Source organism: Homarus americanus, unplaced genomic scaffold (genome assembly GCF_018991925.1).
Source record: "Homarus americanus isolate GMGI-L3 unplaced genomic scaffold, GMGI_Hamer_2.0 scaffold48354, whole genome shotgun sequence".
Classification (NCBI taxonomy): Eukaryota; Metazoa; Arthropoda; class Malacostraca; order Decapoda; family Nephropidae; genus Homarus; species Homarus americanus.
The window spans coordinates 4737779-4881957 of NW_024723833.1; the positions used below are offsets into that span (position 1 = coordinate 4737779).

Consider the following 144179-nt stretch of genomic DNA (forward strand, 5'->3'; position numbering starts at 1 on the left):
AGGTAAAGTGCATCTCAGTTGAAAGAAAATACACAATTTATGAAAATTTTTAGGTATTTTAAAAAAATTTCCGTCTTGGTAAATATTGACAAATATATTGCTCAAATCATTTCATCTCCACATGTTATTTAGAGCATCTTCTTATGAGTCTATATTTAAGCAACAGAGTGAAAAAAAATATTTAGAAACTGAGATATGACCTATTTAGCAAAACTTTTTGAGTCGTCGTGGCGGCGTACCTGTAGGTGGCGTCACCTGCCACCAGGGGGCAGTAGCTGAGTGCTTCCACCCAGCTATGTGTGTGGCAAATATGATAGTTGTAAAGTAACGTGCACAAACATACCCCTCTGGAGCATTAAGCTACTAGACTAATTTGGAAAGAATGCGGAATGTTCACCTGACTAATGTGTAAAAATTGCTCGGAAGTCAAATACCCATGACTGGCATGTAGAGGAAATAAAACTATAAAGAAATAAAACTATCTGAAATTTCATCGTTTTCCCAAAGATAAAAAAGGAAGTTAATGTTAATATACAAGTGTTTTGTGAAAATTAAGTTATACAATATAACCACAATCAGTGCTGGGTTAATATTGGTTTTAGCACATGACCTTAAAATGAAGGTTTGAATCTCACAAAACACAGTGAAATGACTCAGAAAAACTATCATGCCATTGTCCTACTTTATAAAGAATAATTTCCCAGTGCTGTACTTAGATAGGTCCTCAAAACTACTCTCTGTTTATACTAAAATAATGTTAATTATCGAACATTTTAACGGGTACTTGGAATAGCTGTACACATTAAATATGGCGTACTTGAAGGATAAAACATTGAAACAGTTCAATACATCTGTGGTATGCAGCAACCACTTTACTCCACATTAATATATAGTCAACGTACATCCTGTTCGTACAGTTGTCCCAGCTGCAGGTATATCTTATATTTTGCTTATCAACTACTGTAAAATGTACGTTATCAGGTAAAAAAAAAATATAAAAAATATAAAAAAATATATATTATATATATATATATATATATATATATATATAGTATTTAATAAAAAATGTGTACAAAGAAAATTAAAATTAAAAATGCAATTGACATTTTTAAATATAAGATGAAGCATAATTAAATATATGATTTAAAACAAAAATACATGTATACAGTAGTTTATTGTTTTATGTTATTTATTGATAGCACGACCAACAAACAATTGAAAACAATCAAATATTAGTCTCTCACTATTTGCAATCATATTCTATGATGTTGCACGATTAAATACACTTTTATTTAAGTAGTTTCCCATGTAATACCAAATGTTCTTTATGACGTCGCACTCTCCATAGATGGCGCGTCAATCTGAGGCTACGAAGAATATAATAAGTTTTAAGGGGAGTTCAATATCCTTCTTCAATAACCCTTGGTGTTGACTGTGAGGGTTACGCAATTGTTAACTAAGGTGACTGTGTGTTGGCTGGTGGCTCTGTGTTGATTGTGGTGGTTTTATTGATTGGTGAGTTACGGTTCTATATGACTGTAGTTATTCTGTGTTAAGTGAAAGATTTTTTACTGTTTATGGTGTGTAGTGGCTATTTTTATTTTACATATTATGTTGGAAATTATTGCGTTTTTGTTACTGTTGATAGTGTATTATTATTACTATTATTATTGTCATTATGGACGCAGAAGTGGATAGTAACACGGTTCTTCCTTCAATTTTAACTTCCCCTCGATCTCTTATGCATTCAACTAATAGGTGGAGTTGTATTAGATCAATGATTCAGATAATATGATGGTTCACATGAAATTAAATAAGCTACATCAGATGTCACTAAGTTGAGCCAAACGAACCACGTGGTTACCATGAAGTGATGAACAACTGTATATAAAAGGTCAAAAAGATTTTGAAATCTAAATTATACGCAAAAATGTCCGAGCATGTCTAACAGGATTTGCGTTTTTAGCAATTCCGAGGTAATGAATTCTGACCTATCGAGATTTCACTGAAAGTGACTTGGTTAGACAAATTGGTTTCACTTTCAATTTACAGATAAAAAATACTTATGACGTGTCGACCAGAGAACTTTTGATCTTAGGATAAAAAAGTAGGATGTTTATAAATAGAAAGCATAACTTTTTCGTCCTACACTTGCTGAAGTGAACTGCGTGTATTAGTTCAGTAAACAATACAGCTCCGCCGTAGCCCCGTAACTTGGTAGAATTGTTCACGGGGAAGAACAACAAGGAATGAGTTCAGTCACTTGGGTTAACTGTTCCTGTGTCATCTACAGTAGTGCCAGAGTTCAATATTTATGCAGCACAAAATTTTTACTGTGTATACTACTACGTTGAAATGAAACCCGAGTGATATATATATATATATATATATATATATATATATATATATATATATATATATATATATATATATATATATATATATATGTATATATATGCTGATTGCTGATAAGGAAAGAAGTTCCGCGCTACAGTGATTTACTTGCATATATATATATATATATATATATATATATATATATATATATATATATATATATATATATATATATATATATATCGCAGAAACCATGTAACATCAGTTTCATTAAATTGGTTATTGCTAGGTTACTAAAAAGCTTATGTGAGTGGCTCACAGCCACTATAAACCCCCCTTGACTTTTAATTTCCCTACAATTTTGACTACGGGAAAATGATTTTAATAGTAGGTGTAAAGGGTGAGGGAGGGAGCCAATACCTCGACGCTTCATGGATAGTGTTCAATACTCATGACTAAAGCTACCGCAGTACTGTACTATGTATGGATTATACAGTACTGTATAATTTCAACTTTAAATAAATTGTTTGGTTATAAAATCTTGCATACGTTCGAAATAAGTTCTGTCCATGAACTTATGTTAACTTTATGAACAAATTTTGAAGAACAAAAATAATGTCTATTTTACAAGCCATAGACGTATTATGTGGCGGCCTGAAGAACAGAGGGGCGGGACATAATACTGTATTCATATAACTTATTCGATAAAACAAAATTTGCTTCCATGATTTTCGTGCCCAAATCACCGACTGTCAGTGTTAATGTAAATTAATGTAAATGTGTGGCAACTGTAGGATGCATGTATTTTCGAATTTATACTTCAATTATGTAGTCACCATGATGGTAGAAGATAAATTGACAATAGCTGGTGACTGTGGTGGTAGGCATGCAGTATTACACCACACCTTGCCTTAATTAGTTTCAAGGCCCGAGAGAAAAAATACATAATAAACTATCTCACTGGACTTGTGGTACCTTCTCATTTTTTCACCGACTTAAATGTTTATGTGCCTTGTTGATTTCCCATGAGGCAGGTGTGACAAAATTGTGTCAACGTAATGAAACATCTGTCAGAGAACACGCTTCACGTCCCTTGAGCTTGTTACCTGGGGGATTTGTGGGAGGGGGAGGTTTAATTACACCAGATGGGAAAGATAATCATAGGGGACATACATAAGTAGACAAAGGCGTCCGCAGGATTGTTTCTATAGAGAGGAGACACCTATGTCCAGTCCGTAATTTAATGTTGCCTATGTTACTACGAAAACAATGATATATTTAATAACATTCACGTTCATATTCAACACAGTCAAAATTAAGCGATTCGACACATCATGAACTTCTTATAAATGTAAACACTGGCGCAAGTACCAAGAAGTCTGTCCGTATAAAAGCTTTTTGTAAATGTAAACACCGATTCAAATACTGTACCAACACGAGGTCTCTCCTCGTGTGAACAAACAACTTCATTCACTTTTGCCAAACACAAAGATTCAGTTCCTTTACATAAATAAACTGACGCCTCCCTGGGGTGAGTGGTTGCGGCACTACGGGGTCATGAACAGTGAGAGTGAGAGCACTGAAAGGTGAATAAACTAAGTGAATAGTGGCCTGAAGAATGACATTTGTCAAACTTCATGAGGCCCTGTTGACCACTCACGGAGGAATTACAATCTAAAACTAAAATATTTACGACAGTAGTGGTAGACAGTACCACACGTTTCTGGGAAACCATAACTACATAATACTGTAGATCTGGCCTCCAACCCTTAAACGTTTGTATGTTAATTTTTCTCTAACTGGGAATGTGAGAATGCCTTAATATTTTTATATAGGCTACAACACAAATTGAAAGCCAAAATGGCGTCGAAATTGAATTGCGCTATAGTAACTTGAGTCGTCCTGGATAAGACAAATGCATTGCCCTGCCCATTATTGAGCGCAACTTACATCAATATTGTGAAAACATTCGTATGTGTGTGTGAAAGGAAAAACACTCAACTCTTAGGCAAATAAAAGATTTTAAATGTTACAGAAAAAAGACTTGTGAATGAAATTAGTGAGGATCAGAGTGGATCACATACAGCATGTCACTAGGTCATAGACGATTCTTGAGTAAACGATTGACGATTTAAGTTAACTTAGCGTAATCCTATGGTATAAGTGGGTGGCAAAAATCGATTAAAATAGACGACCATCCAGATAGGAATTGTTCTTGTGGGAAGACACCACAGTGAGAGTCGCGTTAATAAGACTTCAAGTTTGAACAGAGGGTACAGTCCCAGCCAATGATTAGTAACACTGGATTGTGACGGAATGGCTTATCTGTTGGGAATTATCAAGGTATTCTCTATACAATAACCGTAGCTGGGAGGTTAGGGAGTGTGTGAGAACTTGGTATGGAAGGAGGATTTTAATAATTAATAATTTTATTTGAGGCAGCCTTGATATATGTTGTAATTAAGCTATACTGCGGGAGATCCCAGCCTGTTGTGTAAAAGTTTAAAATAAAATAATTAGCATTATAACATCTACTTATGTGTGGATTTTTCGTATTACTATTTCTGTACTGTACAATATATTACTAATATTTACCAAGAAACATTTAAGGTTGTTTAATTTAGAATCATATGAGCGAGTTTAGAACAACGAAAGGTAATGAAATCTACTTTTATTTGTCTTAATAACTAACTCAGCTTAAATTAGGTTTTGTTTGAAATCTTGTTAGCCTGTAATTGGTTGTGCTAGCATGATAAATATCTACCCAATAATAAATTTTATTTTTGTCCTCACTGTTGTCGCCAGCTATGAAGCCAATTCTGTAAATGTACTGTACTGTACATGCAGACGGTTCATGACACGTTGCCATCCCAACACCAAAAAGTTTAATTCAGACTAGATTGGATTCTTTGAACGCACGTGTCGTGCACATTGAAGTAAGCGTTATAATGTCCATAAAGTGTTATATTTACGATGCTTCCGCAAATTATTCAACGCTTTATTGAGATTATAATGTGAACAATAAAAGTCGTTCTTTCCACGAGCCTGTAACAAGTGATCAGTGTAAACTTTTGCATATTTAAAGGTTACTTTCATTCAGTTGGTGATGGTAGTCTATACATCTATGAGTATTAAAGGATTGCGATTGATTATGGTAATTACATCCCTGGCGATGCAACAGCTTAGGTCATATGCCGCCACATTAAACTAAAAGCTTAAAAGGCTAAAAACAAATAATGCAAGGTAAAACAACAAAACATAGAATATTAATAGCATAGAAACTTCATAAAACATTTACATGTTAAAAGATAAAACTCAAAGCTTGTGTAGAAGGCCGGCTTCCCCCACGGAGAGGACGGCCAATGCGGAGGCGGGCCAAAAGTAGTCTCCCAGTAGCGCGACAGTCCCTGCTATCCTCAGGTACCCAAAGCACTAACAAAGAGACTATGAAGGAACCTGTTAGAAACTAAGATCATAGAATTAAACATGAATCTCTGAGGACAAGAGAAGATATTGGTGGTGCTGTCGTATGCAAATTAGCCCGTTGCTGATGAACGGATACCGCGCCAGCTGGTAATACTGAACCAACTTGCTTTAGGGAAGACGTTTAATATTAGTAAATGCACAGTGTCCGTGTACGAGAACCTGGAGCCTTGTTGCTGATTTTTATCTGCAAGTATAATTAATGGGGATGGGCTGAGATTGATAATGCTCGCGGGTGGAGAAGAGGCAGGCGTCACAGGTGTTACGTCACAAAAGCTCAACTGCTTTATCCCTTCGGGTTAGGAATGAGTTAAGAGCTAACCCCCATTCCCAAGTGACATCCAACCCTTGAAACACTGAACGACTGCAGTACAAATGGAATAGAACGATCAATAACACAGAATATCAAAACTATAATATATTAAAGTAAAAACAAAATAAAATATTGCAGAGTTCCCGTGGGATTCACTTTACCAAACACTAGTTCTCTCACCCTGCACTAAATCAAAATATTTCAAAAATCAAGATTACCGTTTCACTTGTTCACCTCCCTAAGATTATCACTTGCTGGTCTCCACTTCTTTCTACGTGCAGAACAGTTCAAGCCTTATCACACTAGTATTTTGGTTCTCCGGTGTGCCGCTAAAGTGCACATCCTAGAATTTACCAGATCGTTTCTACAAATTTATTTACCTGCCGGTCCCCGCCACCTTCATCACAGTGAACAGTCTGGTCCTTGTCATCAATTGGTACTCTGGCGCATGCTTACTGGTATTCTGCTTCAGATCACATTCTGTTCTGCAATAGGAGAAACCAAGGAGTGTGTTAAGCGTTGTCAAGCTGGTCTGGTTCAATCAACTTATATTTACGTTCTAGAATTAGTTTACCATTCGAAAAACGAAATCTATTACAAAGAGACTTTGTAATAGATTTTGTTTTTCGGATGGTAAACTAATTCTAGAACGTAAATATAAGTTAATTGAACCATACCAGCTTTCACATTCCAAATACAATATGCACAGTGGTTAATACAAAATAAACAATAAGAGAAACCAGAAAGTGTGCTAACCGTTGACAAGCTGGTATGCTTCTGGGCGGCTGACAGTCTGAGAGACTTGTAGTGGATCCCTCCCCTACAAACGCTGTTTGTCGCTGCCTAGCCGACCCCACCAATTCCCCAGTGTATGCCTCGTGGTCTAGGTCAACCAGCGCCGCCATACACCACGGAGCGGGGGTCAACTGCTAAGACACGCCTACCCCCGCTATTTAAGACCTGACCTCGTGGTGATCTGCCTCTTTCTACCTACAGCCGCAGCCAGCAACACCTCCTCCTCCGCCTGCCTGGCGGTCATCCTCCTCCGCCTGCCTGGCGGTCCTCTCTCCCGCCGGCGAGCATGGCGACCCACAAGCTGTCCTCCTCTGAGCACCCTCACCAACCAGCTCTCTCTACATCACGCTTGTAACCACGCTGCCTTCCCAGCACCAAGCTGCATTGTACATCCAATACAACATGTATATAGAGAGCACATTGTGAGTTTCTTTTCTCCATCCCATCCTGAGTGAGAACCCAAATATCACGTACCCCACAGACTCTCACCCCTAAACTGGTCAGGTCACCTACATTCTCAACGATGACTCGAACCATAATGCTCGCTCGACTCATTGGTTTACTCCCTGCTCCCTTTCCTTTACCAACTCAACAAACGGCTACAAATCATTACTAAATACATGAATATGTTATGGGACCGTAACAACAATACCAGAGACCAAATAAAATTATTTTATAAAATAATTTCCGTTCGATACAAACGTTAGCTGGGGCCCGGCAGGACGCCCACACGCAAACAAGACCCACCTGCCTCCTACGCCTATGGCTTTGACCTCTCAAATAAATGATTCGCCGTTCTGCTGTTATCTGCCACTCCCATTGTAGTGCCCTGAGTGTGACAAGTGTTAATTTGGTTATTTTTCGTTATCCACCCATCACCTTTTTTCACATGAAAAATATATTTTTTCGCTAGTTTTCTTGCCATTTTAGATGATTCTGACATTTATCTTCGGGGTAAATCATTTTTTTTTTTTTAGGTTAAGTTAGGTTAGGTTGGTTGGTTAGTTCCTTTTTGTGAAAATTAGCAGTCTGTTAAAATGCACATGTTCGTTTTTTGCAAAAAAATTTAATTTGCAAAAAAATTGAAGGTCAGGTTTGAGTAATACACCAAAAATAAACCATTCTCAAACCAAAGGAACCAATCAACCTGACCTATTCTCATACCAAAGGAACCAACCAACCTAACCTAACCTAACTAAAAAGAAAAAAGAGATTTGCCCCAAAGATAGATGTCAGAAACATCTAAAACGGCAAAAAAACAAGCAAAAAATATATTTTTCATGTGAAAAAATGGTGATGGGTGGATAACGATAAATAACCGTTAATTTTGTCAGTTGTGATTGAAATTTGAATTTAAATAGCATATGTCCACCCTTTTGTGCTGTCCTCAGTAAGCGAATGTCAACTGTACTGTACAATTTAGATTCATGTCATCAAAGAAAACTGAACTTGAAATCTATTGTTTCTTTTTTACAAATGCAAATTGTTTGCACAATGAAAGACGTGTATTGTTTGCTTAATTATTATGGTAAATATGTTGCATAATTTATCATGGTAAATAAGTGAAATTTTGATGTGCAATAGAAGAAATGAGGTATGTTTAGTAAATAGACCCACAGGTAAGATTGGGTTAATAATCTCACTTAAATGATCATGAATTACCAAAAAAACGAAATATGTAATGGGAGATAATGTATTTAGATTTGTCAGTGATTTGACGTCCTATGGGACCCTAACCCTCTTGCGTGAGTGCTGTTCCTGCGGTGCACCTCAGAGTCTTAGGCAGACGAGTTTAGACATGTAGGAAGGCGATGTATTTTGGCTATTGTTTGAGGGAGTCGACTAATTACGCCAATGTGTTGGGAAGACTAAACCAATGGAGAATAAGTCGTAAATTACCCGCTGGGAGCGAGTTCAAGTGCCAGTTTGGAGTTCAGGTTCCAAGTCTAAGCAAGGTACTCATTCAAGTTTAAGTCAAGAGCTAAAGGTTTTAAATCGAGCTCCAGTTTCAAGTTTGAGAACCACAGGAGCCTAGCAGGAAGGACTGAGAAAGGTCCCCACAGCTTAACTTGAGGCTCTCCTGAAGGTATTTTTGTTGTGTGAAATTGGTCCAGGATTGAAGATTCTACGAGTTACATGAAGACAATACATTATAGCAGGTGTTTTTTTTCAGGTGCCAATACCGGTACCTCATTACTCTTGTGTTTGGAAGTACTATTTGTAAGAAAAAGTAAGATTCTTTATCGTTGTTTCCTAAATCTTATATATTTCTTCAATGTCATTATTTGCTTATTATATTTTCCTCTTAATTCTGTTCTCAGCTGAGCTTAATTATACAGTATTCTGTTTAATGGATTAACCTGGGAAAACCATATCGTTCTTTAACAACACCTCTTTTTTTTTCTTCTTTTTTATCATATTCGCCACTTATCAGCTTACTAGCCGCTTGGGCGCTCTAGCCAGTGTTAGTACATGAGGAAACCTGGGAACCTGTGGTGTTTGGTAGGGTTACACTGGATAACACCCTTCTCACGTGTGTCTGGGTCGAGACTCGAACCCTTGACTATTGGTGAGGGTTATGCGAGTTACCGCTGTACCACCAATTATTAAACTTACACAGTAGACTGCCACCACCCAGGCTTTTATTTAGAATATAACTTCTATAAGTCAAAAGGTTTAGGTAACATGGTAAACACCCAAGCTTAGGCACATAGGTTACAGTGTTTATTTTCTGAGAACCAATTGTTAGGAGAGGTGATACTCACAATCTACTAAATCAATATTTATTCAAATTAAATGTGAATAGTATGACAATGTGAACCTTTATCCACAACAACAAAAACTAGGTTCAATCACTGATTGCTATACTGCAACACTCAGTCAAGAACAGACCACTAGGTCTTACTTTATAAGTAAAAAATAGATCTTCATTTATTTGTTACAACATCAACCAACTGTAACACTAAGACAACATGGACCACCTTGTCTTACTTTAAAAGTAACAAAAATAGATCTTCAATTAACATTCAATACTTATCCCTCCTTAAGGGTATTATTATAGGTCATTGACAATAAAGATGGTCACTTTACTCACTTGCTAATAGCACAGTGATATTAATACATTACTTATAACACCATGTTATTACTGAATGAACAACATGTAAACGTATACCCAGCCATCTCACCTGTGAGTATGGCTGATCTACTCACCTAGATACACACTACTTCTGTGGGTAATAATATTTAGAGCAACCTGCTCTCACAGGAACATGTAGTGTACCAGCATCTCAGTTGGGAGTATACTGTACAAGCTCTAATACTGGTAATAGCAATATTTTATGGTTTCAATACTAAATCTGGGACAATTATATTTCTGCTAATTATCCCCAATCATGTACAAGAACACTACTTTGCACATATAATCAAGATTAGTACACCAGGCTCAGCTGTAACCTCGCTAAACTCCGACTTGCGGTGATTGTGAGCCCACTCTCATGTGGCTGGCTTTCAGGGCACGTCACTCCCCCTGAATTTAATCTCGCTGAATTAAAGACATCCTGCTTTGGAATCTTACTGGTAGGCAGCTACCTCTCCCTGGTAGCTGGAGGTATCAGCGGCAACACACACACCGTGCCTGAGATATGGAGAAGCGTCAAAAAGAAGTGTAAACTCAAATACAACTTATCACACAAGTCTGGCAAGGAAGACGCGTGGAGGCAACAGACAGTATCTAGTTACGTTATGTTGTCACTTGGCGCATAAGGCTTTCAACTCTGTTCCAACATGAACACTGATATTCAACAAAGTTCAACCGAGTTAAATTCACTTAACATGGTTAGCGCAAAGCACTATACCCTTTCCACGTTAACCTGGTCCATAAGCCCTGCTCCTCATCTATAGTTACAAATAGCCGATTGGTTCCCCTGAGCGTTTTACCTCCCCCGGACTACACGTATATAAGCACGTATTTATATCAACCTTTTATGATTAATATTTAAAATTTTCTAACATCTTCTTTTAAGTGCTAATGCCTTAAAATCATTTGCATTTTGATAGTTCAGATATTTAACAATATTTTGGATAATAACAGGTCTGGTTACCAATTGTGAACACATTTAGTTTGAATTTTCTATGAATCAATTAGTATATGGGCCAGGTTAGCGTGGAAATACTATAGATACATATCTGAGATATGGTGGAGGGGTGTCAAAAGTGACTCTCCTCCCCTGCGCCCTCGGTTATACAGTATACTGTATCAGGAAAATGGCAACTCGGGCATGTCGAAGGTGCCGCTTCATGCATTTACATACATTTCATTTAAATCAGTTGCTGTACATTTGGCTATGAAAATCAGTGTTCTGGATCAGATTAATTTCTTAAGTCTATTGTTTATAATATAATCGGTGTTCAAGTGTGCAAGGCCATAATGAAATTGACGTCAAACACAAGCTGATAATGTTCATTTTTATAACGTCATCAAAACTGAACAAGGGCACACTGAGAGTTCACCATTATATTGTAGGCAAAAGGAATTAGACAGTTTCGTTTCAGAAGAGTAATTACTTTCCAAAACATACAACTGACAATAATTTCAATACAATCATCAGATTCTCTGATGATCGGGAATCAAAATGATCTAACTTCAGTAGCAATTGGAAACTCAGAATGTACCTCAGGACGACATCGAGATTCATCACTCTGACTGGCAAACTCTACACTGAACTTATTTGACAATTTTACTAAAAGTAAATACAGTTGAAACTTTCAACATCACTCACAATGGATCTTGAATGTTTCATCTGTAAGTATACAGTACATATCTAACTTAATGTAATACATACGCAATCATTCTCAATTTTAAATCTCCGAATATCATACGAGATAATAAAAGATATCAGAGTCTCGGCACTAAAGAGAAAACGGTGGACTCGGGGATACTGAAGCGGTGAGAAAACAGATTTCTCAAATGGGGGACTCAATAATGAAGTTATAGCTTCATTTTTTATGGACTATTGAGCATAATATGAATCGTCTGATATTACGTTAACTAACATGTACGACCATGGTCAGTACAGCTTCCTTGAAAATGTTTCCATAATGTGGGACCAGTTTTCCCATTGACTCCCATTATACAATTAGATGTGCTCACAAGGAAATTTTTTCGGCAAAAATACGTAATACAAGCATACATGTGAATGAATATAAACATTTTTAAACACATACATTGATTACTTCATGATGTACAGTAACATGATAATTAATACACACAACACTTGAACTTAACTCACCATAAACGATGTTGAGTGCCGCATGAGATGGGAGGTGAGGTGGTGCGCTCGGAGTTACCTCCTTAAAACATCAAGTTTAATGTCCAACGTAATTACTTTATGAGAACTTTTAGCACCACTGCTTTCACTTGAACTATACAGTATAGTCTCTTTCCACTCAACAGTAACACAGTTCTGAACACAGATGCAAAACCGAACAAGCTGGAGTGAAACTGAGCACCGCTGGCGTCGGTGCGCCTTCCTCCACCATATTATAGCAACCACCAAGAAATTCACAAGAAATAAAGTTTAATTTGGGTGAATTTTTTTGTTCTATATCACTGTTTTTATGTTTGAACAACTTTAAAATTTACCCAAATTCCTTAGGGCAAATTTTTTGGTCGTATCCTGAATTCATTTGTCATAATTTCCAAATTCTGAAAGTGCGAATTTCCATAACCAGAGTTTCCATAACCCAGGGGATGCCTGTACTGTACCTGTATATTTAATGTATCACCATAAATTTTTCATAGTAAACCTACTGGTAACTCAAGGAATGAACAGCAAAGTTGTGAGTTCTAATTGTTCTAATAAAAAACTCTACATTCTCTGCAGGAAATACACTGTACAGGTATTGTCTACAAGCACCTGAAAATGGAAAATAAAGGAAAAGATGTTCATCATTGTTTTACAGCTATTTTCCTTGCTTGTGTGGGTTAGCTGTGGTTACCTGATAGCAGCTGTCCATGCTACTCTTTTGTCATGCTCTTAACTGTTATGTTATTTTTTACCTTCTCTCTCCATGTCATTCTTGGCCTACCCTGGCTCTCCTCCACTCCACATTATTAGCGAAGAGATTATGAGCTGAGAATGGGATATACAGGTGTAAGGCTGTAATGTTGACAGTAACTCCTGAGTGTTTGTTTTTATCTTCATCCAAAATCACTGAACACTGACACAAAGATAATGTAAAAAATAAAAAAATACCTCACTGATTTAAGGTGTAATCTGAAAAATCAAACACTTTAAAGGATATTTGGAATAGGGCACTTTATTTTAATGTTAAACACTGGGATATACAGATACAGTAATGGTTATGAAGCTAAGACAGATTACTTGTCACTCACTTCTTAAGTAAAAATAAAAATATCGAACAGCATCGGCATTACAAATTGTTTACCCGGTAACTCGTAAGTAGGATATGCTTCATAAAGATTTTATTTGCTGAATAAGATGGTAAGCCAAAACATTAAATGAGCTACTGTACTTCCAAAAGTGCCCTAGGCATTAAAACACTTTATAATTTGGGTGGAGACTGCTGGTTTACAAAAAAATTGCATATTCATACTTCAAATTACAGTATCAGGATGCTTAAAATACTCCTACAATAAACTTGAAAATTAAATTACAATAATACGGGGCTTCTACTGTGAACTGAGTGAAGCGAGATGTTGATTGAAGCCATTAAGATGATACACTTCTTCACTCAATGGGTGAGGTACCCTTTTACTTTCACTCAATAGATGAGGTACCTTTTTACTTTCACGCAATGGATGAGGTAGTACAGTACACCTTCTCTTTCGCTTGCTGGGTGAGGTGGTACACTCTTTCTGCCAATCAGTGGGTGAGGTTACACATTTACTCCATGGATGACTTGGTAAAATTTCTATTACTCGAATGCTTGAGGTGGTACATTTTCTTTTACTCGATGACTGAGGTGGTACACATTTTCTTTCACTCAATGAGTAAGGTGGTACACAGTATTTCTTTCACTCAGTAGGTGAAGTGGTAGTTTTTCTTTATTCAGTGAGTGGTTCAAATATTTATTTCACTGAATGGTTGAGGTGGTACAGTTTTCTTTTTTGAATCTGGGAGGTGTACTGTACAGCTGGGGAAATTTCTGAGAGCTACAACCACCCTATAAATGGAATACCAATGAGCTCGAAGCAGCAGGTAGAGTTCTATTATTCTGGTAACACTGTGCAATGGGGGAGGGGGATGGGAAGTGGATGGCTTGGGGTTAGGGTGATGGTGGTCATCGGGTTTTGTGCAGGAGGAAGTTGCCAAGTATTGTTTCTCTATACAATAATAAGGATAGATGAGGGCAGACAGGACCTAATATGAGTTAAGAGCATTGTCATAAGTCAGAGCTAATAATAAGCTTTAATACTTTTGTGATCCTGACAATATCTCAGTTGCATTGTGATTAGCTATTGACAGTGTTAACATCACCTCTGCATGGAAAGCTTCAATATTTTACAATATGTTGTCCTTTCCTCCCTTAATCTCTCTTTCTCTCTCTCTTTCTTGCATACATATATATATATATATATATATATATATATATATATATATATATATATATATATATATATATATATATATATATATATATATATATATATATATATATATATATATATATATATATATATATATATATATATATATATATATATATATATATATATATATATATATATATATATATATATATATATATATATATATATATATATATATATATAAAAACAAAGAAATAATACCCGCACGTTCTGTTTCGTGTTTCTACATTCTCGGTACCCGCCAGAACCGGAATTCCCACTTCTGCGGGTGCATCTACTCATATCGGGGGAGCGAGCGGCGGGCAGAGTGCGCCTGAAATCGCGCCAGTCATCAAAACATTACAGTTCTTCACCACACAGCGGCCCAAGTCAGTGATAGTGAGGATATGGACTTTGAGGGTTTTACAAAGGCCCTGCAAGCCTCTGTGGTGGATAGTAAGACAATTGATACAAGTGATACAGGTGAGGGCCAATAATCTGCCCTCCGCCCCGGAACAACCCCATCCCGTGTGCCCAGCCATCTTTTCTACTAATGTAAGTGTTAAAAACCTAATATTATTGATATTTCTCTTAATTATTAATTGTGTGTGCATACCATCATAAAATTAAAGTTATTTTTACTAGCGTAGGTATTGTGTCTGAAAAAGTGGAGTTTGGGGAATTGGCCCAGCCTCTATTTCAATTAATCCCATATGTTCTGTTGTTCACTTCAGCGTTTCCCACTTCTGCGGGCCTCCGTGGGTTCAATTGACCCGTAAAGCGGGGTTACAAAATAAATATATATATATATATATATATATATATATATATATATATATATATATATATATATATATATATATATATATATATATATATATATATATATATATATATATATATATATATATATCTGAGTCATAATAACCTCTTCTACCAAGTAGTCATAATAACCTCTTCTACCAAGTACATCCATAATTAATCAGCAGAAATCAGTAACATGACAACTGTATGCTGCACACACTCAGACACCCCTACCACCTCCTACCACCCAACCCCCTATTACCAGATGATGGACTTTCCCCAGCTGTACATATTTTCTCTCACCCAGTAAGTGTGAGTTTACAGGGAAGATGATACAGGTAAACCTCAATAAATGATGGGGTTAGGTTCCTGAAATCCCATCGCCAAGTGAATTATCGTAGATAGGGAGCATTATAACATAGGGTTCAATGGGATACGTTCCCAGCCAGTCCCCAAACACACATGTTTCACTGACAAAAAAATTGCTACACCTATAAATTCAATAGAAAACAATTAAACAATACTCACCACATCATGAAGAATGAGCCGGGTCATCATCACATGACCCCTTCGAGGCTTAGGGGACTCTTGTAGGTGGAGTGGAAACATCACTCTGACTCCCACACAGCCTCTGGGGAGTCTCATGCCACTTCACAATGTCAAGCTTCACCTCTGAGACATGGTTGTCTTGGATACCTTGACCTTCCCAGACATTTTCAAAGTTACACTGCTCACTTCAGTCACAAAAAAGAGCAAAAGCACTAATCATAAAAACAGAGTGAACAATGACAACGTAAAGACAATCATAGTGGCCGACACTGCTCACATCAAATTCACAAGAACAGAGGCGAAGCACTTTAGTCACAAAACAACAGAAAATATCACTTCACAGTCACCATAACACAGTTCAATCTAAATGTTAGTGCTGTCCTCTCACTATACAGAAAAAAAAAATGATAAGCACAATGTACATACAGCCAACGATGCTGAACGATAATCAATGCAGGGAGTTACGATTGACAAAGGACCAAGCGCAGGACTACCCGGTATAGTGCGTGGGTTGGCCGTGTGGCGGTGTGCGGGTAGATATTACCACGGCTGACAAGTGCAACCAGAGATGTGTTACCTTTGGTGGTGTATCGGGTTAAATATTGTTTCCTTATAAAATATCACTGACTTGTCATAGAAAAATATAATTTGCATTGCTGGAATCCTTACAAGACAGTGATTAATTTGAATACAGTATATACAACCCATAGTTTGCATTAGAGATAAAAAAATTCCAACCAATGGATATCGATGGATATTCGATTGATATCATTAAAGCAAATTTTTTTAAATATATATAGCAAGAGGGTCTTAATTCATGACCATCGTTAAAGCGGAATATCGTTGAACAAGACATCGTTTATCGAGGTTTACCTGTACGGTGATTAAGGGTGCCACAGTTCCACTGACGGCAAACAATGTTAAGGAAAATACTTAAAACATGAACATAATATGACCAACTATATAGCAGACTCCTAAACATAAAAGAATGAGGGCCTAACTCTTCTTCCTCAGTTACAATAATCCAACTCACTCCTTACCTACTTAGTGATCCAACTCTCCTTGACTATTTATGATGACTAAGTCCAAGTCTCCTTGCCTAGTTAGGGTAATCTGGTGCCTTTGCCTAGTTACAAATTCCTGAACCTGTCCTTGCTTAGTAGAAAGGTCTGAATCTTCTTGCTTAGTTAGGATTACCTTGTCTGCCACAGGGTAGTGGTGATAAAACTGGGTACGAAAAATCAGATGTAATGCAGTGACAGGGATTAAGGATTATTTATGGAAAGATAATATTAGGCGGAATACAGGGAGAAAGTCAGTTAATCCCTTCACCGTGGGGATGCCAATTTTAATGTCTTTTGGCTGATGCCAGATAATATTTTATTTGGTAAAAGCCAGACAATTTTATACAGCGAAGAGGCAACCCCATACACAAGGGGTTAAGAGTAGCATGAATATTGATTTAGAATTTTTTTGAGAAATTCAGTAGCAAAGGACTGCATAATTCATGTGCCTGGGCAATTTACAAAGCTGATATTCAACGTTCCCTGAATGATTAAATTATCTAACATCACATAATTTACTTATACGAGAGCATAATATGCAGTATGACAGAACAGGGCCTCTGTAAAGAATAAGAATTATATGTAAGAAGTAACAGTCGACTTAGTGGCCAGTTAAAGGTTCAATTTTGAGTCAGATCAAGATGAAACATTGCTAAATAGATGTGTCATGTTTATGCTGATGAGAGGCTATAACTAGTAAAGAAAGTAACATTTATTACAGTTGGTAGTGTTTTGAATTTCAAATCCCTGAGATATAAGGGAAATCCTGACTCCTGACTCAACACATGAGTTCAATCCAAGCTCCCAATCCGTGAGACACGAGTTTGATTCAGCTCTCAACCTAGGATTAAGGAGTATGGTCCAAATTCCCAACCCAACCAAGCAGAGTTCCAAAGGTGTTATTATAAATAGTGTGTACAAAGTCAATTACCCAGGTATGCCTGCCTCCAAACTAAGCTGACCCTTCTCACACTGGGGTGGTTACCATGTTACAGAACTATAGGAGATGATATGATATGAAGTATTACTACAGCACAGTAGTGTACGGGTACTTACAAATTAAGTGGTAGCTAATGGTGGAAACTAGTAAAATAAATATAAATGATAGAAGGCAAGTAGACAAGTAAAAAATGAAGTGTTAAAGTAATAACACTCAATTGCACTTAGAAACCTACAGTATTTGTGAAATATGACTGGACATAAAATTGAAGTTTACAATATAGAAAAAAAAATGAGAGATCATCAGGAAAGACATGGAAGTAGAAATTTCAAGAGCATTGTAAAAGCTGCAAACAAACTGAGAGAAAAAATCCATAAAGTCTGGAATGGCAGAAGCATTGCAAGTAGCTAAGGTGTATTTCATAAAAAGTATGTTTTTTTTTTAAGTCTCTCAGGGTTTCATATACATTTCACATAATATATATATAAACGTTTTATGAATGAATACCCTGAGAGTTAAGTTCATAGACTTGACATCATAAAGGCTGATAAGATATGTGAGGGATTTGTGGCACTGCAAAGAGTAATGAGATTTTTTAATTAACTTTACTGGATGAAAGAAGCAGTAGGGTGGTATGGGTGCTACAGTATGTACATAAAAAAAAAATATCAAAGGGCATATCTGTGTAAAGTGGACGATGATGTAAAGAGAAAGAATAGAAAAGGATTGTGTGGAAAACCTAAAAATTTTATCAGAGCATGAAAGACTGAGCAAAATTCTCATGTCTTACAAAAGGATTAAAATAAACATATACAGTATTACCCCGCTTTACGCGATTTCTCATTTACGCGGTGCCTCGCCAGAACCGAACTTTCACTTTCCGCGGTGCATCTACTCATATACACGGGAAGCGGCGCGGGCAGAATGCGCACAAGGTCGCCCAGTCATCAAAACATTACCGAGTTCTTCACCCGCCACCCACCACAGCCGGCCTAAGTCAGTGATAGTGATAGTGAGGATATGGACTTATATGGACTTTGAGGGGTTTGACAAAGAGGCCCTGCAAGCCTATGTGGTGGATAGTGATACAATTGATACAAGTGATACAGGTGAGGGCCAATAATCTGCCCTCTGCCTCGGAACCAACCCCCCCCATCCCCGTGTGCCCAGCCATCTTTTCTACTAATGTAAATGTTAAAAAAACTAATATTATTGATATTTCTCTTAATTATTAATTGTGTGTGCATACCATCATAAAATTAAGATGTAATTTTTACTACAACGTAGGTATTGTGTCTGAAAAAGTGGAGTTCGGGGGTCGGGCCAGTCTCTATTGGAATTAATCCCATATGTTCTGTTGTTCACTTTACGCGGTTTTCACTTTCCGCGGTACCCCATGGGTTCAATTGACCGCGTAAATCGGGGTACTACTGTATATTGTAGTATAAAATAAAATGACCATTATTCACGGCTTTCAACATCTTTATCTCAGGAGATACTTTGAAGTAATCAAGAGGTAATTCTCTACAATGGCTCTGTTTAGGGGCTAATATCTAACATTTCACCTGTTGACTGTGACAAATTTAAAAGTGCTTGGCATCAATCCATATTGAAGCCCTACTTAATACTGTACAATGACTTGGTATGTAATGCACTAAATAAAACAATGTGATATAAAAAAGATTTCCAGTAACTGAATAAATAATGTCGATGAAACTCTTGCATGTTTTGAATAACTTGCTGCATATGTAGTTAGTGATGTGTTCATAGAGTTCTTTCCACACCGAATAATTTATTAATAAGTACAAATAATCAAAAAAGTATCTATGCACATTATGTCTGATGTTTTTCTAAATGATCAATACACCTGTACCGCAACATAACCACCAACACGAACCATATTATATATTGTTCACTAGATTAATCTATTTTCTTATGAATGTGCATATAATAACAATACTTACTAAGGATAAAACAAGCAAAATATGGCATTTTGCAAAATCCACCGTCTGTGATGTCAGATTGTTTCACACGAAATGTGCACATACCTTTTGGATTGTGTGCACATAAATGCTTTGTGGGAGAAAAAAGTAATGTAAACATGTAATCACATTCCTTTTCCCACTAACCATCAGGTTCATTAAACATTATGTTCTCTACACATTCCTTACACTCCACACAATAAGTTAACTACACACATATTAAACATCAAGTATGTTCTCCACACGTCCTTAAAGGCATCATACAGTGTGTTCTCCATTTATCTCTTACACACTGTTTACATTTCCACCATCTGGTCTTCTGTTCCCCTGCAAAAATATTAGATGTATCATTTTCATTTGTCTTCAACATCAATGTTTTTTAACATGTTACTCCTATACCCTACATACACCATATTGCTTTAAGTCTTATCATATCCATTATCTTCTCTTCTTTACCCAATCAAATTTTTCATCACACACTAAACCACACTTAGTTGAATTTCTTTATTGGCATTTCCATACCAGTCTATACTGTACAGTACTTACTTATTCATATAATTTAATGATTATAACCACTTGCTCCTATTAGAATGAAGTTTTATATGTGAGTTAATATTTAGATTCTTACAGGTCTTTGTGGCATCTCATCAGAAAGTTTCACCTATGCAGGATTTTTTAGGATTTATTGAGCTTACTTCCTGAATGAAGGGAGAGCCTATGTTTGCTTTTGATTCTGGACATCCTACACTACAGTAAGAACAGTCTTGAAAACAGAAAACCTATCTGTGCCACATTTCCAATCAGAACTTTAGTAACATCCTATTCAATCTCATATTCCCTCATCATTAAGAGCTTCCAAATTTTAATGTTAAAGTATACTTAGTCCTAATTAATTTCATTGTTCCTTCCTCAATTTTGGCTTTTCAAATTTTGATGTTTCCTCAATTATTAAAATATTCAAAAGTGTTGTGTGAACATGAAACACACTGCTGCTTACATTTTAACTATAAAATTAATCGGATAAGGGTTCACGAAAATACAACTAATTATAATTACATTTGTTAATGACAATGACACACTACTGTACAATGTTATTATGAGTAAAATGCTGGTAAAAGGAATATGCTCTTTTGCAATTCATGCAGACAAGCTAAAATTTACTTTTAACAAATGAAATGACAAGGATATCTATAGCATAAGCACCACAACCCATGCTACCTGTGGGAGATGTAGATAAGATCTACACATACACATCTCGCCAATACCCTATCACTGTTTGCACAGCACTACTCAAAACCCAGCTTGTGCACTGCAGGTACAAACCATCTGGTAACTGTCATTTATCTTAACAAAAATGAAACAAAGAAAAACTAAATTCCAATTTAAAATGTTCTTAACAATATCCTATAATATTTTACTATGAGGAAAATGAACTCTCAAAAGTAAACATATGGCTGTACTGAACTAGAAAAACATTAAAAACTTTATGTGGTCTAAAGCTACATAATTCATAATTATCTAACTGGGTATGCTGTAAGTTCTTATATACGCAGATATATACAGAAATTTAATCAACGAAAAATTGGTAATGTTAACAAATACATAAAGCCACTGAAAATAATTTAGTTACTCAGTACTGCATGTGATTTTGTTGCAAATTATCACTGGCAGGCATAGCCAGATGTTATCAAGTCACTGCTACTAGCTTTCAGCTATTATTTGCATTTAGGAATGACAGCATGTCATACAGAAAACTCTGGTATTTTATCTAGGAATGACAAAAGAAATTCATAAACACCCACAGTAGACCCACTCAATCAAAAGAGTAACCTTGACCTTTGACCATGACCCCTCCACCCACCCCCCCACAATTTTTTTTAAATATACAGTACTATGAAACAAAATAAATAAATAAATTTTCCATCCAATATTTTAAGACAAAATTAAACAGCCTCTTAACTGTGTCAGGGAAATTCACAGGCCATGCCAGTACAGTATGTATTGTACTACTGTACCTGTACTGTATTCCTGTACAGGTAACTGAGACAATGACTTTCAAATATTCTCCCGTGATTATTAACATAATATTCTAATTTATTTCATAGCAGATATATTGTTATACATCTAAATTACTATTCTGCATAAAAAGATTCCAATACTCTGTAATACCCATGTTACTTTTTGTGGTATGTTCTGAAGGAATTTGATGTAAAAATGACTACTCGAAATAAACATTTTCTCTCAATAAAAAAAATTCTTCCTTGAGTTATATATTTACATGGTGTGCTGTCTAAGTACTCCTTCTTATCTTATACATTTCAATAAATATGATTTATATTATAATTATGTCGCGATAAGTGTTTTTGTATGATGTTCCCAAAATGGGAACGTTGGACACATCCGTAGTCTGCCTACCCTTATTTACTCATCAACGTGAATGAGCATGTCTGGTTTGTTGGGTTGTCCGGTGGCTGACACAACAAGTTCAAACAAGTAGGCTATGTATGAAACACAGTGATGTTTAGTCGCAGACTTGCAGTCGGCGTTGAGACACTGTTCTGTTAAGACAACGGCATCACGGATAGATCACTCACGCATGGATACCGGACATTTTTATGGGTGAGTGGTTGTTTGTTTCATCTTGCTTTTTTTCATATATTCTTGAATAGGTAAACATTTATTTATTCATTCATTTTATAATTGAAGATGCAATACGTTAGCTGTAACAATGATGCACATCGTAATGGAAGGTCGGTAATATTAGCAAAGTGAATATATAATAATTAGGTTGTTTCTTTTTTTTCAGCTCTGGTGGCCTAAGACGTAGATATCGATTTTTACGTGATGCTACTGAGGCAGTAACTCAATCAAATTCTGAGGATGTTGATATTGTCATTCTTCCACCTTCTACAGGCGATCAAGCTATCGAAAGTGATGAAGAGACTGAAGATGACGCACTTGATCAGGATTATGTGCCGGAGGAAGTTAGCGGAGAGCTTGAAGTCCATGACAATACCGCTGAGGATGAAGAAGAAAGCAACGGCAACATAGAAGCCGGGGCAAGAGGAAGATGGCGTAAAAAGGAAAATGTCTCGTTTGGTCCTCACTCAATTCCTCCAAGTGTTACTGATGTGCATTTAGGAAAGGAAATGTTTGAAATTTTCAAACTTTTCTTCACAGATGAAATCATAAGTCACCTAACAGAACAAACAAATTTGTATGCTCATCGAGAGAAAAACAACAAAGACTTCTGTGTTGATGAGAATGACATGATGAAGTTTTTGGGACTTCTCTTGATCAGTGGATATCACAGTGTTCCCTCTGAAAATGACTACTGGTCATCAAGTGAAGACTTGGAAATACCAATATTCGCCAAGACTATGTGCAGAGAAAGGTTCAAATCCATCAAGAGGTACTTTCATGTGGCTGATAATAACAATTTGGAAAATTCAAAGGTGGCCAAGATTCTGCCCCTCCTTCACATGCTGAGAAATAATTGTCAAAAACATGGAATTTTTCATGAATTTCTCAGCATTGACGAATCACGAATCAATGATCCCGTACCTCGGACAAAACAGCGCCAAACAGTTCATCAGAAACAAACCTGTTAGGTTTGGTTACAAGATGTGGATGATGTGCAGTGCTGACGGTTATCCTTATAATTTTTCTATTTATTGTGGAAAAGATAAAAGCAAGAAGGAGCTTTTAGGCTATCAAGTTGTCATGGACATGCTACAGCCAGTGGTGAATAAAGATGAACATGTTGTATTTTTCGACAACTTTTTCACTAGTCACGCATTGATGATTGACCTTACAAGCAATGGGTTTAGAGCCTGTGGAACAATCAGAGATAACTGCACAGGAAAGTGCCCTCTTCTATCAAAGAAAGAACTTGAAAAAAAAGAAAGAGGTTCATACGACTACAGATCGGATGATTCCGTCCTATGTTCTAGATGGAATGATAACAGCATTGTTACAGTAGCTAGCAACTACTATGGAGTCAGTCCTATGCAAAAAGTAAACAGATGGGTAAAAAATGAAGGAAGGAAGGCAATAAACCAGCCACATATGATAAAAATGTATAACAAAGGAATGGGTGGTGTAGATGTTTGTGACCAGATGCTGTCAACCTACAGGCCAAGACTACGCTCCAAGAAATGGTGGTGGAATATTTGGTCTCATCTACTGAACCTCTCCATTGTAGCTAGTTTCAGATTCTACCAGCATGTAAATCCTGGCTCTCAGATCAGCCATAAGGATTTCAGGCGTGAAATAGCTCGCACACTTGCAAGAATCGAAACACCAAGAAAACGAGAAGGTGGTCCAACATCCTCTGTACCAAAAGCAATAAGATATGATAATGTAAACCACTTTCTTCAGGAGTTTTCACAAGGTAGATGCTATGTATGCAAGAAAAACACACGTCTGAAGTGCATCAAGTGCGAGAAAAGACTTCACAAGGCGTGCAGTATCAACTTCCATAAGAAATGATTGTCAAACTACTTTTCAGAATTTGAGTGTAATTGCTTATTTTGATAATACTGATTATATATATATATATATATATATATATATATATATATATATATATATATATATATATATATATATATATATATATATATATATATATATATATATATATATATGATAATATCATGAATGTACTCCGGAAGTGTCCAACGTTCCCATTTTGGGAACATACTCAAAATACAAAAATAAACCAGAAAGGGAAAAAAGAGTTTTATTTTCATTCAGTGGATTCATACGAAATACTTCCGAAAGTTGTGGCTCTATACCTAAACTTTATAAGGCTACGGTCACTTAAACTCAAAATTTGTCCACAAAGTATTAGTGAACAAAAAATTTCTAGAAATTAGGTTTAAACAGAATCACAATGAACTTTTAATTTAGTCAAATCAATCATACTGTAATTTCTTGTATTCAGTTGGTTAGCAAACACCTTCAAAATTATTTCTTCATAATGAGTATAGAATTTTCCAAATAAATGAGGATAATTCAATCTACAGCTACCAACAATAAAGGGACAGATCCAGGGGGGTCCTGGGGGGGGTCTGGACCCTCCTTTTCATCAGAAAATTCCCATATTTTTTCTTAATGCAGTACAGTATTGTACTCAGACATTTTTTGTATAGTAAAAAGTAATTTCTATTGACCTTGGAATATCTCCTAATATCAAGTGCACATGGTCTCAAAATGCCCATGATATTAGTCAGATTTCAAAAAAATTTCAGAGGGGGCTTACAGCGACCCCCCAAAACACCCCAGCTGGGTGGGCTCACTGTGCTTGCCATGTCCCCCCACCCACAACTTCTTGACACCCCCCCCCACCCCTTTGATATTCCTGGATCCACCCCTGCAATTGTACAATATATGTATTATGATGCAAAATGTAAAAGTGTATCAAGCACACTACACAAAGGTTGTAAAAAAAATAAGCTTACTTACAAAATAAAAAGACTGATGAAAGGCAAAGATGCAACTAAAAACAATATGTGATAACACCTGATACAAAGAGTGGAGCCACACCAAACACAAAAAGATGGATCACTCAATAAGTCAAGTCAATACAACAGTAATCTCATGTCCTTCACTGTACACCCTTTATAAGTACAGTACAGTATACTGTTTACCAATAAATATTTTGAGTCCTTCAAGTTTGTTAACACAGGTATCAGCCACACTGAAAAAGAAAAAAGAGCAATGTTTTCAGTGACATAATACAGTATACAGTACTGTGTATACCTCTAAGTATGAAATAAGCGACTAAAAATTGGTTATACAGTAAGTAGCATCAATAAAAGCTGGTAAAGTTCTCTGTCAGTGATTCAGTCAAAAATGGTGACTACAGAAGAGACTAATGCAGCTTAAAAGTCGTAAAATAGCAGCACTGCACACCAGGAGGATAGACTTAAAAGAAAGAGTAAACAGATCATGGAGGCTGGCAGTGTATTTCACATTATGGTAAATGTTTGGTTTCATAATAGGTAAACTGGCCTACCATAAATGGAGCCAGTGATTTTCCAGATTAAGAACACCACTATGAACTATTAAACCCATTTCATAAAAAACATTAACTTTTCCCTTAATCAAATTAATTGGTTAATAGAGAATTTTGGTTACTCAAGAATGCTCTCTAAGCTGGACAGTTTCCAGTTACTCAAGCAACTTTCTGGAGTCTAATTATACATCTATCAAAAATAAACTCAAGCTAAGGGCCCAATAGGACCTGGGGTTCTGGGTTCCACTGAGCCTCATGTACAATGGAACATGAAGATTTAACCCTCATCTCAATGTGCCAATAAGAATCAAGGCATTAGGACTTTTTGCCCAATTGTTACCAGCTGGAATGATCAGTTTGTTTGAAGGTATTAGTGGTGCATTTCAAAGGTGATTTCATGACAACTTCATGAAATTTAGGAATTACTTTTTATCAAAGTTGAGAGCTAAACGATATTGGTCTGAAAAAAATTTTTCCCCATTATTTGCCATCTTGGAATTTCCAGTAAACAAGTCTCAGACCTGCTGAACCTAACAACAAATCCAAAGGGAAAAGGGAAGGATCCAACTCCAAGCCTCCTGTTTTCTGCTCAGCAATAAAGGGGGATTTCCAGAATCAATCTTCATTTGAAGCCTCAACTCAATCCAAGGAGACTTGTGTATCTAAAGCCAGCTAAATACATTACCTGTACAGTTTTCCCCTACCAACTGAAGGGGTTACATTCTAGAATTCTAATATGGTTAACAAAACTGTGGTTGGCAAGGGCTGGGTCTAATGGGAAATAAGGGGTCATGACTCCTGAGACATACCTAAATTCCTATAATACTGGTGTGCATTACTATATGTTACCTTTCTATACACTGTTTCACTTGTAAATTGTTGATGAATTGAGAAAGAGAAAAAATAAATAAATAAATTTAAAAGCGGAATAAAATTAATAATATACACACACAACCATGGTGGACTACTTTGGGTAACCTTAGAATACCATACACATTGCCGCCACATTTGCTTAATCTCATGTTTACATTGAGTAAAACCTTACCAAATACCTGTAAAATGAATAGAAAATGCCCAGCAAGTGATATTTGTGCCTCTGATAAGCAAATACTGTGTCAAAGAAATATATTAATATTTAGAGGTTATAGGTATCCCTCGTTAAACGTTATTTCAGTTCACTTTAATTTTTTTACACCCTTTTTCATTTAATGTTTTGTCAAAATTCAGTTTAGCAATACTGTAGCTTGACTCACTGGGAAGGGGTAAAAACTGGGAATGAAGTGGCCTGTGAGATGGCATGTTGTTATTTTTACATGCAATGAAACTAAAATAGTTGTGGAATAATTATTAAAATAATGTACTCAAATGTGGCTTAGAAATAGAATAAATAAATAAAATATAAAATAAAACTATCAAATAAGAATAAAAGAGCATGTGAGTGTATGTGTGTGAAGTGAATGTCTGTGTGGACTCATGAGGCAATGGGCTGCAACTGCATAGCCAACTCGCCACCCACCTTTTTTTTTTTTTGGAGGTTTATTATGGAGTTTTTTTGTCATTAGCACCTGAACCCATTTTTCCCATATGCCATACAGTGATTTTCAAGGAACCTAGCTCATTTGTATAGCAAGGTATATCTGTACCTGTATACAGCTCAAGGTTAACACTAAGTGCCCCTGTACAGGGTGTATGCTATATTTTCTTTAAATATATTACAATGTCCTGTATAAAAATACTGTACAATCTGTACAATACACAATACAGTACAAGTATCAAAAAAGAAAAGAAAAGTGTAATATAGCAGTCTTCTGACATTACAGTACAAGCCTGGCCTTGATGTTCCCTAACAAAGCTGCTCCTTGCTGTGTACCTCCCCACCTTTGTATCATATCCTCAATCTGCACAAAGCACTTTCTCTACATTTTTTTTTAGCAAAGATCATGGGGCACATAAGTCACTTTTGCACTACCTGTTACACAAGTCCTAATGTACTTTTATTTTTCTTTATAGTTCTCACAGTTGACTCATTAAATGGGTGGATGCAACATTTTCCTTTGATGCAAGTTGATTAACGGCCTTGGGTGACGTTCCAGAACGTCCGCTTAGCGCACCCCAGGTGACATTCCAGAACGTCCGCCTATTTTCCCGCCAATTTTTTATTTTTTTTATTTATTTATTTTGTTTTGGAAAATTTTATTTTTTTCACGATTTAAACCCACGGGGGGGTGGGTTTACTGCCAGCAGCACCCTAACCCGGGGCTTAAGGGTTAACCAATTCCACTCTCTGAGCCAGTGAATTTACTTTCCTCATCCTCTTTGGAGTAAAACCACTTGCATCACTAGATATTTGCTTTAAGGCCATATTTCAAGGGGGAAAAAAGTCAATTTATTACAAGTTTGTTAACAGCAGTGTCACAGGGATATTCATGGGGGTGAGTCTCAGTCCCTATCAGAAGGGAGCAGCATACTGACCCACTGGGCAGGATATTACACCTGTACGAACATTCAAAGCAAACATTAAATTAAAAAATTTGTTGTGTAGAAAGCAGCAGGATATTTTCTTTTTGTATATATAGTGCTGTAACAAGGGAGATGCACAGGAAGGCCCATTTGAAGTCATTTCTAAGATGCATAAGCCCCTGGCATTGAAAAACCTTACATTTTATCCAAACAGAAACAGTGAAAAGGAAAACAAAAAAAATCAGCAAGCTATCAGCTAATTCCCAACTGACTTGGAATTTAGCCTTACAAAACTGCAAGATTAAAATAAATGGAATCTTACAGGTGAATCAACAGATTTCCCAGGAACCCACTACAGTATAATACGATATGATCAACCTAAGAAGAAATTTCCTCAATCAAGCCAAGAGGAAAGGCAGATTTCCTCTTGGAGAATCAATAAAGTTTAAGCCTAATTATAGATGGTCCTGTACCTGCATTTAATCCAGAAAACAGAACTTTACCAAAGGGAATCTTTGCAGTTGAGAAAAAAATTCCAGTTCTCCATTTTTGACAGGTGAGGTGCAGGGTAGACTTGACACATCAGACTCTCAACATCCAAACATTTAAGTCCAGAATCTGACAAATACAATTCAGAGTATATAACTAAAAAAAAAACCTTTTCCTCTGATAGAACAAAATGTAGAAGAGTAGAAGCCCGCTTAGAAATGGAACCAGACACCAATTCCAAGACTGGAATTTCATCAATAAAAGCCTTAAAATGTCCCACAATTTCCCCAAATGGTATGTGCAATAAATGTGTCACAAATGGCTACATTCTGGAATAGGGAAAGAATTCAGGAAAGAGGGATTCTTTCCATACCACTATTTCTGAATTACCAAGATGATGGGGAGACCCTAAATCCAGTTCTTCAATGAGTTTTCTGGACTGGTTCACCCTTGATAGATCAGAGAACACTTTCCATAAACTAAGGAATCAACATGTCAGGGTGTAGTCATGCCTCCTCAATACTGCTCTTCTATATCATAACCCCCCACATAAACCTTCATATAGCAACAAATGTAGGAAGTAAGTCAAATGACTTTACTCACCATACCCCCTTTATGTTAACTATCTTTACTTCCTTGATTACTGATTAACAACCCACATTAAAGACTGAAGCTGCCAAATTCACTCCAGACTTGGAGACTTCCTCAACATCAACACAACTACTCCAGGTGTGCAGTTTGTCTCAGGACCACAGGTAAGTCAATCTCCTCCCAAGGCCCAAGGAGCTCAGGAGGAAAATGAGTCTCTTCACTTCTAATTTCCCCAGATTAAGGAACCGCTTCTCATAATATTGATGCAGAGGTCTAAAATCAGGCACTTAAACATAAAGCTTTTTTTTTTTTTAACATAGGAGGTACCACCAGAATCTGCTGCATAAAACACTAAAAACCTATCACAAGACTGACCATATAAAAGGTGAAAAATACCACAACAGACAATTCACAAATAGAACACATTTTGACAATGCAAGTCAAATAACCCACAGGAATTCACAATGCAAAGGGAACCAGTAAATAGCTATTATGATTTAATGAGAACAATACAATAATAACCTGCAGACAACTTTAACCATTAGCTTTTTGCTCTGGGGAAAATTGTCTGGTGAGGGCATAACTCAGTACAGTGGTCCCTCGATTAACGAGCACCTCGGTTAACGAGATTTCGGTTAACGAGTTACCTTCCATAAGATTTTTAACTTCGGTTAACGAGCAATCCCTCGATTAACGAGTTTCTTACGAGCCGACCTCCACATGTTTTAGCTTGCATTTAGCGGTCCACCATCTGTAGTATTAGTCCGCCAATACAGTAATCGGTTCTAGGGCTTAAATTCCTTACCCTTTTAGTAAATATCAAGAAGTTTATACTATTCAATCATTTTAAAAGTTTAATATTAAATTTTTTAGTCATTTTAACAATTTTTGAACATAATTGAAGGTAGGGTCACTAGTTTGTGGCACGCCATCCAGCCTGCCAACACAGCATACAGGCGTCAGTCTTTGTGTCTTTTCAGTGGAGGTAACATCTTGCTTGAGACTCTCTTCAACTAAACGCTTTTTTCTGTGTTTGCAAGCAAATTATTGGTCATTTTGAAATTTATTTTACATATTGACAATATATAATGCAGTGCAGTGTTGATTTAAAGAAAATAATCTTGAATTACACCAAGAGAACTAAAATTTTATGGGTGAAATGGCACCATGGGGTGACTTCTCTTCAACCCCAATGCCTTCTCTTCTCCCTTCTCCTCCACCCCCATTCTAATTCCCATCATCATCATCCAGGAGCCTTCTACATACACACCTCAAAGTAAGTGTACTTTTCTACCTTTTTTGTTGAATTTAGGCAATTTTCGGTGAGCTGGAACCAATTACCCAAAAACCCATTGAAACAATGGTTTTGGTTAACGAGTTTTTCGGTTAACGAACAACCTTCTAAAACAGATTGTGCTCGTTAACCGAGGGACCACTGTACAGTAAAACCTTGCTAACACGACACCTATGGGGCTCTGACTTTGCTGAATTATCCCAAATTCCCAATTATCAAGGCACCCCCTTACAATAAAACAATATTAAAATATAATCAGCCCATGTACATGCAATTACTAATTTTCAAAAAGAAACACTTACTATAGTGCATTTTTTCCCATTTGAGAAGAGATGCCCCGCCCCCTCCTCAAGAGTTGCAGCTGATTGGCTGTTGCAAATCAGTCCGATTTCGTTCTGAAGTAATGATGTACTGTACTTCTAAATGAGTTTTATTCATAATCGTTGGGATGACCGTTTCTGACGAGAAAAACATTTAGCTAAATTATATAAAGATACTGTACATACATTCATTATTTCAAACATGAGCATGTAGGAAGTTTATCAGAAATCTTATATATGAATTAACTGTTAAACTCTAGTAGGAAATTCACGCTTTCGGAGGACGCATTTAATATATACTGTATACTTATTTTTATCCACAATAAGGCATACTAAGACAAATTATGTGTCAGTAATACAACATTATGCAAAAACTAACATTTTAAAAGATCAGAATCACATTGAAATATTGCAATGCCTCTGAAAGTTGGTGGACGAGATGAGTGTGACTGACTGGGGAGCTTGGCAGCTGAGCCTTCAGCAGAGGCGGGAAATATGAAGTTGTTCACAGTCATTACCCGCCTCTGCTGACAGCTGGGTAATATTTCAATGCGATTCTCATCCTTTAAAATGTTAAGCTTTTGCATAATGTGGTATTACTGATATGTAATTTGTCTTAGTATGCTTTATTGTGGGTAAAAATAAGTATAAATTAAATGCGTCCTCCAAAAGCGTGAAATTGCTACCAGAGTTTAACAGGTAATTCATGAATAAGATTTCTGATAAACTTCCTACATGCTCATGTTTGAAATAATGAATGTATTATTAGTATCTTTATATAATTTAGCTAAATATCTTTCTTGTCAGAAACGGTCATCAAAACAATTATGAATAAACTCATGTAGAAGTACAGTTGTAATCCGCTTAACGCGGTTTCACTTAACGCGATTTCTCATATACGCGGTGCCTCGCCAGAACCGAACTTTCACTTAACGCGGTTCATCTACTCATATACGCGGGAAGCGGCGCAGGCACGATGCGCACAAGATCACCCAGCCATCAAAACATTACCGAGTTCTTCACCCACCACAGCCGGCCCAAGTCAGTGATAGTGATAATTATAGTGAGGATATGGACTTATATGGACTTTGAGGGGTTTGACAAAGAGGCCCTGCAAGCCTCTGTGGTAATAGTGATACAATTGATACAAGTGATACAGGTGAGGGCCAATAATCTGCCCTCTGCCTCGGAACCAACCCCCCATCCCCTGGTGCCCAGCCATCTTTTCTACTAATGTAAGTGTTAAAAAACCTAATATTATTGATATTTCTCTTAATTATTAATTGTGTGTGCATACCATCATAAAGTTCAGATAATATTTTTACTACAACATAGTTGTGTGTGGTCAAAAAGTGGAGTTTGGGGGTCGGGCCAGTCTCTATTGGAATTAATCCCATATGTTCTGTTGTTCACTTAACGCAGTTTTCACTTAACGCGGTACCCTGTGGGTTCAATTGACCGCGTTAAGCGGGGTACAACTGTACTGTACATCATTACTTCAGAACGAAATTGGACAGATTTGCAACAGCCACTCAGCTGTAACTCTTGAGGAGGGGGCAGGGCATTTCTTCTCAGCTGGGAAAAAATGCACTATAGCAATGCCTGCAAAGAATAAAGCAACATAGTAGGCGACAGAGGCATGGTATGTGACACAGAGGCATGGTAGGTGACGCAGGTGAATAGTAGGTGACGCAAGTGATGGAGGGGAACACCAAGTAAACAGTAAGGCACTTATGTATAATAGTGTAATTTGTTCACTTGTACAAAATAAAGTTTCAATTTCTCTTAAACACTATTTTCACTTGGAGAGACAGCCAACATGCACCTGATCATGACAATACATAACAAATGCCAGACTGACTGAGTGGTTAGTCACTGCTACCCAAATGACTCGGACTAGACAAATTATACTAAATATTCCAAGATTTTCCAAGATTATTTTATATAACTCGTTTATTTCCGAGTTATTTTTAAATAAATTACGAAAGTATAGCCATCTTAAGTTATATAAAATTACAAATTATCAAATGTTGAGTTATCCAGGATTTACTGTATTGTAACGCACACTCAAACTGATGGTTACAGCACCTGCATAACTAACTTAGCTACACTAAGTCAGATTTCAGTAAGTGCATTCCATAGACCTTATCGTGAACATCATCTAGTCCTATCCAATCAAACACTGAGCTCCTTTTGGGTTTTAGTGTGCTCCATTTTAAAGCTTAGAAACATACCCAATAAGTACTGAGAAACAATTAGGTGCAGTCCCTGTGAGACTTACTATGCTCATAATGCTGGAGTTTTGAAGCCCTGCCATAAAGCTCCCTAAGTGCAATGTATGGGGTGAGAGCACAATACTGCTCTGTGTATGAAATGAACTGTCCATGGTAAGATTTACTTTCAATGGTGAGAAGGACTGACTGACAGTTTTAGGTGCTAGAAAATCCAAGATAGCTGTTAACAGGCAAGGGAGAGCTGCTTTGCATGAGCTGCTACAGCACCAAACCTCATTTAGCTCTCAACCTCAAGTGGTGACTTTTGCCTCCCAAACCCACTTTTCAACCCTTTGTAGGTATTTTATTCCGGCTAATGCCAGACAATTCTATTCAGCTAAGAAATGCCTCCCCAACAATAGGTTAGGGGCTATGGTTGCAATGGGAGAATTGTACTAAGTTTGATTAGTGCCAACCATCTATAGGTTCAATTCGGGCTAATATACCTGGGCTGCAACCTACAGGCTTGATGGATACAATACACGAGTCTTCTGGACCCTACAAAAGACCATACCAAGAAATAATTACAAGAAAATTATGACAAACTATGTACAGTGCTTGGGATAAACTTTCAATACTGTGGTCACTTTAGAAAGAACATACATAATCAATGACCACACAAATGCAATTCCATGTGAGGTACTACCTAGAATAATCCCACAATTCAGACTCGCACACATCTGGAGAACGCAGGAGACATTTTCTTTTAAGTAATATGTGGTAAATTATATAAAGGAAAAATATTCTGTATTCTCAAATTTTATATGCTTTTTATGTACTGTACAATAAAGGTATAGAGTTGCAGTGAAAGTGTGGGATTTGAAAGTGAAAAAGTTTGCAGGTGTGGATATTGCCAGCAACAAATGAAAGAGCATGAGTGTAGCGTCAGCTGACCGATAGCAGCGCTTGCACTACGTAAACAAAGCAGCAGAAATTTGGGATGACACAATAACTCATCAGGGGTCAAACATGGGATTATATTTTTCAAAGAGAACATATCTCCAATTATAGAATGGGAATCAATGTATTACTACAGAATATATATATTTTTAATAGATGTTAGCTTAGCGTTCCATACTGTTAACTTTGTCTCAAATCTCATCAAGTTTCTCGTAACAAATATAAAATTATTACTTAAATGCATTTATTTTACTTATAATGGTTATAATTGGCTAATTATCATTATGTACACTAAAAATTATCATTAAAACATGTTTTCTGGCATTTTTAGACTCTTTTTTTTCATAGGAATGTATCTCAAATTTTATGATGGGAGTCTATGGGGAATTGTGCTCCTATTTACAAAAAAAAATTATGAAAGGTTTTTCAGGAAAGGAACTCTTCCAAAATTTGAGGAATGCCTGTATTAACATCCTGTCTTGACAATTACAGTACAGTGAGTTCTGCTATAACGCGTGTTTTGATAACGCGAATTTGCTCTAACGCGATTTATGAATTAGGAACGATATTTGTATAACGCGAACGCTTGTTTGCTATAACGCGATTTTTGCTTACTATTTCTCCAATTTTGTGGTATTAACTGTGAATATAGTAAAGAAGAATATCAACAAGAAGCGTTCTGGTGATAGAATTCCCGGTGATGATCGTAAAAGAAAGGATATAACACTTGAAGAGAAGCTCGATTTTATCAACCTCAAAATCACCCTTCTCCCCCATCAAGTAAAGTGTTACATTTACTGTATGATTTCATTATTAGATATGAAGGTAACATTTATTTAGACTGTGCTATCCTTTGTGTTAGGCTAACTACTAAATTTTTTCGATTTCGAGTAATCTGCACCTAACCCTATTTTCTCCATAAGCCCTGTTATTTCTATTACGCGTTTTTCTATAACACGATATTTTACAAGAACACAATTATCGCGTTATAGCAGAACTACCTGTACAGCAATTTCTAGGAGCATAACCACATGAATGTTGAGATCTTATTGCTAGCGGCAATAAGAGAAAAGGCCGGTCTTCAGACAGTGAAAATGCAACGACCAAGTAGTGCAGGATGACATTAGACAGGGAAACCATTTTTAACCCTCAAGCAGAGCTGAGCTTCTTAACCACTTAAAGAAGCATGGTGAAAGCATTCATCCAATTAAATGTCAATTTAATTATGGTATACAGTACAGTGATGCTTTCAAGATTCAACCAAAAATTACAAATAAAATTCATTGCTTGGTTGTGGCAGATAATGGAAGAAGCCATACAGTATAGTGCACGTTATTTGAAGCTACATCCTTTGATTAGGTTTTGAGATTAGAATATTGTCAGTTTAAGTCACAAATGCAAATAAAACAATTATTGATCTGGTCAAAATGAAGCTATAGGGGTGTATAGTAATATAAACTGTAAAGTAAGAAGAGTGAAATGTGACAGTGGGTCCCAAAGGCCTGGCTGTCCATTAAGGACTGTGGATACAGCACACGGTACAGTAAAGCCTCCGATAACAACGGTTCAACCAATAACTTTTCATATTTAAAACCCTAGTTAATTTAGGACCCAATTCAATTTACGCCCTTATTTCATTCATATTTACGACCAAAATATAATAAAAATATAATAAAATTACATTTTCATATAAATAATAACTAAATCCCGATATGTGTTATAAAATAAAAGAATTAGTGTAAATAAATTAAGAGCGCCTTGCGCAAAAAAGTTGCCTTGCCAATGAGTGGCAAACAACAGTCGGAGCTTGGCGGGCCTTTTGTTTTCACACATCTGGAACAGGAACAGGAGAAAAATTTTATCAGGTTTCCTACAGCATTTTTGCATCCCTATTCAGCATGAGCAAGAGAGCAAGTGATGGCAGTGTTGTTTCAAAAGCTAATAGAAAGTGTATAAGCTTAGCCGAGAAACTAGATGTGTTAAAATGATATGAAAAAGGTGAGAGGTCTGTGGATATTATATGGAGCAAGCAATGAACATATTTTCTGAAGTGGATCCATTAACAGATGTATAATGAGAAAAGAAAGCAGCTGTGCAAGGTTCTTTCGACAGCTTTATTATTCGAATGCCTAAACCATCAACTTCAGCTGCACCATCAAATTCAGCATCATAAGCAGCTTCAACATCAACTTCAGGTTCAGTAACAGTTTCAGCAACAGCTTATGGAAAGCTACAGCTTCAGCCAGAGTTGAACCTGATGACTTCGTCATCTGAGTAAAAACTCGCAGAATAATATTCATTGGCTGTCCTTATGTTTTACACTTTACCACCATTGGTGAGTAGAATTTTTGTTTTACATTCATAAATATTATTTAAAACATATACGAACAGTAAATAAGTGTTGCTTTCATATTCATATGTAGAGAAATGACGATATGTTTTCACATGTACGCACTAGCTGTTCATACGTTGGCATGCCCAATCGCTTTATTTCTTTACCATTAGTGGTTAGCTACTTCCAGTGTTCCATTTATTAACATTAAATAACATTACTTAAAACATACATACAGGTATTCAATAATTTTTTTAAATTAAATTCACTACAGCTACAACCGGGGTCTTATTTTCTTCAGTTTCTTATGTAGAACCATCATCACTCACGAAAAGAATGCCGTCTTGTCTCCTCGTGTGTGTTTTAATATTCTAGGTATTATTAATGAATTGCATTGTTCATTTCACATATATAAACAATAATTCAATTAAATACATATTCAGTAATAAGCAATAATGAATCTTTTGTACATATTCTTAAGATAAATGACGATGTTTCCTTGAGTGTGCATGTACTGTATACATTGGAGTTCCACTATCAGTCTCACCTTTTTTCTTTAATATCAGTGGTTACTTCTACTATACATTAAATAACATTAATTAAAACATACCTGTACATATTTTTTGCATTAATTTAACTAAACTAACAACCAGGGTCTTATTTTCTTCAGTTTCAGGTGGATAACTGACATTATGGGTGTAAACACTGACAACAATGCCGTCTCTTATCCTCTTGTGTGTTCTAATATTCTACGTATTATTAATGATTTGTATTGTTCATTTCGCATATATAAAGATTAATTCAATCAAATACATATTCAGTAATAAACAATAATGAATCTTTTGTACATTTCTTAAAAAGAAAAATGTCACGGTATTCTTAAATGCGCACGTATATGTTGGCGTTCCCAATCCATCTCTTTTTTTTTCTAGCTACTTCTATTGTTCCATTTATTAACATTAAATAACGTTACTTAAAACATATACAGTATATTAGTTTTTTTACATTAATTTTACTACAGCTACAACCAGGGTCTTATTTTCTTCATTTTCTCATGTAGAACTATCGTCCCGGACTCCCGGCTGTAAACACAAACGAAAACAATGGCGTCCCATCTACTCTTGTGTGACCATATTATTTTTCATTTATATTGTATAAGATGCATTCAGAAACATTATTTAAAAAATATAATTTGCAATTTTCATTAGTTGTATTGTTTTGGGGGAAAAGAGGGTAAAAAGCCACACAAAAGATATGAAAAGGTCACATTTGGGAACGCATCTCATTATTATTGCTTTAATTTAATGGTAAATAATGATTCACGATAAGACGATTCACCTTACACTGCAATATTGGAGGACACATTAACGTCGTTATTCGAGGCTTTACTGTACTGTATATCAAGCCTTTGGTGCACAAGAAGGCAATTGTAGCAGGCACTGCACTTGACCACTTTCACTTCCCCAATTATAAAGTTACTGTAGGTACCCATTTACAGCTGGGAGGACTGGGAGTGCCCAAGGATCAGACTAATCAAGCTTAGGACAGGAAGAGAGCACTGTATCCACTCAGCTACCACACCCCCCTCCACATAAAATGTAAAGAAGAAAGAATAATTCAGCTTCCCAACAAAAATATCTTATGAAATAACAGTAAGTACTACAGTACATGCAAGTGATCCTCAAGGTGTAAACAAGGAAAAAATTAAGTAGATACTAAGACAGGCGAAAAAATCAAGTAAAGCTGTATGGTAGTTACAAAGGATTCTGTACTTGACATGGCTTATCACATCATAAAACTATTCTACAGTACAAAAAATAATTTATACTGTACAAAACTATTTTTCTTCCACCAGCTACCTGGTCAGTTCCTTACCCATCATCTTCTAATGTGTAGCCTATCCATAAGCAGGAGTCTGGTGCTGTAAACTCTCCACAATGTACTGAGGGATGCCCATCTGAAGGAGTGTTGATGGTGGTAGGCTGGGTAATTTCGGAGTGTAGTGACAGAGCGCCTCCCAGCATATATCACGGAGTTTCCCTACGTTAAGCCAAACTTTAGTCACTCTTGCTGTTCGTTTGTTATCCTCAAGGTTCTTGACTCCTCCAAACATGTACATGCATCCATCCTGAGGTGAAGCAATTCATTAAATCATGTTCTAAAATACTGATTTTTCAATATACACTATACATAGAATGCTTTTTTTATTTTGTGTAAAGTTTTCTTTTCTGTCAAATCAATAGGCAATGAGGTTTCACTAAAATATAATCTTAGCAAAGAAGAAAATGGTCTACTGCAATAATAACCATATTTCCCATACAAAGTGTTCTTAAATTCTTCACAATATTTGTTTTATTCATACATGGCAACTAATTTATTACACAATCTTAATTCTAGCATGATACAGCACTGTACAGAACTGAAAATTATTTTGTATTTCATACAACTCGCATTTTTTTTTTGTTTTAAGAACTTATGTACAATGAAAGACTAGTCATGTCATGAAATTTGGTGAAAACATATGCCGAAGGGCTAAACTATTGGTGTGCTCTGCCTTTTGTCTTTGATTGTACACTCGGTAAAAAACTACTGTACAGGTGGGGTCCGATGATTTTCCAACTGAACATTCCCATTGTCTCGCGAGGGTTGGTAGGCTTGAATGTGAGACATGTCATACTTAATTTGGCATGCCAAAATTTGCTATTTCATTGACAATATTGAATTACTTTGTTACAATATGACTGGAGAATGTCAGTATATCTAGATAAGTTAAACTGTTGTTATATTAAATGTTCCACACACCATGGACTATAGTAACCATGGAAGTGGATGAGTTGTCATATAGGAATGCATTATATGTTTGGCAGAATTAGTGGATATAGTAAAGGTATAGGATTATTTTTCAACCCAATTTCGAATCTGTATTTGTATTGCTACTTCACTTTGGGCTAATGCCACATTATGTCATTCTTTATTCATATTGGAAAATATACCAGTCCTGTTCCGAAACATCTGAATACCTCCACAGTTCATATAACATACACATTCTTTATGTAAGATATCAGGAAATGTTGGGAGCACTAATTACGTAGATCACAATATTAAGCTGCTGCAACACCGCTCACAATGTGTATTCAACATGGAGAAATGAGACAGAGTTCCAATCAAGTTTCAAATTGTGTTAGTGTGGCAGTATTAACTCTGACTCGTTTCAGAGTGCCGATCACTTGTTTCGAGCACGTGTGGCCGAACCCATACACGCGCAGGGCTACCAATGCGAGGAATGCCTCAGGGGCCTTTTTGATACATTTTGTTTCGCGCAGGAATTGTAACGGTAGTTTTTTTTACCGAGTGTCCATATAACAATTCTTTTGAATTTCTTGCTCAATAATTAAAAGAGCCAATGGTAAAAATCTAAAAATAATTCAAGCTACTACCGGTAATTTATTCACAAGTGTACATCAGGTACCAATATTCTTCATATGTGAAAATTTCACAGATTCATCAACTTGTTTTTGAGATATCACACTGATCTCCTCCCATGAAATCAATACCGGTAGTGACTTTACACTTCAAGACCTTAATTCATTTAACCATTATTCTAAGTTTCTGTACACTTATAAATATAATACCTAGAAATTTCCTTTATGATATCACATTCCTATCTTGAGGAAATTTTTTTTATCCCACCTCTGTCACAGCTGCCGAATGAAAGTAGAGCGGAACAGGTGACTTGCAAGGTAACTTCTGCCACTCAAATGTTATCAAATTCAATCTCCAGAGATCTGCAAAAGCTTCTACACCATCATATCCGCCATGTATGTAAACATCTGAAACACAAACAAAATTATCTAATTGTGAGGAGTCACTTAAGAAGCCAATCGTGTGGTGTTTCTACACAAACAATAAGATAAACTTACCAATGCCTTCCTTCCTGTATATTACATTATCATTATATAAATGTATATTTATGTTGAAAAAGTTTCTGGTCTTGCAGAGTACACACAGTAGTGCAGCAAAATATTCTTCCTGTCATTAATTTAATATGAGATGGGTTATTTGTCACCCATGTCATGCATTTAATGGTTAAGGTGGAGGCAGAAAATGCAAGGTGGACCATGCAAGGGATGAACTGAATCCCTTCACTTGAGTCTTTAAGGCAGTGGTTCCCAAAATGGGTGCCTCAGATATCTCTGCCACTGGATTTTTGAGACTAATAAATAATGAAATCTGTTTTGGTATATTCCATTGGTTTTGACAACAACAGAAAGGATCTTAAAAACAATTAGACAATTTTGACAAGACAATCTGGTAAAGGTTGACCTTAATTAAGCTACTGCCAGGTCCTGACCCTTTTATGGGATGGACATTATGAAACCACATCACCCTAGCAGGCAGTCTTAGCAAAGTCTTGCTTCAGTTAAATTCATTTCGTTTTTAGTCACATCTAAAGAAACTGCAAAGATTTTCCTTAACAAAGTCCTCGAAAAATGCAACTGGATAACTACTGGATATATAAGATTTATTTTTGGTTGAATATTTAATCTAGATATTTTGACAAAAATTTCAACCAAACTTGAAATAATTTTATTCTTAAAACCAAAGACAAAAACAAAAATATCACCCTGTAATATTCAATGACAATACTAGATCTATGAGTACTATCAATTTCAAGGCAAAATAGAAAGAAGTAGAGTAATGGAGATATTATACCTTGAAAATTTAGACAAATTTGAGAAAATGTGTAAAGGGTTGAAAATTTTGAAAGGGTAGAAGGGGGTTACGGGGCTAGAATTGATATACATATGATCTCTGATTGATGACAGGAATATCATAACAATCGACCAAAATTAAAAGCACCTACACCAAAAACCGGACTCACCCCTTAAATGCCACCAGCACCCCCCCCCCCTCCCTCCCATCGTCCTCCACCTCAAGATTCATCTGCTACAATAAAAGTTAAGTGCAGTGTAAATGTGTAATGTTTACTTTAATTTTGTTTTGGGAAGGAATATTTCAGCAAAATGATGGCTGCATAAGTCAGAATTTTAGATAAGTCAGACAGCCCCAAGCTCTATACAGTATAGTCTGACTTAGAAAGGTCTTAAAGTATAAATATTTCACGGTCTTCTATTATTTGCGGATGACACTCTGGATATACCCAAGAATGTCTGTGAGTAGTTTTAAAGTTGCGGCCATTTTCGCAGCTGGGACAGGGAGCCATTCGTTCTCAACAGTAATTTCCTTTACCTGTATTGTAAATATGTGTGTGTGTGTGTGTGTCTACATCATATAACACATGGAAGGGTGCCCCTGAAGCTAGTCACGGTGGGTTACCCCGAGGCCAATGAACTGCTCTTGCTATGGCACTTGAGTCACAAGCTTACAGTGGTGAATGGGGGGAGAGGGAGTCCCGCTATGGTTGTTACCCAACTCTTAACACCAACCATGACAAACAATACAGTATAATAAATAAACATAAACCTGCCACACCAAAGCCACCCACACACCACACAAATGAAAGACACAAGAAACTATATCAGATAAAAAAGAAGGAACTTGACACAGTTCCATTCAGAGTTGGGAATCTGAATGTAGGTACGATGAGTGGAAGAACATGTGAGATTATTAAGACAGCCATAGAAAGGTCGACGTCTTCTTGCGTGCAAGTAATGAGGTGAAAATGTGCCTCAGCAAGGAAAATCACTGGTAATAATAATAGTTACAAGATATTCTGGAAGGGGAGTGAATCAAGAACAGGTGGTGTAAGGAATTTGATTGCCAAAAAGTGGGTGGAGAAAGTGCTAGAGGTGAAAAGGGTAAATACAAGAATATTGGCATTGAAGCTGCTAGTAGGAAAGAATCTGAAGGATGAGATTGGGATAAACTGTTGCATGTAGTGTCAGATCTGGAATGAAAAAGAAATCATAGCACTGGGTGGTGACCAAAACGGTCATGCCGTGGTAGGTAGTAGGCAGCTACCAAACAGGGAGGTACTACAGCCTGGGAAGATATTGGAAGCATAATGTGTTGTTTAATGGAAGACCCTGCTGCCATATGGCAACACAAAAATTGTGACCAAGTCCCAGGTTGCTGATCTGACTTTCGGCCTCATTTGCACACAATTTCAGTGTCTCAATTGTTTCTTTTACTTTGACAACACAACATACATACTGTACTGTATATCATTTCTCACTATTTGATGGTCATGATAGTTTATTTTAATACAGCCGGCGAGATATAGGTACTGTATGACTAATGTTTACTTGTGTTGGCAAAAACCTCTCACGTTGTATGGGATTTTGTGATAAACGTAAACACTCCTGATTGATTTATTGTCTTGTACGAACCACAGTACCCGTATCAGTGATGTTTTAACCTGCCCACCGAAATCTAATAAGTCAGGATTTTGAATGTTGATAATTATTATTTTATTTTTTATAAAAAAATATTAATAATTATTATTATTATTATTATTATTATATTTTCGCCCCCCCAGACCCCGATGTGGGTCAGTGACCTGTGCCCGGGTGAGCTAATCCCCTTACAAACATGGAGGGTCATGAAGGTGTGCATGGAGGGAAGGTGTGGAAGGAAAAAGTTGAATTCATAGATGCAGTGAACATGGTTGTATGCAACACATTACCTATGAGTCAGATAGAAAAACACAGACTGATTACTTTCTCATTAGGAAATCAGAAAGGAAGCTTGTTAGGGATGTAAAGGTTATAAAAGGGGAAGAATGTCCCTTGCAGCATAGATTGCTTGTGCCTGAAATACTTAAAAGGTGCAGAGAAAGGAAGAAAGTGGAAGTTCCTAGAAGAAGAATGAGGACGTTGAAGGAACTGAATAAAAGAGAAGCATTTTATAAAATGCCGAGTTAAGAAGACTGAAAACGTCCAGTGAGAGTGAGAGGTGCAGTGTTGCAGGATGCTGGGCCAAAATAAAGGATGTTCTGTTGAGCATGGCTGACAAGATGTGTGGTTGGATGAAGGATCTAGTGAGACATGCAGTTACATGGTAGTGGAATAATAAAATAAACAGAACGATAAAGGAGAAAAGAAGATTGTAAAAGGCCTGGAAGATGGAAGGCAGGGCCATTTTCTTACGCAGGCAGAGTAGGCGACTGCATAGGGTACCCATGGCTGCTAGGGGCCCCTTGCATATATTTTGTTTTAAATTACCAGTACCCTGATAGTCTCATTGCTAGTCATAGTGGTGATTAAAATATTAATGTTAACTATCTTGATATAAATATTTCTATAAATGAAAAATGCATTACTATACATCTATACTACAAGGTTGAGGAGTTTGCTTTGAAGTTGCTTTATACATTAATGCTACTTTAAATATACCTTATAGTTTGGGCTTAAATGTTCTTGCAGGTCAAGTTTTAAGATTTGCCAGAATATTTTAACTCTAATAATTCTATAAGTAGAACTCAAAAGCTTCTTCAACCTGCTGTATGGTAGGTCAGGGTTACTCAAAGGATAGATTAATTAAACGTATGAGGCATATGCCCAGTAATAATATTGTTATTCTTAATAAATTTGGATACATATCTGCTTTGGAAGTACCTGAAACAAAAAAGGTTGATTTAGTGCATAAAGAAAGTTTTTTGTATTATGGTTTATTCAGAGGATCACTGACCATGTAAAGGAAGGGTCTAATGCCTGAATTATTAAACAGCATCTTCCCTTGAAGAGGGTCGTCGTGTTTCAACCTGAGGTGTAAACTAAATGAGTCCTGAGGGACACCACAGTACAGTACCTAACGGAGTGTTGTGGAGGTAAAATTAACTAATTCCAATGAAATTAATTCATAATATTGGAATTAGTTAATTTTACCGTTAAGTACAGTACTGCAGTGTCCCTCAGGGCTCATTTAGTTTACAACTCGGGTTGAAACACGACGACCCTCTTCAAGGGAAGATGTTGTTTAATAATACGGGCGTGAGGGTCATTGAATAGTGGCCAAAACCTGAATCCTATCCTGGTTCCATCTGATGACCTCATGTTTGTTGATTTGTATTATGGCAATTTTAGTAGTACGTACTATATGATTGTTTTGCCAATGTCTATGTTAGTGTCAGGTTGTAATGTCTCTTGGTTTTGTAAGATTTCCTTTCTATTATTTTGTGCATGTGTTATTAATACAGCTATTTTATTTCAATATGAGGGTGAGGAAAGTCTTTAGCCCCTTTTATTTATCATGATGCTGGAGGCAATATCATGGGACTTCAGGACTGTATGTTGATGACTTAGTACTGACAGTTGATGGTATTGAAGAGGCAGTGGTGAAATTTAAGAAAGAAAAAGGAAGAGAAGCCACGGCCCTAAAGTGAATGTAGCAAAAATAAAAGTATGGATGAGACACCCATAGTGGAAAATGGCCATGTGCTGTTTGCAGGAAAAGTGTTGGCAGGAACTCAATAGTCTGCAACGAATGTGGAAGGTGGGTACACAGGAGGTGCGGTGGAATAGATGGCAGACTGCAGGATGTTGCTGACTTTAACCCCATCACTTTATTTGACTAATGACAGACTGAGAGACTCCATACACAAGGGGTTAATACACTATCTCCACTAACCCCTTCCATATAGGAATGCCACTTTTAATATTTTATTTGGCTAATGCCAGTTGATTTTATTCAGCCCAAAGAGTCCCAATACACAAGCGTATTCTGTATGTGTATGTAACCATGTTCCCATAGCAGGTTGGAGAAACATAACATTGGGGATATGTGCAAGGCTGAATTGAAAATGGTGAGATAGATGTGCAAGTTACTGTACACTGAAAGACTGGAGGCCCTGTTCAGAGCTAACAGGGCAGCTTGGTATTACCACTCTTGGGTTTAGGTAGGCGTTCTCCTGCGAGAGGCTCGGAGTCTGGCCTGTTACTCACCTCTCTGCACTTGACTGCACCACACGAGATAATTGTACGTAATGAGTCACAGCAAGCTTGCAATTTGAGATAAAAAGATGGGATTTATTGCATTAGCATTGTAGATAAATTATCAACAAATAGTTTTATATGAGCAATCACAATAAAATAATTATTTCTATTTGTAAGCGCGAGAACAAAAAATTTTTGTTTATGCTTAGTGAAAATGTTTATACAGTACAGTACATCGCTTTAAACCTTCATTATTTAATGTGATTGCAATATGAACCTTATTCCGTTATAAAATAGTTATAGAAGAAAAGCTGTGAAAAAATTAATATTTCGCTAGGTAATAGAGGGGTAAATTTTGCATTCTGACCAGCACACCCAGGGATAATTTTATATCCTGGGTCTTTTAAACACAAAAGGGAGACTGGTGTGGTGACCTTGGACTGCAGTCTACATAGTTGCCAGATAGTGCTGACATTGTCAAATGTGCATCTTGGGTGTCTAGCGTTCATATACAAACATAAAATTATATTTTATTTTTTTACTACATATGCAAATTTGCATATGAAATCCCTAAAGCTATAATTTTGATCATACACAATTTTGCATATGAAAACCCCAAGAGAATTGAGAGTACAGTACTGGCAAAGTTTTGTGCAAAGGCAGGCTGAGATGGTTTGGGCAGGTGGAGAGAATGAATGACACCAACTGGACAAGAGGTGCATGTACCTAAATGTGGAGGTGAGTAGAGCCAGGGATAGACCAAGCTAGAACCTGACAAGTGTGTGCAAGAAACCACACAGCACAGAGAACTGCCACCAAGTAACCACAGCTAACCCAGAAAAGCATGGAAAATGGTCATAAAACAGTGATGATGACTATGAAAAATATACAATATTCTTAAGAATATTCTTTCTCTTTCCTCTAATACAACAGATTCATTCACTTACTTCCAATCACTGGTCCAGTTACTCACCTGTTTTATACTTAACCAATCCATTTCATCTCACTTTGTACATTCAGATCATGATTTTCTTATCCATCATTTTCATACCACCACTCTATATTTTTATTCTTTGACCTGTGGACATTCTGTGTTTCTGTATGTAAAGACAAATTTTCCTTTAATTATGTAGGTAGAGTAATCACTAATGATGTCCTCTGCCTCTTGTCCTTTCTGAACTATGGACATAGTTCAATGATGCAATACTACAAGCTACTTGCCATCCTTACTCTTCTCCCACTTTTGGATGGTGTCAACCATGTGAATTTCAAGAGTGGGGAAATAGTTTTGGAAAATAATGGAAAACAACTGTATAAAGCAACGGAATATAACACCCTACACACAAACACAAAAGAAAAAACACTAAGTTTATATAAGTACAATAAGTATTACACACGGTGAATCCCTGGCCTCAAGCTGAATCACAGTGCTTCACGATAATTCACTACATAAGCAATTATACCCTAAATTTCTAATCAACAAATTATAACATGATCATCTGCACATACTACTCAACCAAGTGAGATGCTCTAACATGATTACACCTTGCCAAATTAAATAATTTTGCACAATAATATCTATGTAGAGTGTATAAATAATATATGTATGTATGGGAAAAAATAATTAAAATAAAAATACTTACAATTACTAACTTTACTGGCTACATGACATCTTCTAGGAAGAGGATATTTCCCAGTATGAGCATCTGGTCGAGTGTGAGTACTTGTCCACGTTCGTTCAGGTAGCATAAATGTTGGCAGATGAGTCAGATCACACGCAGCATCCGACCTCCCTCCACCAAATACATACAGTGCTCCTGCATACTCCACTATCTCATGACGATACCTGTATACGTAATAACAGTAAAGCAGTACCAGTATAAAATATAAGTAGCCGTGGTGAAAAATTATGACATAGGACACCTCTTAATAATGTGGTAAAGAGAGGACCTACAGTAAGATAACCTATCCTAACCTTAAGGATTTGGACCCATTAAGACTATGCCCCAATTCTATGGCTTAGGTCAGGTAGAGGAGCCCATATGTCCAGTCACCAGATAGTAGACAGTCTCTCAAATGAATTTTTAAAGACAGCAACAATAATGGTAAAAAGCATAAGCAAAGTATAAACCTAGATGTTAAAGGTAAGGCATTAAATTAATAATCTGAGAGGAATTTAATAACAAATTTATTTCAAATAAGAAATGGTAAACTTAACACACAACATTCATATGCATACAGTACATGAAAAAAAACTAAAATGCAATATTTCTGAAAAGAAAAATGCTACCAAGGTTGGAGTAACAATATACAGTAAAAGTCCAAAAATCCGAATGCCAGAAATCCGGACCACCCGAGAATCCGGACTTTTCGAAAACTCAAACTTAACTTTTTTTTCTCTTTTTTTTTTCTTTTTTTTTAAGCTGGCTTTTGTGTGTATGTGTGCATGCGTGAGCGCCACAGCTGCACAGCGACAACAAGCGACCATGCGGTCGCCACTTTAAAACGAGCAATCAAACTGTGACAACGTATGTAATTTTGAGTCCTACTCTTTCCATTTACAGAGTACAGTCAACCCTCACTTTACGCAGTTAATTCAACCCACAGGGTACCGCGGAAAGTGAGAAACATGTAAAGTGAACAACATAACATATGGGATTAATTGAAATAGAGACCGGGCCGACCCCCAAACTCCACTTTTTGACGACACACAACTATGTTGTAGTAAAAATATTATCTTAACTTTATGATGGTATGCACACACAATAAATAATTAAGAGAAATATCAATAATATTAGGTTTTTTAACACTTACATTAGTAGAAAAGATGGCTGGGCACACGGGGATGGGCGGTTGGTTCCGAGGCAGAGGGCAGATTATTGGCCCTCACCTGTATCACTTGTATCAATTGTATCACTATCCACCACAGAGGCTTGCAGGGCCTCTTTGTCAAACCCCTCAAAGTCCATATGTCCATATCCTCACTATAATTATCACTATCACTGACTTGGGCCGGCTGTGGTGGGTGGCGGGTGAAGAACTCGGTAATGTTTTGATGACTGGGCGACCTTGTGCGCACCATGCTCGCGCCGCTTACACAACATGGCGGATGGCGGGAGAGGGCAGGAGAGATGGCGGGAGGTTTGGATCCAAAAATGGCGCGGCTCGCCAGACGCTCTCCGCGTAAAGGGGTACACGCACCGCGGAATGTGAGCATTCCTGTTTCAGCAGGGTACCGCGTAAACGTGGAAACGCGGAATGTGGGACCGCGTAAAGCGAGGGTTGACTGTACTGTACAAGCCCATAATAATGGCTCCTAAAGTAGATAAACTTCGTTGTGTGAAGAGAAAGAAGAACACGTTGAAATTGAGTGACAAACTTGAAATAATTAAGAAACTAGAACGTGGTGTGACCAATACTGTTCTAATGGAAACATACGACATTGGAAAGTCTACAATTTATGATATAAAAAAGGCAAAGAATAAAATTTTAGAATTCACAGCTTTATCTTTAAAACTGCTCGTTTTGATATATGAAGCATGCTATATTTGCTAATGAATAAACTACCAAAATGTACCTGTTCATCTCTTCTTTATTTCTCCTGAAATTTGAATTTTAAAAGTACTGCCTGAGAATCCGGAAAATCCGAAAATCCGGACCGACCCAATCCCCAAGCAGTCCGAATTTTTGGACTTCTACTGTATCCCCCTCTCCCCCCACCCCACTTTTCATCAGAAAAACAATGAAACTTCAACACCAAGGGCAGATTCAGGGGGGGATCCTGGGGGTCCAGATACCTCTTTTCATTAGAAAATTCAAATACTTTTTCTTTAATGCAGTATAGTACTCAGACGTTTTTGTATCGTAAAAAGTAAATACTATTGACAGCATCCGTCATTCCCTCCCACCCACCTACCCACCCACACACTGCATCTCACTGACACACTGTATCTCATACTCGTTCTACCACAATCGTCACTACTATTCATCAAATGACTGTCATTCATGATACAATATTGTTTATTTGTTATTCATTAATTAGTAAAGATACGTATGTTACTGTAATAATCTGTGTTTATTAATACCTGTACCCTTCACATACGTTGGCCCTGCACTGTCCATCTCACTTTTTTTCCTTTACCATCAGTGGTTACTTCTATTGATCCATTTACATAAATAACATTAATTAAAGAATACAAAATTTGTTTTACTAATTTTACTATAGCTACAAACAGGGTCTAATTTTTCTTCAGTTTTATTTGGAGAACCATCGGCATGAGTGTAATCACTAACAAAAACAATGCTCTCCCATCTCCTCTTGTGTGTTTTAAAACTCTACCAATTATTGGTGAATTATATTGTTCATTTTGCATACAAAATCATTAATTCAATCATATAGACATTCAGAAGTAAACAAAAATAAATCTTTTGTACAGTCCCATCAGAAAGTTCTTGATACAGTCAAAGCGGAGGATGCAAAGTCCACTCCCTCCCTTACTGGAAGGCAGGTCCGCTGTCCGGCCATCGCTCCACCCCTCCCCCCCAACACACAAACAAGCACCCAAGCAGTTCAATAATCGAGCTCTGATACTTCCACTTCTCAAAAATGACTGGGAAAGGATGTCACAAAACAATTTACCCAATCAGGTTTTATATTACCGGGGTACTTGACTACTTGACATAATAGGTTACATCATTAGTAGATAATCATGACATAATGGAGCATGCGTCTTGGTAGCTGGGGTTTGCAACAATAATATCAGAATCCTACAAGATCTATTGTCCCTCAGAATGGTAGCCAGAAAACTCAGCATGAATGTGAGGGATAACATGGTTAAGAAGAGAGTTCTTTTTCATCCTCCGTGATACAGTAATGGCCTTATCATAGGGTCTACACATGTAACCTTGGCTTAAGCCCTACATTGGATGAACTGATGGGAGTACTGTATAGCAGACATATGAGAGACACGATTAATATAAAAGTGTGTCATAACAAGAATTATTATAATTTTTTTTTTTTTTTTCAGGGAATAGCCCACCCGGACACAGGTCATCGACCCACAATGGAACCTAGAGGGCAAAAAAAAATAAGAGTAAAAAGAAATTAAAAATAGAAAATAAGATTATATTAATCTACACCACGAAGATGCCGGAAAACCAGCTTTTAGAAGTGAGATAGACTGGATGAGTATGGAAACACAGAAGGAGGCAGAGCATTCCACAGTTTGGCTGTGTGAGGAAAGGAGGAGGTACTATGACGGGTTATTCTAGTGTGACTGACATCCACAGAGAAATGGTGGGAACCGCAGGCAAGATGAGTGTTACGAACCCACGGCTTTGCCAGTGGTACACAGAATGCCAAATCCACTAAACATTGCCCATTAAAGTATCTGTAAAAGAGAGAGTGAAGCAACACTGTGGCAAAGAGAAAGGAAGGAAAGATTTATCAACTAAAGGAGGAGAGTTAATAAGACGAAATGCCTTTGGTTCCACCCTATCTAACAGTTGGACAGAAGAAGAGCCACCCCAGATATGAGAGTAGTACTCCAAGTTAGGATGAATGAATCCATTATATACTAGAAGCAACTGCTCAGAAGTGAAGTTGCTATGGCATCTATTCAACATTCCCAGCATTCAGGAGGCAGCTTTAGCAATGTTGTGGAAATGTGGCTTCCATAACATATTAGAGGAAATGGTGAGGCCTAGCATATTTATTTTAAAATTTAGCAGAACCATTGCATCCTGAAATGTGAGTGGTGGGAGATCATCTAATTTGGAAAGTGTAATTGGTAAATACAGAGTTTTATTACTGTTACCACAAGCAGTAATGAGTAGGTTAACCCTCAAACAAATATTATGTTAGGTGCATGCCTGTATATAGAGTATCGAGTCAGTGGAGAAAGAGACAAGGAGAAGGATGGTGTTGCGTAGTAGAGAGGAGTTGTTTGTGTATAAAACACCTGATGCAGCGAAATGTGTCAACCCAGGTAGCGTCTGCCACGAGGGGCACTGGCACTTTAGATCTTCCCATCATAGGGTGAACACCCAACCTATTCGGTTTGAGACCTTCAACACGTAAGTTCAACCTGTACTTAAGTTTACACAGGTAGACTGTGTCCATTGTATCATTTATCACTGTGACAACATGGAAATATGGCAAATTAAGTATTCATTATAGATGTTATGATTAGACTAATTACACAGTTAAGACAGCTATGATTGCAATGTTAATATGTAGTGGATTAAATATTTATGTATGATTACCTCCGTATGATTTATTATTTGAAATACTAAGAATGAATTGCATTCAACAGGTTTGACCGAATTATAACATTCGAGTTCAACGCTCTAAAGGTGATTACAATTACTATTGAATTTAACCAAGTTTCTACCTCACCATTCGGAGATGCTGCACAGATCCGCATTGATAGATGTAATGATATCAGCTCTAGAAACAGATCTAGTTTGAGAATTAGGGGGAAGGGGAAAATGTGAAGAAGAGTGAAGAGTAGAATCATCAGCGTAAGAATGGATAGAATTAGTCGTAGTGTGAAGTAAATCATTGATAAAAAGGAGGAGGAGAGTAGGTGAAAGAAGAGAATCCTGTGGGACACCACTATTGGTAGAGAAAGAGCGAGAGAGCGATCCCTAGACAACAACTGCCATGGATCGGTTCTCAAGGAAGCTAGAAATTAGAGAACAAAGTGGGGGAGAGAAGCCATAAGAGGAAAGTTCAGAAAGCAAAGACTTGTGCCATACCCTGTCAAATGCTTTGGAGATGTCGAGGGCCACGACAAAAGTTTCCCCATAATCCCTAAGAGAGGATGACCAAAGATGGGTGTAGTAGGAGAGCAGATCAGCAGTAGATCTCGCCAGACGAAAGCCATACTGGTGATCCGACGAAAGAGAATGGCGTTCAAGGTGAGAGAAAATGAGAGTTCAAGATACCGGAAAGCCTGGCACAGGCTGAGTCATGCACCTGCCCTACTTCCTTCCCAGACACTCACCCTGGTCACTTACACAATAACACTGGACTGGTTTTGCCATTGTCTCAAGCACATTATAACAAATTACTACAATACAGGTCTACTTGTTTAAATATTAAGTAAAATGTCTGCTTTCATTTACTCAGTTTGTAGCATTATATTAATTATAATTAAAATAATTGTACGTAATTGGATATAATTTTCTCATACCTCAAAATTTTGTTAAGTGATCTGGAAAGATTCAGACATAAATCTGGTAAGCTTTGTTTTTTTTTTCACAAGTGGCATCACTGACAACGATCTGCCGTCCACCAAGGGTGAGGCTAACTCTACACCCTCCACCTTGACTGTATCAACAAATTTCGTCCAGGATTATACATATTCTTAATAAAAGAAAGGCCGCTTTATTTCCATGAGTGCACATACAGACATACGTTGGCCTTCCGCTACCGTCTCACACTTTTTTCTTTACCATCAGTGGTTACTTCTACTGTACATTAAATAACATTAACTAAAACATGCATATTTTTTTTAACATTAATTTTACTACAGCTACAACCAGGGTCTTATTTTCTTCAGTTTCAGATGGGAACCATCATCATGGGTGTAAACACTGACAACAACCATGGGGACCCTTCTCCTCTTATGTGACTACATATTATGAGTGATTTATATTGTATAAGGTGCATTAATAAACATTATTTAAAGAATATAGTTTTTATTTTTCATTAATTTTACTGTCTTGGGGGGAAAAGGGGTAAAAAGCCACACCAAAGATGAGAAAAGGTCACACTAGAGAATGCATCTCATTATTATTGTATTGCTTTATTTTAATGGTTATTAATGATTCACGATACTACAATTCACCTTACACCACAACATTGGAGGTTACATTTACTGTTGTAACTCGAGGCTTTACTGTACTGTATTCTGACTTCCTACCCCCCCCTCCCCCTTGATCTGGTGTTCCATGATTACCATGTAGTTTCAGTGTTTTGTCTCACCCAGTAAGTGTTAATTTCCACGTGGTCTAAGCATGACCAAGGTAACACCTTAACTTTGATATGAACAAAAATTGATTTCAATAAAACATACAATAGTATGTGTTCATTTCTCACCTTTCCTCAGGACTAGCATGAGGGTGTGTAACAAGTGGGGAGAGCTGCTGCCACACTCCTTGGGTTAGGTCTAAGCAGTGAACATCAATGCTGTACTGAAATCCAGTGGTCCCACCAACTACATATAGTTTATCTTCACTAAGACACACTGCCTGAAATGATATGGTTATTTCAATTAGGCATCTAACATTAAAGTATACCAACATGGTACATAAGTAGGTAGATAATGAGGCCACACTTATATTAATACATTTCATACAATCTGTGGGGCAAGAATCCCTATGATTAATTATCCAAAGACACTGACATGGCTGGGAGTAAACTTTCCACACAGCACAGCAGTATAACATGTCAGCAACCTTGCCTGAAACAGGTTTGACTCCTTATCTCAAGGGGTTGAGATACCAGAATACAGCCAACTGAATCAGTAAACCTTTCATATCATATATGTCAGCTGTACACACTTAAAGAATAAAAAATTCATGTTACACGTCATCCAAGTTTTTACAACCGTACTTCAATTGACCTTTGCTTCATCTAATATTCTACAGTCTATTTCATCACACGTCTCATGTATCCTACCTTCCATTTGTTCATACAGGTATCTCCTAACTTCCCTTTTGTGCTTAATAACTAATTGTTCCATAATATTTAAAAAAAAAATCCTACTTACCATAGTGCTGCACCTCTTAATGTTTCCTATCTCCAATATACGGTAATCTCGTTCCTTCTGTATCATTTTTCAAATAGTATCTTCACATATGCAGCATGGCCATTCAAATAATCTTTTGACAGCACCTCCAAAGTCCCTAAATATTCACTGTCTTTACACATTTGAGAATTTCTAATAAAAACAAATACCCGAGGCAGGCAGATTATAAGGGAAAAGGTTATTCACTTGTAGTGGCATCTAGTGCAGGCATCATCGATTTTATCATCACATGTTCAGTACACTTTTACATATTTTGTTTTATTATTTTTGTGGGTTAGGAACTTCATCCCTCTTTTCCCATAAGACCTTCCTATCAGTACCCTTCACAGTGACCTCAGGGCCTTAATCCCCATGAATACTGAATGTCTCCTGTATACTAGTTAACATAACACCTGTAATGACATTCTCCAAAAAAATTTGAAGTGATAAGCACAAGCAAAAATGTTATGCTTAGCCTAGGGTATTGACATGAAAGTATGAATGGGGGACATCTATAAGATTAATAGCTAACTCAGCACTTACAACAACAGAGTAAACCAACCAACCCAAGATTGAATCTGTGTTCCATGAGTCAGAAGTCCAGAGTGCTACCAACTGAGCAATAGAGAAGCTTAATTTTGTGCACTGTAGACAACAAATTTCAGGAAAGTGAAGTGTGTAATGCACCTACCTGTCCATACATAGGTTCTGGCTTTCTTCCATATGTGGAAATCTTCTGCCATTTTCCAGTAGGTAGATGACACGTGTACAGCTGAAAATTATTATAGTTATGCATATCTTTGATTCGCATTCTGATACTATATAATACCAACAAATATGGCTATTTTCAATATATTTATGCAGTACATTATAATTTCAAACACAATTACCTGTTCAGTTACAGTATATAAATGCAGTAGTCTAAGTATTTTATAATGCTTGGGACCAAGCACATTTCAATGCAGAGTTCTGAAGTGCAAAAGACTGATGCTCTACTGTACAGGATAAACAGTACCACATACATATTTGCCATGAGCAAAAATATTACAAATAAATTCAGCAAACCAAAAACATGTAACATCACATTTATGATATGAAAGTCAGGAAATAATGTATCATGTAATCTCCATACTGAATCTGAAGAAGAGTCCCCAAATGGCATGGCAGTTCCTCCAAATACGAGCATGTTGGGTCCAAGCTGAACAGCAGAATGAGAGGCTAATTCTTCAGGCATTCCTCCTGTACCTTCAATTCTTGTCCATGTGCTGTTGACTGTGTTGAATTGCCATAACTTTATAGAAAACAGAAAAACAAAAGTAAATAATACTTGTACATACAGTCAGTCTAAGAAAAGGTAAATTATATGCATGGTGTAAGCCTACTTAAGCACAGTACGTATTGTAAAACCATAAATTGAATGGAAAAATTCAGTGATGAACCTCAAGTACAATTGAGGGACAAGTGAACCTTGGTACACATGCAGTGTTTGGTTGGTGGTACCTGACAACCCTAATGTAGTAAAGTGTGGAATTCTATGAATGAACTCTTCCATTTGTAAGAGATATTTATATATTTGTCTATAAATCTCTGGAATATTTACTCAACTAATTGTTCCGTGAAAGGGAGTCTGACAAATCAGTGGCAGGCCGTGTGAGGCTTGGTGCCTGCCAAATTTAAGTGGTACCTGTAATATGGCAACTCTCACCAACTCACATGTTGGCAGGCTTGTTTTCATGATAGACAGGTTAGTGACACAAACAATTTTACACAGATAAGCAGATTTGACACAGTACCATTGTACTGTGAGGTAGGAAGTGGTACAGAACATGATTTCACATGTTTAGCTGCACAAGACTGATTTGATCTCTCACATAATAAAAAAGGGCACAGGTATCCCCCGTTTAACATTGTGGTTACACACGTGATGGAAGTGTAATATATAAAGGTAAAAAACACTTTTATTGATTACACACACTGGTCTAAATGCCATATTTATGAAGTGCAAAGAAGATTAGCTTATTACCTAACCTAATTTTTTGAAATGTACTAAATCATTGTTGTTACTAATACTACAGTATGCACAAAAATTTTGATAAAATACAACTAAAGTAAACTGTTGTTTGCAATTTATCATAATTTAGAATTTGCTTTATTTCGGCAAGGGCAGAGCCCCTATTACAGTACTCCAAATTATGGAGGTTTTACGGTACACTTTTCATTTTAACACCCCGCTCCATGGCAGCAATGGGGGAAGAAAATTTGTTTTCTTTAAGTGACACGATCTTCTGGAAATTATAACATTAGACGAAACATCACACTTGAAGTGATAGCAAATACTGCATTAATATCTATTTGATGTGATATACCCAGTAATGTCTGTCTTCACACTGGTTGGTCTGTCTTTAGCTCACACAAGTACCACAGTCCTCTCAAAAATCCTTCAAAACTTGTTTAACAGTATATGTACAGTTCTGGGTATTGACTTTCTCAAATTGTTCAAATTTGCTTCATGTTCCATTTACCTTTATGTCTAGTGACTCATAATAAAAGTTCATGGAAGTCAGCCAGTAGGAAGGTCTGTTTAATCTCTTCCCCTCTCTGGACATTGAGTCTGTGTATTGTTCATGGGACAACACACACACACTCATGAAAACACACATTGGAAGTTGGAACCGTGTATGTTTTCTTCGACTAAGTCGGATAAGATTATGTCTGTCACACGGTTATAATCTTAGGTCATACAGTATATCTGTCTACACATTCTAATTTGTGTGATACAATATGAAGGTTTAACCTCCATGGAGGGTGAGGCCAGAGGGCATTCCACTCTCATCAGATACCTGCTTAGTGTGTTTCAGTTCATACCATGGTAATCAATAAATGGTTCCCTAGTATAACACAGAAGTATGCTGTTAATCAATAAAAATAGCATACAGTAATATTTTCTTCCTTTATCGCACTCTACCTATATCAAGATAAAGCCCATTTTGCAAACTGGTAATGTTATTCTCATAGTTACTCAACAATGGTTCAAATTAGTGAGGAGAAAAGACTTTCTCTTGTCTGCACAGTATTGGTCACATGTATCCTGTCAGGCATCATTCTATCCCAATTTCATAATTAAATCAGTACAGTATATACCGGTAACCATGTACAGTAGTAGAGAACCATATTCTCATATATTGTAACTCCAAAAATTTCCTTGGGGAATACATAGACCATTAATGAATGCCTTACTGTATATCAGTTGCTACATTTTCTTGCCTTAAATTGCTGTGTGAAGCAAACATATATTGTGACGGGGAAAACAGTAAAAATTAATGTTTTTAGTATCAAAATTTGATTTTTACTGTAATTAATACTAGACTCATTACAACAATTTTAATAAACACAACAAAAATGTTACATCGACTGCAATTGTGATGTCTCAAGCACCTAACCTAACCTATAAATACAAAATTTGCAATCTTAAGACAACTTTGATTACAGCAGGAAACTGAGGTCACAAAGTGACCAACTGCCTCTTCCCCGCTAACTAATTGGAACAATGATCAAACCAATGCTCATGTGGCCAACATTCAAACTCACCGTCCAGAGAGGGGGAGAGCTCAGATGGACCCAAAGACTGGCTGACCTCTATGAACTTTTATGAGTGATTGTACACTACTAATCTCATTTAATGAAGATGATGTAATACAGGTATCCCTTACTTAACAGATGTTGAGATATGAAAATTAACTTATATAAATTCCCTAAATTAACAAGATTTGACCCTAATTGCATGCATAATTTTGCAGGATTAGATGATGTCAGACAAGTGCAACAGGATACTGTTAACCTTGCTCAGGAGGCTGGGTTTGGGAAGGTGGACAGGGGGGACATCTTGGCTCTGCTCTAGTCATACAGCCAGAACCTTACCAATGAAGAACTCATGCAGCTTCAGCAGCAAAGACTTTATGAAGAAGAGGAGGACAAACCAGAGGAGCTTCCTCTAAAGCCGGATCACTCTCAAGGTTGTTAGTGAGGGCCTCAATCTCATTTGAAAGGGGCTTGAGTTTTCTGTATCAAAGACCTTCACAGGGAAAGGAATGGTGCAGTTGCCTTTAGTGTGAAGAGACATATCCGAGGCAAGACAATCCAGCACATCCTCCTTCTTCAAACTGTATCCTGTATCTTCAGCTTCCAGGCCCACTCCCTCTACCAGCAGACTTTCTTCCACTCCTTCCACCTCTGGTGTGACTTTGGTGTCCTTGGTAGACACCAGTGATGAGGTGCACAACACTCCTCATCTCTCTGAGCAAAGGCCCTCACTCAGCCCACCCCTCTTCACCCCCTTGTTGTGAGTCCTAACTCCCCTCCCATAAGGTAATGTCCCAAATTTATACAGTACTTTAAGAATAATAAAAAATGAATAAAATTAATGTGTTAGGTACAGTATTAAGTTCCAGTACATAATTACATAATATTTATCATTAGTTGGGTAGTTTTGTTTTTGTTTGTGAACTGATTTCATGTTTTGGGGTATGATTTTAGGGTTTTCTTGTCACTGGGGAACCAAACCCTATTTTTCCCACGTGTTCTGTTATTTGAGATACAAAAATTCATTTAACAAAAGTTTTGGAGGAATTCTAACCCATTCATAAGCGAGCAATACCTATACTTCTTCAGTCTATCATTATTCTTGTAAAGCAAAAGATATTGTAATTACCATAACAATGGTTACACACTAACTCACTTCTATCTAATTTATATAGAAATTTAACTACTGTACAGGTATTAGCAAGATGTTAGAAATAAAATAGTTTTTCATTCAACACTATCATTTGAACACTTGTTGGATCTACAGTATTATAAAGCAGAATAAGGGCCAAAACCTGTGGCTACTGACCCATGTCTAACTCTAAATTCCTAATTTTCCTAAATACGGTAGGCAGTATGGATATCAAATGTACAAAATAACCATTTATGAGAGCAGACCAAAACTACCCAAATTTTCTTAGTTTAAGCTTGGTTTATATTTTACATCACATTGTGTTCAGTGCCACACTCTGATAACCCTTGTGCATACAAAAGCCATTAATTTTATATACAAGCTATGCACATTGGATTTAGCAAAATTAAATTGAGAGGTAGACCCAACATTCATTCAATGCATTAAAAGAAATAAAATGTAATACCAAACCAAATACAGAACAATACGGTACTAACCTCCTGGAATAATGGGTGAGTTCTCTGCCAGGTGTCATCTAAATATTCATTTGTAGTTATCTTGGGGTTGTAGCCACCAAATGAATAGAAAGAGAGTCCATGACAAACAATGCGATGACCACTTCTTGGCATTGGCAAGGGTGTACCTGGTCAAAAGACATAATGTTAGCCATTAAGCAATTCAGGCAAGCACTCAATATCTTATACAATGCATGTACAGTGTGTTATGCTCCCAAATCCAGGTACCAGTAGCTATTGTAATACAGGATCACTTGCAGGGGTTCCTCAAGACCTTGGACAAGACCTCCTTGCATCAACCAGTGTGAGTCTATTAATCTTCTTAGATACTCTCTAATGAAACAGTGGTTGTTTCAAAGAACTGAAGGTCTATTTAAAACTACTGTATGACTATTCATGGCTGAGTACAGAGCAACTTTCATTTGCCATGGTAATGGGCTAAGCTGTTTATAAACCCAAACAAGTTCAACAAAGCCGAAATGAATCCAAGTAAATTGAGGTCTAGTTGATCACTCACACTTTAGTTCCCACTGACCAGACATAATTTAACCAAGGGAGGAAGGTGGGCTTCTAAATCTTAAGAATCGTGTATTGTAATCATCCATTTCTACCCGATACCTGTTATTAGATGGACATCAGTGAGCACAATACAAAATGATTTAGTTTATTTTTTTTAATGTAAAATTATATACTATTTTCTCTAAAAATTCCATTGAATTGATGTATATGTAATGTATTTTATGGGGCAAAGGGAGGCTGGGGAACATAACTAGTGTATATTATCTATTTCTTATGAGGAAAATTTATTCCATTAACATTGTTTCTGTTAACGTTGTGATTTTCAAGAAAGTAACCACGACATTAAGCCAGGACTTACTTTACTTATTGCATAAATCAGGGGTTCCCAAGCATTTTCCAGCACGACCTCATCTAGTGCTGCACGGTTTTCTGAGGTTGAAAATCAGGCACATTTTCTGAATATTCCAAGAAAAGTTCCAGAAACTCTCAAAATTTATTTTTCCGGGCCTGGGAGTAAAAATTCCAAGGATGAAATAATCTGTCATTCTGGAAAATTCCAAGAAATTTTCCCAATACCGGGCAAAATTCAGGGGATAAGGGATTTTTCCGGGTTTGAGAGATTCGTCTTGTTACCTGGAAATCTATCATCCCCAGAACTGCTCTGCACCAATTGTGCAGGCTAATGGGGATATCACTTATGCAACCTAACCTAATTTTTTAGGGTAAATGTATTAAAAACTAAGCATTTGCACAAGAAGCGTTACTCTTAAATATTGATTCGTAATTAAAAAATAAAACATTTAAGGTAGTCAAAAGCACTAGAAGAGGAATATTAACCCGTGTACTTTTGAAAAGTCCAAAATACTCGAAAAATATAAACCAGAAGTTGTTATATTTCGTTCATATTTCCACAATGTTCTTATCCGTATAATAAGTACAGTACTATTTTAAAAGAGGTGACTTTTTTTTTTTAATTGCAGGGATCATTTTATTTTTATTTTTTCGTTTTTCTCTATGATTATAAATCACCTGTAGTGGGCAGGGCATGAAGGATGAGGGCAATTTTGGGGTAAAACATGGTGAAAAACTGATCAAATGACACTAAAATGATGTCTCTATGTGGTTTGTAAACAAAGAAATTAATTATTTACCATAAATACCATGTGTCATCTGTTTGTTTACAACCGACCCGCTCAGTCTGAGCATACTATCATGTCCATAAAATATATAAAATTACACCATGATGCTCCAACAAAGTTGCTTTCATTGGTACCAGATATCAAAATAAGTATACTTTCTGTTTAATATGGCAAGGGCTCTGGGGGCAGAGCCCCCAACTTGGAAATTAGATAAGGATAGGTAGGTTTTTTTGGTTGTTAGGTCAGGTTATAGTAGGTTCTAGTAAATGTTGCCTCTTTTAAAATACTTAGTACAGTATAATAATATGAACATCTGTGGAAAAAATGAACAAGATCAATCAACTCCTTCTGGTGGTAGTGTTCTCAGACATTAACTTTTGTTTTTGTAGTGGATACTTTGCCGTGACCAACTAAGTTCCTACTAACGCTATTTTACCATGAGTGAGCTCTGATTGGCGAAGTACTTCCTAGGCTAGGAAGTTTGGTAAGGTTAGATAGGTTGGTTAGGTCAGGTTCTATTAGGTTCTAGTAAATGTCGCCTCTTTTATAATGATAAGTTTCCATGCACAACAGAAATATGGTTAAGTATGTTTACAGCTACACAATGATCAACTCACAGCGAAATAAATGCCAAGTGTCACTTGTCACGGTCAAATATAGTTATCGCTTTGTTCACCGGTAATGAATGATTAGCCAATCAGAGCGCACTCACGGTAAAATCGCATTAGTAGGAACTTACCGGTCACGGAATAATTTTCACTGCCTCTTGTTTTTGCTCTTTCTCTCTATACAAATAAAATATGAAGCTCTGTGATGTAACTACAAGGAATCTTTACCCCCTATCCTGTAATATATATTGATGTGAGAAGTTCAGTAACAACAGGATTCCATTTACTGTACAGTACTGTGCTAGTTTTGCCAAACATTAAATCTCTTGATACGGTTATGATGTGTCTAGTGATGTTTGTTCTCCCATTTATGTAACTTAACTATATACACAGTTAACTCTCCCTCATCTGATATCTTCTCATGTCTGTCTACTTTAGCTTGATCAATCATTAGCCTCTAACACTAGCCACACTAAGCCTGCACTTCTTCTTTAGTTTTATAATTGCATTTTGTTTTTATATTCATAAAGCCCTTACCATCTTTGAGGTTACCCCGTGGCCTCACTGGATGAAATACCAGCGGTTTAAATTTATATGTTCCTTTACAGGTTGACATTTGTGCGAGGTCGTCATCGAGACACCAGCCGCAGGACACCTCTCAGCCATCCACCAATCACAAGTGCGGGAAAGCGAACTACCTAGTTACCATAAATATAAATGTTTATACGTAGCACATGAACGACCCTGCGTATAAATATATAGAGTAAGTGCAAAGAAATAATACAAATAAAAGAAATTTGTTTGGTATTAATTGAAAGCATGAAAAGTGGCCGATTCTTTTCGTACTATTTTCTGTTGGTGCTACTAACAGAACACACCAGTTACTCCTAATACTGTATTATATAATGGGGTCGAGTCCTGTCCTCAGATCCACAGGGGCGGATCCAGAGGGGGACCTAGTGGTCCGGACCCCCTTTTCATCAGAAAATTCCTATGCTTTTTCTTTAATGCAGTATTGTACTCGGGCGTATTTGTATAGTAAAAAGTAATTATTATTGACCTCAGAATACCTCCTAATATTAAGTGTACATGGCCTCAAAATGCCAAATGCCAACGTCCGACGACTTATTTTAACCCTCAGGACACCATGCCCTCCAGCTCAAGGAAATTAAAACAAAATAAAAATAAAATCCAACATTGCTTCACCGAGCATTCCACAACTCCAGAATTTCCGTAAAATCCCTACAGCCCCTTGCTGCCCCTGCTGATGGTCGATGACTCCATTTACTCCAGTGCTATCCCCAACTACTACTGTTGTAATCCTATTCTATATACTGTACACCAAATATAAGTCACCATTGCAATACTTTGTTTAGTTTTTGTTCTGTTCTTACCCAACCTCATCAAAGAAAAAGAGACTAAACCATTATATAGTTGGTAACTTTTACACGGTTTCCTTCTGCATTAACTGGACAATAACGGGCATAACAGAGTACGTAACAATAATATGAAACTGATAAGTAGTAAAGTTATAATAAGTGTTGATTCTAAGATGTGAAAAAATGCGAATCCAGATTTAAAGGAGTGAAAAAAATGAAAGCTGGGAGACGGTAGACACCTTACACAAGAAGGTCCTGTGTCAACAGCTTAATAACCAATAGTCACGTGATGATGATGACGACACACCTTGATATATACTTCACACTTAAGTGACTTAATAAAATAAAAGGATTCAAAGTGACAGTTAGTCTGAAGGATACATCAATTAAAATACGAAGTTTAAACTTAAAGCTGAATCCTCCAGCAGGTTTAGATGACAAGAGTACATTACTGTATACTCTATGTCACCAAGTAATCATGTTCATTAAGCAATTCGTAACAAAAAATGCAGTGTTGGAGGGCACAGATAAGTCACCAATTCCCAAGAGTAACTCAAAAAATGAATTTGTGACTCTCCTTATAAGACTAATGTGGGTTTTGCTTATCATTGCTGTGTGCTGTTGCCTTTATGTCCCCAGTTCTTCTACCTGTAATGGCATGCAAGACTCTTCAACGTTTCACAGGTTCTTTGTTCCAGATGGTAAGTACAAGGTATTGTTTCAGTCATCCAGCGAACTTTAGGATTTTAAGTTTAGGTCAGGTTAGGTTAGATGGATTTTTTTTCCCATTGGTTTTATTTTGTGTTTTGAACGATTCTGACCTACAGTACTTTCAATAGGGAATATTATTTGGGGCTGGAAAACCTGGAAATCCAGGGAATTTTACAAGTAAACCTGGAATTTTATGTGAATTCAGTTCAACTTCAAAGTATTGTTATTTTGACAGTATTCTTACTATATATTAATGATGTATGCTATATAATAGGTAAGTAATGAAACCTTAGGCATATATTCCAGTAAATAATACACTCCAGTAACTGAATTGTCTGTGTACCCGTCATATTCCATGTTAGCGAGCAAATAACCAAATATTATATGTTATACCTACTAATTCTGCAGTGAGAATTGTCAGAGATGAACTGTTCTCATAATTAAGCAAGTTTATTTCAGTGGATTATTCCACATATTTATCATGAGTTATATAGGTGGAGCAGGAGTGTGATTTTCGTTTTTTGCCGGATTTCCGGCTTTTTTGGAACATCCAGGTCGACCCTCGTGAATCGCGCAAATCCGAGGAGAAAAATATGGAGGAGGGTCAAGGTCTTTGCCGATGTTCATCACTAGACCTAATGATTATGCGGATCATAGTTGGTTAAGTAAAATAGTCAGTCCGGTAGCCAGTGGCAATACAAAAAAATGATGGGCAAGTGACCTACAATATTGAGACCCAACAGAGAATCAGCTGTTTAAATTTATCGGCGGGTGGACAGTCGATCGAAGCAGTGACTCAAACTGCCAGTGGATGGTGCTGGAGTTATTCTGGGTTACCAAAATGTGAGGAATTTATGCAATAAAGTTGAACAAAATTAAAGAAATTAAAGACAATAGTGGGAGTCTGACAGCTTTCTGTAACTAGTATTTAGACTAAGTACATCACAGGTACATACTTTAATTAATATTTCAATTTATAGCTGTATAATTTTTTGTCTGTCAGATTGGCTTGGGGTGGGTTCCTAAAGGGTCTTCAATTTTTGTATTAATGTCATATACTGTAGTATATATATATGTATCATCTTTAAATTTCCTAATACTGTAGTATATACTGTACATATTATTGAAAACCTCTAATTTGTCATAAATACTCAATTAATGTACAATACCTGGAATTTTTTAAATTTACACCTGGAAAACCCAGGGAATTTTATTTTGTCTGGCCAGTAGACACCCTTAACTGTGATCATAATTGCCTGTAGTGGGCAGGGCATGAAAGTTGAGGGAAATTTCAGGGTAAAACACGGCAAAAACTAATCACATGACGCGCATAACTCTCACCAATATGTCAAGGGTTCGAGCCTCAGCCCGAACACACGTAAGAAGGGTGTTATCCAGTGTGACCCTCACTACCATATACCACAGGTTTCCCGGTCCCCGGTTTCCTCCTGTACTAACACTGGATAGAGCGCCCAAACGGCTAGTAAGTTGATAAGTGGCGAATATGATAAATAAAAATATATAAAAATAAAATCTTTAAGTTCTTTGTCGGTGAAGAAATAGATTATTCACTGTAAATATTCCTAGTTATATTTCTTCTGTGGTGTTGTGTGCTTGTGTCTCATCGTAAACTAGGAATTTGTGATTTCGGTCTTTGTTAACATTAAAAGTAATGGTGGAGGCTCTCATCAGGGGTTTTATTACCATAAATATTGGCATGATTGTCTTTTGTTTTCAATGTTATAGGTTTCTCTTTTTTGCTTTTCATGTGTATAGGGTGTGGAAATCCCCATTCTTTCTATCTCTCTCTCTCTTCATGCAATTGGTTCTTAAACCTATTCTATGTATAATGGCTGATATTCATATACTGTAGTTGGACTCAAATCCCATATTATGCATTTGAATACATAATCCAATTTCTTTAGAGTAACATTGGAGACATGATTTTTCTGGGTGCCTTGACCCTTCCAGTTGCAGGACCCTCAACAACAGGCTTGCTAGTCATCTTCAAAGTTACACTGCTCACTTCACAGTCACAAAAACAGAGCAAAAGAACTTCATAGTCACAAAAACATAGTGAAAGCACTTCACAATCACAAAAACTGAGCAAAAGTACTTGTTACAAAACAGAGTAGAATCTGAATGTTAGCTATGTCCTGTAACTGAAAGGGAAAGAAACACACCAATGATAACGAAAAAACATTGATAGTGGCTGATACTGCTCACATCATGTTCACAGCAACAGAGGCAAAACACTTTACAATCACCATCTTTAAAGCAGAATATCGTAGATAGGGAGATCCTTGATCTGGGGATACCTGGCCATAAAATGATGATGATGATGATGATGATGATGATGATGATGATGATGATGATGATGATGATGTTGAATCCACTGCTTCCTTTGACATCATTGAAGCTCACAGTTTCCCCTACCCCACAAAGGTGAATGTTCATGGGGAAGAATTATGTGATGGTTTGTTTTAGCATATGGAAATGGTGGTGTACAGTACAGTACTGTACTTTCCATTCTGGCTCAATTAAATTCACTCCAGTTGCTTTCTTAATTAAAGAAAGTCTTAAAACCGTAAATTACATGTGTGAGGGTAGTTACATGGAAAAACATACACATTTAACATTCTGGTTAGAATACACTACTATCGAAATTATGATGGTGTAAAATCTTTTTTGTCTTTGCATACTGCATTTACTATCTTGGCTCTCTTAACAAGGTTTTTTTTTTCAGCGCAAGAGGGCATTTTGAGGAATGGGAGTTCTACAGAGAAAAAAATTGTGTGTTATTATGCATTACCCAACAAAGGAAGTAGTGAGGCCACCATGAGTGCCAAGGACATTGATCCTACCCTTTGTACACACATTATTATTTCCAAGGCCAAAATTGAAAATTCAACCATTGTTCCATTGGATGAAGGAGATTTAAAGGTATAGTATTTACAGTACATACTACTTTACAAATAATTTGTTATCTAACACCAGGTTTGGGTGCCTCACATGATATTACTGATTAAAAACTTGAGTACTCTTAACATTAGGTGCTGGAGCGAACTATAAGTATTGTAGGTAATTAGTTGAAAGCTTTCCCATTTCAACAACAGCCCTTAAAAATGGGTCTTAGAGGTATTAGTTGACACTAAAAATAGAAGGACAAAAATTCTTTCCACTACAGTAGTTCTTTGCTTTGTAACCCTCATTTGACAAACTGACACTTCACTGGGTAACCTCTCAGTTATTTACGAGGTAGAAGTTTAGAATAACTTGAACGAAAAATTCAAACAAAGACATGTGATGGAACCCAAGTGTTTATAACATCGCTTTTTTTTTTCTTGTGAATATAGTACTGTACAGTACAGATATTTATATCTGAAGACAAATTTTTGCTCACTGAAACATTACATTCATGCCTTAAAATTATGATACTTTAGTGTACTGTGCTGTACTGAACTGTATACCACCTCAGTGGTGGATCAGAGGATGAAGAGAAACCTTGAAAGAGGAAAGAAAAAGAGTGAATAACTGCAGAAATGTGAGTCACATGAGAGCCCCGGGGTGCTAAAACACCTCCAGCATAGAATCTTGTTTAAACTGATCTTAATGAAGTTTATGTTAATTTATTTTTTAACTACTGTAATCAATAAACTTGACAGGGAAAAATATGAAAATATTTTTTTCTGCGTCCCAAAAGTTTGTCGTAAAATTTATGACTCCTCAAAATATTTATTAGATTTATTTGATATGAATAATTAAAACTTAGAATTATTCTTTATACTGTATTGGAAAAAAATCGTGGAAAATTAAATGTATATTGTGGGTACTGTATAACAACTGAAGAGAGATATCTCCCCTATGAACCATGAGAAGCACCACCCACAAACAATGCAAAATAAAACTTAAGGGAATACCTAGGACTACTCAGTTTTAAAGACAGAGCCATTGAAGTTAATCTTATGATAGAACATCAAATGCATTGTAATCTCAACATTCATTACAAATTAATTAGTACAATATAAAATCACTGATTATGAATACCGTACTGAGTAAATTAAGCCTCTGGTACTCTTAGCCATACAATAGTTGAACATTTCACCCCCTTGCAGTCTTTAAACACAGGTTGTGCTGGTAACAGGATACTTTTTTTTTTTTTATCTTTTCCATTTTAATAAACTTTGGGTAGAACATTCGAGACCCTTAGAAATGCATCTGCCAGCCCACGAGGCTAGTGGGAGGAGCTTAGGTGGTTGATAGGGGTGGTCCACTGTTCCAGTGTTTGTGTTTATGGGAGGGGTGCCCTCAGTGTGAGATACTACCAAATGGGAGGGGTTGTGCCAGCATGGGAGCACTTAGCGGCGCAATTTCCGTCGAAAGACCACAAGAAGGTTAAATACCATTCATATATGTTAGCATGCTTATTCCCTTAAAATGAGAAATACAGAAGACAAAAATTCCCCACACCACCAGAGTACAGTGATCCCTCGGTTAACGAGCGCCTCGGATAACGAGATTTCGGGAGTTACCTTCCATAAGATTCTTAACTTCAGTTAACGAGCATTCCCTCGATTAACGAATTTCTTACGAGCGCCCCTCAACATGTTTTCGCTTGCACACTTGATGTCATATTAGTCCGCCAATACAGTAATCGGTTCTAGGGCTTAAATTCCATACTATTTTAGTAAATATCAAGAAGTTTGTACAGTACTATTCAATAATTTTAAAAGTCTTAAATTCAAATTTTTAGTCATTTTAACAATTATTTAACATAATTTAAGTACAGGGAAACTAGTTTTTAGCGCGCCAAACAGCCTGTCAACACACCATACAGGCGTCAGTCTCTGTGTCTTTTCAGTGGAGGTAACATCTTGCTTCAGACTCTCTTCAACATAAATGCTTTTTTTCTGTGTTTCCAGTCAAATTATTGGTCATTTTGAAATTTATTTTACATATTGACAATATATAATGCAGTGCAGTGTTGATTTAAAGAAAATAATCTTGAATTACACCAAGTGAACTAAAAAATTTTGGGTGAAATGGCACCATGGGGTGACTTCTCTTCCACCCCAATGTTCTCTTCTCCCTTCTCCTCCACCCCCATTCTAATTCCCATCATCATCATCATCCAGGAGCCTTCTACATACACACCTCAAAGTAAGTGTACTTTACTACCTTTTTTGTTGACTTTAGGCAATTTTCGGTGAGCTGGAACCAATTACCCAAAAACCCATTGACACAATGGTTTCGGTTAACGAATTTTTCGGTTAACGAGCAACCTTCTAGAACGAATTGTGCTCTTTAACCGAGGGACCACTGTATGTTAATTACCAATTCTTCAACACCCTTGTTCTCTTATGACACTATTACTTGATTAGTACTACAGTATATGTATAAATATAAATTATTCAGGTGTATGCTGAAGTGGTGTCATTGAAGAAGCAGAACCCAGACCTTCATGTGCTTCTGAGTCTTGGCAGTGGGTTTCCATCTCTTGTTCAGGACCGTATGGCAGTTGCTGTGTAAGTTGTAATTGTACTGTACAGTGTAGGCATTCAGGTGCCTGTGTGGAAACATAATACAGTTTCAAATATTGTTTTGCCTGATTTTGATGAAACTTGGTAGCTTGGTTGGATGTTAGCTAAGGAACTAATTTAATTTTGTAGAAAATTAGTCCAGTTCACTGCTTGGTAGTTCTGTACTGTATTTTAATTGTTCTCTACCACATAAAAGTATGGGACTATAATTATGTCATGCATGCATACAAGTTTTAAATGAGATAACGCTAACAATTGGAAACATTTTAATAAAGGTTAGTGAGTGGATATAACTTAACAATATGACAGAAAAACTCAGTAGTACTGTACTGTAGTTAGAAATATCCCTCCTTATTTTGGGGAGACACTGTATGACCATATCCAGTTCTCTAGGGTTTCTGTCCTTTATGGTACAGCTTTTCTCCAGAGGAGAAATGGAACTAATATACTACTGATATCTGGTTACCTCTGTAATATTCCAACCAGAGTGCAGGGAATGTTGGGAAGATTTTATTTTGAGATGCTGTGTACCTGTCATTACAAGAGATGTTATTTGTAATGCTTTAGGTTCCAGTACAAAAGATGGGAATTTGTTACTGTAGCCTGATATAATACAGCTAGTACAAAGCTAATCTTTATTATGTTAAGAAACTTGGCTAAACTAATCTTCTTGCATAGAATTTCTAACACAAAACTAAGAGGTAGTGCTTGGAATAGGCAACTGTGCCATGCACTGAAGTCAGGTTGGTGTGTGAACACCATCCTCAAATATTTGTAATATTAGTGACTGTCTCTGAAGAATTGATACAGTCAAGATAAATTTTTGTTGTTGCTCTAACTTATGCATAACTGAAGTACTGGCAGACTCTGATTTATGAACATATGCAATTTCAAATGTTTTATTTTTCCCACACTTTGATTTAGAAGTGAAAATTTTAAAAAATTACAAACAAATGAATATTAATACTGTACTGCAATGAAAATACTGTATGCTAAAACAATGCATTTTTTTCTATTATTATGTTTACTGTACTTACTTCATAACTTATTTAATTACTGTACATTACCTTGTATTTGAATACATGTACATTACCTGAGATATTTAAGGAGGGGCTTGATAGAGGGTTCAGTATACCCTGTATAGCGAATTCGTTTGTTATAGAAAGGTAATACTTTACCGGAGTAGAAGTTCGGTATAGGGGTAATACTGTACTGTACTGTATTCTCTAACACTCACAGTGCTACTAAGTTTACAAATAAATCTTTCTGTTTGTCAAGCTAGTTCCTCGTACTGTCGTTTGTCCAGCTTTCAAGAATTTCCACCTTTTTAGCACTTAGCACTACAGTATATGTTTCCTTTTAGCACTGTTAAACTCAGTTCTATCACACTTAGTACAGTACAGAATACTTTCCATTTCCTTTTAAGACTGTTACACTCATTTCTAACAATTTGGTGTTTGTGTGAAAGAAAAAGAAAATCACTACACTATTAAACAAAAGAGTGCTGAGCACACATGGCCTTATACTTGAACCTGCATCATCATAACTAGGCATCTGGGCTGCTGTGTTTGCACCACGTAAACAAAACAGGAATTTAATTTGATGCAATAACTCGACAGGAGTCGAGTGTGGGATTTTTACATAGAGAATGAATGTTCAATTATATAATGGGGGTCTTTATTAATACAGTGTACAGTACTGTAATCACTATAGATATTGGATTAGTGTTTCATTCTGTTCCCCTTTTTTAAATATTGTCTGGTTTCTCTTTCAGTACAGATATAAAATTATTACTGTACTGTATGTGGAGAATTTTGGCATGTAGTTTTAACACTTTCTTGTTCAACACAGTGTTGACAACACCTATCTCTCACCTTCCTTCCCTACCATATCCTCTTTCTTGAGGTCTCACTACCACTTGATCCACCCCACATAAAAGTGGGAGAGGAATACATATATTTGATGATTAAGAAAGCATCCGTCACTGTGTTTCATGCAGGTTTGGATATAATGCTCATAAGTTCCTAGTCACCCATGGATTTGATGGCCTTGACCTTGACTGGGAGTTCCCTGTGTGGCCATCATGGAAGAAAAACTCCAAGGAGAAGAATCGGTTTGCCTACTTTGTTCTCCAGTTAAACAATGCTCTTAAGGTAAGCAGATACTGTACTATTTATATCACCCCCTCCTAGGTACTGGGTGAACCTAAAGGGGGACACTCAGTGGTTACTCTCTTTGTTACATTAATTGGTTGTCTGGGTGATATCTTCAGCATTTTTTTGAGGTATGAAGCTGAAATTTGGATACAATACTGTACTGTAGTGACCAGGTATAGTACAGTACTGTATCAGTCAACTGAAAATATTCTTTATCAAAATAGCTGTTTATGAAAGGTTTGAACATTTTGAATATGAAATTAAGAATATAGAAATATTTTCTTTTATCTAATTTTCCACATATTACATGAGAGTAAATGAGGAGAAATTAGATGCTCATGCAACTGGCTCAGTGACTGTCTGTGGTGGTGTGAGTGATGACTCACTTAAATTCATGTAAGTGAGGAGTAATTTATATGGTGATTTTAGGAGAACGGTGACACACTGGAGTCTTATATGCAGAGACTACTACTACAGTATAGTCAAACTAACACAAGTACATACTGTACTTTGGTTTATTAAATACTTTCCTTGGACATGTGTTCAATTTGTTCATGAGATATTTTACAAGTACTGTACTGTATTTCGGCAAAAACATTTTTATCTTTATTATTGTACACCATACCCCTTCTCCCATGGTTGTAGGACTTGCAAATGCCTTTTAACAGCAAAATGTAAAACTCTGCATATGAGACACAACACAAATCACAAGTATTTTGCAAATAGACCAATCACTGTAGGCAGTGCAAGAAGTGAAAGAAGCAGTGAAAAATACCAAACTAACTAGGAATTATAAGTCATACCTTTAAGTACAAAGGTAAGAGAATGTTCTCTCCTTTTTATTACGATTTTGTACATCCTCTTCTGGACTGCTGTATACAGGCATGGAAACTGTACCTTCAGAAAGACATAACATCCCTTTCCTAGAAAAGATGTAACACAGAGCAACTGTCATAAGAACTCCTGAAAAGTGGCACCAGTCTTACTAGGATCGTTACTAAATAATCTTAACTACTGTATAGTATTTCAGATCAAGTTTTGTCAGAGTGAAGAAACACATAAAATATAAGAATCTATAATTTGTGGGAAATGATTTATTCCCAATATTAACCAAGAAACAGTATCATATTACAGAGATATGAGTGCATAAATGACAATGATGACTTAAGCAAAGTGTAATAGAAAACCTTTAATTCTGTTGAATAAGTGGTCATGTAAATTGTGAATAATTTTCTTGAAATACTCTTATATACTGTACCACACAGTCTTAAATAAATACAAATAATATTAAATTAAGGTCCTATTCCTAAATGAGGTTACACCTCTGGAGCTGGCAGACGCTCGCCCCACAAGGGGCCTCAGCTCAAGGTTGAAGTAGCCGCAAGCCCAGAAAACTGTGAGGGGTAACTTTTTTGGAGTGAGAGTTGTGAACTCTTGGAACAATCTGCCAGAGAGTGTTGTGACGGCACCGAGTGTAAGATTTTTTAAGACCAGACTTGACCAACACTGGAGCGGGTTCAAATAAATTCAAGAGCCAGTTCATGCCCAGTACTTGCAACAGTGTGTAACAGAGACGTGACCAATCGCCCAAGCGGCTAATGAGCCAATCAGTGATGAAGAGGATAAAGTTAAAAAAAAGTACATATATGTGTGTGTGTGTCTGTAAAACACAAACCAATTTTTTTTAGCTTTTCTTGTGAATACTGAACCTTCCCTATTAAACAAACTCGGAGAATCCCACGGACTTGCAGGCACGGTAATCCTGGTGGCTGTGGCGAGGTGTTCCCAGGTGGTGTCACGCATACAGCTTCCCGAACTTCTCGCTGTCTCAACCAACTACCGGTAATCAAGTTTTTAGGGATGATGATTCTCATATTATGAGAGAAGAGTTATAAAAAAGTAGTTTATGAGTTCAAAAGAACTGAGGATGTTTGTTTGAGCACTTGTCTCTGCCTGTTGATGGAATTTCCATCCTTTGGATGTTTCCAGGAGTGTGGGAGTTTGTTCTCCAGGTCTTCTGTGCTTATACTTGAAGGAGCTGAGCTGATGGTACCTCTTAGTTGGATTCATCTAGGTATAATTTGCTAGGAATGCATTTCTTCCTAAGTTAGGACCTTGATGGTAATAGTGACCATGCACATTGCCAGGATTCATATGCCAGGTACAAAGATGGCATCTCAGAGGATGTGGGAACAGAGGTGGTTTCTCAGATTCTCTATCTGGTTATCTATTTAAGACTTGTGAGCAGCCTCTCCTTGACTTACGCCGGGGTTCCGTCCCGTCGACCAGGTCGTAAGTCGAAAAGGCGAAAATAATACATAAAAATTCTAAAATGGGTGTCTTTTTTTTCTTCTCAGCATCACGAGAACTCTCACTTTTACGCTTTCCAGCCATTTTAAAGGGAATTAAAAAAAAAATTTGTCAGTACACAGTGCGATCACTAACGTCGGGACTCGAAAATACGTAATGTGGGTTGTCGTAATTCGAATATGTCGTAAGTTGAGGAGAAACTGTATGGGTTATTGCTAACTCTCACACCATTGTATCACCAATTTCATAGAAGGGTTAAACATTGAATATGCTTTCCCGATTCTGGACATGATTTGCCATCATGGTTTGACTCGAGGATTGTTGTAATTTAGTTACCAGTATTAATACTGTACTGGCTGTAATATTTTTGAGGATGGCTTCATTTGGCAGGTCTCAGACTGAAGCCCAGATTTAACTCTAAGGGGGCTCTAGGTTTGAATCTTCATATTTTTGTATGTTACATGCTGGTAAAGTGTAAGACATGGTTCATCATACAGTACTATTACAGGACAATGATCTAAGCCATGGTGTATCCTTGTTTTGTTGCCTGCTGTAGGTGTGTAAGACATACTGTACTAGGTTACATCAGGAGATGTACAACATTTTTATTCACCTTTCTTTACCTCTATCCTCTCATCATGTACATACCTACAGGTATTAACTTTATACTCATCCCTCAGGTCTTTAACACCCCTCCCCCCTCCCCCTGCACTGGGCTACAGTAAGTATACCCACCCCTCCCCACACAGGTATGTTCAGAAAAAAAAACCTAATATTACAAACTGATCATGTATGATATAAACAATGAAGAAATACAGGTACTTACCACAGGTTGGCATCTTGGCATCAAAGAGGCTAGGATAAGTGTTGTTGTTGAGTCAGAAAGCACATGAAGTATGAGGTATATACAGTATGTGAGGCAGTGGGGCGAGGTAGGCAGTATGAGGTACATAACACTGATTTGTAGGTCGTACAATACACTTGTTTTATTATGTTATACAGTAACTATTTATTCTTATTAATACTGCCTCCAGTAATTGATCATGAATTTGCTGATGGTTAAGACCCCTACTGTGCTTACATTTGGAGGGTAGAAATGTGTGGTGAGGTGTATGAAGTCAAAGGGTTAGATTCCTCCATCTCAAGAACTGAGAGGTTACTGAGAAGGGAGACTGGGATGCATGAGCGAGTGAAAGATAAATGCCTACTTGACAACATAATCTAGCCAAGCCTACGTAGTGATTCAAACAGTACAGTACAGCAAAATAATAATCTGTCATATGAAGGGATCTGAAGTCTGGGGGTTAATTAAGACAGTGTAAATTGTTGATTTCTTTCATTCTTGTTTGGAATAAATTGAGAAGTGGAGGATGTACAGAATACAGTACAGTACTGTACCTTAAAACCTGCCTCTGAAGCTAAATATAAATAATTTTAATATCTTTCCCATTTGTATACAAATGGATAGGAAGATTTTTCTAAGGCATACCTTAATATGCTGTATACTTTCAGCTAGCATCTCATCCTCCACTTTTGCTGACGGCTGCTGTTGGAGTGTCTAAGAACATTATTGATAATTCATATGAGATTGGTCAGCTTGCAAAGTGAGTGTTGTATATTTTGTTTATTTATTAGCTTGGAAGTTGGGAGTGAATAGATTTTTAATACAATGCAATTCTCAAAAATGAGGATATGACCCTGAAATCCCATTTTAAAACAAATCAGATTTACACTTATCTAAGCTTCAGGGTTTTTTCTGGTGAAAAACTCTGCAGGTAATTAGATCACTTACTCACTTTTGTTCATTTCAGGTGTGTTGACTTTGTCTCAGTTATGGGTTACAACTATCACCAGTTCAAACCTTACCTGCCCTTCACAGGCCATAATGCTCCTCTTGCCAAATCCAGTCAGGAGAAAGGTTATTTCGCTACTTTGAACATCCAGTGGGATACTCTGTACTGGATGTCAAAAGGAATGCCAAAGGAGAAGCTCGTCATAGGGATACCTACCTTTGGACGTACTTGGAAGTAAGATATTGTACACTACACTTTAAAATTACTTGATGTTATATGTAAATGATACTCTTTTGTATGCTGTATGGAAAAAAATAAAAATCCTTGAAAACTTGTTGTATTCGCATAAAATTAAAGATTTCTTCTTCATTACTTTACTACTATGGGTATAAGAAAAAATCTAAAAAATTTGAGAATACTGCACAGGTTTCATTTGTAATACAAAAATTTCCTTAAACGAATTTCTTTAATCGACACCACTAATTCGAGATGCGAAAGTTTACCCTGCTTATATGAATTTGAGTCTGGGCAAAAATACAAATTGCGCGCTTCAGAGAGTCAGCAGGGGCGGCCACATTCCCTTAACAAGTTAGTACTCAACCTACCAGGCTGAGGGAGGAGTGTGTCGTGGCAATTTCTCAACTCGTAATTTCTGATGTATAATCATAACACTCTTCGTATTTTTTTTCATTCAGTTACATGCACACACAATCCTACACACACAATGTGCAAAAAAAAAAGAAAAAAAATGATCATCATCTTAAGGTAAAAACCATAAAGGGAATAAAAGTTTCTCTTACATCCCCAAGAATCATGGGAGGGGAAAGGAGGATCGAGAGGAGGGTGGAGTGTCGCCTGTGTCGGTAGCTTAGCTTCCTGTCTTATTGTTCTTTATCATCTCTGTATTTTTGGGCAGAAATATGTAATTTTTTTTTAATATTTACATGTACTGTACACACAATCTTCAATCAGAATGTGCAAAAAAAAAAAATTATCACAAGATCAAAAACACAAAGGGATTAAACATTTATTACGTGTGTGCAAGAGCTAGTGTTGGTGGTAAGTGGTGGTGAGTTTTGATGGTGTGCGTGTTGGTGGTGACAGGGGTGTGGTGGTGGCATGAGTGTGGTGGTGGTGGTGGGTTGTGTGCTTTGCCTGATTGTTGTTTTTCAACTCGTATTTTCAGGTAGATATACATAATTTTCTTATTTTTTTTTACTCTGTTACATGCACACACAATCTTCATACAGAATGTGCACAAAAAATAATTATCATAAGGTCAAAAACATAAAGGGATAAAAAAAATTATGTGTGGGGGAGTGAGTGAGTGAGCGACCAGTGAGCTGTTCTCTCACCCTCACTCACAGCTCCGTTGTCTCCTGCCAAATGCCAATGCAGTAATTTGTTCTTTTATTTATTATTATTATTTTTATTTATTCTTCACATTTACTTATACTGTACAGTACAGTATACAGCTACTCCCTGACTTACGACGGGGTTAGGGACCGACATCCAGGTTGTAAATCAAAATGGTCGTAAGTCGGAAATGCTTAAATAATACATAGAAAATCTAAAATGGGGGTCTCTTTTTCTTCTCAGCACCACAAAACACTCACTTTTAAGCTTGCCAGCCATTTTAAAGTGAATTACAGATGAAAATTTTGTCTGTGTACTAACTTTGGGACTCGAAAATATGTAATTTGACCAAATTTTGGTGCGACTGAGGCAGGTCGTAAGTGCGGGTGGGCGTAAGTCGAGTAGGTCGTAAGTTGGGGAGGAGCTGTATATCAGTTTATGTACAAAGAATAAGTTCTTCCACATGCAAACCTCCCATGCATCCCACATGTAATGTCCTGCCATAAGGTAATGTACCTAAGTTAAAGTATTTTTTTAAAGTGTTTGGTAGTAAATTAGAGTACAGTAGTTGTGTACTATTTATCATTAGTTAGGTAGGTTGTGTTCTTGTTTGTGAACCGATTTCGTGTTTTTGCTGAGTATGATAATGGGGTACAGTATACAGTATAGATAGTCCCCGAGTTACGTACAAGATCTGTTTCTACGGATGTTCTTAAGTTGAAAAAGTACTTAAGTCGAACCACATACCCTATGTGTATACTGTACTTACAGAACAATGCTTAAAATCCCACTAAATCATAGCTGAAGTCCTTACATACATATAAAATCACTTAATTTAAGAGTAAAGAAGAAATAGCATGACAAAATACAGTAAATGAAAGTAAAAAATAAATCACCAGGTAAATAAAATACTGTGAATATAAAGTTTAACACTTACATTGAGACCTTGGGCTGGCTTCTCGCTTTTTCCCGAATCAAGGCTAGGCTTACAGGCATACACTGCTGATTTTGATCTTCCACCCTTATCACTAACAATCTTTCATTTTAATTATCAATCCACTTTTTTGTTTTGTCATCACAGTTAACGGCATTGGTGCCGTTCTACCAATAACCTACGGTGCTTCACCTCTTCCAAAACAATTCTTGGATGCACTATTCTCACTTGCATCAGATTTGCATTTGGGAGCAATGGTGAGGGCAGAAAAATAGTTAATAAGTGAAAAAACTACCCCTTTCACTTGGTCACACAACTGAGATGAGCATAAGGCTTGCTGACGCTACATAAAGCGCGTGGCTGGGTGAAGCTCAACTCCTCAGCCATCGGGCCGCCATGCAAACTATTTCTCGAACGTTACTACAAACAGTTGTATTTGTCAGATTCTTAAAATAATATACATTATGGGGACCTCATTCATATTGGCGGTTGTTCGCAAGTCGGATGTACTTGACCCAAGGACCTCCTGTATATTATTTTTTGTGCAAGGAATAGCACCTCTGGATGAAGTGACAGTTCAGCCACCCATCTGACTCACATTGGGAGAGGGAGGGAGGGAGGGAGTGCAGTTGGTGCCTTGAATGGCAAGACAGCTATGCAGTTTCAACCCACTGCCTTCACACACAAATGTTCACTTCTCACACATACAGACCCATGCTCTTAAATTCTTAATTTAGAGTTTTATATTATATTTCTGTATTTCTAAGCCACTTTAGATTACTGTATTGTAAATATTTTTTTCTCAAATGAGCATGGAAAAGTGATAAACACAGAGTTAGCGAGAGATACTGGATGGTTTGGCTAGCGCAAGAGCAAGACCCAAGTGTAAAGGGGGGGGTCAGATCATATGAATGGGGGGTGTACTATAAATACACATACAATACTATTCTGAGACCTTACTGTACTCGAATGTGGTTTACATATAAGTATGATGTAAAACTATAAAATAATAAAAAGAAGAGCATGGGTGTGTATATGTGGGAAATGAACATATGAGTGAAGGCAGTGGGCCGTGGTCCCTCCTCCTCTGATGTGACACTTAGCGCCGCAGAGACACGAGTGGAGGCATTGGGCTGAGCTCCGTCCCTGAATGTGACATCACGGCATACACACAGCGCCTCACACACACACATTCAGAGTTAACTGGATGACTGCCTGGCTGAACTGTGTCGCATTGCCCAGAGCATGGTTCAAGTGTGTACATAAAATGTGTGCTATTGTATTTTATGGTATGCTATGTATCAACTTCATTGTTTATCATAGCAATTTCTATTTTTTTTTTATATCAATTTGTTTGAATTTGGCTCACCTTTTGCTCAATGTATCATTTAACTCTGAACCACATCGTATATACAGGTATAGAAGTTTGGTATTAATAAATCAATTACTAAATTCGAAACTGTTTATTGTACTGTATAACAAACTCATTTCTTATTATTATTAGGGGGACTGTATTCAGTGTTTACCACCCTACCGTTAGAACCTGTTGTTCACCCTCCGTGCTTTGCTGTTATTCTTCGTTTAGCCACAATATCACTTAACGTTCAATTTTTCAGGAACACAACCCCATCGTTAAATGAGATATACCTATACTCTGTACTAGAATTTATTTGCACAACACCTGTTCCATGTGTAGTTGATGGTTTTGGGTCACCAGTAGATGAGGACATATGTGCATTCTCCATGATGGCAGAGACACTACTAAGGGACACTAGTGACACACGGATGGAGACCCAGTGAGACATATGATGCAGTTTACAAATGCTAAAATTGTGTGCCGTTTAAAAAGTGCCACCCAAATTTGTGATTGTGGACTCATATTAGGTATGTCACAGTTTAAGGCTAAATGGGGAAGAACTAAAGGTGGTATTACACAGACACTTATGCCAGCAATGCTCACTTTCAGCTAGTACTAGCAACTGATTTACAGGGGCTAATGGCTGGAGTTTCACCTGCCAGCAGCTGGTTTCTTCAGCCCGATGTATTGGTCTTGAAATCGTAACTACCGGCATATCTCCGAGCCAAAAGACAACCAATATTGTAATACTGTATATTAAAAGCTAAAAGAAATTGTTTATTATGTTTTGGTGGTGGTGAAGTAACCATCCAGCTCGTTATAACATATACAGAAAAAACAAATTCTATACAGCTAATTTTAATATTTTGTTTTACATACTTCTTGTCCATTTACTAGCATTTATATTTTTATTTCCAGTGAAAATACCTGTACAAAAGAATCATATGAAACTTTAAATTATGAACACAGGTAAGACATTTATCCTCAAAATATAAAAACTAATGTTAATTAGGGATATTCTTATTAGTTTATTATGTTTCTGCAATTCAGAGCCAAGCTTTCTTCCTTCTCGTAAGCCAGGAACTAGACCACAAACTTGTCTTTTCACTTTTACATTCAACACAATACAAAGCAACAGTTGTAAGAACTAAGAATTCCTTGTCAAAGTCTTCAAAGGCATCCGTCGTGTAAATACAAATCTTAAAAATCGAGGGGAAAACCACTGCTGCTGGTGTTAGCCAAAAGCGAAAAATGCTTGTACAAGTGCCCATGTGATGCCACCTTAAGTCCGTTTAAATGGAGATAAACCAGTTTTAAGATTTACGCCCGTATTATTAAACAACATCTTCCCTTGAAGAGGGTCGTCGTGTTTCAACCCGAGTTTTAAACTAAATGAGTCCTGAGGGACACCACAGTACTGTACCTAACGGAGTGTTGTGGCGGTAAAATTAACGAATTCCAATAAAATTAATATATAATATTGGAATTAGTTAATTTTAAAGCCACACCACCCCGTTAAGTACAGTAATGTACTCCGGTGTCCCTCAGGACTCATTTAGTTTAAAACTCGGGTTGAAACACGACGACCCTTTTCAAGGGAAGATGTTGTTTAATAATACGGGCATTAGAGTCTTTATAATTTGTACACATGCATTAAGTGTTCTCGTAAGAGTACTTCAGTTTTTTATAGTGTCGAGTCTGTCAGTTTTTTGGTGCAACTCTGTTTACATTATTGTTTACTCTTCAGGTTACTGAACAGTAAATGGCACAATGTTGGGGCTCCTGCAGTTGCAGAAGGTATGCATGAAGGAAAGATCACCTACTTAGAGGCTTGCATCTTTGTGAAAGAAGGAGCGGTGCATTACTTTGATAATGAAAGTAAAGTTCCCTATGCTGTGAGGGACCAGGACTGGGTGTCGTATGAGGACACTGTCAGCATCAGAGATAAGGTATGAAAGACCAATTTTGTAATTTTGAAAATTTACAGTTTTCTCCAAAAGAGTATGGACTGGTTGGAGGGGGTTCATTCATATTTCCAGTTTAATTTACTCTGGTTTAATTTGAAAGGGTGGATTTATTTGTAAAAGAACCAATCGACTGTTAGGAAACTAGTGTATTTCATTTGGTAATTATTTTTCAGGTCATAAATTTTTTATTTTTCAGGTACAATGGATCCTTGCTGCTGGTGTTGCAGGTGTGATGACCTGGAATTTGAATAGTGATGATTGGGCAGGGTTGTGTAGTGGAAAAAAATTTGAACTGCTCAACATTGTGAAAGATATGCTTTATCACTCATTCCCAAAGAATTGAGGTAGGCAAAGCAGAATTGCTTAGGGAACTTCTAGACATATGGGTTACATTGTCAAATCTTATACAGGCATTTCCCAATTTATGAAAGGGTTCCATTATTAAAAAAACTTTTGTAATAAATTAATTTTTCTTTCAGGCTCCCATTTTAAAAGCTGAGGTATGTTTCTATGGGAGGGGGGAGGGGAGGTTTTAAAAAGCTACAAAATATGTAGCCAATAACAAACATATTAAGTGAAATACATGCAGTACTAGACAGTAATATAGGTATCCCTCGTTTGGATTCCTAAAAAAAATTAACATTTAGCGAAATTATCGCTAAACGAGAGATAACAGAAAAGCTCGGAGGGCAAACAACAGGTTTAAACGGCATGGTGGTAAACAATGAGTACAGTCTCCCTAATAATAAACTCGTTTGTTACAATCAGTTTTGAAGTAAAACGATTAATATTTTAACACCAAACTTCTTAAACAATGTGGTTCAGAGTTAAAGAATTTAGTGAGCAAAAGCCGAGCCTAATTCAAACAAATTTAAAATTGTTTACAGGCATACATAAAAATTGAAAACAAAAATTATACATAGCATATTGTAAAATATAAAAGTACAGTACATCTTTTATGCACAAAAAATAGCTCCAGCCACATTCAAACCATCCTCTGGGCAGTCACCCAGCTGTCTTTGAGACAGGAGTGTATGTGCCGTGACGTCACATCAAGAGGTTGAAGGGAGTTGGCGGCGAGCTGAAGCAGTTACAGCCCACTGCCTACACACGTTCACTCCACATACACACCCATGCTCTTCATTTGTCTTATTTCATAGTTTTATATAATATTTTTTTCTATTTCTAAGCCACATTAGAGTATTATAATAATTTCCATAACTTTTATAGTTTCATTACATGTAACAATGGCAACATGCCACTTCATCCCCAGTTTTCCCTTTCCCAGTGAGCCATGCTATTGCTAAACTGAATTTTGACCTAATGTTAAGTTAGAGAGGGTGTCAAAATCTTTTTTCACCACTAAACCAAATTAACGTCAAGTGAACTAAAGCCAAACCCTTCATTAACGAGCGGTTCAATTTACGAGATTTCGGTTACCGAATTAGTTCCCATAAGGATTTTCAGTTCTATTTACGAGTACAACTTCTATTAGCGACAGCCTTACAAGAAACACGCTTTTGTTTGCTGATCAGCTAGTCCGCCAATACAGTAATCGGTTCTATGTTTACATTTGTTTCCAATGGAGCAAATATCGAAAAAGTTGTGCTCTTGAATATTTTTGCATTTTTTATATTAAAATTATTGATCATTCTGAAATTTAGTTAACATATTGATAATATATACAGTACAGGGTACAGTTTTTGTGCGCCCATCAACTGATCGAATCGCTCGCCAACGCTTCTCAGTTTAACTCTGTTTACAGTGGAGTAAACATCGAGTTTGTTGGTCTCTTGAATATTTTTGCATTTTTACATTAAAATTATTGGTCATTCTGAAATTTAGTTAACATATTGATAATATAAGTGCAGAAATTATTAAGAAATACGAAGAAGGCATTAGAACCAATGCATTCTGTAAAGAATATGGCATGTCATCATCGACTGCATCTACAATCAGCTGTTTGCTAAATAAACAAAGCCACCGGGAATACGACATACACACCTCAAAGAAAGTTAAAATACAGTATTCTATTGTTGTTTTTATTTATTATTGTACCATATACTGTACAGTACAGTACTGTATTTTGTTTATATTTAATGTTTTGTTAATTTTATTATCGGTATACAATGATCCCTCGGTTAACAAAATTTTGGTCAACGAATTTCCTTCCATAAGATTCTTAACTTCGGTTAACGAGCATTCCCTCGATTAACGAATTCCTTACGAGCGCCCCTCAACATGTTTTCGCTTGCACACTAGCTGTCATATTAGCTGTCATATTCTAGGGCTTAAATTCCTTACTATTTTAGTAAATATCAAGAAGTTTGTACTATTCAATAATTTTAAAAGTCTTACATTCAAATTTTTAGTAATTTTAACAATTATTTAACAATTTAAGTACAGGGAAACTAGTTTTTAGCGCACCAAACAGCCTGTCAACACACCATACAGGCGTCAGTCTCTGTGCCTTTTCTGTGGAGGTAACATCTTGCTTCAGACTCTCTTCAACATAAACGCTTTTTTTCTGTGTTTCCAGTCAAATTATTGGTCATTTTGAAATTTATTTTACATATTGACAATATATAATGCAGTGCAGTGTTGATTTAAAGAAAATAATCTTGAATTACACCAAGTGAACAAAAAATTAATGGTGAAATGGCGCGACTTCTCTTCCACCCCAATGCCTTCTCTTCTCCCTTCTCCTCCACCCCCATTCTAATTCCCATCATCATCATCCAGGAGCCTTCTACATACACACCTCAAAGTAAATGTATTTTACTACCTTTTTTGTTGACTTTAGGCAATTTTCGGTGAGCTGGAACCAATTACCCAAAAACCCATTGAAACAATGGTTTCGGTTAACGAATTTTTCGGTTAACGAGCAACCTTCTAGAACGAATTGTGCTCGTTAACCGAGGGACCACTGTACAGTACAGTACTTTGTATGTATTTTTCCGGGAGTTGGAACCAATTACCCAATATCCCATTGAAATAATAGATTCAGTTAACAAAATTTTCAGTCAACGACCAACTCTGTGGAACCAATGGTGCTTGTTAATCGAGGGACCATTGTATCACACTTCATGGACTGTTTAAAAAGCAGTGCCTTAAAGATACAAGAAGTCCCGGGTTACGAATGAGTTCCGTCCCTGAGGACATTCTTAAGTCAGAACACATACCCTATGTGCACAATATCACAGCCGAATTTTTTTTTTTTTTATATCTCGAATCACTTAATCTAAGAGAAAAAAATAAATTGAATGGTAAAGAAACCAAAATTAAAATTTTAACACTTTGAAACCTGGGATTGGCTTGCTTGTAGAGATGGGCATTTGTAGGAGTGATAGAGGCTTTATTGGGATGAGTGAACTGAAACTTTCTTCTTTTCATCATAAATCTCTCTGGAGCATAGTAGATATTTAGTAATACCTCTATGAATCTTGGTGAATCTTGCTATGTTGGTATCTTGTTCTTGAAATTTAAACAATCCTTTTTCAATAAGCCTGAAACCATCTGCCATTTCTTTTGTAATGAATCCCTTTGGTTCTGGAGTTTCAGCTTCCTCTACATCCTCTGACAAAATTTGCTTCTCTAGTTCAATCAGGTCCTCATTGCTTAATTCTTCAGCATGAGACTCAAGCAACTGTGTGACATCATCCTCATGAAGATCAAGCTGGAGTTGGTTCCCAAGGTCTACCACTGTCACTTCCCCATCATCATTTTCAAAACCCCTGAAATTGTGGACAAACTGTGGGAAGTGTTTTTTCCAAACACTATTTGCTCTTACCTTGAACCGGCTAAACCAGCCCCTACTAGTAACAAAATCTTCCCCCTCACTTTCACCACCACGTTCAGTCTTCAAGTCAGCATGCAAGCTTCTTGTTTTTTCCTGAATCAAGGTTTGATTTAGAGGCAAATCCCATTGATTTTGATCTTCCATCCATATCACTAACAATCTTTGCATTTCAACTGACAATCCACTTTCTTTGTTTTGTTATCACAATCGAGTGCATATTCAAGAATTTTCTGTTTGTCTTTCAAAATTGTTCCGGCCGAAGGCATTTCGCCTTTTTCAAAACGTTTAATTACATCAAATTCCACTTCTATTGTAACTGTTTTCCTTTTTTGGGATGCACTACTAACACTTGCATCAGGTTGGCTGGATGATGCATTACTCCCCATGCGCCGCTACACCACACAAACTAGTTCTCGTACGTTAATACTTTGAACCCACTTTGTATCGGCACAAAGAGGTGCCAGCCAGCCAGGTGTCTGACTTTTCTCACCTGATGCCTCTTGTGTTGCTGGCATTCTCCACACCTCCAAGCATTTCTTCACTTTCAATTCTTATATTTTCTCCTACAAATTTACACCTTTCTTGTACTTAATTAGCATGTGAAATTTAAGAATTCAGAATTATTTTTTTTCTAATTTTCCACATGCAGTACAGTACATGAGAATAAATGGCTGTGAGTGACGAGTCACTTGTCATTATGTATGCGAGGAGTAAGTTATATGGCGATTGTAGGAGAATTATAACACTTTAAGAACTTATTTTTGTTAGTCTTAATAAAATTGTGAGGAGTGTTGAAGACTAATCATGTATGTTGGCAAAATAAGTCAACATACCATTAGTTAAAAAAAACTGCATTATTTTTGGATATTTTCATTATTACACTGTTATAAGCCTATTTTATTTTCATAACTTCGGAGGTTTCATTCTTAAATTAAAGCATATGATTTTTTTCCCCTAACTTTGAATTTTCATAAACTGAAGTTTCATAAATTGGGAACTACCTACCTGCATTATACGGTAGACCCTTGTCATTCATGGGGGAAAGGTTCCAAGAAATAGTGTGAATTGGTAAAACCGTGAATAGCAACTTATACTACCCTAGTGCACTACTGTATACCTATACCAAACAACTGACCAGCCATGGCAGCACTCATTCCCTCTTTTAACTTGCCTAATAATAAAACTTTCTTTGTCAGGGTCATCACCGACTTTTGCCTTTTACATTTCACTCCACCAGCATCACTAGCACCGACACGAGGCAGTCTTTTAGGAACCCTTTCCCACAGAAACACTAAAGTTTTGAGAGTACAACAAGAGATGCTGCATTGGGTGACTCATTGTTCTGCGGGAAAGGGCTTGCAAGCTTGCCACCATCTGCTTACTGTGAATTGTTGAAATCGCGAATCGCAAACTTGCGAATGGCAAAGGTCTACTGTACTAAACTCAAAGACTCGCTCATCTGTGAATCTCTTGACACTCAGTGGTACTTTCTTGACTCCATCAGGGCTGCCCCTGTAGGTTGTTTTCCACATCTAGGTTTTGCACATTCTGCTCTTTTCATTATGATCCTACTTTCTGAAAGACATTTTTAAAGCTTTAAGAGCAATAAAGAGGATATCAGTACCTGTTGTTGATTAGCATAAGCTAAAATCAGATGGTGGATTTTCTAGCCTGTCTTTGTTTGAAGTACCACTGTAGGATAAATAGAGGGTTTGCCAGAGGAAAAACTTTCTCAGGTATCTCAGTTCTGGCTAATATCATTTAGTATAAAGTCCTGCAATCTCAATGTATTGCAACATATTTGTGTAACCGTAAGTATTTGATCTCACTATTATAGCCCACCACCTTTATGTTGGTTAATCATTTGTCCATTTATAGTTCATGGATAAGGCAATTACTGTATGTCCTTTACTTTATGATGCATCTTTATCCTCCCTTCTGGCAAAGGATGACTCAATTTATATGGCAGGTGCATGTTCTGTAGTTAACTACACGAATCCTAATCATATATAAATAACCCTACAATGTTTCTCCACTTTTGAAACATGTTGACTTTGTTCACTGAACAGGCCTGTGTGTTCCTTGTCATACATTTTGCAGTTCACAGTCTTACCCAAGCCACAAGAGGATTTCGCACTCAGATATTTCTTTTTAGAAAGGTCTATATTCATCATTCATTACATCACTTGAGGCTGATTTATCTCACTGTACTACTGTAAACCTTGCCATTTGATACTGTAATGGTCATGACCTCATTCTTAACATGTTCCAGTATTTACTGTCATGATAATTATTACATTTTGCAGTTTCTTGTAATGGAAAAATCAGGGTTCTTGTACAATTATTCATAAAATGCATGTATAAGAGAGAATTTGGCACAATTTTACTTTTCTATTTCTGTTTTAAAATATGATGTTGAATGTGGAGGGAAAATTGTATGCCACAGTTATTATTTTATCAACAAATATGAAATACTTAAATAGTATTTGCACACATTTCATTCCATGTTACCAGACTATGAAATGACCTCATTCAGGGATATTCTTGTGCCCTTTCAGCAAATGGTTAACATGGATGTCCCTGATGTAACACATCACCACATTTGCTGACATAATTGAATGGTATGTTCAAAGGAAAAACCATGAATTTAAAGTTTAAAATAATGCATTAATAAATTTATGTATGATATGTTCTAAGGAGAAAATAAGTGAATTTAATGTTTAAAAATAAATGCATTAATAAAGAACCAATAAATAGTATTAAAATTCCCTTGATGTTCCTAATCTTCTAAACAATAACTCTGTCAGTTTGATTGGGTTTTTTTTAAAATAGCAGGGAAGGTATATGATGGGACTCCATAGTTATTAGTACTGTACAGGTTGTACCTCTCTAGTCTGGCAACCTCGGGTCCTGACCGGTGCTGGACCATGGAAATTCACCCTTTACCTGGACAGATAGTGACTTGCACTTACGTTAGCACCACTTTCACTGCTTCGTGGTCTCTTTGAAGACATATTGAAGGGTTAAATGTCGTACAGTAGCTTCTCAAATTTTGCGAGTTTTTAATTCAACGTTTTTGATTGGGACACAAAAAAAAACACTGCATAATTTAAAATTTTGACGGTGGAAACTCGAATTTCGACGGGTTTGAGCGATCCGCCAACGTTTTGGCGTGCACAATCGTGTAAACAGTGTCATTTCTCTTATGTACAAAAGATTCATTATTGTTTATTACTGAATGTCTTTTTTATGGAATTAATGTTTGTGTGTGCAAAATGAGCAATACAATTCATTAATAATATGTAGAATATTAAAACACACGAGGAAATGAGACAGCATTGTTTTCGTTGATTACAAAACCAGTGACTGAGTGGTTCTACATATAAAACAAGAAAATAAGACCCTGGTTGTAGCTGTAGTAAAATTAATGTAAAAAATGAATATGGTTGTTTTAAGTAATGTTATCTAATGCTAATAAATGGAACAATATAAGTAGCTAACCATTAATGTTAAAGAAAAAAGTGAGATCGCGTATTTAAGTGCGCACATGTGAAAACATGTCGTCATTACTCTACATAAGAATATGAAAGCAATACTTATTTACTGTTCATATATATTGAAGGGTTAAATGTTGTACTCTGTATAGAGAAACAGAGAGAGAGAGAGAGCCGAACTGCCAGATGTAAACAAACCTTAATTTCCCGCGGCTTTGTTTTTTTTTTTTTACAGGGATTAGCCCACCCAGGCACAGGTCACTGACCCACATTGGAGCCTGAGGGGCGAAAATGTAATACTCCTGTGATGATAATAATAATAATAATTCAGATAAGTAATAAAAAATAAGTAAATAAATAAAAAAATAGCTGCCTATCTACCTATTGGGCAAACTAAAATCATTCCGGACCACAGAATGCCAGACTAGAGAGGTACAACCTGTACTATGATTATGATGTAAAAATTAACACTAAATCAATTACAGCTTGATGAATAAATTGAACTTGCATATATGAATTCAAGGTGCTATAAAGATTTCTTATAGACAGATAAGCATTTATAATTTATTAAATCCATAATATTCAACACAAAAATGGTTAGTGAACTGAAAATGGGATTGGGGCTCAAGGGTTAACGCTTTTAAAATTCTAAAAATTTACACTACAGTATATTACAAAATTGTAGTGTTTTGAAACAAAAATAATCAGCAGAAACTCATTCCTTCACACAGATGCTATATGTTGATCTTGCCATTACAAGCTGCAATTTCTTTTAATTAAATAAAGCAAAGTGGAAACTTGCAGAAACTTTTTAAAACAATTTGAATTACCATCTGTAATTCAGTAGTTATAAGATTCCAATACTTTCATGCACTGAAAATAAGCTCCAATTACAGAAACATATCCTCAAAAATTATGCTGCTTTGTTTGGCTTTCAAAAATTAATGTTATTTAGCTTGGAAATTTAATTAATTTTGAAAAAAGAATTTTAACTCTGCAAATGTATTGACGGGGAAAATAAAGAACCTGGGAAAGATGAGGACAGATATCAATGAGGGGTAATTAAAACAAGATAGGAAATACAAAAATCTGAGAATTAATGTAAAACAGTAACTGGGCTACAAAATTACTGCTACCACATTAAATATCTAATGTGTCAGATCATTTCCCCCTCTGTTCTGCTCACATACGATATCAAGATCAACTACTGTAACAGACAGCTTAACTTTCATTTTATAAATGTATTTAAAACTACAGTCCTGGTGACTGAAATAAAAGATTTAATAAAATATCGCAATATTATGACTTAACAGCTACTGGCTTATATGCTGGTCTTTCTGCTTCATCTATGAGCCTGTATCTTATCTCAACACTGCTTTAATACCTCCCCAGAGAATTGGGGAGGTATTAAAGCAGTGTTTGATAAGATACAATGAAACAATGAGGTTCTACTGTTCAGTGAAAACCTTTCATAAAGTAAATCCCCAAAATATTAGGCTACAAGAAAGTATGTACCCCTTTAAATGCATCCGATAACCTCACTAACACTTAAATGTTACTATCCTATAAATAATTATTAAGCACAGCTGACAAAAATAGTAAGCAGCCAAACTTGTACACTATCCTTATAAACAGTAAGAAAATTATCACAGATTTACAGGAATTATAAAATTTTTGAGATACGACTTGGTGTAAATCCCAAGTCTCACTACATAAGATACACCATTACAAGAGTTTCTGGATGCAAAAAATATACTTTAATGGATATCTTAATATATACCTAATAAAGAAGTGGTGAATTTCAATGAACTGCTCTTCCAGAAAGTTGAACTGTGAGGACTTTCTTATCCTCCAGGACAGTCAACTTAAGATGGCAAGAAAAGAGTCCTGTTGTTTGAGGCCTGAAGTAAACAGGAACACTTACATAATGGCCAGACTTAATCCTGAACTGTGTGTGACGGACTGTAAAAGGACCCTGGGAGATTTCTGCTTTCACCTGCAAATTATGTCAGTCAGAATTAGTATCAATGGAAAAAAAAAAACCTGGGAAGACCAAGAAATAAAGGAAAAGATGGAGTGATGGATGCAAGAAATAGATAACATGGGGGATGAACATCCACAAACAGTAGGCTGGCTAAAAGCAGCAAATATGTAGAATACAAATGTGTGAAAAGCATGCATGATGTTTCAATATGTCTATTCACAGAGGAAGTAAAAATGGTGAAGCATAATAATAATAATAATAATAATAATAATAATAATAATAATAATAATAATAATACATTTATAATAATAAATTTTGAAAAAGAAAGCCAAAAATATATATATACAGTATACAGATATACATTGTATAGGTCAAAATTCAAAGGGAATAATCACAAATATGCTACAGAAATTCCTCACCTACCACACCAGTGTTGCCATGGGATACCAAGGTAATTTACAGCTGTCAATAAGGAAAATCAGGTTTATCATACTGGTATACGTCCATGCATCAGAAATCCGCGCAAGTGATGCCCTTTAACGTGTTAAAATCGCTATATTGTACTTGACTCACCATACCTTTACTTAAGAACGACATTTGATAACCAAATTAGCCTTCCAAAAATTAAATATAATGCTACATAAACTGCCTCAACATTATAAAATAAATATTTTGTGAAAGCCCAGGAAGTTAAATATACAATACTCCACAGTCTTCACCAAATAGTGGAGGTGTGGGAAGCTCTGGGAGACGATGGGGGTCCGAGGCAGAGGGTGAAGACTAGTTGGAATCAACAGTTGGCGTAGCTACTGGGGGAGGGGGGGGGGGATACCCCCCACAAATTGGGAAAATAATTGGTTGCAAAATGCAATTTGGAAAAAAAGAGAGAAAGAATTTGGCTAGTGGGGCAAACGGTGAGGAAGACATTGATCTCAGCCCTTATGATTACCAAGCTTTGGTTGAGGCTCTAGTATTATTTTTTATTCTTTCATGCTTTAAGAAATAAAGGTGTGAATCTTAGATATTACCTTGAATTGAAAACACTAATAAATGTCATGAAATAATATGAGATGAAGAGGTGAAACCTAGATATTATGAGGCAGCACCTCGAATTTAAAATATTGTAATGTAATGTTATTAATTAAGCAGCTTTCTTCTCAAAAAAATTTTCTTATCACAGCTCCTGGGAATGTAAGAAATTTTTTATCTCTATGTTTTTGACCTTATGATAATTATTTGTTTCCACATTCTGTATGTAGGATTGTGTATGCATGTAACTGAATGAAAATAAAAAATATGTAGAAAGCTATGTTTATCCTGTAAAGCTGAAATTACGAGTTGAGAAATAACCATAACATAACTCCTACCTCAGCCTGGTAGAGAGTGCTAGAGGTATGTGGCTGCCTAAGTACACTCATAGCATGAACAACCATATGTATACTCACAGTATGAATAACACCATCAAGGTTTCTCAGCTTCACTTTTACATAATTTTCTTTCATTGTAGAAGTATTTGGGAAAATAACATTATCTGATACCACTTCCACTAGACTCTTGGCACTATCCATGAGGTTCAAATCACTGTCACCACTCACTTTTTGGCTAGTTTTGCTTGCTGTTGGCATGCTGAAATGAAAAGATTAAGACAGTAAACCTTGCCTAATCAGCTGATTTTCCATCCATGACTAACCAATTCATGGCCCACTGAATTGTAGCACCGTATACAAAATACGAGTAATCCACACAAACCGTGCCCTCTGCAGTTAGAAACTAAAATATACTACACTGAAAATACCCAAAATATTCTGTATCTACACAAATATGATACAACAAGAAAATTAAAAGATTCATATTACTACTTGCATGTAAAATCCAATTTCAATACAGTATGAATAAGTACAACACATAACAAAATAAACATACGATATAATGAGTGGTGGTGGGGTACAGGCAGAGTGAAACTCAGGCAACACACACAATATGCTAGTTACAGTACACTTTTCTCTTATGTATATCAAATTTAAATTTCTGTTAACTAATAAGCTATTAAAGGTACAATGATAAACTTCAACACAATTCTACACAAAATGGGTCCCTCTACAGCAATGGTTCCCAAAGACCATATGGCCAGTCACCCCTAAGTCTTTTTTTTCTTTTAAATGCTCATGAAAATCGAGAGATTTGCAGACAAACAGACTTCTTTAACATTTACTCCACTATATATAAGCAATGTGGCTTAGCAATAAAGAAAATATAATAAAAACTATAAAATAAGAAACATGAAGAGCATTGGTGTGTGTGTGTGTGTGTAAGAACGTATGTGTGGAGGCAATGGGTCATAACTATGCCACCAGCCAGTCCAGCCCCCGAGCTGCACTCCCTCCGCCAATGTGACATTATGACATCCAGTACACACAGAGCAGCGCGACAGCAGCAGCTGGCTAACTGCCTGGCTGAACTGTGTCATGTTGCCCAGAGGGTGGTTTGAGTATGGAAGGAGCTATTTTGTGTACATAAAATATGTGTTATTGTATTTTATGACATGATATGTATCAATTTCATTGTTTATCATAGCAATTTTTGTGCTCACTAAATCGTTTAGCTCGGAACCGCATCGTTTATACGGTGGAATAAGTGTTAAAGAACTGTCCAATAAAATGTCATTGGAGTAAAATTTAAAACAATAAATGTTTATGTTGTAAAACAGAATTTTTTTTAGCACAAATAGAATTTTTTTAGCAATTAATTATTAAATTTTCCTGTGTTTTTAATTCTTATTGTACAAATCTGTGCCTTTCGGAAATTCAGCCATGGTAGGATACCAACTAACACGACTTTGCGAGGCCTACCCGTAATCTTTAATTACCTACAGGAAGTTGCAACCCTCCTTTGCCAGCTAAGAGAGCACCTGAAAGTTCTACAAGAAATGCTCAGTTCCTGCTCTGTAAAAGTGGATTGGTGCTAGGAAGGGCATCTAGCCATAAAACCTGCTTCAGATTTTCTTTATGGTAATTTTGATAAGCTCCTGACTAAAGAGGATGTAAGAGATCATGCAGCCAAGAAAGCTGCCATCAGGTAATCACAAATAACCCTTGCAAGCTTGGGAAATAACTATAAAATGTTTATGATAATAATGATGATATGAACATTCTCTATAGATTAAAGAAAAACATAAAAGAAAACTAAAAATTAAATACCTATTATATTTCACAGCAAGTGCTTTAATTTCATGACCTTGAGGATCAGTTGATGCCTCCTTCATGTGGAATAGGTTACCAGTAGTTGACTTAGGCAGTGTTGGGGGATGAGGTGCAGCTTGGGACTGTAGAGATGGGACTGCCTGAGGCTGGAGATCCTCATCACCACCTCCAGTAGGAAGGACAGTAATTTTTGCACACCGGCTCTCATTCTCACACATAATCTGTGGATTGCAAAATGTGAATTCTTCATATGATTTACATTGCTGGAATTCTTATAAGATCGTGATTAATTTGCATATAAACGTCATATATTTTGCACAAGAGATAAAAATTTTAGTATATAGTACATTTTAATAATGTATAAAATTTTCAACTGTATCTTTGGGTAGATTTACATAAATTTCTGGGTGTCTTTTTCTTCTCAGCACCGAGAACTCTCACTTTTACACTTGCCAGCCATTTTATAGGGAATTACAGGTAGTCCCCAACTTACGACTGCTTGGACTTACGTCCGTCGGGACTTACGACCGCCGTAGATGTGACCTTTTTTTTATTTATTTATTTATTTTTTCCTCCAAATGACGCGCGCATTTTCTATACCAAAATGTTTCCAGTTAATGTAGTCTCCATGTATAATCAGAAAATTATGGGGGCCCCATGTGCATTCAGCTGACTACAGTAAAGGTAAGTGCTCAGTCACACTGTATCCATTCCTCATTATTTATTACTTTTACTGTACTGTATCCATTCCTCATTATTTATTACTTTTACTGGACTGTATTTCATTGTAGATTTTTTATTAAAAAAAAAAAAAAAAATTTGAGAAAAAAATTTTGAATTTTTTTTTTTTAATCTATGTCGGACTTACGACCTGGATTTGGGTCCCTACCCCAGTCGTAAGTCAGGGAGCACCTGTACAAATGAAAATTTTGTCTGTACTGATGTTGGGACTCGAAAATACGTAATTTGTCAAAATTTTGGTACGACTGAGGCAGGTCGTAAGTGCGGGTGGTCGTAAGTCGAGTAGGTTGTAAGTCGGGGAGGAGCTGTATTTAAAAGCTCTCTTGCATTTCTTTGGTATTAATGGCAAAGAAAACAATACCTGCAACATGCCAGATCTTGCACATGTCTAAAGAAATTAAAAAAGTCTCTTTTATTCCCTGATGGGCTTTATATAATCAGTAATATAAACAATGATTAAATAAGATACCGTATATACTCGTCTATAACCCTCCCTCGTTTATAGGTTGACCCTGATTTTTTGACCAAGAAATCGTTAATTTATGATATTCATCGTTTATAGGTCGACCCAAGTTTTTGAGGGTAATGGAACAACAAAACCTTCAGTAAAAAAGCTCTACGTCCTATAAACTGAGGCTCGCTGTGCCTGAAACACCGAGTGCCGAAGGCAAATTGTTTACCATTTATTATTACAACACTTTACACTGAAACGCAGGTAGTTTCAACAAAAATATTGTATATTTCCATTCAAGTACTTATTCAAGTCAATTAGGAGGGAATATTATTGTAATACAACAGTTTTTTAACTGAAAACCATTCGAAAAGCGATTACGGTAAAATCTTTTGAACAACGAAAGAAAGCGAAAGTCATTGTTTTCGTCACGATTTTATCCTACTTTCCACTGTAATACGTACGTCATTTCAGCAAAAATATTACATTCCATATTTATTTCTGAGAATATATTCATTCAGGCACATTTAAGGTAAAATATACTTGTGATGTAATATTTTAATGAAAATATTTAGAAATACGGTATTGTAGTTTTCTTTTGTTTCAAATTTAATGAACAAAAATTTATGTATCTATAAATAAACCTTTGAAAATGAATACTTTATGTTTTACATCGTCCTGTGCTACCATACCATGCATTTGGCTACTTTGGGCTTGCTATGATGACGCAAGAGATCTGCCCTGGCAACTGTACCGACACACAGCTGGTGGTGCATCGTTTCCATTGTTTACTGGCAGTTACTGGTAAATATTTTTCAACCTAACGAAACTATTACCCGTTTAGAGGTCAACCCCCAATTTTTTGCCAAAAAATTTGGTCTTAAAAACTACACATGGGTATATACGGTAAGTAAAGGATTTGCTTGGAAGCATCAGTCACTGGTGTTTGAGTGAAGTAATCTATCATACTCCCAATTTTTTTCTAAGTGATGAAAGACATTTCAAAACAAGTGCCACAACTTTAAATACACCCATGACATATGGTGACTGATAACAAGCAATAATATTGTGATGCATCTCAACTTTTCTCATAAATTTAAGAAAAAACATCAAATATACTGCCACAGAGGAACCCAGACAGAGGATGTTAGCCACTTTCTCATTATCCCTGATACCTACCAGTACTTTGGAACTCTGAAAACATAATTCCATTTTAAGCAGAGGTACAACTGATGTACAATCCATACAGTCTGTTGGAACCTAACACTGCAGGTTTCATGGGGATTATTGTATGTATAATGTACATAAGGATGACTTACCTTAAGAGACTGTGTTAGAGGTGCGACAATTGACTGAGGCATACGAGAAGGTGATAGTTTGACACACACTTTGACGGAACTCAAGCTTAGCAGTATGGCTTCCCTAGGCTCAATGTCCAGCCATCTACAGTCAGATGAAACCTAGAATGAATGTTAATATGGATAATAAATAATGCCATGTTGTTTAAATATCCAACTTCTTGAGACATTATTACTTAAAAAAAAAAAGTTACCCATATATATCCACAAACATAGAAAAGTATCTGGAAATTTTTATTTTTTTTTAACCTGAATATTCTCATCCTTTTCTGGCTAAGGTTATGTAAATTACCTTCGCATGTGTCCTTTAAGTAAAAACTAGAAAAAAAAAAAATGATGAAAGTATCACTGATAATTGGGCCCTTATTAACACATCAAATGCAAATTTCAATTCCATGCTGTAAGGAAAAATACTAATTGTACAATTAAGACAATTTTTTCACTACTCTTAAGCCATTTTCTGTTTACCTCAAACATCTGTTGGACTTCACTGAAATTGACGACGAAAAATACCAGTGTTGACATGTCAGACGCTGGAACAGATAAAGTTTGGGGAAACACATCCCAGGTAATGGTTCTCCCTGTCTCTATATTGGCAGCTGGTTGTGACTTGTGGGGAAGGTGGAACACAGATCCCTGAACAGGTGGGGAATGGACTTCTGTTATCCTGGGTGAAAAGAAATACAATTATTATTACCCTCAGAAGTTTAAGTTAGCAACCATTCTTTTCAAACATATAAATAATATTTAAGTTTTATCTTCCAGTCTTTAATAATTGTAAACTTAAATATATCAACTGAAGCAATCACTTATTTCATAGCAGACTATTCATCAAGTTTAACAAGTTAAATTCGTTTGAATTTTTGTGTCCCAAATGAAACACATTTGAAAAATTAATGTTTTGTGTCAACTCTACCGTAGGTCTACCAAGCCTCCAAATCAAATTAAAATCAACACACCACAAAAGGCTTGATTTGGAAAATGGAATTACTGTTGGCTAGTCTTGGAACAAGTCTCAGAACACAAACTTGGCTCAAATACAGGCAACTTCATTAAACACCTCCTATATTCCTTACTTTGAATGATTCCCCCCTCCCCCCCAAGTGAGAGTGACTTATAAGCATGTTTAAATGATACAGTACTGTATTCAAACAAGCTGTTTGATTTAAAGCACACGCTTGGATAAAAAGCTGGTGCTTTCATGATACGAAGCACATTTGTACAAGTTTTCCATCTTTAGAGAAAATTTAAAGTAAAAAATGGTTCCAAGAGGAGTCTGGAATGCAACCTTCCTTTTCCCATTAAACTAATACTTAATTCAGCACAGATTCACTCTGTACTGTGTTTCTGAGAATGCAACCTGTGTGTAGAGTGAGGGCAAGGTATATGAATAAACGAATGAACAGATTAAAAAATATGATACATGTTATGTAGATTATGATTTTGCTTATACAGGTACCCCTCGACTTACGACCACCCGGACATATGACAGCCCGTCGTACCAAAATTTTTTCAAATTACGTATTTTCGAGTCCCGACGTTAGTGATTACGCTGTGTACTGACAAAATTTTTGTTTGTAATTCCCTTTAAAATGGCTGGCAAGCTTGAAAGTGAGATTTTTGTAGTGATGAGAAGAAAAAGAGACACCCATTTTAGATTTTCTATGTATTATTTTCACATTTTCGACTTACGACCTGGATTTGGGTCCCTAACCCCATCGTAAGTCGGGGACTGCCTGTAGTTTAAAATGAGTCAAATTAAGCACAGACAAAGCAAGGGAAGAGGCAGTCAATTCATACACTTTTCATGCATATTTTTTGTCTATAAATTCATCAATAGTTTATATTTAACAGTTACAAAACTGGATGTAAGCATCTGTAAAATTAATATCTATCTTACAAACACACTCATACACCTCACTGTCCTTCACCTTCATTAACCTGCAGTCCACTTGTCTCAAATACAGATGATTACTTCCTTATAAATTATCTATCATGCATTCTTCCCAGATGCCCAGAAAACTTTCAGTACTATATATTTGCTTTTAATGTGATAATGAACATACTTGTCATTGGCAGCAGTGATGTCTGCCATTGAGCCAATAGTGTCCTCAGTTTCCAAACAAGCAAACACAGTACTTGAAGCGTCATCATTTGTTTGGCGCTCTCCATATAACTGAACCTGAAACATAAGAATTTCCTTTAGTAACAATTATAAATGTAGTATTTTAATGATATTCTCACAGTCCTTATGTGCAGGCACTTTCTAACACTTATAACAGGCTATTCAATAACTCCTCTCTCTCTCTCTCTAATATTTGATGCACAGTTTGCTATCTGCCCTCTAATGACAGCAGCTGAATGACAGTCCTCAGTGTCTTCTTCACAATAATGATTTAATAATGTAAAGATATCTCAAGTATCCTTCTGTAAAACAGTAAAAGTCATTTAATGAAGCTACAGTAATTCATTGACCATACAACTCGTCACACGAACTCCAAACCTAAATCTAGGTTTTACTTCATTTGATATACATTTACATGCATCAAGATGTCTGACATAGCTGTAGAGTATACTGTACCTGTGAAATGTGAATAAAACCCTTACCCATTTACTCCATTATACATGTAATGTATCCTGAAATATAATTTTTAATTTAAAAAAAAAATATGGGTTACACCTCTTGTGTTATTACAGAAAATGGCTTAACATACAGTATACCATTTGAGAGAAAGACTTGGTACTGTAATACACTTTTAGCTTACTTTGCACATTCTATCAAAAATATGCTAGTTGTTCAAGTTATTGCATTCATTAATTGCACAAACATATCCACCATATCTAGGTTTACCTCTGGTTAAGTGGCACTGGACAATGACAGTCAGTACATGTGAAGACAGACGTGCAGCCAACTTACCATAATGAGACTTGACATTCAACAGATGACCGAAGAATTCAAGCAATGGGAATAAAGTAATATAAAGTGAACAAGAGGTTGGGAACCTTACATGTGTGATGAAAATCTGGATATGGTCCAGGGCCATGTAGTGATAGGATATGAAGCTGATATAAGAGAAAGTATCTGAAATTTCAATGAATGAGAGTATGGAGACAAAACAACAAAAAGAGAACCTGGATCTTAGAACATGAATTGAAGAAGTTCACAGAATCTTCTGGTTGTGGAGGGAGACAGTCATCTTCAACCTGCACTTCCTTCTCCCTACTATATGCAACACCCCAGTTGATCTTCAGCAGATCTGGATCATTGATGCGTCGTACCTTCACTTCTTTGTTCTGGAGTCTGGCAAAGGAACTGATATCGGTAACAAAACTTTTCTCCATACATTAGATTCTATAAAGTGAGATAACCAAATGGATAGCTTTGGGACTTGTGGAGGGAAACAAAAAATTAGAACAATTATACTGCAGAAACTTGAGAGAACAAATAATAAGAAATAAAAGATGAATATGTTGCTCTTTATTCTGGACACCCTGAATCATCTATGAAAAGGAGATGCATACATATGCCCCTCCCCAAATACACAAATACACACTCTCTCCACACTACCGTCTTCTTCTACAACTGCAAAGTGCAGTTCAACACCACAACAGTATCCAGCCCATAAGACCACCTACTGATCATTATAAGAACACCCCCATTCCAACTGTTGTTAAAATTCTCAACAGCTTGTAGTTAACTTGTGTACATGTATTCACCCCTTATCAACCTCACTTTTGTCCTGTAACTGTGCTGAAATTCTGTGTTAAGTGACCCTCTTCCCTATGCCATTATATGTCGCATGTGAATGTGTATATTTTCAGTGATTAGTTGCTGTATTTCTCAATAAGCTGTTCATTATGATTACACACACACACAAACATACAACATACACATAAAACTGGAGTAAAACTGGTTCAAGCAAGCCTCTTCAGCTGTGAATACACTCTCTCAATAAATCAAATACATTGACAACATATTAACATTAAATATTTGTGAACACATTGTTAACATTGTAACATTACCCTAATTTGTATTTTAGATAAAATAAAATATAAAATTTGCAGAAAGGTATTTTTCCCCCTCCACATTCTGGAACAAGTGTCTACCCCATATAGTTTGAGGTTACACTGACCTTGGAGATTGAGGGGGTTTGGCAAAAGCTTCATTACCCAGAATTTCCACTGTTTTTGACCACCATACACAATATAACTCCCTTAATTCATCCAAGCTAAGTGAAAATACATCATAACTCACCTACGGAACCTTCGTCGCAGAATCTCGTCCCCGGATATAACTTGCAGTACTCCCAGACAACCAGGAGTTTTGGCCAAAATGTTAGCTGTTCCATTTACCACAATGAATACATCCCTGTTTTCTCTAGGTGCTAAAATAAACTCTGAAGGTTGTATTGTGATGTCACTTAAAGACAATAGCTCTGAACACTGGTCATCTGTTGAAAAATTCAGAAATCATATGCAGGAATCATTATCTTCTTTGTACTAACAATTATGAAACTCTTTAAAATTTATTACTAAACAACAGTAAATATCAAAACACTGAGAACTGTTTCTGCTCTCTAATACACTGTAGTAAAATATCAAATTTACCATACTGTATGAAAATAACAAAATAATAGTTACTTTAGCTTAAATGAGGTGCTCAAATCATTTCTACAGACACATTAATAACAGAATGTAAAGCTGTCAAATAGCAGGGAGGCTATGCCAAAAGGGGGGGGGGGGTCCTCTAACAAGGAGTTTGACTGTACAGTATGAGTAAATTGTGACAAGGGTATATAAGGGCAACTTCAACTCAACTGAGCCACTAACCTAAACAAAGCCACCCTGTTCACAGAAGTTGGCCTCAAAAAGCAAACTTCTTTGACTCCCATCCCCTCTGGGACCCAACCTATTTTCCCCATTAAAAAATTATCTATGTTTATATGAATATAACTGCCATTAACCAAATAAAAGGGTAGTATCATGGTTAACAAAGCAAAACTGGTGAATTGGCAATGTTAGGAATGCACGCCCCCGCCCCCAAGTTAAAAATAAAATAAAAATTACGTTTGCTTTTTTCTACTGTCCAAATTACCCACTTGACTGCCTGAAAATGCCCAAATATCTCTACAAAATGTCAGGGTAGAGCCCTGAAGCCATTGATTTAAAGGGATGTGTGTGTGTGTGTGTGTGTGTGTGTGTGTGTGTGTGTGTGTGTGTGTGTGTGTAAATTAAAACTAATTTCCCATTTTGAGTTGAAATTTTTGTAAAAGTAATGTTCATGAAATATTAGCTTCCAAAATTGGGAGAAAAAACAAACATGTGTATTAATTCCCAAAAAGTAAATCTAAAACAATGATCACCACTTGTCTCGGATAGACAGTTAAGTACAGTACAGTAAAACCTACATAAATTGGACTTCAATATACAGTATTAAATTTGCCTTTTTCAGACTCTGAAGTGCTCTGGTCACCAGAAATAAAAAAATAAAATAAATAAATAAATAAAATAAAAAATGGGGAAGATTAATAAAAAAATCTTATGAAAAGAACCACACTTACTGAATAATGTACAGTGGTCTAATGAGATTTGCTATAGGCCTACTGATAACTAAGACACTTGAGTATGTAAGCAGACTGGGGCTGATCAGGTGTTGCTGCATTCATTAGATTTATTTATTTATTGATTCAGTATCCTACTCTCATATGTTAGGCCTCTTATGTTTTATGGTTCATCATGATTAATATAACATATTCAATAATTGAGAAAAAATACAATACTCTATGTAATTTGTAATATGGCAGGGTTCACAATATCACACTCTAATATGAAGATACCTTCCTAACAACATTATATAATACCATACCTTTGAGTGTTATATGATGACTCAATTTGGCTACTTGTAGACTTAAACAAATGATTAATGAATAAACCAGGGTATATGCAGATACACATTACTGTACACTACAATATTACTTATTAAGTAATGATAAATACACTACAATAGTATTTATTAAGAGGTGATAAATACAAAATAGTATTTATTAAGTGATGATAAATACACAACTTGCACTGTACTAATTTACTAAGTGTTGAACACAGACGTTGTGGTGAGCCAATCAGGTGTTTGGCCATTGTAAACAAATGATTCATGGTGCTCAGTGTGAGATTCTTTTTTCAGGAAAGTGGATTCTTTTAGGATAATATTTTATCCACCTGGTACCAAATGAATCTAAATTATATGAGAATTATGGAGAAAATGCATAAAGAAGTGTTAAAGGAATCTTTGGGGTTGGGAGCCACCCACCTGTGCTTTCCCCCCTTCCCTCCCCTGTCAGCTGCTCCTATATAGCACGCATCTTCCATATATAGTCTCTCCTCGACTTACGACATATTCGACTTACAACCCGGACATACGACGGCCATGGTCGTATAAAATATTTTTCACATTCCGTATTTTCGAGTTATGACGTTAGTGATCGCGCTGTGTATGGCTACTGACAAAAAAAAATTTGTAATTCCCCTTAAAATGACTGGCAAGCGTAAAAGTGAGTTTTCTCGTGATGCTGAGAAGAAAAAGAGACAACCCATTTTAGAATTTCTATGTACTGAACTGTATTATTTTCGCCTATTCGATTTACGACCAATTTGACTTGCGACCAGGTTGTCGGGACGGAACCCCGTCGTAAGTCGAGGAGAGACTGTTCTGTAGTTACAATATACTCCTACACTTATTTGTTCTTATTTTTATCTTTATAGTACAGTACCGTATACAGTTTTCTCTTTATTCACAAGACAATTTCTGTGGTTGCTTACATATAACACTTTACAGTAAATAACTATCATCTCGATGACAACAGTTGTTGACAACTAGACTTAAGTGTGATTCTCAACCCCAAGAGGTTTGTTTTATATTTTTTTTATTGTTGATGTTATATTCTTTCAATAATCTTGTCATGCACTTAAAGACTTTAGTTATTGAAGTGCACTAATAACATAACTGATTTTCTTTAAACAGTTTGGATAAATAAAACATCACCCTCCATATATTCGTGTTTTTTTTTTTTTTATATTTATTGGACTGGGGTCTGCCCCAATTAGTCCGATTTATTGAGGTTCTACTGTACTTGTACAGTTGGGCTTTAAAGGGTGGAATCATTCAAACATACAAAAATAGCCCCAGTCAACTTTTATCTGCTTTAAAGAATACAATTCTTCTTTGAAAGCAAGGCACAAGTGGATGAAAAATAATATCATACCTGTAAATAATTGTAGTTTTAAAAACATAGCTCTGTCTCCTTTATTCAGAAATGCAGTTTGGAGTATGGCTGGCAACCCTGGTGCCAACTCTCGTACAGTGAGAGGCTTGCCATCACAGCTGTCAGGAATCATCAACTCACTCTTTCCTCCATATCCTTGTAGTGGAATCTGCAACAGGAGGAAATAAAAATAATACCTGTAGTTATTGGTACAATATATTCAGTAGAACATACACCAAACAGAATAACTTTACTTTTCTGTACTTGAAGAATCTTTCCATGATATTTCACACATCAAATTATCTCTTCATTTCCATCGTTAAGCCCTAAAAGCAGTACAGTATACTGTATGTACATCTTAAATAAAATGATTAAGTTTGAGTTGGCCATATATCACTGGGTATCTCACACTTCTTACACAAAGAACAAAATAAAAAGTGAAATTATTTAGATTTGCCTGGAAAATGGCTGCAAAACAGTGAAAATTCAACCTCTGGTAAAGAAGTAGGAATGGAAAAATGCTTAAAGAAATGGAGAAGTGTGAAATGTAAATGCAGAGTAAAATAAAGTGGAATCCTCCCAATTGAAGCTGTAGTGAAGAATAAACAAGTTATATTAAGTCCTAACTTTTGAATCAATGACGATATTGAGTTCATTCAAGTGGCAGTGTGTAGAGCTCTAAAAGCTTGCTTTACAGATACTAAAGTCATATAAACTGAAAAGATTGTTTATTGTAAAAATTGCATTGTTTTTGATGGGTAGTGTGTGTAGTTTCATTAATACGCTTTGTTGAGGTATAATTTTCATTACATGGAATCAATAATGTATTAAGACTACACCAGAAAGTCAAAAGGTCATTGAACTGTCTGCATAAAAGCAAACAATACGAGGTATTACCAATATTTCGACTGGGGGCCAAGGGCCAAAAAGTATAATAAAAAAATGAAGTTACTTAAGTCTTAATTATTATTAGAAAAATTCTAGTAAACAATGACTTATATTACCAATACTACCACCCACCCTCGCTCCCAGCTATGATAAGACTCGTCACTCGGACAGGCCGGAACTCTACACGCCACATGCCACCAGCCCTCACTCCCACCCTCCTCACCATCCCTTCTCTGTTTTGTTTATTTTTCTCTCAATGGCCCTCACTCCCTCCTTTTTGCCAGTTGGAAAAAAAAGGTTCAAGTGTTATTACATAACATTCCTTTGACATCTTTGTAGAAACAAAGACTCCCATCAGCTACGAAGTAGGAAAATAATGAGTCACTATGCGTGAGAGGCTACGATTTGGGGCTGCGGGCGCTTGTCCCCTTCTCCCCCTCAGTCCGCCTCGAGGCGCAGATTACGTACTGAAGAGGCGCCTTTACCTACCTTCACTAATATGGTTCTCCACCTTACGAATATTGCGCTACCGGGACAGTTTGTGTTTCTGCAGATAAGGGAAATGTTGCACTTGGCGCCTCTATTATGTATTAATAATTTCACTTCATTTTTTTTTATTAAAATTTTCAATGACAACAGGTCAGATGTAGTAAAATTTGCTGCTGTTATGTAACGTACTGAGGGATTGACATAACTAAAATGCTTTCTTGCGTGTACAGCTGCCACAAATTTTTACCTTTTGCAAACTTATATACTGTACTGTATTGTTGAAGAGTGAAAACCTCAAAATACAGTATATTGTACCACTCATCTTACCTTACATTTGTGGAGGTTGACCACACCACGAAATTTGCATACAAGAGTTCCACTTAATGGTTCAATTGCTGTAGGACACAGGAACAAAGACAATGCAAATTCTTGGCAGGGTTTGAGTACCACATCCATTCTGCTCTGGCCTTTGTTGCTGCCCAGAACACCAACCTGATTTAAAGATGTCTAGGATGAAAGCCTTTAAAGTGAAGCATGAGGGCAGCAGAAGGAGGTGGGAAGAAAGTAAAGGAATAAATGTGTGTAATTCTTGCATATAATTTTACTTACTCTTCCTTCATAGAAGAGAACAATCATTGCATCTACAAACTGCTCTAGGACATGTCCAAATCTATAAATCTAAACCAACTAGTGTGTTTATTACTTAATGCTGTAAGACGAAAACCTCTTGATATCAGTAAAGATCTTTTAAAATACCACCATCTCCATCACTAATAACCATCTTTTCTGACACACCTTTATATAATTGCATAGTTTTACCGTATAAATTTATTTGTCAAAATTCACATAACAGATATACAAATTTATTTGAATCACTAAAGCCCTCACCTAAAATTCTTAAAACAGAGAAACCTTCCTCAGTTCCTCCTTCCTTTCTAATCCACTTTGATCTTCAGATAACTCACTGTCCATTCCTGTTTTTATCTTATTTGAAAATTTATTTAATGAGGAAGTTTTTAAGTAAGACTTGTATTCCTGTTCTAAACTGGGTGCACTCTCAGGATCCTTTTCTTCTCTTTAAAGATAAAAGCACCTACAGTATATGTATTGCCAGATGGTTAATAGTCTGGATTTTGCATAGTTCATACCTCCCTCCTCTCATGGAAAGGATGTATGGCTGGCTTCTTCACTAGTGTCCTTCCCTCAATAAGGGGAACTTATAGAAAATTTCAAGAGTGGGAAACAATACTGTACTATATTGAGGGTAAAAGTCATTTCCTGCAATACCTACTTTTTAGCAATAAATTTATGAAGATGAATCTTTTAGTTATTTCATTTAGTGATGTTTTGTACTGATTAATAGAAATTGTTACGTCAATAATTTAGTCAATTCTGGTTCAGCAAGTTATCTGAAAGTCAGTCACCAGAAACACATCCTCCATTTGTAACACTATATTTTTAGGAAAACTGCATTCGCAGTACAAAGTTTTGTATTTCGCACCACTTTTGCAGAAAGCATCCCCGTTAGCCAGAATCTATGATCTCCAGAACTTTCTATTACCTGGAGAGAGAGAGAAAAAGAACATTCCAAGAAAAATCTCTGTTCAGGGAATTCAAGTGAATTTCTGAGAGATTGCATCATGTGCCAACACGTAGATGCATGCCAGGCACATGGATGGGTTAGCTGCATGGGGAACATAGGCCGTAGGCTCCTGCACTGTGATTGGCTACTATTGTCATGTGACTGCATGGGATGCCCGTGATTGGCTGATGCATCTACCAGCCTATCTCCTCAAACCCTAGCCTCATGTTTCATTTAGTTCATAGTCTGCTGTCATTGTACAAGCTTGTTCGCTCACTCTTTGCTATCTTAGCATGCTATCTGTTTTATGCAGTACAGTACAGGTTGACAATCCCTAATCCAAAATCCTTGGGGCCAGAGGAATTTCGGATTTTGGAATTTTTCGGTTTTCAGAATTTTTTTTTTTAAATGTGTATTAGCCCACCCGGGCATAGATCTCTGACCCACATCAGGGCCTGGGGGGGGGGGAATATAATAATAATAATAATAATAATAATAATAATAATAATAATAATAATAATAATAATAATAATAATAATAATAATAATAATAATAATAATAATAATAATAATAATAATAATACTGTAATAATAATAATAATTCATAGGTCTAGGTCGTGTTTCTCACTTTTGATCTTTTTTTCATTCTTGTATTTCTTTATTATTATTATTATTATTTTAATATTACAGTACTCCTGTATTATTGTTATTTTTATTAATTTTATTATTATATATTATTATTATTATTATTATCAATGTTATCATATTATTTTATTTTGGTGTATTTTCATAAAAATTTTATTTACTATGAATAATTATTATTATTATAATTATTATTACTATTACATTTTCGCCCACCAGGCCCTGATGTGGGTCAGTCATGCATCCAGGTGGGCTAATCCTGATATAAAAAAAAAAAAAAGCCCCACAAAAACTTTCCGGTTTTCAGAGCTTTCGGTTTCGGAATTTCGGATAAAGGTTTGTCAACCTGTACTATATATCTATATATAACTGTACCAGATACAATCAAATCCTGATCACGACGTCATCGGCAAAGTCTGCATCAGCAGTGACGTCAGCGACCAACAACATAGCGTAAATTAAAATATTACCGCTTAACTAATGATTGGCGTCTGGACAGGTGCCGTAAATAATAGCTATAAATAAACTATACTGTATATATATATATATATATATATATATATATATATATATATATATATATATATATATATATATATATATATATATATATACATACATATATATATATATATATATATATATATATATATATATATAATATATATACCCCCTATATATATATTATAATTTTAAAAAAAAGAAAACAAAGATCACACTTGTACATAATATACTTTGATATAATGCTTAATTATTAACTATATAATGTATACCTTTCACATAATGAAGTATTTACACAAAATGTTTTCAACACCAAAAGACGACACAAAACGATAAACCATAAACTCAAAAAAGTACACAAGATAAGGTTATGTATAAACCATTTCTACAGTACAATAAATGTTTTTGTTTTTTCATGTGTAAGCCAAAAATGACTCAAGCTCAACTTATAACTCACTAAAAAGTAAAATATTCAAAAGAAAGATCTTCAGAAATCTTATAAGCATATAATGTTGTTTCACTCATGGCTTCATTATTACCTTCAAAAGTTGACATACCTGGAAGGCTTTTAGTGCCACTAATTCCCCAAGGTCAATGAAAGTGTTTGGGTGGTGCAATTATTCCGTAAGACCAACTTCTGAGAGCTTGTTCCTCCAATGCTGACAGTGCCAAACCTGTCCGTGATCTGTTGCTCTCAAAGTGAAGGACAGATCCTTTCAATCTGTTGATTAAAGTTATCTATGATGAAAATCTTTAGTAAATAAACAGGTTTTTTACATAGTTTTGTATCAATATGATGGGATGGCATACTAAGAAGGGGCATTAAGCCTCCATGGCATTATACAAGACAGGTCCAATATCCCCAATTGCCTGTGCATCCTGTAATACCATGTTAACTTTCCTTAGCCCTAAGCTGAGTTGAGTTACCTAGTATTCATATCACAAAAACTACTCCTGATTTTTTTTTACAACAAAAAGCTTGCCAATGTTCTTAGTTTACCGTTATTTTAATACTAAACGTTACTAACCACTTGAGGTAATGGTGCACTCATGGATTTAGTTAATGTTTCACGAACAGATGGCATCAAGTATTTCCCAGGTTGGACTAGTGCAGTGGAACGTGTATGGGATACCCCAGCTATAGACACCTCAAATTCCATTTACTTCTGGCTCAACATGCATCAGTAAGACACTGCAAAGTTTAAAATATTCACTATAGACTTTATATAGAAAAGTAAACTGTGTGGAATGACAAAAGAAAATATCTATTAATTTTGCATAAAATTATATAATACAAACATTTACATTTACAATGTATAACTTTCTGTTTGTAACCAGCACATTAGTTCAACACCATACATTATTTATTGTCACACAAGATCATTACCAAACATTAAGGGTATAAACACATTACATGAACCCCAAACACATTAATCACTAACACAACAGCAACACTAAACCACAGTACACAAGATTAATATCAGACTCTGGTTACTCATGCACAAAATCAATGTTATATAAACTGGATACATAATAACAAAGTCAATAACTAAACATTGACATTACTCTTCCTGCTAAATTCTCAAATACAATACTTAAGACCTGTGTTTCAATGGTTAATGTTACTAGAAGCAGACATAAATTTAAGCCAGAATTAGTTGCTCACCAATAACAAAATAAACTCCTTTTCAAGAAAACATACACCTTATATCAAATACCTTTCCCATTACGCCCACTTGTCCTTTGGGTGAAAACAAGAACTAGAGAAGCTGTGAATTAGGCCTATGACAACGCACTAGGATGGACAGTAAATACATCCATATATTCCCTTAACCTAAAAAGATATCCAAAGACCAAAGGTAGAAAAGTTTTTCAAAGTGACAGGAACACGTGCGAGTCATCTGACATTGTTTCTACACCAAAAGATTCAATGGTCGTAGAGCCTCTAAACGTACTGCTCCAATGTGTGCCTGGGAAGTGAAAGAAAAGACAGCACAATTTATGGACATGCATTACAAGCCTCACAAATATATATGTATATATGTGTGTATATATATATATATATATATATAGATATATATATATATATATATATATATATATGTATGTATGTATGTATGTATGTATGTATGTATGTATGTATGTATGTATGTATGTATGTGTATGTATGTATGTATGTATGTATGTATGTATGTATGTATGTGTATGTATGTATGTATGTATGTATGTATGTATGTATGTATGTATGTATGTATGTATGTATGTATGTATGTATGTATGTGTGTGTGTGTGTGTGTATGTATGTGTGTGTGTATGTATGTATGTGTATGTATGTATGTATGTATGTATGTATGTATGTGTGTGTGTGTGTGTATGTATATGTATATATATATATATATATATATATATATATATATATATATATATATATATATATATATATATATATATATATATATATATATATATATATATATATATATAGCAGTTAATGACCGGAGGTGCGCGGAAAGTGAGCCATCAAAAGTGAATAACATAGCATTATGGGATTAATTGAAATGGGTCAGGCCGATCCCAAACTCCCTTTTTGGCGACACATAACTATGTTGTAGTAAAAAATAACATCATAGATTACATGATGGTACATGCACACAATTAATACTTGAGAGAAATACAGTCGCCAGAAGTTAATGTCCATTCCAAATAATGGACACGACTCCCTCCCTCTCACTTTTCTGCTGGCTCTTCCCTCTGAGAAAATTTTGGGGAAAACCAGGTATAGTAATAAATAATACCTCAAACTAAAGTTAGGATAATATAATTGACATTGCTGGATTCCTTGTAAGACAAGGAATATTTTGAATATAAATGTCATATATTTTTTTCACAAAAATAACATACTTACTCAGATTAAACATTTTATCTAAAAATTTATGTCACAATACAAAATATATGATGTTTATATTCAAAATGATCCTCGCAAATTGTAGAATTCCAGCAATGTAAATTATATTCGGCGAGTAATTTGTATGAATTTTATGAGCTAAAACAAATATCTTCCAGTTAATAAAAAAAAAATATTCTTCAGGACACTATCTGTCATTCAAAGTACCCACCTTCCTCCCCTCTTCCAACAGCACCAGTCAGTCCCAACCCTCCCCCACCCCACCAATCCTCCTTCAAAGAGATGTTGGTGAAAAATTTAGATTTTAGCATTTTGTATTAAATAATACCTCAGATTAAAGTTAGGATAATATAATTGACATTGCTGGATTCCATGTAAGACCAGGAATATTTAATATAAACGTCATATATTTTTGCACAAAAGATAACATACTTACTCAGATTAAACATTTTATCTAAAATTTTGCTATATAATACCAAAATATATGATGTTTATATTCAAAATAATCACCAAATTGTAAGAATTCCAGCAATGTAAATTATATTCTATGGAAGTAATTTGCATGAATTTTATAAAGGCTAAAATAAAAATCTTGATTAATAAAAAAACAATATTCTTCACATGGTAACAGATGATTTGGTCGATCCTCCTCCTCCCCAACCCGGTAACAGATGGTCGGTCAGCGGTCCTCCTCCTCCCCCACCAGCGTCCTACTAGATAAATGTGATTGGGAATACCAGACTGTTTACCTTTTTAGTAATAAATAATAAATCCAGACTAAAAGTTAGGATAATATAATTGACATTGCTGGATTCCCTTGTAAGACCAGGAATATTTTTGAATATAAATATCATATGTTTTTGCTAAAAATATATATTTACTCAAGAGTAAACATTATATCTAAAATTTGTATGTCTAATGCAAAATCTGCATGTTTATATTCAAAATGATCATCAAATTGTAAGAATTCCAGCAATGTAAATTATATTCTGGCCGGATAATTTGTATGAATTTTATGAGCTAAATTAAAAAAATTATACTTCACGTGTAAAGGGGTACAAGAACTGGTGCAAGAAGTCCTATATTATGACAATAAAATCGAGTTGGTTCCTTAATCAAGACATCATATAGATGCAATACAGAAAAAAATACTTTAAAACTTCTATCTCCACAATACATCATCAAATGTACAGTTACTGTACAAGCCAATGCTCACCTTAACTGGAAAAGCTGCAATAATCATTGTTGAATTATCAGGTGTATCAAGTTCTACCTGCAGGTGGCTCTTCACTCCCACCACACCACTTTCACTCACTGGGGATAAATAAATATTAATAATTATGAAATGTTTCTTAATATATGTAAATTTTTTCATGCATACAAATTCAGCATCTGTTCAACTACTTTACAATACAAGAAAATCTCTCTAAATTACAATCACTCTGAGGGACACATGTTTTAAGATGAAATTTTTTTTGAGCTGTGACAGAGAAAGGAACAAGATTGGTGTTGTTGCTTTGTGATTTTCTGCAACTAGGTTATGGCACTGCATGGGTAATGAAGCTCCCACATTAGTTCTTGTAGACTGCAATGAAACAACAGGATCTTTGTAGTTATTTGTTCTCTCTAACTGCTGTAACAGGTATGTTCTATGATAGTGTTTCCTTCCTTGACATGACCCATCATCACCATGTCCATCCCATAACAACACCCAGCACCATGCATTTCAGTCATTTACTTACCTTTAACATTACCAAGGTGAGGAGCCTTAAGGGTGACAGTCAGTGTTTGTGGGACTGGACCAGAATCCTACAGGCAGCAGGCAGTTCAAGGGCCAAGTGGGTGGGTGAGATGAGCTTTGCAAATTCATTTTTATTGGAATTCCAATAAAAGATGGGAGACGTTACTGCTACCTGGAATATATAAATTATCATTAATATCACTTTTATTTCCACATAAAAATAAGAATTTATATTGAGAGACAGAGAAAGCAAGAGGGAGAGTATATACCCACTGACAGAAATGCCTGTGATCTGCCATCTATTCACAGACAAACCAGGGACTGAATGCATAGATCTGCGACTCAACTAACTCAACAGCTAGGATAGCTACTTATGTATTAGGATATTTAATATTAAGGTAATAAAATGGTGGCAAAGGTATGGCTATTGGGGGAGGCTGGAGGCCATTAAAAAAAAAATTACATACCCGATAAGCTGAAATGAATGACAGTCTTATTAACATATAGACAATACATTACCTGCTGCAAATTTAAAATGACTGGGAGAGTCTGTGGAGAGTGGTTGATGAGAGTCACTTCCAGATTATACAGCCTTCTGGCACCACACCAAAGTCTAATAAATCTTCTCCATCACATGTCAACTGTACCTGGTCAGGAATAACAGTAAAATATTACAAAAGTAATGACAAATATACTGTAACTTTCCAATCAATATATCTTTATAACAAAATTCATATGTATATAGTATAGTGCAGTACTTTATTTTTCAATTAAGAATATTATGAGAAACCACAAATATGGCTTATCAATCACAGATGCCTTACAAAAAAAAAAACTACCTTCATTTTTAACCTTAACCTTAAAAAAAATTCTGGAAAAAAGGTATATTTATAAGCCATGTTGTAAAATGAACTGAAATGTTATGAGAGCTTGAGTGAATGGAAGCAAAAAGGATGAAAAATTCAATAGTACTTATGTACAGTAACTAAAACAACTATCTTTGCAGGTGGGGGTCGATATGCTCCGAAATTTTACGTGTGACTAGTGACAGCCCTCACATACCAAAATTTATAAGTCTATGGTCTCATATTGTTTCCTAAAAGTATGCACAGATAGTTGTTTTAGCTACTGTACATTGTATATGACCATGTATAGGTGTACAGCATTAGCACCCGAGTATTGTATAAAATTTGCTGGCCAACACACACAGAGTGTATACAGTCAGTCCTCGACTTATGACGGGGTTAGGGACAGACGACCAGGTGTAAGCAGAATTGGTAATAAAATTGAAAATGCAAAAATAATACATAGAAAATCTAAAATGGACGTCTCTTTTTCTTCTCAGCACCACGAGAAATTTTACTTTTTACGCTTGCCAGCCATTTTAAAGGGAATTACAAACAAAAATTTAGTAAGTACACAGCTGATCACTAAAGTCGGGACTCATCGTAATACAACAAATATTTTATCGACTGCAGCGGTTGTATGTCAGGTGGGCATAATAATTGATATATATATATATATATATATATATATATATATATATATATATATATATATATATATATATATATATATATATATATATATATATATATATATATATATATATATATATATATATATATATATATATATATATATATATATATATATATATATATATATATATATATATATATATATATATATATATATATATATATATATATATATATATATATATATATATAAATACTATTATAACCACAAGGAAAGAAAGAAGCATGAAGTGTTTTCTTCTTTCCTTAATGATTATCAACATACCTAGATCACAGCCCCTACAGTGATTTACTGGCATATACAGTGGTCCCTCGGTTACTGAGCAATCCGTTCCAGCAGGTTGCTCGTTAACGAAACCATGTTCAAAGGGTTTTTAGGTAGTGGTTCCAGCTCACGAAATTGCCTAAATTCAACAAAAAGGTAGAAAAGTACACTTACTTTGAGGTGTGTATGTAGAAGGCTCCTGGAGATGATGATGATGGGAATTAGAATGGGGGTGGAGGAGAAGAGGAAGAAGAGAAGGCATTGGGGTGGAAGAGAAGTCACTCCATGGCACCATTCACCCATAAAATTTAGTTCTCTTGGTGTATTTCAAGATTATTTTCTTTAAATCAACACTGCACTGCATTATATATTGTCAATATGTAAAATATATTTCAAAATGACCAATAATTTGCTTGAAACACAGAAAAAAGTTTGATTGAAGAGTCTCAAGCAAGATGTTACCTCCACTGAAAACAGAGAGACCGCACCTGTCTGGTGTGTTAACAGGCTGGATGGCACGCCAGAAACTAGTTTCTTTACCTTCAATTATGTTCAATAATTGTTAAAATGACTAAAAAAATTAATATTAAACTTTTAAAATTATTGAATAGTATAAACTTCTTGATATTTACTAAAATAGTAAGGAATTTAAGCCCTAAAACCGATTACTGTATTGGCGGACTAATACTACAGCTGGTGGACCGCCAAATGCAAGCGAAAACAGTAACTGTTTAACTCACTAATTCCTTCTCAGGAAGTTCCTAAGTCAGCAACAGTCAAGAAGGCCAGTTAGCCACATCAAATCTTGTCCGAGGTAAGCAATATCCTCTCAGACCCAAACCTTCCAGACATCAGTGTTCCTAAACCAATCATTCAGTGAATTTTTTTTATAGTGAATAAAAAAAAACATTTGGGAAAAATGGGGTTCAGTTCCCCAATAACAAGAAAACCCCAATATCAAACCCCCAAAACATGAAATCAGTTCCCAACCAACAACAACAAAAACTAATTACTTAATGATACATAATTACCTAAATACTGTAATTTACTACCTACTATTAATACAGCCCATTGCTAGACACTGGCTGCATCTCGTAGCCGCCCTCAAGACTCGCCATAACCCAACCCGGCTGGGGACGCTCCTTTATGTTTTACATTTTCATTTACTTTTTTCTTTTTGTTGAACATTTTGTATATAGCATTGTGTGCATGTCCTGAGTAAAAAAAAGTGAAAAAGTTAAGTTTATCTACCCAAAATTATGAGTTGAAAAATAACTGTAACATAACTCCCCAAACTTATCTTGCCAACTCTCGCTGGTGCACAAGAATCGTACTGTATGTTTATTCCCTTTATGTTTTTGGACTTCATGAAATTTTTTTCTTGTTTTTTGCACATTCTGTATGTAAGTTTGTGTGTACAGGTAACTGAAAAAAAAAAAAACATGAAGAAAGTAATGTTTATATACCCAAAATTACAAGTTGAAAACTAACCATAATATAACTCCTCCCTCAGCCTGGTACAGGGATGTGGCTGCCCCAGCCGACTCCTGGAAGCACGTGATTTGAATTTTTGCCAGGACCCAAATTCATTATAAGTGGGGGAAGCTTTCGTAACATGAGAAAGAGGTGGTAATTTCGGAAATTCACATTAGCGAATTTTTGTATCTCGAAGATTTCTATAGCGAGGGAAACCTGTACAGTATGGTCTTTTTTACTAAGTTACATCGCTACAAACTGAATCTTAAATACAGGTAAAGTACTTTTCAACTCTTAATTTCAGGTAGATATACAGTAATTTTCTAAAAAAATTTACTCAGTTACATACACACACAATCCTACATACAGAAACTGCAAAAATAAATATTGCGAAAGGAATAATGTTTTACGTATCTACAGGGTTCCACTGTGAAGTGTGTGTAGGTGTCAGAGGGTCTGTGGCGCAGCATTGTTGCTAGGCGGGCACCAGGGGCGACTGCGACACAGTTAAATCACTAACACGTATCATTTTTGCTTTCTTTGTGCCTTCATTGATGCTATTTATATGCTTTTGTTATTGATGTTTGTATGCCTACAATTTTAAGTTTTGTGTATAGATAAAGCTACTTTTATGGGTGAATCTAGTGACCTGGGACAGTCTTCATAGCCAGTTAGAGAATGCTTACTGTACAATGTACATCTTAGGCATGGTGCTCTAGATTCCAGAAAAACCCATCTGACAACCTCAGATCCCAATCATACAGGATAAATGGTCCCATACCTGCATAGTAATTGTATATACAGGTATCCTTCGTTTAACAATGTGGTTGCGTTCCTGCAAAACCTAATGTGAAGCAAAATTATTGTTAAAAGAAGGATAACACCAAAGCAAGGAGGATGAACTATCCAGAGACAGGTGATACTATACTTTAGTCAATTGCTTTTTAAAAGTATTCTACAGTATTAGTAAACAATTATTAAATTAACTTTCCAATTCACTAAGACAGTAATAAATACTAAGTAAACTTACATCTGGTTCATTAATCTTGGCACAAACGATAAGTGTTTGAACGGAGACTTGTGAAGCAGCTACAGACGTTCCTGAACCCTTGGTGAGGTCTGACATTTGAACCTCCAAGATGGCTTCCAACAAACCCTTAAACTGACTGCAGACGCGTAACTTAATTTCACATTTATTCCGTGGTTCAATAAAGTAAGATGGCTTAAATAATAGACCAGAAACAGAAGTGGGGAATCTATCAACGTTCCTGTAATAAAAAAAATTATAGCATTAACTTCATGATTGGCATTATTTGTATATATTAAAAATTAGTTGTGCCTACCCCCATAGAGTAAACAAGCACACACGGCTGTACAAATTTTTTATTCAGACACTTTTCCTGAAGAGGTACACAGGTGGAGTGGATGATTACTTTTGACTGCAGCTGTACATGTCTAATATTTCATATCTATTCTTTTCAGAACTGTAAACCTACATCCACCCTTTGGTTGCCTTATTCGACTTTTGTCAAATGCGAATGTAGTCCACAGCATTAGAAATATTTTGGTCCTCACTGCCTTATTCAACTGTGAGTGTTCAAATGTGTGAATTCTCCCCTCTGATGCTCCAGTGGCCACAACAACAACTTTCAGTGTAAACAACCCAGCTGCTTTGGTTGCATGATTGGCTCTTCCTACACCTGAGTTTTGGTGATACAGAATACGAGGTCTGTCCAGAAAGTATCCAGCCATTTACTATTAAAAGAAATATTGCTTACCTAGGACAATGGCAGCTTAGTCCCCTTGAAGGTACTCCCCTTGAGACCTCACACACTTCTCCCAGCGTCCCTTCCCTTTTTCAAAACAGTCTGCAAAGTCCTCTTTCGGAATCTCCATCAGCTGTCTCGTCGCATTTTCCTTAATCTCGTCCAGGCCAAACAATAACGAAGGAGTACTACAACAAAGTTTTTCGCCGGCTGAAGGATGCAGTAAGAAGAAACGACCACAGCTGTAGGCAAGTGGTGACTGGCAGCTTCAGCATGACAATGCGCCTGCCCATTCTTCACGTCTCGTGCAGGGTCTTTTGGCAAAACATTGCATCACCCAGGTCTCTCAGCCCCCCTACAGCCCAGATTTGGCTCCCTGCAACTTCTGGCTTTTCTCAAAGCTAAAATCGCCATTGAAGGAGGAGATTTCAGACCGTGGACGAGATGAAAGAGAATGGATGAGGCAGCTGATGGAGATCCCGAAAAGGACTTACAAAGTGTAGAAGAACAAGCCATTGTCCTGGACAGGACAGACTACTCATGTTTTGAATCTGTCACAACAAACATCATTTACAAGACTGCTATAACATACTGAAGCTTCCATTTCATTATCATCAACAACATTTTACAGCCATTTAAACACGCTGCAATTATATGATGGCAGCTCTCCATAATGTGTGGTCTCCCCGTGTCATTCTTGGCCTCCCCCTGGGTCTCCTCCCCTCCACATTTTTACACAAGTACCACATAACTCAATGAGTTGCATCCAATCTACCATGCCTAAACCATCTCAGCCTAAATCTACACAGAACTTTGCCAAGACTCTCAATACTCAGCCTCCCTCTTAGCGCTGAACAGGGCCTCTTGTCTTTCAGTGTCACATTACATCTCACCATTCTCTTTCAGCTCACTCAAGCTTGCTTGTGTCATCCTCTTTAACTGCCCACGTTTCAATATCATGAAACATCGCACTTCTCATGCTAGTTGCATATATCTTTCCTTTCACATGGAGGGAAGGTCAAGAAAGGCACCACCTCCCTATACTTCCTCTAGCCACTTCGGAGACTTACAACCGAGTAGGCATCAGCACCGTTCATGTTACCCAGATAATAGAACTCCTCGACACAATTCTGAGATATACCCTCAATGCACAGTTCTCCAACCTTGCAAGAAGTAAATCTTCTGTATAAATTTTCAATCCTTTTCAACGTTTATCCTCTTTATCAGCTTCTTCATTTGAATTCATGATTTGTAAGATGGATTGATCGTTCTTATAGGGGAAAAAATTTGGGTGAACAACAGAAGCCTTTTCTGGAACACACTTGAAACCTATTGCAAAATCCATACTGTCACAACGTGGTTCAAATCAAATGATGTGTTTCCAAGCTGAAGTTTCATGTTTATACTGTACTCCAAACCACAAGATGAAACATCTACATCACTGCTTCGTGTTTCCAGTAAGCAAAATTAATTCATAATAAATCATATAATTATACCATAAATGTCAAGGACATCAAAATTCAGTAGCTTTGCAACATATCCCTCAGTAGGTCAAATATGCCTTTCTTTTCTTACTAATCAGCTCATATGTTGTTGTTTTAAGAAGTTGCAACATCACTACAGGTATAAGCATGGTGAAGCAATGCATATATAATAGGGAGGAATTAGAAAATGTGAGTGAAAAAGGGTCTCATAAGCACGTCATGTACAGCCAACAGTAGAAGTTTTCCATGCCAACCTGTATGATATGAGGAAGGTGACCTGATAAAACTGTATGGGTGAAGAATTGACAGATATGTTTTAAATGGCTTAAATGGCAAATTATATATGATTGTCTAAGAATTCATTTCATTTATGTAACTTAATTAGTATCAATGTGTAAAATGTGGGAAAATATTGTTATTGAGAATTATGACATTCCTGGGGATCCTGTTATATATGATTATTCATACTGTTGATGCCCACGAGTATTTTTCATGCTTAATGGCATATCCCTTATAAAGTTTTTAACACTAAATCTGAAGCTGCAAGAAAGTATTGCATAATAAGTCACTTATACACAAAATGATTATGTAAACTGTATCGACAGTATGTCTTCTTCAGTTCTCATGTTTGTCTCTTTTGACCCCAATTCCTGCCTTCCATTCTGCTGTTGACTGTACGTATCTATAATGGACAAGGTGTGATATTAAATTGATTGCTTGTAGTGACCTGGTGGATACAGTTAGTGTTATTGCCAATTTAGGGATTCTATCACCAGATCAGAAGAACCACCATATAACTTCCACTGATAATAGTTTAAGGTTTCTGACATGAAAATTCTTGGACAAAATTAGAGACCTGAATTAGAGGAGAAAAGTGTACAGCTTCATCTTTTTTTTTAATCCTGTTATCTGTAATGATGTTACCTTAAGACAACTTCATCACTTATGGTCAATATGAATAAGATTGTAACATTTCATAAAGGGACTTCTCACCTGCACCAATTTGATAGAGACCTGCTTCCAGCGAGGACTTGGGTTGTGAAAATTAATGGCGACTTCTGAAGCAATACCCAAAACACATACATTGGGAAACAAAACTTGTTGGGGCAAATTCAGTGATTCACCTGAGTCTGTAAAGATAAAATTATTTGTTATACCAACAAGAATTACAGGTACTGTATATAGCCAAAATCTTCCACTAGTTAATAAATACTGTATACAGTATAACAATTATCAGCCTAAAATATTTAAACTTTAAAATAAGAGTAATTTTGTAGCTCTATGTAACTTAAATTTTATACTTGAAAACAAACACTAAGTGCAATGAAGTTTGGGGACTGTTTAGGGGTTGTAATTTTAGCACCAAGATGTCCCTGTGAAATTCGACTACTGCACACACACACACACACACACAAAACACACACACACACACAAAAACACACACACACACACACACAAACACACACACACACACACAAACACACACACACACACACACACACACACACACACACACACACACACACACACAAAACACACACACACACACACAAACACACACACACACACACACAAACACACACACACACAAAACACACACACACACACACACACACACACACACACACACACACAAAACACACACACACACACACACACACACAAAACACACACACAAAACACACACACACACAAAACACACACACACACACACACACACACAAACACACACACACACACAAAACACACACACACACACACACAAAACACACACACACACACACACACACACACACACAAACACACACACACAAAACTACACACACACAAAACTCACACACACACACACACAAACACAAATTTTTTAAATTAATATATAACTATTTAAACCATATTGCTGATCAATGTCTACTTTATATTCTTGCAAACCAGTACTTTTACCTGTCTCCTGTGCTATGTTCTCCTGTGAGTGGTGCTGTCTAAATGTCTGGATGTAATTCACGGACTGATAATTTACAGGTACTACACCAGCTGCCACACCTAATGATTGTAAACCTGCTGGAACACTCGTTGATCGTATTGTGGGGGCATCAGTTGCATTTGATGAACTGCTTGCATTTGTTGCTTGCAATTCTGAAGTTTGGGGACTTGCAAATTTATGATTACTTACAGGGTTCTGAATTCCACGGGTATGACTTTTATCCGAGACAACTGATGGTCCTCGGCCTAACTGTGCAGGTACTTTAATTTGATTCAATGCCACTGGCATCTTTACAGAACTTGATGATAACCCCATTCTAGGTAGTGCCCTCTGAGTAGCTGGATGAATTATTTGTTTGCAATTTTCAACAGCTGTCTGACCTCCACCTTTCTCTTGGGGTTTATCACTTAAAGGAGATATATTTGATCTTGACTTGGGTCTGGGGGCACAGGGGGTTGATGAGTCAAAGCCACCACTGTTACCTTCAAGGAAGCTTGGTAGCTGTAATTTATGTGTGTCCTCTAAAATTGTAGATTTATACTGAACAAGTTTAATAGACTCATCAACGTTGGTGTCATCAAACTTAGTCTGCAAGTCATTGCTCATAATTTTTGATTGGTGAGAATATGTTGCTTCCCCAGGTGCTGAATTAGTTCTGCTTGCTTTTAGTTTTTCCATATGTTTATGTGGTATACCAGTAATTGGTTTTGGCATGCATGAACTTTGTGGAGGCTGTAGAAACTTTGTTTCTGAATTATTTACAAGTTTTTGGGTAGCCTCTCTACCTATACTTTCTTTACCAACAGATTTTGCCTCAGCCTTATGGTCAATTTTAGTTTGTTGCTTTGATTGCAATATTCTCCGTCTCCTTAATTCAAGTACTTCTGCACTGACATCAAGGTCAGTCACATCTAATGTCTTATGTAACACAGACTTTTCCTGTGTCATCTGAATAATCTTCTCAATCAATGCCTGAGGATTATCTCACAAGAGCATCAGACAAAAAACAGTTAATCATCTCTGCACTTATGGGACCCTTAATGTCATTTAAGGTCTTTTCTAACATTTTGTTAGTGTCAATTGTTGATAAATTTTGTAGTAGGCTCTTCTCTACTCTGATGAGACTTTTCTGTTGTCTTAAAAAATGATTCCTGGTGATTAGTTGTATTAACATTTATTTCACCAAGGTAAGATCCTATCAAGTCTTTTGGACAAATTTTAGGAGTGGCTTCATCATTACTCCAGGAGTAGTCTGTTTTGACTGGAACAGAATTATTATTGCTCAAAGACTCTTTTTTGTGAGTGTATGATGCCATTGTCTTAGCAGTCAAATTTTCACTGACTTCAGAGTTACAGTATCTGATCCAGAACTCCCAGAATTTTTTTTACTGTCACGATTAAATTCTGCAGCCTTTTCTGAAGCCTTTGTTTCCTGTTCCTCTTTTAAAGCTGAAAAGAAGGGAAAACAAAATTGGGATTAGCTACATATTATGTACTTATGAATTATATTAGAGAGACTATTATGATTACAGGAAAAGTGAATCAAAAGAAAAAATTATTTCAACATGAAGAAAGAATGATTTTGCAAATTCTGCTATAAACATGCAGCAGAGTATAAAAAAAAATCTAATGCATACTGTAATGTAAATGTACAGGGAGCTAAAAGTTATCAAAATTGACGGTTGATCCTGATATCTAATTTCATAACTAAGCATGGAAAGAGTAAATATGTACAGGTAATCCCAATTCATGCAGGGGTTCCTTCCTGAAAATCATTTTGTAAAGAGGATCACTTTTTTACAGATTCCCATTATGAAATCTGAAATATGTTCCCAGAAAAAACTAAAACCTTGTGACATGCTACAAAACATGTTTTTAATGTTCACAATAATTATAAGCCAACAATAAGTATAGAACACACACTCCTCGGGTTATGGATGGGTTCCATTCTTGATGGCTATCCGGAAGCCATAAGTGACCTTTATATAATACTGTAATAATAAAATGGTTGCCCCTCGTGTAACGGATGGCCAGCCCAAGGGCCACCTAGGCATTAATTTGTTTAAGGTGTAACAGCTGTCGCCAACACAACAACCACACCCAGAGTTAACAAGCTGCATGACCCAGTGTCAAGGAATAGTCCGAGAAGACTAGACAACTCACCAACTGCACTGGCTAACCATTACCTCGGAACACGATCCACAAATCAATTAACATCCATGTTCCCAATTACTGCTGGACTAGCCAAGGTTTCAAACCCATGAAGCACTTAGCTACTGAAAACACAAGGTCAGCTATAAGACATCTCATCAGCATGAGGGATGAAAAGGACCAAAGTTGGTTTGAGATTGTGACCTGTAATTTAACCTAGCACATGGGTTTCACAGCACAGGTGCATTAACAATGAACAAGGATTTTTAATTCTTGACCTAACTGGCAAGTGATTCCTCCAAGTCAGTCCCTCTTTAGGGACTGCAGTTGAATTGGAAGAGAGAATATTAATAGATTTATGGTTTTTATTGGGTTTCTGTAATATGGTCCTATTCACAAAAATTGAGGATCTTGGAAACCCTGGAGTATCAACCCATAAATCTGTTGACTTAGTATGCGAGTTGTTCAATCCACTATGTTGAGTTGTAAAAGAGTCTGAGGGAAGAGCTGGAAGGTACACTAAGAGAGACACATTAACAATATGCATGAGAGGAAAGGATAGGATAAGTGACAGTTGTGTGGGGAAGCCAATCCTACAATAATTGGAAACAAGGAAGAAAATTATGTAATCTGATACTGATGTTCTAGTCATAATGTGATAAAATTACTGCACATAAACTGTGATGATAAGGCTGTGATAAACTCCTGGATATCAAAGATAAAGTTGGTTAGATTTGCATATTATCTTTACCTGAAGGATAGGCTAAAGGCTGCTTCTCAGGATTTAACCCTACCTGAGCAGTATAGAATGGCATCCCTTCCTTATCTTTATTAAAACCTGACTGTACACAAAATCATCCTTGCATTTTTTCACAATTACACAAAATTACACAGGGAGGAAGCTCTTTTGAAAATGGTACATCTTCATAAGGAAGGTTTGCTACATCATTTTCTTACCTGATTGAGAGTAAGACTGCAACATTTGACTGTCCTCCATAGTTATCTCAATGAGAGGTAGGCTTCCCCGCTGCTGGAGGAGAATGAACAGCTTTTCCAAAATTAGGCTGTAAAGTTTAAGAACAATCCAATTAATATTAATTCATTTACATTTTCAAAATTGTGCTCCAAATTTATAAATAAACTTATGATATTCATTCTTTATTTTGATCTATCAGATTCATTAATTCATTTAGTCCTTTAGAGAAAGACAACTTGTGTGTAGATAATGTGGAAAAGCATAAGTGTAAGAGCTATTGAATATGATGACACAATGACAGATTCAAGGAGGAAGGAATGTGATGATATAGAATGATGAAACATCAAAGTGGAAAAGTAACAAATATAGAGTAATTTAACCTGTACCATGACTAGTGCAGTGTTTACACTATATGATCACATAGAAACCCCCACCCCAGAATTTAAAGGTTTAAAACTAACTTTGGCATCATAGGTCCATGCGTTAAAGTTATTACAGTAGTACAGTACTGTACAGTACAGTGATCCTCGTTAATCTAACGCCAACGAAATTCGGTTAACAAATTATTCCATAAGAATTCTACCTGGTTAACAAAAATTCAGTTAATCTAATTCTTTACTTAACTTCTCAACATTGCTCACCAGCTGGAATATTAGTCCGCCAATACAGTAATCGGTTCTAGGGCTTAAATTGTTCCCATTTGAGTAAATATCAAGAAGGTTGTACTATTCAATAATTTTAAAAGTTTTATATTAAAAATTTTTAGTCATTTTATCAATTATTGAACATAATGAAAGTACAGGAAACTAGTTTTTAGCGCGCCAAACAGCCACTTGACTCACCCAGCAGGCCAGTTTGTGTCCCTGCTCTGTGGAGGTAACATCTACTTGAGACTTTGAACATAAACTATTTTTACATTTTTTACAGTACAATTATTGGTCATTCTGAAATTTATTTTATATTGACAATATATAGATCAGTGCAGTGTTGATTTAAAGAAAAATAATCTTGAATTACACCTAGTGAACTTAAAATTTTATGGGTGAATGGCAGCATGAAGCACGGGTGATTTCTTCCACCCCCACTTCCTTCTCTCTTTCCCCTTCTCTCCACCCCCACTTCTAATTCCAATCATCATCAACCAGGAGCCTTTCATGCACACCTCACAGTAAGTATACTTTACTGCATTTATTTTTAGTTTATGTAATTTTCGGTGAGCTGGAACCAATTACCCAAAATCCCATTGAAACAATGGTTTCGTTTAACGAAATTTTTGGTTAACGAACGACCTTCTGGAACGAATTGTGTTTGTTATCCGAGGGACCACTGTACTGTATATAAAAAGGACAAACTAGACACATTGAGTGATGACAAGAATGCAAGTTTTTAAAGATTACTTACACCAAGTTTTTAATTTTCCACACTATTAAAGAAGATTGCCCCAAAAATTATATGAACTAGCTAAGACATTAGCTGAATTGATCAAGTTGGCTGGCAGTAATTCATTATCAAAACCTTACCAGTATCAGATACCCTGAACAATATATCGTGTGGGAACTACTAGGGTCATCCTGATAATATAATCATACTTTGTAAAATATATCTGACTTATTTACAAAGCTCATCTATTGTGACCCAAATATACAATATAGTATTAGTTTGAAAATTTCACTGTTAAGTCAGGTCCCCATTATTCAATTGAGTTCAGTGGCTACAATCCTGAGACTGTTATTTTCAAGCTCTCTTAAGAGCCTTCATCCTTCTCTAGTTGGGGGATGGCATTGTAGACTGTCCATTTCGCTATTATTCCAACCTAAATACTCATAGATCTTAGCTGTTCTTTGTTCTTCTTTGACATGTCTCAAAGGAAAGGAAATACCAGTTTTATTATTATCATATTGATATTATTATTACATTCATTTGTTTCTATTGGTGCCACACTGTGAAGCAAATGGAACTTTGTCTATCCTTGCATTTTTCTGTTTCTGCTCAAAATCTGGTCTCCAATTTCTGCTTATAGCAGTCATTTATACATTTCAAGTTTTTCCTATTTCTCAAAATACAATTTTTGCAACTACCAGGTGTCATATTATCATGAACAATATTTTCAAATACTTTTTGACTGACTGTACCTTGCAGCATTTGGAGCATCACTCAAACTGTTACCAAACACCATAACTTCCCAGAATCAATCAATAATGAACACACTTCGTCCTGTACTGTTTTGTTGTATATAAACGATATAGTCCACTCCAGCACACTCAAAATACAACTTATTTGCAGACTATAGTAATCTCTATGCCAGCAGGTATTAGGTAGTAGGCAGCTACCAACCGAGGTACTACCATCTGGGAAGATATTGAAGCATAATGTATTGTCTTATGGTAGATCCTGCTGCCATATGGCATCACAAAAATTGTGACCAAGTCCCAGGTTGCTAATCTAACTTTCTGCCTCATTTACACACAATTGCAGGGTCTCAATTTTTTCTTCTACTATTAACAACACAACATGCATATGTTGTTTCTCACTCTTGACCTTTTTTTTGTATTTCTTTATGGTTCTTTTATTATTTTATTACATTTCACCCCTAATGCCCCATGTGGGTCAGTGACCTGTGCCCTGGTGAGATAATCCCTGTATAATTAAAAAACAACTCGGATCTCTATTCCTTGGTGAGAACTATGAACACTGAATTGACTAAAGTCAGGACCTGGGTAATAGTGAATAAACTGACCTAACCCACTACACGATCTTTCACAGAAGGAAAACTTAACCCAAGATTTGGACCCCGTACCTTGAATACAGTCCTCAAACATGAACAAAATACTAAATTCCTTTGGGGTCAATGTTGATGAGAAACTTACCAGAGAAACCACATACAAGCCATTCACAGTAAAGTCACTAAACAGTGAGGTATCATGTATCACACACTCGACAGTCACTCACTCTTACAGCAATGAAAGAAATCTATTATGATCTTGTTTACCAACACCTGATACACTGTTACACAACTATAGCTCTGGCTCTTCAAAACACAACCCTGGTTACTGCAAAAAAGAGAGTTGTGCGGACAATGACCTATTTGAAAAAAATATTTCACACAAACGAACAATTTGCTAAATTGAAAATGTTAAAATTGAGGATCTTAACACCTACTGCTGTGCCCTATTTGTTTACAAATCTGTCAATCACTTGCTTGACAACAATTCCTGCATTTCCTGTTCGAAAAATCAGAGATACAACTTAAGACACCAAGAGCTACTAAGACCAACCCCTATGCACTCCTCTCAGTCCCAGACATCCATAAAATATCATGGAAGGTGTGGAACAACTACCCCCACCCATCAGAGCAAAGACTAATATCCCTTCCTTTAAATAATCTCTTAAAAATATTCATTGTCTAAGTATTAATATATTTGTAATACCTACTTTATAATGCTGCTTTTATTGCACCACCAAAACCGTTTTATCAGACATTATCATGTAGATAGATAGAAATTACCATTGCAATAAATACATTTGCCTACTAGACATAATACCTACAGTTCTGTCCTCTTGTTCCACCTTAACACAACCCATGTTGTACTGCTTCCTCCCTTATCATATTTATGTTCATCAACTCCACTGTAAAGTATGTATACAGTATACTTATAATATAAATGTAAAAATAACAAAATAATATAAATAAATAAATAAATATTGAAGTGATAACTGTGGTAACATTCTGATATGTTCTTATCACCACCATGCTATGTGTACTATTCCAGATGATACTACATGTTACATAATACTTCCTTGAGATAAATGTACAGTACTGTATACATATCAGGTGCGCTTAGAGCTCAGGCTCTCAACTGGCTCAACCATGTTAATATTATGATTTTTAATTGATTCTGTATTCGTTTTCTTCTGCCGAAATAAACTGTTTCAAAATCATCAAACACATGCATACACTCCTTTTAATATAATGAGAGCAAAGAACTCACCTATTTTCTTCTGTCTCCTCTCCCAGGAGCCTAAAGCTTCACTGTGATTTTAAGTAATCTTCCACCAGCATCTTGTTCCCAGGACCAACTAACTTCTTGTCAGGACTGATGATCCACTTAAGGCCTAGGACAAACACAAAAATAATATTAAAAAAATTTAATTACATTTATTTATTAAAATTTATTATTTCATTTAAACATGTGGTCCCCAGATGATGGCTGGTGGTTTATCCCACATAAATAAACAATAAGAATTCAAATTCTCCCTTAATGCTAGTGTTTGGAAACAATGTACGGTGTTTTTTTTACATACTGACACCTGAGCCAAGCATTTCTCTACCCTATCAGATGGTAACGAGGAACCTTTCGACTTAGAATAAAGACCAGATTCTTATTTAAAAGGTAATGTTTCCTGACCTTACGGTCAGCACGGATAAGCTACCAAGTGGGAGCCTCAGAGCCAGACTAACGTAATATACAGGCAAGCATAGCCAACCAGCTGCACGGAATAACGTGATGTCAGGCACTCAGCCAGTCAGCATGTGTGGTGTGTCCCTGTTATCTACCCCATGTTTTCATGATTATAAGGGTTGAGATAGCATGTACTGTAATTATGTAGCCATTCGGCCGCCCAGTAGCACTCAGAGCAGGTGAGGCTGCACTGTCAGCTATGTTATTGTTCAACCTGTATTTTGGGTAGATATACTCAGCCGAATTCCCCCACCTCCCTTTTTTCAGTTATAAGCACACACAATCATTCATACAGAATATACATAAAAAAAATCATAAGGGCAGAAACATTTCTACGCAAAGGGTAGCACACACACAGCGGGGAGCAGGGGTATAGGGGATCTGTCAAATGTTCGCTGTCTTGTGTCCCTTGATGTGAAACAATGTCAAATGACAATGCAGTATTTTTTCATTTATTATTATTTTATTATTCTCACATTTATTGGTACAGTATACATAACGATAACTGTTCGGTCGGATTCACCAAGCTAACTAAAAGATGTGTGTGGCTGCTGCCTGTATGCCATGAAGTCACATAGGGAGGGAGAGGCGGCTGGTCAAGTTACAGCTCAATGCCTCAATACATAAATTCACTTCCCACACACATGCTCTTCATTTTTCTTATTTTATAGTTTTATACAGTATTACATTTCCTTTATTTCTAAGCCACATTAGAGTGTTATAATACTGCACACTTGGAACACAGAATCTCCAATCCCACCAAAAATATTTTCCCAGTGAGTCAACATCGCTAAACCAAAACTGATCATCGCTTAAACAAGAAAGGATGAAAAATTTTATACTAAAGTGAATGATCATCGAGGGATACCTCTTATTAATTTTTCAGAGTTTTATACTGAAAACTCTCTCCATACTAAACTGGCTGCTCACCAATTATTTAGTAGAGAGAGGCAATACTGTAATGACCATAAAATTTCTTATTTCACCTATCCACACTCATTCCCAGAGTTATTAGGGGAAAAATAGATCTCCTCAATCTTGTTTAAAAAGGATGACTCAGAACTCCGCTTTATGTAAGCACATATCAGTGCTGACTAGTTCAAGCAAAATACCCATTATTATGATATGTGATGAAACCCTTCCTGCATTTATCTTCAAAAAATAGTGATCCTGATTACATAAATGGAGGCATTTTACACTCAAAACTAAAGCCCAGTTAAATTATGTGCAATTTTTTCTGCCAACTCAGTGGTGCCTTGGGCCTATATATGCTAGTTTTCCACAAGGTCAGTTGTTGCAAGAGGTCATGCCACATTCTGATCATAGAAAAACACAAAAGTCATATTAGCCCAATTTTTCCCTCAGAACAGACACCAGGTCCCAATAACATGTCAAGTGAGGAAAAGGCTCAACATCCTGCCCTAACAGATGAAAAATTCCTGAGGAACCCCACGAGGTATAGCAACAATTAAAGATCAAGCATGCAATTTTCCTACCTATTATGTTCCATCTCCAAACTATCTCCAGGGAGGCCTAGAAAGAACTTCACAACCACCTTCAAGATGTGTCAGAACAAATGATTCAGCACTAACTGCAAGACATGCCATCTTGTCATGCTGCAAAAAAATCTCCCTACAAAGTGTGTACAAGAATATACAAATGCTTGAGCGCCTGAAACTCACTGAAAGACAAGCTACCCTGTACTAACATACAACACCTCCTCAGTACCGCCCGCTGGAGGAATTCATGCAGATCTTGGTAATGAGATGGTTCCTGATTATTTAACAACCATTTGCTAAATCTATGCCAAATTGACTTCATTTGGTGTTAAAATCAAAGGAACATAAAATATTAAATAATACTATACGCTTCAATTAATTCTATTATGTTTAATTCATCTTTAACTTATACTTTTGTTAAAAAGTCATGTAAATAGGTTACAGGAATAAATAGTTTTAAGACTGTATCTTTATCTAAAATTTGCCACATGGGTGTGAGGCACCTGTGATTTAATTCCTGATAACCACAATAAAGCTAAAGAGATACTGTACCAAAAGACAACTGAACATAATCATACATATGTACCTTACAGTAATTTCTGCAACTCCATGAATGCCAGAAAACAAGAAAAAGTCAAGTTGATTATTTGTGCATGCATCCTCTTCTATAAACTTGAATGCTTCACAGTTTTCCTTTCTTCTTCTTCCAGGAAATCCAAATTTGGTGCATGAAATGCCTCTCCTCAAACTCTCTGGCCAACTCAACCTGATCTGCCTTAAACCAGTCATTTGAATCCCTCTGAAACAAGACCTGAAACATGAGTAAAAGCACTTTAAACTAGCATACATTATGTCACAGTCAACTCAAGCAACAAAACCCAATGAGAATTGATTAGTTTTCAATAACAGTAACAACTGAACTCTGCTTCCAGAATAATCAAGTGAATGTGTTCTATAAAACAAAGACTAAAATAACATGACTGACCAAGATTGGTCATGAACTGCATCAGCAAGGAGGATCAAATGTCCTCAATCAGTAATTAGTTGATTTCATGACGGGTTAAAGAGAAAACTCTAATAATATCTGAAAAATCTCCTCCTCTCACTCTTTTGGGTGAATCAAGGTACAGACACCTAAGTGCTTACAAATGTCCTAACTTTCCTACACTGTCTACACAGTGAATCTTTGTACCAATGTATCCAAATCCCACAGAAATTGTATACTGAAGTAATCAAAGGAATATTCTATGCCTGCAACTTGAAGATAAATCCCCATCCGTATACAGTGCTGTTATGCAGAAATATGAACCACTGACCTATTTTCATCATAAAAGTCATTTTCATCCAATTTGCTCACAGTCACCAAAAGACCCCAGAGAATTACATGATGTGGATAGTAGTTGATTCTTCCAGCTCATTACCAAAAATTGTTGACCGAGCTGAAATCTGACCTGCATCAAACCGAACCTGTTGGAGGAGAAATCAACCATTTAATATATTCTATATTCATCTGTTAAAGTTATAATAAAATGACAACAAATAAATTGGCAGGTGTGTGTGTGAGTATGTGTGTTTTCCTCTTCACTGCCACCATGTATTTCAGGAGGAAAAGGAGTGCAAGAAGGTAAAACTCTTATACAGTAGAGTACAATCAGTCCCGAAGTTTCATTCCTGGACCCTGTGTTTAAGTTGATCTGTTGAAAACCAGAGCAGTCCTAATCCCATAATTTAGCATAGGTTAGAGTACAACCCTGCCCAAACAAAAACAAATATATCCTATATACATACAAATACTGCAATGTAAATACAATGAACCCTCAAAGATCCAGACTAAAGGGGGGGCACCTGTCTGAAAAAGCCAATTTCTGTATCTTCTGCGAATGTACTTAATGTATAAAAACGCTAAATTATATACAACACCAAAAAATACAGTACCGTACTTTACAACATATAAAGGAGTACTGTATTTATAAAAAACTTTTGTGTGTACAGTGCAGTATTTTCCTCATGTAGCCATAGTTTTCTTAAAATAATATATACAGTAGAAGGAAATAGAAGAATAAATAAAATTAATACAAATAAATAAGTTAATGTACAACAAAAAATACTGTAAAGCCAAATCAGTAAATAAAAGCCAAATGAAAGTTTAACACAGTCGCCATTTGTATATACTCCCTGCTTCATCATAGTGACAGAGACCAGCTGGGACACCGATTCCATAGCAACACTCCCCACCCCTTACACACTGTGCTCTCCTCCTGCTCCCTCACTGAACCAACTAACTCGTGTGCAAAGAAATGTATATTTCCTTTACGTGTTTGCCCGTAAGACAATTATTTCTTTTACTTTTTTCACAAAATGTATGTACAGTACCGGTATGTAGGATGGTGTATGCATGTAACTGAGTAAAAATAAATGAAGAAAGTTAAGTATATCTACCCAAAAATACGAGTGAAAAACAACCATAACACCTGACAGCTTGGCCCAGAAGCCTGATGGTTACAGTGACGAGTCTAACCTGGCTACAATGCCATGATTAATCACTACTAAGCACTAATATATCAGTGAACACTAATATTAACAGTAAATCAAGTGAAATATGGCAGCGAGCAGAGAGTTACAATAGCAGACGACGCTCTAACTAGAGGTCACTCACTCACTCCCCTGCCAGGCTTATGATCCAAATACGCATGGGAGAAATACATATCTTGTACTAGTCTAATTTGAAAATGGTGATGGACACAACGATAAACAAATTATATAAACCATGCATTTACCTACTTATAACATAATAACAAACATTCTATCATTACTAGAGTGAATGAAATAATATTCCCCAAACAACAATTGACAACTGTTTATGTTTCCTGTTGCCAGCACTGTGTCTCAGACGCTGACATCTTAGTTACACGGGCCTAAGATGATCTTTGCTCTGTTTTGGGAATGCTTCTTATCCCACGGAACCCCTAAATTTTGTCTAAATCTTCCGAAATCCGGATTTACCGGGTCAGAATCTTCGACAGTTCACTGTACAGTAATCACCCCATTAGCCACAATCTTAGACTCCCAGAACTCCCCAATAGCTAGATTTTTTATGCATTGAGAAATTCCGAAATTCTCCACCCCTAGAATGGGAATGAATTTCTAAGGATTGCATCATGCGCATTTCCATAAAATTATGAGAAAATCTCTCTCTGTTCCGAGCATGATAAGAGAATTACCAAGAGATTGCATCATGTTACTGAAGGACGTGCCAGGCACATGGGTGGAAGGGTCAGAGTGCTCGTGAGATATAACTGCCCACTACTGTCATGTGACTGCATGGGATGCTTATGAATGGGTGATGTATCTCATAGCCTATCTCTCCTCAAACTCTTGCATGATGACTCTTAGTCCATTCTGCTGCCATTGTACAAACTTGTTCACTCATTTACTACCATTTTCACATATAGTCTGTGTTGTACAGTACAGGCAAACCCCGTTATTCATAGCCTCGGTATTCGTAACTCCGTTTATCCGCAATCAATTTATTGTTACTAATTTTCACTATTCACAATGGTTGCCCCGTTTATTCAGGAATTTACGAAAGCAAAACTTTGAATCGCTACCAAACCATAACGAGGACAGTGTGTGTGACGATTCCTCTGCTATACGCCTCCCGCCGCCTCAGTCTCTCACGGACTGGCATGTGTTTTGTGTGATCTTGCAATGCCTAAGCGACCAGTTACTAAAACCCCAGCAATGTTGCTGAGAGATCGTGTGGCAGGTACGCTGACGAAATTGATATCAAAAAGACATGAACACGAGAAGGAACGTCAGTGATTGGGCGCATGCACAGCTTGGCTCCCTCACGTGCATTCTATAGTTAAGAGTGCCGACAAGATCAAGGAGATGGCCGGGTCTGCAACACCACTGACGGCTACGAAGGTGACGAAGTTCTGTGATGCTGAGATGGAGAGTATGGAGCGGATGTTGAGCACGTGGATTGACGACCAGGCCCAGCGCCTTAAAACACCTTTATCGCAATGCATGATTCAACAAAAGGCAAGATCGCTGTGGAAAGATATAACTAAAGATAAACCCAATGTACCCAAGTTCAGTGCTAGCCGTGGATGGTTTAACAGATTTAGGAAACGTTTATCAACCCACAACCTAAAAATACAAGGAGAATCAGCTAGAGCCGACCATGAAGCAGCAGAGAAGTTCCCACCATTTCTCGCAACCATAATTAAGGAGGGTGGGTACAGTCCTAAGCATGTCTTCAACTTGGACGAGACTGAACTCTTCTGGAAGAAAATGTCTTGACGGACCTACATATCTGAGGAGGAAAAGACCGCACCGGGATTCAAAGTTGCTAGGACCACCTCACTCTAACGATTGGTGGAAAGGCTGACGGTGACCTATAGTTAAAGCCTCTTCTTATGTACCAGTCTGTAACACCCCATGTTCTGAGGGGGATTGTGAAGGGACAACTTCCTGTCGTCTGGCGTTCAAACCAAGGCGGGTGACAGGTCTGTGATGCACGACTACGTTCAACTATGTGTCCGGTCGCATTGGTCGCTATAATAAGGAAAATAATTTTGATGATAAAGCCCTGATGGTGATCGACAATGCACTAGGTCATCCACCAGCTATGGTTGACTGGTGTAAGAACATTAAAGTTGTGTTTTTGCCCCCCCAACACCACGGCTTTGGTGCAACCCATGGACCAGGAAGTCATCTCTACATTCAAGGCACTCTACACTCAGCGTATCATGGAGCACCTGACTGAGGGGACTTAATCTATGGCATTGAAACATGGACTTAGAATGGGATAGAATGCACTATAATTCAAATTAAAGAGATAATTTATCTGAGGGCTGCATCTGGGAATATCAAAATGTAAGAAGTAAATTTGGAGCAGTGGACTGGGTGAAAACTGATTTGCTGAGAAGGATGCAAGAGAGAATAGTAGATATTGTCTAGGCAGGGTTCCCAACCTTTTTAATCTGACGAGTACCCAGCTTATTTTTAATGTTCAAGGGAGTACAACTGCACCATACAATGAATGTGTGTACTCCATCCAACAACTGTGTCAACTGGTCATGTAAAAGATCACGCCATCAGCTCAGTGCCCTATGTACATTGAACAGAACTGATGATTCCTCTGCAAAATCCATTACTGTTATTTTCTTTTTTGCAGCGTTTAAACTTCTAAAACATAATTGTCAACACAAATTTTTCTGTATAATATTTAAAACTTAAATTAATGGGACACTGGCAGCAGTGATGTATTTTGTAGTACAATGGGCAGTTCTGCTTGATAACTGTCAGTGAGGAGTTATAAAGTGATGTTCTAATGTTCAAAATTTAGAACTAATGCTTGCGAGCACAATTTTAAGCACTGTAGAAGAGCACTGCCAGACTATCAGGGAGCACAGTGGTGCTCATGAGCAACAGGTTGGGGACCTCTGGTGTAGGGGTGTTGGGTTGAGGGAAACCACTAATAGTTTGAGACGGAAAGGTGGAACATTACAAAAAGGGGAGGGAGAAGAAATAATAGGAGGCATGTAGTGACAATGTGGCTCTTCTGTCATAGCCATCTCCTTACAGGGGAGCTCCCTAGAGGAAGGAGTCATTGTAGAACAAGAGAAATGGTTCTTAAACTCAAGTACACTCATACTTTTAGCCATCTTGATGGTCTGTCACAAACAAGTTTTTCTGCTGACAAAAGATATTAGATGACTGCAATTTTACTGCTGTTACAAAATATAATTCTTTATACAGCTAGTTCACTGTGTAGTTCTCTTCAGCTCTTCTCTCACATTGCTACATCCTCTTTCTACTTAGAGCAAGAGCTTTTAGCCATTTTATATAATGATGTAATTATTGCAACAAAATACATATCAAGACCATAAAAAATTCCATCCACGTTGAAGAAAATGAAGAGCAATTCTCAAAGCAATGGGCTGCCACACTTCATTTATCCTTTAGACTTGAAAGAATCAAAAGCCAAGAGACATTTGATTTTTTAGGTCATTTTTGTATGTAAAGTGCCTGAACAAGATCAGATGCTGTTCTTTCTTTTATTGGGCCTAACTGAATACAAGGTGAGGTTACCAGTCCCATGCTCCTTTTTATACTAAAAAAATAAATAAAAAAAATATTTTGTATATCTCTAAATTTTAGTATTGTACTGTATTTAGAAAATATTTGTCATTCTATGTTGATTCTCACTGACCTATCAATTCCTCAGTCTTAAGTCTAAAATTCATAAAATATACAAAACTTTATAAAACAAAGGAATACATTAATACTGTACATTTCTTTCTTACCTTATTGCTAACAAAGGCATCATCATCATAATCATCATCAAAACTGGCTGTCTTGAGGACCTCATCTCTAGTATCCCACTCACGAGAAGCCAATTTTGAAAGGCTGTCAATTTCTTTCTCATTGCATTCATTTAACAATGAGTGTTGAGGTTGAAGAAGTGTGGATGGTAGACCCTCAATCCAGCCCTCCACATCACATGCTGTACTATCAGAATGCCACCCTTCTGAAAAAAGTTATTAAGGGTTCCATTAACTTACCCTAAGATTTTTCACATCATTCCTTCAGAGGTTAAATAGTATGATAGTTTTATAACATGAACTCGCAAAGTACCTGTAAGTACGGTCACTGAATAACCCAGACCCTAATACATATCTTCATGAACCTTCTCTTGTTACTGCACCTTCAATATTTTGACCCATCACCTTTGTCATGCGCTCTCTTGATATACCTTCATTTATTCATTCCCTTGGTAAATATCAAACACTACAATACACATGGATTTTACAAACCACCCACTTAATTATGCTTTCAATCCTCAGCATCAGGCCTCCAAACACAAACAGTTTCTTCTTCTCAAGAAATTCACATTCATTGCTTACACTGATCAGGATCTCATCTTCTCCATCTTCACATAGTGTTACTGGTTTGTCTTGTCCCTTTGTTTGCCCACATGCCTAACAACCTTCCCTGATATTTCAATACATTCCTATATTATCAACCAAACCAAGAGTACTATAGAAATCAAACGTAATATCCCCGTTAGCTGGAATAATTGGTGCAGAGCACTTCCGGGAATGAGAGATTTCCGGGTAACGAGAAGACTCTCAAAGCCGGGAAAAAATCCCTCATCCCCGGAATTTTCAGGGTAACAGAAAAATGTTCTTGGAAGTTCCAGAAATTGCCCAGTACATCATCTCTTGAACCCAAAAATATCCTCATCCCCGAATTTTCCCGGATAACGAAAAATTTCAATGAATTTCCAGAAAATGTGCCTCATCTTCATCTCTCAAACCTGAAAATCCCCATCCCGGAATTTTCCAGGTACAGGTAAGATTTTCTCAAAATTTTCCGGAAAATGCTCCCCTTGGAAAATCATTCCCAAAGCCAGAATTTTCCGGAAACTGCTTTGGGAATAATTTTCCGAGAAAATTTCAATTCCGGCTATCGGAAAGTTCCGGGTTTGAGGGATTCCGGTTAACTGAGTTATTACTGTACCTGTACTCTATTTCCTCATTTGCTCCCCATTATCCATTGAATTAGTGATAATGCTATTTCTAACTTATAGTATATCTAGACCACACAAACTATATAAATTTCTACCTTCTTTACTCACACAAGTCTGTAACAATATTGTAATAGCTACATTTTACATTCTCTCAATCAACATTTGTGCACAACTTTCTACAAACGAACTTAATTATTTGATACTTCAGTTTTAAACAGAGCAGTCAAACATTAATAATATGTCCTGTCTGCCCACTTACTCACCCATGCTTCACTCACTGTGCTCTGTAATTCTGCTACAATCGATCCAATTAAGCATTACAACAAACTGAACTTCAGCAGTAATCAGATGTCATCTTTCTGTGTCCGATCTCCATTCAAATACTAATAATTTAACTTACATGTTGAAATGCTTTTCTAACTCGTGATTCCTTTATTCCCATTTTTTTTCTGTAGCTATATAACCTTATGTTTAATGAGACAACCCTTTCCACATTGTCTTCTTTCTTATAAGAAAGATACCAACTGCTTTACTTGCACCTGCTAATCAAAAAAATTTAAATTTTATTTTGTCATTCCCTTAAAGTGTAGATTACTAATACCTAACACTGAAAAACTGAATATCAGAAAAAGTAAGAGAGTGAGATGACGATAATCATGTGCTAATGTTGATGGTTAGGGCGATGATAGCCAGGATGATAATGATAAATGACAGATATTGTTAGGGATAGAAATGTTTGAGAAATATTTTACAGATTTACTTCAGAAAAAGGAAAAGACAACATGACATAGTAAAATAAAAAACAAGGAAATACTTAACAAAAATGTGACTTACTAGCTTCAGTGTGAGTAGAGAGTGCATAAGATCTATCTTGAGACATGTGAGGATCTTGACACCTCATAATATCAAGACTGTGTTGCAAATACTTTCCATCCAAACCTGAGAAAAATAAGGATTCATCTATATCTGCAGTGGCAATAATATTGGCAAAAAGAGTTCCTTTAAAAAGCACCTCTTTACCATTGCATAATAATTTGATTCTTAATGACAACACCCAGTTAATCAAATAACCATTCCAGCTACCTGATCATCCTGGTGACAGAGCAAACATTTCTCACAAAACATCCACTTTTTATATTGCTCTCTCTTCTCTGAATGATTCTCCTTATCTCTCTTCTTTCTACATCTTGTACTCTCCTCTTCACTAAATTCCTTCCCTTCCAAGACATGACTGGCACTTGCCCAATGGACAATCTAATATTCAGAGGGGAAGATACCTAAATGGGAATTTGTCAGGTGCTGCATGACCCCTCCTTGCTGTACATGTGAGATGACAGGAGTTATGACCTCACATGATTATGAGGGGAGAGTGATAGTTAAGGTAGGTGATCACAGGTGCTGCCTCTGCCTCCCCACATACCCTACAGGCGAGGTGAGGTGACAGGAGTTATAACATCATATGACACCGGTTACTGCCACAGACATCATTTAGATGGACACAAGTGATCTGTGAGTTGACACACACAATAAATTTTAATGTTTTAAAATGTTTATTTAACTTTTTCATAAAATTTTCTGGGCAAGTAAAATTCAAAAGTCACTTGCCTGGGACAAGTAAATGTCCATCATCTGCACAGCCTGATTTAAGGCATCTGGTATTTTGTCTTCGCTGAATAGGATGGTTTAAAAATTTCTCCCACACCTCCACCTGTAACCTCAATTCTGCTGGCATCATTTCACAAACAATTCATCTGTATTTGTAAAGAAACCAGACGCTTAATTCTGGTTCAAACTTTCTTGCTGAAGGTCAATCAAACACAAATAAAGCTCCTTCGGACAATGAAAATTATGGGGAAAAATAAAGCATTTGCATTACTGCTCATAATCATGATGAATATACTGTACTACAGGTACTTCTACTAGCCCCCAAAATAAAATCCACAACACAATCCATTTATTCTGAACCCATTAATGGCAAATCTTTTTGGTCATTAGCTGAGAGTTTATTTAAAACTCTTCACAGCCTAAGCAACCACCTAAATTATAGCCACAGTGTTTTCGGTCCTTTCCAGTCTACACTCAAACAAAGCCTCAGGACATAATATCTGCTCCTTCTATTTATCACCCCACAGCTCACTTCAATCACCATTAAGAGTCATGGAATCTGTCATAATTAAACAGCCACAAAAACTATCTGAATATTTCATCTCCTCTCTGATTTTCAATAGCTATGATTTCTTTTTCAGGTGTTCCACTGCAGACTTGCTAGCTTTCCTAACTCCTGAAGTTGAATGTGGTCTTGACTACTTTTGTAAACCTTGTCTTGTTGTCTTCAATATTTTTTAAATTTCTGAATGTATAATTTGGAGGTAGATATTAGGGAGAAACCCAAGAAGGATGGAAGGGTGGGGTGAAGGATACACCAGAAGTGAGGGGCCAGACATCCTAGACATAATGATATGCATGAATGCCCAAAAAGCATGGCATTGAGTGACATCAGTGGATGGATGTGCTGGTGGTGGGTGGTGCCAGGTTGTGTGAAATAACAGGTAAATCAGATACTGTTGTGAGCCTTATTGTGGTAAGGGAGTACCATAGCAGAACAGGTTTATTACAGCAATAAGAATGAATATAAAGGGAAAGTTTGTATGTGCATGAGTGTTTACAGGTACTGTATATGTACACTTTCAATTCTAGCTGACCTGTAATATACCCGTAGTGAGAAAAGGTTTGAAGGAGTGAAAAAAGGTACCTCTTCACAAATACAGTACCAATAACATAATTGATGAACTAAAATTTTTATGAAACTTATACAAACAAATGGATGCTAGGTGTAATGTAGGGTTGGAAGCTTATGATTTATCAGTCAATCATCCAACTCAAGTCCCAACTAAACCTAATAAAATTACATTTACTGGCTAGGAAGCTGAAAGCAGGTGAACAACAGGAAAGAATGATAAAGGGGTATTTAAGAGACGAGATGACTGATGTGCAGAGGTTAAAAATGAAAAATGAAACAGGACTGAGGGGATTCAGAGCAAAATCAACACAAACAACTATCTTCCATAATGGGATGCAGTGTACTGTATACAGTGGCCCCTCGGTTAACGAACTCAATCCGTTCCAGAAGGTCGTTCGTTAACCGAAACGTTCGTTAACCGAAACCATTGTTTCAATGGGTTTTTGGTATTGGTTCCAGCTCACCGAAAATTTCCTAAATTCAACAAAAATGGTAGAAAAGTTCACTTACTTTGAGGTGTGTATGGCTCCTGGATGATGATGATGATGATGATGGGATTTAGAATGGGGTGGAGGAGAAGGAAGAAGAGGCAATGGGGTGGAAGAGAAATCCCCATGGTGCCATTCCCATAAAATTTTAGCTCTCTGGTTTAATTCAAGATTATTTTCTTTAAATCAGCTGCACTGCATTATATATTGTCAATATATAAAATATATTTCAAAATGACCAATATGCTTGGAAACACAGAAAAAAGCGTTTAGTTGAAGAGAGTCTCAAGCAAGATGTTACCTCCAGTGAAAACAAGAGAGACTGACGCCTGTTTGCTGTGTTAAGAGGCTGGATGCACGCATTAAACTAGTCACTTTACTAATTTTGTTCAATAATTGTTAAAATGACTAAAAAATTGAATATTAAACTTTTAAAATTGAATAGTATAAACTTCTTGATATTTACAAAATAGTAAGGAATTTAAGCCCTAGAACCGATTAATGTGGCGGACTGATACTAAAGCTGGTTGCGGTCAGTGCAAGCGAAAACATGTTGAGGTCGGTTAATGAAGTTAGGTTAACGAATTTTTTTCGTTAACCGAATTGAAGATCCTTATGGAAGGCAGTTCGTTAATCGAAATTACGTTAACCGAGGTGTTCGTTAAGCGAGGGTCACTGTATATATATTTTTTTTATTCATCATGCCCTTTTTTCCTTATGATGTAGGGTGGATGAAAACAAAAGTAACATAGATCCTACACTCAGTCACACTAACTACAATGTGAGTTCTGCTACAGTAATCACCTTCCACAACAAGGTCCATGAAATATAATCTCATTAAATATCATAGTGATACTTTTACAAACATTCAATATTATGTTCTCTTACCAGATGGGAGCAAATCTTCAACTTTTCCTTGACTGAGATCAGAGTCTTCACCTCCTGATAAGTCTGTATCACTATCTATTTGAACAACTTCAGGTGGAGGACTTCTAATCAACTTGTCTTTCCTTTCTTCTGAAATATTGAATATTACATAATCTAAACTTGAGATATAACTATTATCTACTAATTAATAATAATGAGGAAATATAAATGATATGTAATAATGGATATTTAGCTTTCTGAGTTATGGTATATACTTATGATATGTGATCTGAACATGAATTGTAATAGAGACTGCATTGATTACCCCTCAATCATGAAAAAATAACATTAAGGTAAACATTTACTTCAATAAATGATATACTGAGAGGAATAAACAATGAGGGATAATCAAAATAACAAAAAGGAATATCACATACCCTGTTTTTTAGCATCACACACATAGAATTGTCTCACTGCAGTTGACATTTTGATATTTCCCCAGTTGACAAGTTGGTGTGGTCGACTAAAAACCTACTTGTTGACAAACCTGCCAAGTGAATATATAACATAAGAATAGTAAACACATCAGAGGTTAAAGAGTAGAAATGGGTGAATGTAGCAGAAGAGGTAAGGATAATATTCCCAAGCTAGTGATTAGGGAGCAAGGGATTATCATACTAATGTGTAAGGTGTGCTTGTCTAAGGTAGGAGGGCATGTACTGGAAGGCATTTAGAGGCAACTAGTGAAATAATACCAAAATAAATACAGTGATATCTCCGTTAGCTGGACCCGGTCTGAGAGCACTTCCGGGAATGAGAGATTTCTGGGTAACAAGACGACTCTCCAAAAGCGGAAAAAGTCCCTCATCCCCGGAATTTTTTAATTAACAGAAAAAATTTATCGGAAGTTCCACTTTGAAGAATTATTTCATCTCTTAAGCGAAAAAATCCCTCATCTCCGTAATTTTCTGGGCAATGGAAAAATATTCTTGGAAGTTCCAGAAATTGCACATTACATACATCATCTCTCAAACTCAGAACAAAATCCCCCATACCCAGAATTTCGGTGACTGGAAAAATTTTCTTGAATTTTCTGTGCCCCTTGGAAAATCATTCCCAAATCTGGAATTTTCTGGAAAATTCTGGCTTTGGGAATAATTTTCCAAGAAAAGTTAAATTCTGGCTATCGAGGAAGTTCAGGTTTGAGGGATTCCGGCTAACGGAGAGTTTACTTGGCAATGTATTTTTAAACAACTGTCAATGGTAGAAATAAAGTAACATGATCTCATATAATGACAGATTAAAGTAATATCTTTCAAATGGATCATAATACCCTGTATCTGTAAATGTGTAGTTCACTGCTTTCCTGTGTAAGGAAATCAATCTTAGGAACACTATAACATGTGCTTTGAATAATTCATAAAAATACAGCCCAGAAAATGAAGCAGAGACCAGAGGATGGGTAGAGTTCTGGTGACGTGTGACCTGGATGCCATCAGGCATGCTGAAGCACGTTGGGAATAACTGGTAAAGCAGGGCCACAACTCTCTGAGGTAATCAAAGACTACCTGCATAATAATACTGTACATAAATAGCCAGAATAAGTAAACTCGTCTAGCTCCTCCACCCCATCCTGAGGAATTCTACTTAAAGATTTTAAATGGCCCAACAAATGTTAGAATATGTCATATCTGGCTCTAATAAATTTTCTTTACTTATGAAGACGGTAATTAGGTCCAATTTTATCAATTTAGATTAAATTATGCAAGCAATACAAAAATTCAATCAGCTGCTCCTTCTCAACCCAACAGATGCTCAATTCAAAGAGTTTATGTGGACTGACTAAGGTTAGATTAGGTGGCATCTTATTTAATAACTTTCAATTAGCTTAAACTTTGCACTGTTCTGTGTACTCTTTATATTTACTTCTCTTTGCTTATGAGTTCTCAGGTTTCATTTTATAAGATTTTGTAAATTAGGGTTATGTTATGCTGCCTCCTTCTCGGCTGATAGATGCTCGGTTCAGTTTAAATTGGCTGACTGAAGTTAGGTCACGTTTAGTTTAAAAATGTTCAGTGTCAGTATATTAATTTCTTTGCATATTAAAATAGTCCCCCCATCCAAAAGGACCTTTTTATGGAAAGACATACAGTATCTGCATTGTTCACGTACAGGCTGAGCCATTGTGAATTTGTATGACAATTTTACTGAATACATATCTATCAATGAAATACTTAAAGTTTCATCAATATATCGTCACTAATACAGGGGTCCCCAACTTAAGAACGTTTGACTTACAAACACCGCAAATACAAACGGGGTTAAACTTTAAATTTACAGTATTTTATTTACCTGAGGACTTATTTTATACTTTAAAGTTACTGTATTTTTTATTCTATTTCTTTTCTCTTAAATTAAGTGATTTTAGATGTATATAATCTTAAGGATATGAAATAGTGGGAATTTAAACATTGTTCTAAGCCACGATATGCACATTGCACGTGTTTCGACTTGCGTCCATTTTCGACTTAAGAACATCCTCAGAGAGCGGAACTCCTTCGTAACTTAGGACCCCTGTACAATTAACATACTCAAACCATCATTTTGCCCTTTGTTCATATGACATCAACCTTATACGGTTTGCATCTTGTAATCAGCACTGGTCAAGTGATAACATATGGCCTTGTAA

At 36.4% G+C, this 144179-nt stretch overlaps 6 protein-coding genes and 1 long non-coding RNA gene across 9 annotated transcripts in view; 2 read left to right on the forward strand and 5 right to left on the reverse strand.

Annotated features, from left to right (window-relative positions):
- Positions 1-19340: 19340 nt before the first annotated feature.
- Positions 19341-62411, reverse strand: LOC121863758 (kelch domain-containing protein 10-like). Of its 2 annotated transcripts, none has more exons than XM_042362527.1 (9): positions 62258-62411; positions 59437-59582; positions 55361-55519; positions 54920-55000; positions 53538-53689; positions 47077-47279; positions 40230-40369; positions 38415-38667; positions 19341-25562 (listed from the first exon to the last, which is right to left on the reverse strand). In XM_042362527.1, the coding sequence occupies exons 1-8, from the start codon at positions 62334-62336 to the stop codon at positions 38437-38439; spliced, it is 1191 nt and encodes a 396-aa protein (XP_042218461.1). In that variant the 5' UTR covers positions 62337-62411; the 3' UTR covers positions 19341-25562; positions 38415-38436. The 2 variants fall into 2 exon arrangements, with proteins under 2 accessions (XP_042218461.1, XP_042218462.1); XM_042362528.1 differs by lacking the exon at positions 19341-25562 and adding an exon at positions 35840-36040.
- On the forward strand, positions 22302-29647 carry LOC121863895 (piggyBac transposable element-derived protein 3-like). Its single transcript, XM_042362808.1, has 3 exons — positions 22302-22351; positions 22665-23270; positions 29521-29647. The coding sequence occupies exons 1-3, from the start codon at positions 22302-22304 to the stop codon at positions 29645-29647; spliced, it is 783 nt and encodes a 260-aa protein (XP_042218742.1).
- Positions 62412-62789: 378 nt separating the features above from the next.
- On the forward strand, positions 62790-87615 carry LOC121863756 (chitinase-3-like protein 2). Its single transcript, XM_042362526.1, has 9 exons — positions 62790-63800; positions 66557-66753; positions 69226-69335; positions 71350-71503; positions 75329-75420; positions 75628-75843; positions 81004-81205; positions 81420-81567; positions 87581-87615. Exons 1-8 carry the CDS (start codon positions 63578-63580, stop codon positions 81564-81566), a joined length of 1341 nt encoding a protein of 446 aa, XP_042218460.1. The 5' UTR covers positions 62790-63577; the 3' UTR covers position 81567; positions 87581-87615.
- Positions 87616-89066: 1451 nt separating this feature from the next.
- LOC121863759 lies at positions 89067-108304 on the reverse strand. Of its 2 annotated transcripts, none has more exons than XM_042362531.1 (11): positions 108168-108304; positions 105214-105378; positions 103510-103678; positions 100506-100701; positions 99383-99551; positions 98317-98432; positions 96719-96917; positions 96212-96352; positions 93698-93921; positions 91946-92126; positions 89067-90512 (listed from the first exon to the last, which is right to left on the reverse strand). In XM_042362531.1, exons 2-11 carry the CDS (start codon positions 105340-105342, stop codon positions 90318-90320), a joined length of 1719 nt encoding a protein of 572 aa, XP_042218465.1. In that variant the 5' UTR covers positions 105343-105378; positions 108168-108304; the 3' UTR covers positions 89067-90317. The 2 variants fall into 2 exon arrangements, with proteins under 2 accessions (XP_042218465.1, XP_042218463.1); XM_042362529.1 differs by having other exon boundaries at positions 99383-99563.
- A 1196-nt stretch (positions 108305-109500) lies between these two features.
- Positions 109501-116803, reverse strand: LOC121863760. Its single transcript, XR_006088454.1, has 5 exons — positions 116569-116803; positions 112776-112903; positions 112258-112428; positions 111732-111829; positions 109501-109580 (listed from the first exon to the last, which is right to left on the reverse strand). It is a non-coding gene; the product is annotated as an uncharacterized LOC121863760 (long non-coding RNA).
- A 2983-nt stretch (positions 116804-119786) lies between these two features.
- The window catches only part of LOC121863762, a gene marked incomplete at its 5' end in the record, with an annotated part of 38032 nt that continues 13639 nt past the window's right edge, over positions 119787-144179 (reverse strand). Inside the window, 3 exon segments of the mRNA XM_042362533.1 lie at positions 119787-119918; positions 120730-122218; positions 123878-123984. Of these exon segments, the coding sequence (XP_042218467.1) occupies positions 123925-123984 (60 nt within the window).
- Positions 131215-144179, reverse strand: part of LOC121863761 — a 31112-nt gene continuing 18147 nt past the window's right edge. Inside the window, exons 5-9 of the mRNA XM_042362532.1 lie at positions 141928-142037; positions 141512-141640; positions 138230-138334; positions 136170-136393; positions 131215-131322 (exon numbers count right to left, since the gene is read on the reverse strand). Coding sequence (XP_042218466.1) covers positions 131236-131322; positions 136170-136393; positions 138230-138334; positions 141512-141640; positions 141928-141976 — 594 coding nt within the window. The 5' untranslated portion in view covers positions 141977-142037 and the 3' untranslated portion in view covers positions 131215-131235. The remainder of the gene's footprint in view (positions 131323-136169; positions 136394-138229; positions 138335-141511; positions 141641-141927; positions 142038-144179) is intronic.

Bases quoted from the DNA above. Each gene is read 5' to 3' on its own strand.
- LOC121863895 (XM_042362808.1), top strand. From the start codon at position 22,302: ATGTCTGGTTTGTTGGGTTGTCCGGTGGCTGACACAACAAGTTCAAAC. The intron at 22,352-22,664 runs GTAGGCTATGTA...CTTTTTTTTCAG, and splicing joins GACACAACAAGTTCAAACAA to CTCTGGTGGCCTAAGACGTA. The intron at 23,271-29,520 runs GTACTTTCATGT...AATTCACTCCAG, and splicing joins AGGTTCAAATCCATCAAGAG to ACTTGGAGACTTCCTCAACA.
- LOC121863758 (XM_042362527.1), bottom strand. From the start codon at position 62,336: ATGTCAACCTGTAAAGGAACATATAAATTTAAACCGCTGGTATTTCAT. The intron at 55,001-55,360 runs GTATGGAGATTA...AATAATTTTCAG, and splicing joins GGGACTCTTCTTCAGATTCA to CTGTACACGTGTCATCTACC. The intron at 38,668-40,229 runs GTGGGATAAAAA...GCTTCACCTCAG, and splicing joins ATTCGGCAGCTGTGACAGAG to GATGGATGCATGTACATGTT.
- LOC121863756 (XM_042362526.1), top strand. From the start codon at position 63,578: ATGTTCATTAAGCAATTCGTAACAAAAAATGCAGTGTTGGAGGGCACA. The intron at 69,336-71,349 runs GTAAGTTGTAAT...TGTTTCATGCAG, and splicing joins GACCGTATGGCAGTTGCTGT to GTTTGGATATAATGCTCATA. The intron at 71,504-75,328 runs GTAAGCAGATAC...GTATACTTTCAG, and splicing joins AGTTAAACAATGCTCTTAAG to CTAGCATCTCATCCTCCACT.
- LOC121863759 (XM_042362529.1), bottom strand. From the start codon at position 105,342: ATGGATGTGGTACTCAAACCCTGCCAAGAATTTGCATTGTCTTTGTTC. The intron at 99,564-100,505 runs GTGAGTTATGAT...TACCGATATCAG, and splicing joins CTGCGACGAAGGTTCCGTAG to TTCCTTTGCCAGACTCCAGA. The intron at 96,918-98,316 runs GTATGTTCATTA...CTTTTCACCCAG, and splicing joins ATCACTGCTGCCAATGACAA to GATAACAGAAGTCCATTCCC.